General features: G+C 49.1%; 5 protein-coding genes across 10 annotated transcripts in view; 3 read left to right on the top strand and 2 right to left on the bottom strand.

Moving 5' to 3' along the window:
* The window catches only part of LOC105190036 (uncharacterized), a 29,544-nt gene extending 18,795 nt beyond the window's left edge, over positions 1-10,749 (bottom strand). The window contains exons 1-2 of the mRNA XM_011152510.3: positions 9,110-10,749; positions 7,985-8,291 (exon numbers count right to left, since the gene is read on the bottom strand). Coding sequence (XP_011150812.1) covers positions 7,985-8,126 — 142 coding nt within the window. The 5' untranslated portion in view covers positions 8,127-8,291; positions 9,110-10,749. The remainder of the gene's footprint in view (positions 1-7,984; positions 8,292-9,109) is intronic.
* Positions 10,750-42,229: 31,480 nt separating this feature from the next.
* Positions 42,230-45,176, bottom strand: Mad1 (Mitotic arrest-deficient 1). The gene is made up of 7 exons (XM_011152511.3): positions 45,013-45,176; positions 44,628-44,879; positions 44,249-44,479; positions 43,714-44,159; positions 43,191-43,643; positions 42,815-43,113; positions 42,230-42,725 (listed from the first exon to the last, which is right to left on the bottom strand). The coding sequence occupies exons 2-7, from the start codon at positions 44,877-44,879 to the stop codon at positions 42,373-42,375; spliced, it is 2,034 nt and encodes a 677-aa protein (XP_011150813.1). The 5' UTR covers positions 45,013-45,176; the 3' UTR covers positions 42,230-42,372.
* A 934-nt stretch (positions 45,177-46,110) lies between these two features.
* On the top strand, positions 46,111-51,496 carry par-6 (partitioning defective protein 6). The gene is made up of 5 exons (XM_011152512.2): positions 46,111-46,302; positions 46,395-46,623; positions 46,722-46,849; positions 46,938-47,216; positions 47,564-51,496. The coding sequence occupies exons 1-5, from the start codon at positions 46,249-46,251 to the stop codon at positions 47,873-47,875; spliced, it is 1,002 nt and encodes a 333-aa protein (XP_011150814.2). The 5' UTR covers positions 46,111-46,248; the 3' UTR covers positions 47,876-51,496.
* An 822-nt stretch (positions 51,497-52,318) lies between these two features.
* Positions 52,319-61,283, top strand: LOC105190051 (myosin-14-like). Its single transcript, XM_025300674.1, has 17 exons — positions 52,319-52,534; positions 53,598-53,750; positions 53,838-54,186; positions 54,333-54,655; positions 54,760-54,852; positions 54,920-54,988; positions 55,105-55,254; positions 55,444-55,650; positions 56,151-56,568; positions 56,913-57,107; positions 57,196-57,673; positions 58,474-59,197; positions 59,397-59,639; positions 59,820-59,990; positions 60,094-60,437; positions 60,873-60,948; positions 61,040-61,283. The coding sequence occupies exons 1-17, from the start codon at positions 52,319-52,321 to the stop codon at positions 61,106-61,108; spliced, it is 4,278 nt and encodes a 1,425-aa protein (XP_025156459.1). The 3' UTR covers positions 61,109-61,283.
* Positions 61,284-62,393: 1,110 nt separating this feature from the next.
* LOC105190039 (ras-specific guanine nucleotide-releasing factor 2) lies at positions 62,394-117,915 on the top strand. Of its 6 annotated transcripts, none has more exons than XM_025300708.1 (26): positions 62,395-63,203; positions 65,632-65,884; positions 68,792-68,922; positions 72,370-72,486; positions 97,801-97,907; positions 102,204-102,351; positions 103,215-103,534; positions 104,394-104,623; positions 105,034-105,227; positions 105,926-106,051; positions 106,140-106,242; positions 109,028-109,279; positions 109,904-110,064; positions 110,142-110,518; positions 111,047-111,156; positions 111,495-111,605; positions 111,801-112,013; positions 112,357-112,536; positions 112,680-112,948; positions 113,168-113,298; positions 114,321-114,341; positions 115,287-115,677; positions 115,817-115,914; positions 115,981-116,263; positions 116,532-116,729; positions 116,817-117,915. In XM_025300708.1, exons 2-26 carry the CDS (start codon positions 65,857-65,859, stop codon positions 117,033-117,035), a joined length of 4,518 nt encoding a protein of 1,505 aa, XP_025156493.1. In that variant the 5' UTR covers positions 62,395-63,203; positions 65,632-65,856; the 3' UTR covers positions 117,036-117,915. The 6 variants fall into 6 exon arrangements, with proteins under 6 accessions (XP_025156499.1, XP_025156493.1, XP_025156496.1 ...); XM_025300711.1 differs by having other exon boundaries at positions 112,366-112,536; XM_025300710.1 differs by having other exon boundaries at positions 109,913-110,064.
* Positions 117,916-139,983: the final 22,068 nt, after the last annotated feature.

Consider the following 139,983-nt stretch of genomic DNA (forward strand, 5'->3'; position numbering starts at 1 on the left):
CGAAAGTGGTGCTCCAATATGCCCGGCTACCGTGGCTCTCGTTTTCCCATTGTTTCTGCGAACGACGTCGAGCACGCGGCCGAATAATAAATGCGATCTTCCCTCTCGTCCTCTCCCTCTTTCTCACCTCCTCTCTCCGTCGGCCTCTACCTCGGACTCTCTCTCTCTCTCCCTCTCTCTCTCTCTCTCTCTCTCTCTCTCTCTCTCTCTGTCTCTCTCTCTCTCTCTCTTGCTCGCCACTCGTGGCGAAATCCACGAGGTCGTGGACAATGACGATCGAATGTGCGGGAACTAAAACGGAGTCCCTCCATTACCTCTGTCTCTCCCTCTCTCTCTCTCCCTCTCTCTCTCTCTCTCTCTCTCTCTCTCGTCCTCCGGCCTTGTCAATTACGCGTCGGGCCGCTGCCGGCCGGAGAGAGAACGAGAGAACTGGCCGTCTCCTCCGTCGCGATTCTTTTTTCCCTCTTCGGCTTATTGTTTTGCCTCGATTATGCTCGAGAAACCACTCGATTAACGTCATCGCACGCACGCGGGACCCGATTATGACAGGAGCGCGGATCTTCATTAACGCGTCGGCAGCCTCTCTACATCGCGGATTGCGCTTGGAGTGCTTCGCTGTGCCCGCGCGATAATACGACACCGTGTTCGCCCGCGCGGCGGAGGTGAACGCTCGTTAGAATCTTGCGTGAATTATGCGGCGGTGCGGTGTAGTTTGTGCTGTTTCTCTCTCTCTCTCTCTCTCACTCCCCCACTTTCTTCTTCTTTTTCCCTTTCGTTTCCTTCCTCGTCCTTTCAGCGAATAGTGCGCATTTCACGAAGGGAAAGGCCGACGTTACTTTCCGACCTGTTGCCGAGGAGGAAATTGATCTCGTTAGTATGTATTACTTTATATTTATGTTTCCTTTTGTGTCTCCTCGTTTTACGCTATTTTCGAGAGATCGCTGCTATTCCACCGTGGCGCGATATTCTAAGTCAAATCACGGGGCGCTCCCCGTTTACGTTCTGTCCGTACGTTTCCCCCTGATTCGGCGCGGAATTGATTCGCGGCGGAACAGCGGGCTTTAAAGGGATTCGAGCGAAGTAACGCAAGTGCACTCGTCTCGATTACCGCAATTGCTGCGATTCATGAAACTGAAACATCGTCGTGCCGTGCTGCCGTCGGGACGGCGTTTAACTCGACGGGATAAGCGGCGTGGACGAGGCGGCGGTGGAAGAACGGTGGCGGACAAGGACGACGATGATCGATACGTGGCCAGCAGTTAGCTCGCTCGTAACAATGCCGCCGATTATGGCAATTAAGTACGGAGACAAATATGAAATTAATACTTGCGCGTCTGTCACGCCACGGAACGATCCCACGCTGCTATTAGCCGCACGCGACAGTGCGAGAACACGTGTAACCCGCACGCGCACGCGTGCGTGTCTCTGCGTGCGTGTGCAATAACCAACCGATAATTTCGGTATCGGTTTGCGCGCACAGGTATTACGGCGCTGCCATTGTTAATTGCGGCCATTGTCGAGGGGTCAGGTATTCCGACGTCGGCGAAGTTAATGTCCTATATTTTAGACCACGGCCAGAGTATCGGGCCAGAGATAGGTTTCACGAGCAGCGCGAGGGGAGAGGCGGCGTCGAGAGAACGAGAAAGCGAGGGGCGAGCATCGGCGCCATTGTGCGTGCGCCGATTGAATCGCTGGTCGGTTCGACATTGTGAAAGCTGACCGCGCGATTCGTTCAACTTTGAAATTAACGGATGTACGTCGTTTAAAAAGCGCGTCCCCGCCGCGGGGCAGGCAGCAGCAACGCGATCCTCGCGCGTATATCGGCCGCGCCCGCCCGCACGCGCGTTTGTATCTCGTCGCGCTGAATCGCGACGCAGTGCGTTACCCCGTTATGATAACCCGTCGTTGTTGTCGCGCGCTAATTAAACGCGGGATAAGCGGCTGGCTCCCTGCCGCTCGCCGAAGCCGGGCTCGAATCCCGAGGCGCGCCCGACATTTCGAATTCTAATTTCCTGCCATCCCCCGAACTAGTCGAACTCGCAGTGTCCGCCAGCGAAAAAATAACTCGCTGTCAGCGAGGCGCGTCGATGTTCCCGCTTGCTCGCGACGGCCGGAAGCACGGGAGAACTGGAGACTGGAGATGCGCAGTGAGTCGCAGAAGTTGCGAAAGCTGACGGCAATTACAGCGGAGAGCTCGAAACATCGATGATAGCGCGATAACGCGCGTTGTTCCAGAACTTTCCGGCGCGCGGACGTCAGCGGAAGAACGTAGCGCGGCTGCGACATCAGCGTGGAGCGTAATTCGCGACGTGTGGAGAGGAGCCGAGGGGATCCTCGAAAGGATTAAACGAACGGTATAAGACCTCTCGTCGGAGGACCTCTCGCCCGAGCGACGCGTCTCCCAGAGTAAACGCGGCCGCGATCTGCATATAATTACCGAGGACGACGATGACGGCGACGAGGAGGACGGGGGATGCGCGCGGGGGAGAGCGTCGTGGATTACACCGCCGAAGATTCACGTCGGGCGCGCCGCGCGAGGCGAGGAGCGAACCAATCGCGCCCTGATCGCGCAGCTCCGATCTTAAACTGTCGGCCTGATGTGCGATCAGGTATTAAGCGCGACGAGTTCGCCGGGCCCCGTTTAAATCCCCGACGGTGACTCTTTCGAATTAATCGCCGGCGTGAGATTGGATTTACCGTTCACCACGGGAGGATTATCTTAGGAGCAGGCCAAACATCGGCACCGGGATTGGACCGCGGGTCCTGGTAGGTTGCCGAGGAGGTTCCTGGTCCTGGGACACGGAGCTCGGAGAAGCCATCTGTCTTATCGCCGATGCGCCCCGCCCCTTCCACCCTGCCGCTCTTACCTACGCCACCGTGGTCGTCCTTATTCCTTGCGTGTTTACGTATGAAAATGATGCACTCCGTGGTGGATGGGCTCGGCGCATTCTGCGCCTCCCGAATGCGTTCGACCGCACGAGGGTTCGACTCGCGCGGCGAGGGCGAATGGCCCACATTATGCGCGCGCCCCCGTTACCACGCTGTTATTATCTCTCCCCCGTTCACGCGAGAAGGGCCATCTCGGAGGATCATTAATCTCTCGTAGCCAGAAGCCGACGTTAAAGGAATCGTTCGAGAAGCGCGTTGTTTTACGGCCAGTCCGCTACGGGCTCGCCGAGGCGACGAGGCGTTTTTAGCAGCTCCTCGAATAGTCCGTGCACGGAGCGCGCGCGTGCGCAAGGGAGCACACCTGGATTATTAATTCTCCGGAAACCGTCGATAATTCGTCACTCTCCAGCGGAAGGGAAAATTGAGAAAAAACGAACGGCGCGAGAGTGCTATCTAAAATAACGTCTATTCAGTAATTTGCGTCGAGAGAGAGAGAGAGAGTAACGAACATGTTTTTGCTCTCTCTCTCTCTCTCTCTCTCTCTCTCTCTCTCTCTCTCTCTCTCTCTCTCTCTCTTCCTTCCTCTCCCTCTCTCGAAACATCGAGAAAGACCTTGTTATTTCAACGCTTTTTCCCCGCGGCTGGAGAATCGTGTGTCGTAAAGTAAGTCGCTTCGTGATTTTGCAGATTTAATGACCTCTGACTACAGCCACTACTATGTTTTTTCTCTCCCTCCCCCCCCCCCGTCTTTCCTCTGTCCCTGTTTCTCTTTCTCTCTCTCTCTCTCTCTCTCTCTCTCTCTCTCTCTCTTTCTCTTTATCTCTGTATTCTTTTCTCCTCCAGATACGTCTCTCGGCGAGATCCTTCTCGCAGCAGGGATTACAATGTAATTCACAATCGCGCGGAATTAGCGACGTCGTGCGGCTCGATGGCCTGCTAGCTGCAAATTGCACTCCGCGAGTATAACTTTAAATACGAAAGTTATACGCCCGCCTGTGTTATGGCGCTGAAACGCGAGCGACCGTAGGCGACCTGACGCGAGTTCGTGTTACCTTCTCTCAGGTGTGCGCAATATTTGTGCACTTACGTACGCGCGCCGGAACGGTGTGTTATTAAGCATGATAATAATTCGAGTGGAATACTGGCAACCCCTCTCGCAGCGACCGATCGTAACGCGGCGATAAGAGCGAATTAATTCCGCAATGATGCTAGCTAGCTTCGCTAGCGATCCTACTCGCGTCACGCACGCACACACCGCGTTTCCACGCTGCCTCGTCTGTTCCCCCCGGTAAACTGCGAGAAGCCGTCGTTGCTTTTCCCCCGTTGCTGATCCCATTGTAGTTGTAGTAATGCAATTTTATCAAAACTTTGAAACAATTCTCGATGTGGCCTCAATCCAGCTCGTGCGCTCTCCCTCCCTCCCTCCCCCTCTCTCTCTCTCTCTCTTTCTCTCCCCCCCTTTCCCTCTCCTCCTACCTATCTCTATCTCTCTATGTTCATTCTCTTTCCATATCAACCGCCAAACAAATCCTATCGGAGGGAGAGTCGGCCTGACTCAAATTCTATAGAGAAAATGGAGAATTTAATAGAGAACATAAATGGCACGTTAAAAATGAGGAAAGTACGACGAATCGAGCTGCACGGGCGTGTAGATAAGTGGCGAATTATCATTGTGGCCAAAGTCATTATCATTGTGGCAACTTTTTCTCAATTCGGTAGGGATGTAATGCACACTTCCTAATTATACGGCGTAACTTCATCGTCGCGAGATAATCTCGAGACCTCGCGGATCTCTTTCTTCCCGTGGGGAAGAATTCCCTCGAGGAAAATTCGAGCAGAACTCGAGTAGAATTCGAGAAGAACAGAAGAAAATCACACACCATCAGGCGCCATCCTGTGCTTCTCGGTTTTTTCCTTCGCAGCATTTAATCCCCGTTCTTTTGGCTGCGCGAGCGAGTGTGTGCATCGTATTTTCCCTTCAACGCGATGGGAAATAACTCTCGCCTTCGAGCGGCGATTCAGTTGGTGGAGCATTCGTGTCGGTCGGAGTCACTTGAACTGTAATCCGCAGGCATAAGCTCGAATCCCGCTCGTTAATGCCGCCAAAGAGGCGCAGCCAGATGAGGCTATCGGAGGCTGTCCCCCTTGAAAATAGTACGAGTAGGTAGATAGCACAATCAAATGTAGCTACAGTTAGCAGGTATTACCGGCTAATCTTGCGTGACTGCTCCTTTTACACTCGCTGCGTATTATCCGCGAACGCGCACAGCGCCATGCGCAGCGGCTTATCGATACCCGTCCGCCCGTGATAACTTTTTATCAGAATATCGACCTTTTAATTGCTACGGCTTCATTACTACGGGTGCAACAGTCGTCGAGGAGGTAACACTCCCCTTTGTCGGATTGAGTCATCGAGTAAATGCTTTTGGCGATCGAATCGACCGATCCTTTGATTAATCTCTCTGGTCTTTTATCAATCATCCTCTATATTTACTTTTTACTATTTACTTTTCTGTTGGACTCTTTTTTGCTTTTTGTTTCTTTTTGCTCTCTCTTTCATGTATAATTTAGCTCAAGCTGTGCATTTCTTTCTTTTTTTGCATTTTTGACAGGAGAATGGCGCGATTCACGTGGGAGGAAACTCGACGGCCGGCAACGAGCGATTTTACGGCTGATGCGACTATCGTGAAGCAGCTAGGTGAGTTCTTGACGAAATCTCCCGTATTGTCTTTCATGGACAACGAGTGGTGTTGTGTACGCAGTCACGAGATTACGCGTGCACCCTTGCGTGTGTCCTCGCATGTTCTAATGGGGGAGTCAGCCGGTCTTTTGCGTTGTGCATTTACTTGAATGGGTTAAAACTACGGTTATTTGCGGTGCACTTCAATCGAATTGGCTGCCGTTTGCATAATCTCCTCCTCGTTGCCCGCGTCGCATTCGTCCGCATCCGTGCGCACCTTTCTTTTGTCGAATCTCTCTTCCTCGCGCTCCAACCCCTTCGTTCGCCGCGTCTTTCTCCGCTTTCCCCGAGCAACCCCTGGAAGATCGCGCACCGCCCTCCCTTTCCCCGTTCGCGGACATTTTCCGTTCGCGAAAACGATCGCGTTTCTTTGTTCGGCAAATTTAGAACCCACGATCGCGTTTGATTTATATCCGTCGATGAGTGCGCGCGTGAGAATCGAATTTCACGACGAATCGTCCACTTCGGCCACCACGAAAACCCCGATTACAGCCACCGTGGTCAGCGCGAAGCGAACGATCGTCGACGAATCGTCTCAATTACGAGTTCTTGTCGGATTGGATTCCCGCAGATCGACTACGTTTACGCGAGCTCGTCGTCACCGGCGATGTCGACGACGACGACGACGACGACGACGACGACGACGACGTCGGTGACACACACGGGGAATACGTGCACGCTGTTAGGAGAAAACAAATGACGCATCATGATCGTCTTAAATTTTGCGCGATTTGAATAAATTCTTGCAGCCGGAGAAATTGCTGGTTTTGTTCCTGACATACCGAGATTGCAAAATTGTTTCCGCGACGTGAAATAAAAATATTTGTTTCGAGAAATTTATAGATTCTCGGTCGCGCGCGTGTGCGAATGTATTTTCCTCGGGGCAGATTTCTCGTCACGGCGCACAATCCCTCGAAGCGCCTTATTGTATACGCGAGACGTTAAATTAAAATTCAAAAGTTCAGAGAAACTTCACTCACGTTGCGCAAAATCACGTCCGTTGCACGCGCTATCCTTCTCGTGCGGAATACGTTGCGCGACAGATCGAACGAAATTCCGCGAAATTCCATGTAAAATCGGTTCGCCTCGCGTCGCGCGGGCGTGTATAACGACGCGCACAAAGCGACAATCGTTAATATCCGCCGTAATTGTCCACTGCGCGTTATTAATACAACTTAATTACCGGTAAGCAATCTGCGGCACGGATTGTATTCGTGCAGCAGTTCCAATCGTGGCTCCGGACGTAATAGTCCGGAATTCACGTGTGCGACGAGCCCGTTTTGCGATGCGAATTACATCGGTAACGCTAAGTTTGTCGCGTTACACAGGTCGACGTGAAGTTCCCGTTAAATTACTCCAACTCCCGCTTGCAATCTCGAAATATACAGATATATATTTATATATATATATATATTTATATACACACACACATATATATATATATACACACATATATAGATGCACGCATGTATGTATATATATATATGTGTGTGTGTGTGTTGTGTGTGTGTGTGTGTGTGTGTGTGTGTGTGTGTGTGTGTGTATGTATATATATGTATGTATTTATGTATACAAACATAACGTATATATGTGTGTACTCGTATGTAACATTGTACATCGCTCAAAGTGAAAATCTCCCGGCGAGCGTTCGTCGTTTTAAATGTCGCTGAATATTTATGATCCCAATCTCTTTTCAGCCTACGGTAAAACGAGGTTTACCTCCGTGATAGCGATAGGGTGCGTGGCGCCCGCGCGATGACTTTAATAACTAGTTAGCGTATTAATTACGTTACTTTGTCACCGTTAATTTACCTATTAAGCACTTATCGGCGAAGTGACGTATAATGCGGGCGGTGCGATTATTCATTATGCTAATTGCACGTAGCACCGCGGAGATAAATCTTATTCGGCTGCTACCGACAATCACCGATGCGATCGCGCCATCATGACATTTGAACATTTATGCACCCGCGAGAAGGCAATCTCATTCAGTCCGCGTCGACTGCCCCGGACGATCTTGAGGCTGCCGGTTTTACGACGGTAGTTCGAGAACGGAGGATCTCCCCTCGAGCTCTCGGGATTAAAAATAAAAATCATATTCCGCAGAGAAAAAAATTCATGAGGAGGTCTGAAAAGGATTAAAAGTTGAGTAGCGGTTAAGGGACGGCATGTAAACCCAGCATGAGTTGGGCGTTAAAACAGTAAGGGAAGAAATGCAGATTACACACAACGAGTGGGACAGAGAGGGGGGAGGGGGAGGGGGAGGGAGGGCAAGAGGGGCGGAGAAGTGAACGATAGGGGGAAGAGGGAAGGAGCGACGGTAACGTCGTTCCTGCGAGATTAAAGCTGTCTCACCTGTCGTCAGAGAGGAGTAGAGTAGCACCGACAGTAGTACGAGCTGCATTTTAGTCAGACACTTGCCGCACCTGGAGCACGATTCGCCGTGCGAAGTGGCGCTCCACTTCTTCTTCTTCGTCTGCACTCTCGAGTACTTCATCGTTCACTTGACATTTGCGCGGCGATAATCGCGAACGTTTGTACAATGACGACGACAAGGACGACAAGGAAAAAGTCACACCTCGTACTTCGCACTTCGTAGAGAATTTCCGCGTAATCGAGTGCACCGTAGAAAACCTCAACGTTCCTCGATCCTTACCAAGTGCTAGAGGGCGACGAGAGATTGAGTGAATGAGAGAGAGAGAGAGAGAGAGAGAGAGAGAGAGAGAGAGAGAGAGAGAGAGAAAGGAAGAGAGGGTGAGAGGAAAAGAGGCACTCCGAGGTGAGGTCGTCGCGTGTTTCCCAACGAGAAAATCGTCGATTCCTCGATGCGTTAAAGACAGTCGGGGGTGGCTGCGTTCGACTCGACGACGAGCGTCGATCGAACGAGCGGAATACCTCCGCGTTTGTCGATTTGTTCAGCCGCGATGTCCCTCGAACCTCGCGGCGGAATTCCTCGTTGCCGCGCGCACACTTCTTAAGAAGAAGATCCGGAATACCGATCGCGCCGGTTATCTCGAAAAAAATTCCAACGTAATCGCGTACGTTCGGATTTCACGGCGGAGGAACGCGCGGAATTTCTCCGCCGCCGCTGTCGCCGCCGTAGTCGTTCGTCGCGATATCTTTTTGCGTCGCGACGCGGACGTCTCCACTCTATTTGCCGCTCGGACGAGTTGCAAAAATACCGATCGTCGTCATATTGCGCGCGCGATATCGCGCTTGTGGATTCAATTAAAATTGAATTATCGCACTGTACTTCTTATCTAACTTTCCTACGATTTATCCGATCGTAGGCCGGAGGGGCGGGGGTGGGGTGGATTCCGCCTGGATTTCTCGATTCCACGATTGCGCCGCGTGTTTTTCTCTCTCTCTCTCTCTCTCTCTCTCTCTCTCTCGGCGGCAAGTCGGTCACAAGTAATAACCGCACGCTCAACTCTCGTGTATTCGCGCGAAAGTAGTAGTTCCGCTATTACTCCGACTTACTTCGGTCATTTCGCGGGCTTTTCCACTTCTTCTTCTTCTTCTTCTTCTTCTTCTTCTTCTTCTTCTTTCCAGTTTTAACGATCCTCCTTTTATCGTCAGTTGTTAGACAGCGAAATAGAGAGGCAGAGAGCGAACGAGAAGGAAGAAGAGTGCGGTGGCTTCCGCCGTAAACGTCCTCCGCAAATGTTTTTCGTCTACCACAACTTCCGGCTTTCCCTCGGGCGCGCTCGCGGAACTTTCCACGCCAAGGGGACCCCCGGTGCCTCCTCCTCTGTCTTCCCACTTTTTTTCCTCCGCGCGCGCGACGTTGCCCAGGTGTGCACCGCTGTGTGCGCACGTATATAATAACCTCTTCCCCCTCGGAACAGATCACCACCCCTTCACGACACTCGCAGCTCTTCGCGTCGCGAACGCGTCTCTCTCGCGCGCGGTACGCACATTAACGCCGCTCCGCCGTCTCCCCCGATCTTCGCTCGTCGAGCCGCTAATTAGTGCGGAATAATTACTCGCCGCGACGTCCCGAACGTCGATGCGTCTCGGAAAGGAGCGCTTCGCATCGAGTTCTTTCGCTCGCGGACTCGCGGACGAGTGTTCCGTGCGCGGCTCGAGATGTTTCCTCTTCACCATGGACCACGATGACTCTTCATCGTTGATTAATCTGCTCCGCTGTTCTCGGCCGCTCGTTAGTCATCGAGTTACATCAATGCGAAAGTCGTTGCGCGGACGAGTGTCGTAAGACATCGCAACGACCGCTCCCCACCATGGGTTTCATCTGGTTCCTGCGGTTGCCCAATGTCTACACGCGTACCCTCTTTCCTCTCGCGCTGCTTTCTCTTTTTTTTTTATTACACACACGGTGAGAGGGAAAAGAGAACTCGCAGCTGTTCCGTTTTCGTGCTTATTTTGCAAACCACTTTCGTGCGGTTTCTCTTTTTCTCCCCAGCTTCTTCTTCTTCTTCTTCTTCTTCTTCTTCTTCTTCTTCCCAGCAGATTCGCACGATTCTCGTCGCACAACCTTTGCGAGTGGGACCCCGGACGGAAGCCCGCGAGAGCGCCACAAGGCACCGACGTGATTCGGACGACGGACGCGATGCACTAACACCACCCACGTGACACTTTCGCCCGTGGCCACGTGCCGCGCGATTCCGCTTGTCCACCCCTACCTTCTTCTGCCTCACGCAAACGCGGCCTCCACGTCGCGCTTGACTATCCCCCCCGGACGAAGGCACACTTTCTCGAGTTCCCCGCGATCGACCGGCACACTGTATCCTCTCGCCGCGCCCGATGATATCCTTACGAGCGTATCCTCACTGTCACTCTCGAGCACGCGAACACGCAGCGTGAGTGAGCGATTTTATCGAACGATCTTTCGCCCCGATGCCGACACCTATTCGCTACGGTGCCGCGATCTCTCCCGATCATCGAGCCCGTTTTTATCCAAGAGACGTGACTTCTTCTCTTCCTCCTCTTCTTGACGAATCCGCCGGAATCGCTTCGGTCCCTACAAACATGCGCGAGGTACCGCCGCGCGAGTGCACGCGTCCGTCGTGGTGCTTTACAACAGGTACCCGGGAACCTTTTGCACCGGCAGTTCGTAGTTGACAGAAACCCTTGGCGGGAGCTGTACGACGAATAAGGTGCCACTCCCACCCGCGCATGCTCCACCACCACTCTCCGAATCGCGCGATCCCTCTTTTCCCCGCCGGCGCCCCTCCTGCTTATTTTCTCCTTTCCCCTCGTCGTGGCCGTCGGCCCCCTCCTTTCTTCTCTCTCGCGAGTGCGATTCCCCTATTTACTCCGTTTTCAAAGGGTTTTCTCCCCCCCCTCCCATCCCCTCCTCCCCCTCCTCCTCCCTGTCTCCTCTTTCGTCGGTTCGTTCGTTCTCTTTCTACCACTCTGTCTCTTTCCTCTTGGCCGAAATGTTCTCTCGCGCGTTTTCTCCAGCCACCGGCGCGTTTCTTCCTCTCTTTCTTCGTCCTCTTCTCTCGCGCGATCCCACCACACCGTGTAACCGCACGTGGTGTCCCCACGTCGGAGTGGGGCAATCCATAAACCAATTAATTCGGGTAATAAACTCGGCCGGAGGCTGTCCGTCGCCCGCCCGCCCGCCCGCCCGCCCGCCCGTCCGTCCGTTCGTTGGACCTACAAATATGCCTTGCCTTCCCTCATCCGGAGGACAAACCTCCGGGTCCTTTTGGCGACTCTCTTCAGCCTGACGTGCCTTTGTTCGGCGTGGCGCACGACCAGAATCGTCACGTCGAAAGCTATCTCCCTATCTAGCTCGTTAGACAGGATTAACCCTTTGGCCACATATGACGTGTCAAAGGGATGTGGTCTGTCCGGAATTGGGTAATGGATTTAAGAGATTACGCGTGTTTTTCTCCCTTTTCGTCCCTCTCTTATCTCACGTGCGCTCGCTGCTCCGCGTTGTCTCGGATGTAGCGGATTTTATAATGGTCTTTAAACGGAAAATCATATTCACCAAGTGGATTCTCATCTAGGGGCCTGTCCCAAGAGAGCCATATCCACATTCCGCCGTTACTCGCGACTATCTCGCGATTGGCGAAAAAGAGTGTCGTATATAACGTTAGTATCTCGGCGCAAATAATGTGAAATTAATGAATAAGCAACGCAACGGTGCTTTGCAGCGTGTTTTAATAGTCGGGTGACACGCGGCATCAGGAGCAATAATATATTGGGTTGGCAGCTAAGTGATTGCGGATTTTAAATAAGAATGAAAATTCAAAATTTTAAATTTGCTTTTTTAAATTTCTTTCAATGCGTGTATGCGATACATTGAGCTTCTCTGCAATATCACGTGTTGTGCTATGACGATCTGAATCGATAACGGCCTTGATACGGATCTCATCGACTTCAACTGGACGGCCAGATCGTTGAGCATTTTTCAATGCTCAATCAAAAAATCACCAGAACGAAATCTGGCAAACCAATTTTGACACTGCCTTTCTTTCAAGGCTTCATTCCCATATACGGCACATAACTTCTTGTGTGCTTGCGATGCGTTCTTACCTTTTCGGAAATAATACAATAAAATATGTCTGAAGTGCACGTCTTGCTCCTCCATTTTTAAATTGGGATAAAAACAAAACTAAAGAACTAATCGATATAATTTTTGTACTAAATGAAAGGTAGAAGTCCAAACAATAAGAGAAAAATATAGGTTAGGTACTTTGAACACGTTAACGAAACAAAAGAAAGTGTAAAATCCATCTGTCGACAAAATCCGCAATCACTTAGTTGCCAACCCAATACCACGTCCAAAAAATGGATCGGGAGACGCCGTGCCCGTAATTCCCGAATATTCCGCGAATCGATCGAATCGTTTGTGGCACGCCGCGTGTTAGTTCGCACTTGTGATCATCATCATCATCGACCTGCGATGCTGTTTTTTGTCGCAGAACTGTCGGAGATTACTGCAAGAAAGAATTTACGAACCGCGTGACGCACGAGACAACGCTCGGGGTATCTTAAACGACGGGATTTCGTTGTTAGGCGCGCATGTAGAGATAATGCGTCGAAACGAGAACGAAATCAAACGTCAATCCGTTTATCGCGATTAATCCAGGAAAAAGATTAAACACCAGGGAAATGAATGGACGACATGGAATTGGAGATATCGCGCATTCTGATGACCGTCCACGATCCGTTTTAATTTGTTAAATGTGCTCATATTGCGCGCCGTCGTCCGTCCCCTTGTCCCCCTCGCCCCCTCGTCACGTCCGCATTAGCGCGGCGTGTCTAGACGCCGCTTGCATAAGTTTCGTGACGGCGTCCCTTATTCCCTAGGCCCAACGAGGGATTATTAAAGAAAGAGGCGCTCCTACTGGGGCTGCGTAATAAATCAATTAGTTTAAATAAGGCGAGGCCCTCGGCCGCGCTCGCGCTCGCGCTCGCCGGCGCACCGCGAGGGGAACGCACGATGTCGCGTTCGTTCTGTGAAACAGCGCGCTCCGCTCTCGCGGAGCCATTATTATGGCTCACACGGTGGACGAGCCGTCGATTGCGCCGATAAATTAATTGCGCGCGATCGATTAATTAAAATGCCGGCACACCGACAACGTGATCCCAATGCCGAAGGGCGACGGAAATATTATTCCGACGTGCCGGTGTACTCGCGGTTAAACAGCGAAAACCTTGAAGTTGCCGCAGCCGTCGGCGTCGCTAAACTACCCTGCCCCCGTCCGACCTCCCCGCCCTTCTGGTCACCCTCCCGCGACCGGTTAACCATCCGTAACGAGTTCACGCGTTCGTGCTCACGTTATTTTAGCGTTAAACGCTGCGGTCGACTCGACGCCAATCACAACTGCGAGCTCGTGCGGCCGGCGCGGCGTGTTGCACTCCCGGAGCCGTCGCGATTTGTTGCCGGATCGATCGGCGCCGGTTCGATTTATTCTCGCTCGTATCAAGTCGAAAAGCCGGATCCCCCTTTCTCTCTCTCTCTCTCTCTCTCTCTCTCTCCCTCTCTCTCTCTCTCTCTCTCTTCTCTGTGTCTCTCTCTCTCTCTTTCTCCCTCGCTAGCCCTCTTGATCTCTTTCTCCCTCGTTCCTCTCTTGCGCGTGCGTCCGCGAAATAGAAGTACGCTCGCCTGCGTTATACACATTTGACAGCTGAGAATTATCCGCTGCATAATACACGCGCTGCATCCGAGTGCGGGATGCCCGGGATCTCGGCTACGAGAATTGTTAGTGAATGAATTAACATACTAATTACATGCGCCGTCAAGCACGCGCTGCGCGATTTCGTGGCTTTGATATAACTTGGCAAGCAATGCGCGAATCTTTCGCGAACGCACGCGAAATAGATCGTGACGCTTTTGTCTTCCTCTTTCGCGCGTGTCCGTGTTTCCGCTTTTAATCTCGCTTCGAGATAAACGCGCCTGCGAGCGTTCGGCCGAGCGATATTGTTAGGCAAAGCTCGATTTCTCCTGTGAAATAAAATTAATCCCACTCTTTGTACTTCGTTTCCGCGGCCTCTCTCTCTCTCTCTCTCTCTCTCTTTCTCTTTCTCTCTTTCTCTCTCTCTCTCTCTCTCTCTCTCTCCCTCCCTCTTTCCTTTTTCTTTTTCCCTCTAGGTATCAACATGGTTAACACACGTTTCATGTGTACGCCCGAATCTCTTTCCTTCTCTATCTCTTTGCCGAGATTAAGAAGGAAAATGCAGAAATTACTGGTCTGTTAGTCTTTCTGAACGACCGTGTACACGGCTGAACAGATCCAATTAGCCACGATGAATAATCCGATGAGGGCGCGGGAATAGCGCCGGCGCGCCGAAACGAGCGCAAACGCGCCCCGGGTGTCTACCTTGCCTCGTTCGAAAATTTTTAACCCCGACCCTCTCGGCGCGCCGCTCCTCGCCTGTATCTTCCATTGACAAATTGGATGCGCGAATCGCGCGCGGCCGATGGCGAATTAACGCGATCCACGCGGATCGCCGGACGCGCGCTATCGATTTCGCACAGGCGGGTCCGATCGTTCGGAGAAAAAAACCAGAGGGGAGAGAGAGAGAGAGAGAGAGAGAGAGAGAGAGAGAGAGAGAGGGAGAGAGAGAGACACGCCGCTCGATTATTTCAGCAACGGCGGCTGTGTATTTACGGATCGTCACACGCGCTCGCGGAAATCGCAATCGCGTTGTCCGTGCTGTTGTCCGTCGTATTATCAGCCACGCGTTAAATTAATCAATCTTTCGCGCAACGCGCGGAATTTTCAATTACGGCCAGTTGATATTTTACTTTCGCATAGCCGTTGTCTCGGCCCATCACACAGCCGGGACGTGTGCGTGAGACGTACTTCTAATTGAATCCGCGCCGGTCGGCACGCACGAATCGGAAGCGCGCCGTTAGGCGCGCAATCGGCGCGGATTTATGAGCCCCGTCTCTCTAATGACAACGCGACGGAATCCGTCACGCGGACGTCCGCTCGGATTTGTCCGGGGAGCCGGCTTAACCCCCGGCCGCGTTATCGCTCGCAGCCGGCATTCTTCTTCTTCCTGGCTGAACGAACGGACGGTTAGTGATGGTGGGTAGTGGTGGTGGTGGTGATGGTGGTGGTGGTGGTAGTAGTAGTGGCGGCGGTGGTGATGGTAGTGATGGTGGTGGTGATGGTGGTGGCGGTGGTGCGACACATCCTCGGTGGTTTCAGAGAACCATTTTTCGGAACGACACTGTCCGATCGTTATCGCGCCCTGCCGGTTACGGTACGTGCAGGGGAGACGTGCGAGGAGGCGGATGGAAAGAGGAAGTGTCACGATGTCGAGCCGGTCTTAAGATCCTGAGCGAGCTCATTCGTCTCCGAGACTCATCTCCGACCTCACGCTCGCGAAAGCTCGTTTATACGGCATCCCAACCCCCTGCCGCGCCGGTGGTTGCTCCTGTGTTGGCAGGCGCCTTGAAATTCGCGCCCGTCGCCGGGGTCTCTGCCCCCGAGCCCGATTCGCTCCCGTCTGTTCCACGGAAGCGGTATTGTAGCGATGGCCATCGAACCCCAGTGAAGGTATATGAGAATTAACGGAGGAGGAGAGAGAGAGAGAAACGGGGAGTTTCTTCCCCTCCTCTAATCCCTCATTTCCCACCTTGTTTCAGTAGAATTTTGAAACCCGAATGTAATATAATTCTTGCTCTCGTTCCTTCCTTTTAATACGTTTTAATGGGAGGTAGTGCAATGTTTTTGAAAAATAATCTTGTTACGTTCTGTTTGTTGCTTCCAAGCGCCACGAAGTGAGCAGAGAAGTAACGACGGTTAGAAATTGTACTTTCAATCCGTCCTACGCGCGATATCCTCCCATTATCATTAATTTTAATTTCCGTCCCAAGAGAGACGGTCGATAATCCTGTACCTGGAATATTCCGCAAACGTGCACGTCTCCGCTGACGCTCACTTTCACGAAGTATCCGATGTCCGCCCGCGAGGATATCAGCGCCATCACTATCCTCTTGCCTACCCTCCCACGGAGAGAACAGACTCCCGTCTAATCTGGAAAGCCCTGTAACCCGGACTAATGGACCACGCGGGAGAGATCAATCTGCGTTACCTTCGCGCGAATTATTTTTCCGCGAGGTACGAATGTCCACGCGTTTCTCGTTGCACGCGCGCACGTATGTGTATGCGTTTACATGTATGTGTTACGCGTGGTATTATTGACGTGGACGTGGACGTGAGAGAAATAAATAAAAGAAAAAAAGAAAAAAAAAACATGACGTCCATAGCTAGGCTCGGGCTTCGTATCGCGCGTCGCTCCGGGCCGTCCTGATTTTTTCTCGACATTTATAATCTATCGGCGAAATAGATTGAAATGTTGAAAGAGCGGCTAAAAAAAAAGCTGCAATTCTTCGCGATAAACGGAAACGCGTTCAACTTGCCGATTTAATTGTTTCGCACGAAAGAGCGACGGCAAAACGTAACACGCGGTCGGTGACAAAATGCCTCGTGAAAATTAATCAGATCAGTCTCGGCTCGATCTCTTTGCCCGGAAAAGTTCTCCACGCGCGCCACGGCTCGTTCGACTCGCGGCGTCGAAATATCGCTCCGGGCTGTACGAATCTCGCTGGCACGCTTTGGAAATCGAGATGCAGATTGCTAACGCGTCGGTACCCTTTACGAGAGCCGTTTGACTGCGCAGGTAAATGCGAGCGCACCCAAAACTGCAAAGTTGGACACTATACGGGAATAAGTTCGATACGCGGGAGTTACCTCAAACACATATCCGCGATCCGGCGTATCGCGAAAACTGCTCTAGCAGAAAATTTGACGCTCGCGGAGAGAACAATTATATAATCGCCTCACTGCAAACCCGAGTGTGTTATTTTGACGCGTATAAGCTGAAGCTTCCTTTACGCGTATCTTGTCGTCTTAAATCACGTCGTTTAAACGCGTTAAGTGATATCGAAATGCATCAAATGATGATCAAGTGATTTCAGACGACAAAAAACGCGCGAATAAAGCTTCAGCTTATACGTGTCAAAGTGACACACTCGGGTTTGCAGTGCTGTCTCTCCTGTAACTTTGTGAAATACGAACAAGATTACGATCTATCCCGCCCATTTTTTTTTCCTTCTCCTCTCTTTCCCCTTTTCTTCTCTCTTCTTTTTATACGAGCTCAATCGGTTTTTCACGACCTCCCTCCCTCTCTCTCTCTCTCTCTCTTTCTCTGGGTTGTACGTTGAAAACATAAATCGGAAATAACGCGTGTCAAACGACGGACTAATACGAATCCGGCGCGATCTCGCTGTTTCAGCGTCAATACGTCGAAGCTGTAAAGTCACATATTCATCGCATAATCCGACGTATCGTGAAAACTCGGCGTACAGAAAAAGTGTTAAAATCTTCTCGAGCAAATTCTTCACCATCGACTGCTTGTTATTCCGCGTACGACTTCAATATCCGTGATTTCAGATCTTCTTCGGTAGCCTTTGGCTACTCGCGCGCTATCGCTAACGCGAATCGCGACTCGTGCGGTTCAGCTGATTCGGCCGATCTTACAGTGACGCATCGCGCATTCGGAGATCGGTCATTCAGCAATGTCCTTTGGCGTCCTTTTAACCAGTCGTCGCTCGATCTATAACGCGCGGCTGGTACTACGGCTATTAAAAAGTTTAGAACGCCGGAATTGAACGGAAGCCGGTCGGCGCTTTTATTACCCGTATTTTCCGGATAATGGCCGTGTACGCGTGTATCTCATCGGGAATATCGAACCACCTTTATTTCAGGCCACACCAAAAGCCCCGGATTACGAGCCCCGCGTGATGTAAAAGTCCAATATTCAAATTAAATAACTGAGTTGCCATACGTTCGCCGTGCATCCGCACGGAGCCATATGAACGATACTAGGTTGTCCTGAAAAATTATTACGATTATATACATTACGCAATATTTTATAACACTACTCTACGTACATGTGTGATGTACACACACACATATATATATATATATATAATTTAGCATATAGATAAATTTTATTCAATTTTTCTACTTCCATGTCGGAGCGACACAGCGCAGTGTAACGTAATTCTCGGTTTATACAAAACGTTATCTCCACAGGCGTTTGTAAATTACAGCATTGTGCTCGCTTTAACGAGTACGCTGCGTAATTGAGTTTTTGATGATTTTCAGTAGAAAATTACGATTACTCGTCAATTCTATATCATCGTCTCGTGTCCATCGGCTGTTTTTCATCAGTCCTAGATACCAGGCCGCTTAAAATCTGCTTGCTTCTTAATATCTCTCGTTTCCTACATTTGGAGATTTTTGTATATTTTATATAGTAGTTTCTGTGCATACGCGACATCTCTTTCCCTCTCTCCCTCTCTTTTTCTCTCTCTCTCTCTCTCTCTCTCTCTCTCTCTCTCGCTCTTTCTTCCTCTCGGTTGTGTCTCTCTGAAGCTTTCCATTTTCGTTTGTTTGAAAAATTCGCGTGGATCTACACAGCATGGCGGAGTACGTACATATATACAATAGCGGTGCTTCCGCTAAAATGTTATTTGAACGATAGTGGTTTGGCCGCGCGCGGCCTGCGGGGTGTTATATTATACACATTTACACGTTTGCACAGAGACTCCGTCACCCTCGCGCTTAGTTTACACCGGTCACGTATCACGGCGCCCTTCCGTGAGCGTGAGTGTCGCCTACGCGTGGGAGGGTGTGCCTGTGCATTTGTATACGTGTGGTCGTGTACATGATTGTATACATATATACGAATGTTGCGTAGATCTTGCACATGTACCGTTCACGTACGCACACGTTACACATGTAATATATATATATATATATGTGATATACATATGTGTATAATGTTTTTATCTATATGTATATATATATATATATATATACATTGGATATTGCATGTCTTCTATTCTTTTTTTCATATCCGGTTCCTCGGGGATCGATTTCGGTTTACGAGATATCCGAAATCCGGAGAATTTAGCGACCGCGAAAAAAGTGAAAATGATGGGAATAATCCTGTGCTCGATCCACATCAGAGCGGTCTCTCCGTTTTGGAACGGAATTTCAGTCTTGACGCTTAGTTAAAGCGAGAGAGAAAGAGAGAGAGAGAGAGAGAGAGAGAGAAAGCGGCTCTCTCAATGTGTTCGACGTGTTCGACGTGTTGAAAGAAAGACAAAAAGAAATTACCGGAAGCGATCCACGCCGACCGGATAAAATTGCCGGCGAGGAAACGGGAAACGGCCGGCTCTTCAAACTGATCAAGGAGCCCGCCGTCATTAAAAGCAAGGGTGGCCCCACACCGCAACCACACCCGTGTACACAGGCGCGCCACGTTCGCGTGTACCGCACGGTGTTTCTCATGCGTGTGTACGAGCCAAACAATATACACACTGCTGCTGGGTTTGCGGAGGCTGGCTGGTACGCCCGATTCGGCGGGCTTTCCTACGTTGTCCGTGTACGTGTGAGCCGAGGGGTGCGACGAGCTTGCCTGGTGGAAATAGCGACGCGGCGGGGGCGCGGCTCGGTGTGATGGCGGTTATTGAATTATTAATTAAGGCAGTTAATTAATAAACGATAGGTCGCGAGTCCCGGTAGTCAACCAGCCAGCCAGCCAGCCAGCCAGCCAGCCAGCCAGTCAGCTAGTTATACATACCGGGGCTTCGTCTGCTCATTTCTACTACCGACTACCGCCGCAACTACCCCCTAGCTTGCCGCCAATCTCCTTTCCCGCCCTTCGTCCTCCCCCTCTCTCGTATCCTTTACACACCTCCAGTCTCCCGCAACCGTTGAGCCAACCTGTCACGTAAGGCGGCGACGGTGGTCTTTCTAAGCCCCGACGTCGTAATTTCGCCCGACGCGAGATCGGTCTCTTCTAGAAGGACGATATATCGCGTATCTCCTTTTCTCTCTCCTATCATCGCGATTGTCATAATTGCTGCACGGATACGACGTAACGAGAGCCGAACACTGGATTTCAGCTGGAGTGTTACGTCTATTCGCTCAATCGCATTGGGGTCGACAACGGGGAAATGACGAAGCGAACGATAACACAATGACCGGCAGAGCTTGGGAGAGCTCGCGGAGGAGAGAGGAGGGAAAAAATGTAATTACGCGGGCCAATAATATCCGATGACGTGCGACGGATAATGCGCGATGAATAATGCACGGTTTCTCCCTCGCGTCTTGGAAATATTTGCCTCGCGAAAATACGCGCACGCCATTTTTACTCGTGTCTGAAAATAAAACGTTCCCGGAGCGAGACGCTGATCTTGATTTAAACATGTCGGCAATTGTCACCGTTTCCGCATATCGTCTATTAAAGCCTAACGTGACGTGTTTTGAAATTAAAATTTCACTCGGGGCGAGAGAATATTCTCCTTCTTTTTCCTCCATCTTCCTTCTTCGCTCTGCTCGGCTTTGCTCTCTTCTTGCTGCGCCTGGGCGATCATTAGCGTGTTTCAAAGATTCCCCGTCGAATTTATATAGACGACATAGGGCCGCTTTTTGAATTCCGTTCGGTGTGTCCCGTTGGCTGCCCAATGACTGTCGCCAACGATAAACCGTGGGGATCGCTCCTTCGCTCGCTTCTTCGCTCTCTTTCATCACTTTCGTCTCTTTCGGAGAAAGTGCCGCGGAGAGGCGACATGGTGAAAGCGTAATTCGCTCGCGTAACGATCTTCCGCCGCGAGCGGAGCTATAAAAATTTGGAACACGCGGCTGGGAGCGATGCGACCGAACAGCGGCAAGAAGCGTAGCCTGGGAGAGCATGAAGCTCCTGCGCTTCGGTCGCTCGACGGAATTGAATTACATAATGTGGACCGTAAAATAAATAGACGAATATTCATTTTACTCGCGATGTATTTCCTTTTCCTCTTCTATTATCCATCTCTCGTGGCTGTCTATCTCTTGCGCTTTCTCTTTTTCCTTCGCTCTCGTTCTCTCTTTCTTGCTCTTCCTTCTCCTTTCTTCCTTCTCTTTAACTCGAACTCGTCCTCTTTCTCTTTAGTTCTCTCTCTCTCTCTCTCTCTCTCTCTCTCGCTGTATGCCGCGGGCTTATTCACTCACCGATTCTCTTTCATATACGCCCGTGAACGCGCTCACGTCATACTCAGACCCCGTTTTTGAGAATTAGACTTGTCTCAGGCTGTTTTACATCGGCGGTGCACGCTGCCGACGCGAGAAAATTACAGGCGGAGTCGCGCCGTGAGTTTCCAACAATCGAATTGACTGAAAAAGATACCGAAGGCATAAGAGTACGTACAACACAGTCGGCGCGACGCTACGCCACGCGACTTGAATTCCTTTTGCGCACAACGCGGGCGTTCGATATATAATCCGTGCATTTTCTATTGCCGGATTCTTCGAGACGTCGAGATCACACCCTGTGAAATAAGGTCTGGATGGCAAATTCTTCGCCGCGACTCTCTTGGTTATTCGTCCGATCAGCGCGATGAGTAATATCGCGCACAATCCGTGCACGTCGACGGCAATTTATTCACATCAGCTGCAATTAAAGCCTCTTTCCGGCTTCGCCAGCGCGGATTTGATGTTTTTCGACGTGATCTCGCCGTCGTATGAAAAATCCTCCGCTGCCAATCACGGTAATTGGCTGTTCATCGATGTATTCGCGGTTACGTGCGTTCATTTTACGGTGCGATACGAACGGCCAAGAAGGGAGAGAGAGAGAGAGAGAGAGAGAGAGAGAGAGAGAGAGAGAGAGAGAGAGCGCGCAATGTCCCTGGGATCAATGCAAGGCGTAACTGTGACTTCCGAGGACACCGGACCTGGAGCAGGACAAAAACTATAATCGAATCCCTATCCTCTAGCTGGGAAACTCTCTTTTCCGGCCACGCAGTTCAACGAATTTTTTCCTACCCTGCCCGTCCGCTCGCCGCAGCAGGATAAACCCGATTTCCGAAAACCTCCCCCGCTTCGAAGTTGCACCGGGTTACCCCCTGATTGAATTAGGAAAGTTTTTCGAGCGGGCAGAATTTTTTCATCGACGGGAAGGCTTCCGAGGGGGAAAAGTAGCATTTATCACGCATTGTGCCCGCGCGATATTGTGCCGCGAAATTAGACGCGAAAAGTGGCGAAAAGTGGAAGGAGGACCCTCAAAACAAACCTGTCCGTGCTCCCTCTCGAAGGAAGTTACCGCGTCCTTACGATTCTCTCAATCGTCGAATCGAAGAGTGTCACCGATAAATATTATCGGTGGCCCGCTCTCGGTGACGTATCGCTCGTTTTTTCTATCCGCATCTCCTTTCCGCCGGCCGGCCGTTCATCTCGCCACTTTATTTGTTCGCTCCTTAATTGATTATACATCCCTACGGGCGAACAAATGGGGACGACGTTTTTTTTCCAATCGGCACTCCGACCAGTCGGCCAATCGACTTTCTGTCCTCGTGCGCGAACGCAATCAAAGGAGCGTTTATTACTTTCGGCGATCCGCCCTTAGCCACTCCCCTCCCCATCCCCTTCTCTCTCTCTCTCTCTCTCTCTCTCTCTCTCTCGCTCTCTCTTTGTTCCATGACATGCCTCTCGCGCTTCTACACGCGTCCTCTCCCGCCGAGTTTCTCGAAGCACGTAGAACCGTATTCAAAAATACAGCTCGTACCGGCCGTTCGTGCCATCTACACGCTCCTTACGAGACGGAACGTCGAGAATGAGACATGGGGTCTGCGGAATTAACCTGACGAACGGAATTTTGCACAGCGAGTGAAATTCGCCGATGAGCCCTCCTCTCTTTCATCCCCCTCCCCCTCTTCGCAATTCGCGCACGTATTTCCGAGTTGCACGTTTTTTTCTCGCTCCTGCCCATCATCGGTCTATCTATCCCTGCCTTGTCCGCTCCCTGCGGGCATCCCTCGGGAAATTTTAAACTCAGCCTGTCGTTGTCCGAATGAGGGAACAGTTAGAGAATGAAGGAGAAAAGAGGGTGAGAAAATGGGGATGGAGGAGGGGAAGGGATGAAAGAGACAGAGACAGAGAGAGAGAGAGAGAGAGAGAGAGAGAGAGAGAGACAGAGACAGAGAGAAGGAGAAAAAGATGGAACGAGAGAGCGAGATCGTATCGCAGGGCCGGTAGAATAAGGCACGGACAAAACGGAGGAGCGTCTTCGGTTTGCGCGACCTGCATACTGATAAGCCCGTCGATATCGCCGCCAGGAGTTTTGTCCTCGTAGCGATGATACCGCCGCTCCGAAAGTAACGACCGCCCGCGAAGACAGTACGCTCGGCCAAATTGAACTGTCGCCTATTTCGTATGCCAATCGTAACTATCGTTGTTGTTCCCCGATGCTCCACCGCAGAACCCTATTTCGTTTTCCCTTCCCCCTCTCCTCCCTTTAGCTCTCCTCTTTAGCTCGGAGGTATCGAGACATCCTCGGGCCAATTGTTGGGACGACTCCGCGACTGTCCGCGAAAACCGACGCGAACTGCTTTAACGACAGCGCGTATCGACGTTCCATTAAAATGTGAATTAAAGTGTAGATTTAGAGATGTAAGCGGAAACATAGGGCAAAGACGGGGAAAGAGAGAGAGAGAGAGAGAGAAAGAGAGAGGTAGAGAGAGAGACACAGGAGAGAAGCAGACGGGGAGAGAGTAGATCGATGCGTTGTTTTTATCTTTTTTTATCACGAGTCACATATAACCGTCACATATAATATTAAAAGATCTTTAACGAGACGTACCTATAGACGCGATTGTCTGGAGAACTTCCAATGGAGTTTCCCTTTTCTCGCGCAAATGGAAATAATTCTCATGACGACAGAGAGATACGAGGAGCATTGGTTGAAAACGGCTGGCAGCGCGGCTCCGAGGGCGACAGGGGAAAATTCCGGTGACTCTCATTTCGCGAGATACTGTCGACAGGATCAACTTCGCCGGACACCGGCCGACCGAATACAGGCCGAAATATCGCGCCACGTGTTACCTTGAAAAATTAATCGTTCCCAGCTCCCCCGGGGTCGACCTCTCGGTCGTGCCACCTCGCAGCCCCTGGTCGTCCTGGGGAGAGGACGAGTCGTCCCGTAAATTCTAACAAACGCGACGCATCGTTCTGCCGGAGCATGAAAATTAATGACAGGGGCGTGACAGGAGGTGGCGATGTTGGTGCTAGTGGTAGTGGTGGTGGTGGTGGTGGTGGTGCTGATGGTAGCAGCGACGGTGTCGGTGGTAGTGCCGCCGTTCTCTATATCGGAGAGTGTGCGAAAGTGGGTAGAATCGGTCGGGGGTGCGGCGGTGCAGCAATAATGCATACGGACACGCGATAATCCGCGAAAGGCCTGTCTTCCTCTCGTTAGCGTGCACTCGCTCGCGAGAGAAGGAGAGAAAGTTAGAGAGAGAGAGAGAGGGGAGGGGGGATAAAGAGAGAGACACGTCAATAGCGTCATACGTAACTGCCGTTCTGCGTGACAAGGGTCGCTTTACGTCTTACCGTCACTTTTACGCCCCGCTTTCTCGCTGGGGTAGGAAGACGCGCGTTGCGAGGGAACGTCGAATGCCGTGAAAACACAAAGTCAACACGACGCGTCCTGTTATTTCGTCCTCTCTCCTCCTCTCCTGCCCTCCTACCTGCACGATAAATTCTGCGACGACGGCATTCTTTTATGCTGATGTAAGTCTGCAATATCGGGTGTCCCCGGCGCTCATCTTCTCCGCCGTAATAATTGGACGGAATGCAAATTATACCCCCGTGAATGCGCTCTCTCTCTCTCTCTCTCTCTCTCTCTCTCTCTTTCTTTCTCTCTTTCTCTCTCCGGTGCTTGAATCGCTATGAAAGATGAGCAGCGTTCAGTTTTTTGCGCTTGCTCGGGTTCTTTCTCTCTTACTCTCACCTCCTCCCTCTCTCCGTCTCTATCTCCATTTTTTTGTATCAAAATATTTCAATGTTTTCCACTCGAAATGGCGAAAACTGACGCTCGGTTCTTTCTATATACTAGTCTTTTTACATAAAAGCCGTTTTCATAAAAGCTCGTCGACAGTTTTTCGCCGGGAAAAATAAAAGCTCGCAAACGTATTGTGCGCTGCAATTTTTATGCAAAGAAATTCGCAACGACCGTCGCTACGATGTATCTGCAAATTCGCATTTGAAATCATCGGGGGGGGAGTAGCGGGGTGGGAGCACTTGGTAGCGCCTGGTGTTCGTCTAAGAGACAAAATGAAAATAATTTCAAAGGTAATAACGGCAGAGCGGGGGCGACGATGGCGACACGAGCCTGTGGAGTAATCCTTGCGAGATAAACGCTCAGTGGAAGCCAGTCGACGACCGGCCGTACAACGCGTCAAAGGCGCGTACATGATACGGCGGTGCTGGTGATAGCGGGTAAAATGCACGAAATACTTTTTAATGTCGCGTGAAAAAAGTGCGTGATGCGCGCACACATAAGCGGATAAGTGCTGTCGTGTAAGAGCACCATCGTGTAATTGTGCGCGCGCGGAGAAGCGGCGCGTAGTAGTTTACGTTCGTGAATTATGTAGCGCAGGCCGACTGCGCGATACGCGACTCGCCGCGCACAAGTCCGCAGTTGATGGATTATCTTATCAGAAATGAATGAAGGCTCTGCTTCGTTATGCCTGATTACAACTCCAGACAGTGCCGGCGGTCACGCTTATAATAACGATAACAATAACAACGTTGATAATAGTGGCAACGATGCTGATAATAATAATAATAGTAATAATAATAATAATAATCACATAATAACAGCGCTGTATGTAGGCGGGCGTTTCGTGCGCTCGCTCGCTTTGATGCAGCTCCGCTGTGAACAAAAGCGCCATTACGTATTTACCGGTAATCCCCCGCGTTAGGTCGATGGTGTGATCGCTCGGACTGTTTGCGGAACGGCGGTTTGATTATTCTCGTATTTTCGGAGATTGAAGACGAAGCGCAGGCAAGATGGTGCGCGCAGAGCGTGCAGTCGTTATTATTCCGTGCCGTCCCACCGATGTTTTACAATCGTGGCCGGCTTCTGGGCGCTCGCGCGTGGGGGAAGACAGAGATGGAAGACAGCGAGAAAGGAGCAAGAGGACTTAAAAATTGTAAAACACCCGGGTTTCGTACCTCGTGACGTATTTTCACGACGTTTAATTATGCATCGACGCGTCCACGTGACTCCTCGAGAGTGGGTCGTCCTCTGGATAGAACGCTGATACGCTGATACTCGCGGGAGGAAACGGATGAACGACGAGAGACCTGCTCGATTAGATATATAGACCGGACGATTACGCAGTCATGATTAATGCAACGCATCACTCGAGTTCGCGCGCAAAACGCGCGGAATTATGAAATCAATGGAGGAGCATCACTTGCGGACGTCGAAGTGTGAATTGCGGCGCGCTATCGTGATCGCGCAGGCGAATGCGGAACGAGATTCCGAGTGACCGAAGGACGTGCGACGAGAAAGACGGAGGAGGAGGGGGATGATTCACGAGAAAAAGAATGAGATACGCGTGAGCGAGGAAGATAGAGAGACAGAGAGAGAGAGAGAGAGAGAGAGAGAGAGAGTAGCGGCGAATTGCGATGTGGCATAGTGTGAATGGCGATTAGGAATGCCGCGGTGGCCATTGCCAATCATCCGGAAGCCACCGCCCGCATAGCAATATCCTGCGGGTCCTGCAGGACTTTGCCCAACCCTTGAATATATCCTCGATTTGCTCCACTCACATCACCCGGATAATCAACACTCGGAAGTCTCTCTCTCTCTTTCTCTCTCTCTCTCTCTCTGTCTCTCTCCCTCTGCGTCTATCCTTTCGTTTTCTCGCTCTCTTCGTCTTCTCGCTCTCTCTTTCTAATTCCTCTTGCTCTCGAAAACTTTTCATTCCGCAAGCGAGCGTCTCGTCTTCTTTGCAGATTGCACTTGGATCGGAAACAACCGAAAGCGGACCATGGCCTTTCACCCTGCCTCCCTTCGGCCGCCCGCCCGCCCGCCCGCCCGTCTTTCTCCCTCCCGCCCCCGTCTAATTGCGGAATCGGCTCCGCAATTTGTGTACATAAATATTTCATGTACGTACGTCGGTGCGCGCGCGAGTGTTCGCGCGTCCGGCAAAGCGGGCGCATGGTAATATTCGTATTAAATGCATTTAAATTAACGGGGAATATTTAACGAGCGAATGTAATTAATAGTCGAGCGTGGCGCACGGCGGCGTCGCGCTTACACGCGCACCGGTTCTGCGCAACCGCAAATATACATACGATTATTAATGCCGTGTTAATATTCGCGATACAGCGCATCAACCCTCGTTCGCGGGGGTCGTAGGAATTAAACGAGGGAACCTTCGGATCGGTGTGTGTGTGTGTGTATGTATATATGTGTACCTTTTTTTATCCCGATGATCGCATAATGTGTTGTATTTAGTTTCTGTTTCTGTTTCAGAGCTCGTGGATTCTGGAGGGTGCAAGATAGAGGAGAAAACAAATACGAAAGGCATCATCGAGAAACTAAATGAACGCCAAATATTGCGCGAAGTATTGCAATTTATCCAAAATAAACCAAAGAGGGGAGCAAAGCACGTTGGATAATATCGCAACGACGGAATAATACCTACTCGAGATTAATAACAAAGATGAGCGAGTCTGTGAGAGGCGGAGCGCGGATGTCAGCGTGCACGTATCTTTTCCCGGGATGAGGGGCACGTGGAATCTTGTTGAGGATGGTCAAGGTGAAGGCGAGCGCGCATGCGCGCGATTTCCCTATACGCCACATTCGAACATTAAAGTTCACAAATTTCACGCGGCGACGGGAATTCACCGCGAATATATCGATTAATCGCTCACGAGCCGAGCAGCTCACGTCACCCACACACCGTCACGCCCCAACCCCCCCCCCGCAAGCGCGACGCGTAACAACGTAATTTCGAGCGCGTTACCGCGGTATGTTCTCTTAAACGCGAGGCGCGCCAGCTCGAACAGAGTCGGTTATAGTTTCCATCGATGTTCTGCTGCATCTCGCAACGCGCGCCGCCGCGACCTCCTTTACGCCGAACCATGAAAGCTATACTCGGGACGATGCTGCAGGGTGCCCATGGAGAAGGGTCGCTCAATCATTCATAAAATGCACGTTTTAGAGAGATCTTTCCTCCCGGGCTTAAATATTCAACGAGCCATTCCTACCACCCGGCCGATCCCCGTGGACTTGGTCTCTCCGCGAGTTCTTCCATCGAGTATTCCCCGGCCGACACCAACCCCATCGTCGTCCACCGTCGTCGACCCACCCCTTCACGCTCACACCCGCACCCTTACATACACACATCCGCGTCGTCTTGTCTCGTTTCGTTTCGCCTCTCTCTTTGGTTCTCTCTCTCTCTCTCTCTCTCTCTCTCTCTCTCTCTCTCTGTCTCTGTCTCTTTCTCTCCTTTCGGTTCACCTGATTCAGTTCACAAAGGTTCCTTAAAGTCCAGTCGGCGCGATACGCTCGACGGATCCCCGGCGAACCTTTTACTCTTTCGTGGTTTAGGAGCCGGATCGAGGCTAGGTCGAGCGAATCACACCGACGAGATGTTCTCCGTTGAATCTCGACGGAAATTTCGTGAAACGCGCGCGCGCGAGCGGGAGAACGGGCGAAACGTTCGCTTCGCGGCGCGATCAGACGCGCTGTAAAATAATATACGGGCTGAGACTCGTGAAACTTGTATGACGTCTGGCTGCGCGTTCGAGCGACCGTGAAATTTTAACGTGCCGCCCAGATTTCGTCCTGGCGATTTCCACATCGTGAGGATGCGAAGTCGGGAAGAGAGACGTGAGACTCACGCGCACACGAATAAATGAAACACGCGAAGAGTATTCGCGACCGCGCCCACCGCGCATAGAGCGGCGAACAATTTATCAAGCCGAATATGCAATTTATGTTTACTTCCCGTTAGTTATTATTATATGCGAACATGCGTTATTATGTGCGTAAATAATCCGACCAAGCTACAAATTGAACGCGAAAAGTACGGACAGATTTTTATTTCTTCGGAATGAAGAATGCAATCAATTCGCCGCTGAAATAATTCAGTCATTTACAGATTATTCGCGCGATGGCTTCTCCTTTGGTGGCAGTCCTTTGGTCCCGCTTTGTCCGAGAGTGCCGAGTATCTTCTCCGATTTACCCGTCGAGTCGATGCAACACGAGGAATCTTGATGAGGTCTTTTTCCTCTGTTTCCGACTATTCTCTTTTTTCCGCATCGGCCGCTATTTCCCACAAAGCTTCGTCTTAAATCCCTACACCAGCGAACGACGCGCCGGAAGATAGTGAATGCTCAGGTCGAGGTAAACGCTCGCAGCAAAGGGTTAAATAGCGGAAAAGAGCGACCGTGAAGCGCCGGCTTTACTAGGCAGTCCGTAAAACCGGCTACTAGCACGGTAAATTGTACACACATACATGTACGGTACGGTGATGTCGAGAGGCGCAGCGAAGAAGCCAAACCTTGTAATGCGCCTAAAGAGACCGAGAAGCCGTGGGATTAGCTCAAAGCGCAGGTGCGCAAGAGTCGAGCACGCACGACGAGGGAGATAGATAGAGACAGACAGATGGGGATAGAGGGATAGAGGAATAGAGAGAAGGAGAGAGTTTGAGAGAGAGAGAGAGAGAGAGAGAGAGAGAGAGAAAGGAGGAGGAGAGTACTTCTGAAAAGACAGTCGCTTACGCGGTAAAGTAAATTTTTATAATTCAAGATTCTGCAGCGCACTACGTTTCACAGAGATGAAGCGCATCCTTCGGATATCATTACGTCAGATGTAGACATAACGTTGCTAATGTTAATCGCGAAAATATTAACAGCGGCGTGTTTTCCTCTTTGAAGTTCTTCTTGCGAATATCTCTGTCCCCTCTTTCTTGAAACATAATCAAATTACTTTGGACTCTGAGAGATTGGTTTCTTTTGCCTGATGTTCATTACTTAAATTTCTACAAAGAAAAAGAAAACATTTCTTTTTTGTACGAGAAGCCTCAAATATCTCCAATGTGATATTTTATGTGCGGATCTTTTGAAATACTTTGCGTGTTGAAACCGAAAGATAGGGATTTATTAACGCTGATCATCCGTCGGTGGAACTTTCTTAGGCGAATTCTAGAGGAATGATTTTGCGATCACGTTCCCATCACAAGTCAAAAAATAGAGCATGAAATTGCTTACAAAAGAGAACCGTTGCAACCGCGACGACGTCAAAGACTTGCGAAAGGAGAATTATTTCGATCCGGAACTGTAGCGGACAAAAAGACGAAGGGCGAGAGGGTGACGTTACTCTGTGATCCCGACTGAAAAGTTGTCGGCTAAGGGATTTCGCGGAGGGGCAATTCGCACTGAACTGTACCTCGCGCGACTCTCTTTCTCTCCTTCTCCATCTTTTCCTCGCGCACTCATTTCCTTCTTTCCTTCGTCATCGGTGTAAATTTCATTTTTTCTTATTTTGCCCGAGCGAACAAACGCCGCGCCGATTTCGTGCCGTGTGACTCACGATGCGAGCAAATTACGTGCAACTAATTAATAACGCGGAGCAAATTAATTTTGGCTTACGCGCTCCGTTCGGAGCGCATAACAACCCTCGATTTAAGAGCGAATGCAGCGCGGCTTCCTTTGAATATATGCGCGGTTTCCGGAAGTTTTTTGGGAAATTGAAATTAGTTCGTCGTAAAATCTTTCGTTTCTACCCCGTTCCACGACGACACTAAAACCCGCAGCATCAGGTCGACTGAAAGCATTTTTAGCCGCGTGCAAATTATCGCACGCCTCTATGACGTTAAAAAGTCCGGGGTGAGTTTCGCGCGACGAAAAATCGAAACGTCGCGTTTGGACGATTTTTCCCTCAGCTAACCATCCTCTCGCGCCAACGAGCGCGTTGACGTTCTCTCATTTTTTACGTTTGTTTAATTCTGTTGATTTTTCGAATAAATTAATATTCGTGCTCGCGCGCGACGTGATAAAAATGAGAGAGGACAAGAGATGGAAAATGTAGAAGTTTTGGAGCCTCGTGTTTTATGACGGACAATAAAATCATGTCGGCTGTACGTTACGCGACGTCTGTCATCGTCATGACGTATATTTCTCATATCGACGACTGCACATTCCTTAGAATGCATCTCATCGCGAAAAGGTTATTATTGTGACAATGGCAGACCGGGGACGGCAACCAAAATGCGCCTCTTTCAGACGACGCATTTTCTCGCACTCGGCAAGAAAATGTGTGCGTTGAAATCGAGCGGAAAATTAATTACACGTACAGCGAAGGGACAAAGGGAGACAGATCCGTCTGTATTATCCTAAAGAGGTTTTTAAAAAAATTGCAGAGGGGCGTCAAGCGCGCAGAATGAAATTACGAAAGAGCTCATCAGTTAAAAGTGTGAGACACCTAGGCGAGAGAAATAGAGTATACAGAGGAAGCGAAATTTGTCTATCGACCGGCCGGAAAAGTTGCCCTGCAAGGAATTCCACGTAAGGAAGGTGCCACGGGACTCGGTCGGATAAGAAGGGCGGGCAGGAGGAGGTGGAAGGCAGGTTGTTTCATCTCGCCCCCGCCGCTGTTTATATTTAATGTAGCCCATCCGGGATCCGGATGCGCCCCTATCCTGACAGAACTTCTATCCTAGCATCCACCCCATCGCCCTGCCACTGCTCCCTCGTCACCCACTCTGAGCCTCCACCGCCCCCATTTCGTTCCCCGTTTGGACGACCTGACCCGTGAAAAAGCATATCGACTCGCTTGATCTCCGCCACCGGGGGATTAATTTTTTCCCTCCCTCCCTCCCTCCCCGTTCACCCGCCCGCTCAGCGGTGTTTAATTTAGCGTGAATAGCGAAGTCGAGTCTCGCAAGTCTCTCGGCCGGCGAACGTATCGCGTTCCTAAATTCCGAACGAGAACGTATTGGAGAGTGTACCTCGCGGTCGGTAATTAAATACGCTTGACGAAAAACTAAGCGAGACCACCACCACCACCACCACCACCACCGCCGCCGCCGCCGCCGCCGCCGCCGCCGCTGCCACCGCTGTGCGTTCCAATTCGAGCATTTTCTCTCACCTCCCAGTGATATATGTGTACCTGAGTGCGCGAAAATGATTTTTCCTCTCGCTCGTAATTAATAATAATTACTGCCGCGTCTCTCTTCCTCTTCCTCCCTCTTCCTTTTTGCTTTCTCCCTACTACTCTAATGCGAATTTCGGGGCGAGCCGCGGCGATTCGCGCGCGTGCGCGCGCGCGCGCTTGCGACTCGACCTCGCGAGGACGACGTAATACCGAAATTAAACGGGTCAATTACGGCGGTGGTGTGGCGGCGTTTTCGACTTATCCGGTAAGGCCGCTCCTCGAGTCGCTCCGTCGCGCGCGCGCCAGTCTGAGAATTACGAGAGGTTTTGCTGCTTCGAAGCGCGTTGGCTGGCTGGCTGGCTGGCTCACGCGAGTGCATTAACGAGACTCTGTGTTAACGTTCCACTCGCGTAACTGGGTCCTGCCGCTGCCGATATCCTCGGTTACCGGCGCTTTTTCTTACTCGCTCTACGACTAGCCAGTAAGTGCCGCCGCCCGGTACATATTTACGTACGTACACCTTCCTATGTACACACACACACACACAAGCACACACGATACGTGCATAAGAGCGCGAGCTTAATAAGAAAGCGGGGCATATATATTCGCGATATACGAGCGATCGAGCGTACACCGTCGATCGATCCTACGAGCCTTTTACGAGGACCTTACGAATCTCCCGGGAAGAAGAGTAACATTCTAGACGCAAACGGCGCGCGAGCCAGGTCGCACGCGCTGCCTGCTGGCCTGCGTTGGCCGGATGTACGTGTCGCTGTATTTTATATCCTTAAAAGCACCCTCTTATCCGACTACGCGTCCGCTTTTACGTCGGAGACGTTCGAGAGTCCTGAAAGGTTCCCGTCTACCTGTTCGATTATTTATTTATATTTATTGGATTATACCTACGGAACGAGCGGGCACTGATGTAGCTAGGCTGGGGGGGTGGACACTTTGATGATCGATCAGTTTACCCTTTCGCACTATACTGATGGGATAACTCAATCTGGAACGAAATTAATAGGTTTCGCGCCTTTACGAAGATGTGTGTGTTTCACCCTCGTGGAACATAGATACGTATTACTTGAGTTAGGAGAATCGCGATACAAAAATCAAATAACCATCCGTCCTTCCGCCCGGTCAAACGATCGGTCGGTCCGTCGACCGACTTGCTTCTTTGTATTTTTTGACGATCGTTTATCTGTAAAATGTGTCGCGGCGTTTTATATTTTTATCCCGCCGACCTACTTTCGCGAGCAACGTTCGGGGAATACTGAAGGACACGCGCGTTCGCGTCCGCGTCGACTCTTGTCTCGGGATCACTTATTTATATTTATTAGAAGTGCATCTTTACGACTCGAGCTTTATTGTATCCGTCCGCCCGCGGAGCAGCGGCCGAGGTGGTGGCAGCGGCGGCACTGGAGGATCTGAAAGCGCAGCCATTAAAATTTCGCACTCCAGTTCGGCGTTACCGCACGGCATTGTTGTTCGCGTTACGCTTTAATGACGCTCTCACGTGTTCAAAAACGTCTTACATTCTCAAACGTATTCTTGCGGTGGACGATGCTTTTTCTCTCTCTCGCTCTCTCTCTCTCTCTCTCTCTCTCTCTCTCTCTTCTTTTTTTGCTCTCACTCTGCTCCTCTTTGCACGGGGCGCGCGCCCGTTGGCCCTAAAAGCCGTCCGCATCAGAAATTCTCGGGGGCCATTTTTCGAGGTCCCGCGCCACACCCCGAGACGCGACTACTGAATAATATTTCAACGAACGCTCGCGTATGTTATGGCCCTGAGAGCGGTGTCTCTTATACGGCGGCCGTGTCTGCCGCAGCAAAATATTTGATGACTATGTTACGACCTGGATCTTGGATATTATATAGGGATGTTATATGAGGCGAGGACGATGTCGCTCGTCGATATTATCTTAATTAATAGCGTAAAAATAGATATATATAAAGAGAGAGAGAGAGAGAGAGAGAGAGAGAGAGAGAGAATGAACAAGAAGAAGAGGTGAGAAAAGGAACGGAGGAGGCGGAGAGAAAGTATGATCATCCCAAAGAGCGGTAAAATGAGAAATTCACGGCGTCAGCCAACTCCCATGATTGTGTGATATTTTCCGAGTAGAAATAAGATAAGATGAGAGAGACTGATTAAAACCTGGATTATGCAGTCGTTTCTAGAGCATCGCGAAACAACGAGACGCAGGGAGAGAGGGTACTACCGTGAATGCCGTAGATCCGCGATAGATAGAGGAGCCCGATAGCGATTAATGATGAGCCCGATACCCGTTGCAGTTACTCGACGCGACTCGACGTTACGTAGCGATGCGTGGAGACGCGACAAATTCGCGGTGTCGTTTTTCATGCGCGCCCAAGCAGGCTCGATTCTCGTTGGTGAACTCGCGGCACTCCCGCTCGCCACTGTCCTGTCAATTTCTTCGTTCGAGGGTAAAAACCGGCGCCGGGCGGCTGCTCATCCGCCGTGAGAATCCACCCTAAGTGATTGCGTGGTGTAACTATCGACTGCAAGACACCTTTCAACTTCCCGACCGGGGGGCCTGCCGCAGAGGGAAGTGAAAGAGGGGGACGGCGCGGCGGAACGAAGTTCCGCGCGGCGGGAAGTGGGCGCGAAGGCACTGGGGGGAGGCCGGGGTTATGTATGGTAAGGACTCCGGGGCTATAAAGATCGCTTAGCACGCGATTGTCTTCCTGTGGAGTGTCTTTAAGGGCTTTAATCATGCAACTTCGGCGGAAACGCGCGTCGTTAATATTTCGTGATCGCGCGTGAGCGGCTAGGCTGGCGGATGAGCGTGCAGACGCCGGCGCACTTCGCGCCGATACGCCTTTCAGCCAGCCCCCCCCTCCCCCGATAACGCGCTCCGCCGCAGCTATCAGCAACTTTTTAATCAATCATCGCGCGAACGCGCGCGCCCTATCGCGTGAAACACAATTCAGCGCGCGCGGTGAGTCACCCAAATGAAGTTTCTCATTGGCAGGCGCTAATTTCCTCGGCGCGGGCCGAGGAACGCGAACATCCCTCGTTTGCCGACGACTCGATTGCGCGCTGATCTCCCCTCTCTTGCCCGCGCTAAGTCAACGACACGTCGTCGTCGGGACGTAAATTGATTTACGACGCGTGCGAAATTACCGGGCGATCGGGGCGATTTAACGTTGTTATTAAAAGAGCGTGATCAATCGCGGCGGCTAAGAGGCGCCGGTCCTTCCGCCCGAAGAGGAAACTTCTTCCCCGAGTGTGCACCGAGTATGTGTGTGTGTGTGTGTGCCGACGCTATGCGATAACGCGCGACAATTGAGCGAAATTGAAACATAACGGGATTAAGCGCGAGATGCGTTCGATGAAAGTTATATCGATTTATGCGGACAGCCGAAATTTCTATCGGCGCGTGACATTTACGTCGACACGTGACAAACTGGAGGGAACGCAGCGCGGGAGAATGTTCTGTGCCATCGTGCTCCTGTTACTAAAAAAGACAAAGAACCGCAGTAATAATCATAGATCGTGCGGTCACTCGCTCGCGTGACCAGTCGTTTACTGCCGCTCGCCCGACTCCTTTTTCTCCTTTTTCCTCGACTCTGAGTGAGAAGCGAAAAGCGCGCTGCAATAGCGTGGGAAGGTCCAAGGCGAACGTCAGAGAGGGTGGTTGAGAAGGAAGGAGGAGGGGGGGGGGCGGAGGGTTAATTTCCTATACCGGATGTATACGGCGAACGGCAGCGCAGCCGGGAGTTTTCCCCGTAATCGTCTACGAGTGTTTCCTGCAGCCCGTCCTGCCGTCCTGTCGTCCGTTCGTCCTTCGTCGCGACCTTCTCGCCATTCTTCTCGCTTCGCCGCGCTTCGGTCGCATCGTTCATCCCGATCGTGATCCCCGCCGGGGGGTTTACGTATGCCGGACGCAGTTCGGCGCCGATTCATCAAAAGGACCTCCCACTCGTTTTTCGCCACTTAAGGAGAGAGGGATGCAGAGGGAGTTGTTCGACGTTGTTTTGCAAAAAAGGAAGTCGACGTCGTTAGGGGCAGATTCGCCCACATCGAGGACGCTCGCGAAACGATCAGGACGAAGGGAGGCACGTTGCGCTGCCCGTCCTCCTCTGATGAAGGTGTGCTCGAGAGGCCGTCCGGAGATTGGAGCTTGCTAGCGAGCCAACTATCGTTTCCGCGTCTCGCGTGTCTCTCGTCCTTGCGACTACGACGACGGCGACGGCGACGGCGACGGCGACGACGACGACGACGACGACGACGACGCGCGGCCGAATTGTCCGCAGAAAATTGTCTGTCGGATGTTAGACATCCGCAACGGAAGTTTCTCGCTGGTCGACGAAGAAGCGTGAGATACTCGCGGCAACGATGAGCGTATACGTCCGATGTGGAGCGCAATTGTACCTGAAAGTACGTTCCTCTCTCTCTCTCTCTCTCTCTCTCTCTCTCGTCGTTACCGCCCCGCGGTGTCGCACATTTATCTAACATGAGCGACATAAAACAAATTACCTACTATTTACATCGAGGAATAGAGGTATAAGGAGGAAACAGAAAGAGAGGAAGAGAAAGAGATAAAAGAAGAAAGAGCGAGAGGAAGAAAATAAAAAGTAAATATAAAAGTATAAATATAAAAGAAACCGATGAAATACCGATAAAAGTTATATAAAAAATAATCTGAAAATAATTAGATATTCAAATTCGTCGTTGTGTGTGCGTGTACGTATTATTAGACGTATACGAATATTTAAACATGCGCTGTGTCGGCTGATGCGCATTTATCACAAGGCGTACTTTACGCCTTTACTGGAGCCGAATGGCTAAAATGATTGACTATTTCCAACGCGGTTTCTAGCCGTGATGAAAATCGAGACAGCTCGACCGAACTGTCTCTTTCTTCCTTTCGCCGATAGGACCGGACGAGTTTGCCACGGCAGAGAATATCGATTGTCGTCCACACCGTCGGCGCAAGGATGTCCGAACAATCGTCCAGGAGTAGTCAACGAAACTTCTTTTCCGCCAGCTATTCCCCCGTGTCTTCCGTACATATTGTCAGTTTCACTGTCAGTGCTTGCTGCTTGTAGACTCTGTAATTTCCGGCTGCCACTCGGCCTGTTCTTATTTCCCGTCACGTTCGCCACCCGCGCGGCCCTCGCCGCTCCTCTTCTCGCCGGGCGGCGTTGTCCGCCTCGTCCTTCAGGTGTAATGGAGCCGAGAAACAGATAATTACAACCCTCTGACCATCCCCCATACACCAGCCGGGCGCCAGCTTTTATTTCGGTCCCTGACCTCGCCGTCGTTGTCATTGTCGTCGTCGTGGCCGTCGTCGTCGTCGCGTGCCCTCGCGGAAAGATTTAAAGCGTGGATTCGTATTCATTCGCCGGTGTTAGCGTTGATATTTCTTCGTTACCATGTCCCCTCCGCGCGGACGCGTACACGTTAACCTTATCCTGCGGACAGACGTCGAGAGACGTACGAAAACGAAAGAATGAATGAAGCTGGCTTGCTTCTCGCGTCGGCGAAACTTTCCACCCGCGCGCGCGGTCTCTCCCATTCGGCGGCGACGATCGCGAGTGATCAATCGTGATTTCGTGGATTCGCCGAGAAAGCACCGAAAATTAAATCCACCTCTCGTGAAGAATATCCAGATGTTTTTTTTCTTCTTTCATGGAATCGAAGCGATCCGAATGTATTTGTCCATTTATCTGGGTTTTTATCTAGTCGCGTCGCGACTGCAACGGTCATCAGTGATATTGTTGCAAAGGTAACAACTGTTTCCGTTCCGGGACGATCGCGTAGATATGAAATCACGATATCCACCCGAAGATATCATCGGACTCGTACATCTTTCGTCCTTGCGAAATCAAGGCGCCGCGCTGCGACGGAAAGAGTCGCCCGACACGATCGCGCTTGTACGTTTATAATAGCGAGCGAAAATGTCTCTCGCATGCAGTTTACACCGTTGCTTAAGAGCACACGCGAACACCAGCTGAAAAGTTTGCCCGGTTATGGCTATAACGATTTTGAAAATTAAAGTGATTTGCTGCCTTCCCCGCGCCTTCGCCCTGCCGCGCTCCGCGCGCTCCTTACTAGCTTTTTCCTCTTTAGCCAGTACTTTAGGTGTAATAGAGCCGAGAAATAGATAATTATCCTTCTCTGACCTACTTTTCGCGCTCGCGCGTATCCTCCGACTCGGCTTCCTCGCTGAGTCTTAAGCGATCATCTCGAAGTTCTTCAGCATCGCGCGATGCTGAAAGTACCGCCTCTCGCTATAAAAAGCTCCGTCTACCCCTAAGTATGCCGGAGGGATGAATTATGACGGCACGCTCAATTACAACGAACATAGTTTCCCCCGATATTTATTAAACGTCACCGACGAAGCCCCCTCCCCCACCCCTCCTCGACTCGTGTTCCTCTTGTTTTCACGCGTGGAAATTAATCTATGAAGTAGCCACCCCTCTGGCTTATCTTCCTGTCGCGAAACAATCATCCTTTTTTTCTCTCCGCTAACGACAGTAACGTCGTTTATTAATCAACGGATTAATCAAGCGCGAATTAATCAACGGATCGTCGAGCTCTATCGGTCGGATTTGACTCGGACGCCGTCGCGTCGTTGCGAAAATTTCCAGCAGTCTCGTCGCAGGTGGGTTTATTTGTACACTAAAGTCAGCCTATCAGCTGAATTTCCATCCGCTATTTCTTTCCGGTAATGTTACAGAATAAATCGAGTCGTATCGCTGGAGACAATCGAATCGCGGGGAATGATTCCGACGAAGAATGCGAAGCAGCCCGCGGCGCAGTCCCCCTCCTACTGTCTCTGTTTCTCTTCCCTCCCCCCTCTTCATCCCTCCATCTCTCTCGCCCCCTCTCTCTCTCTCTCTCTCTCTCTCTCTCTCTCTCTCTCTCTCTTTCTCTCTTTCTCTCTCTATTATCCGTTTCCTTGCCTCCGTATTATCCCGCCGACGCATGCACCCCTTTCGAGAAGGTCCGCGCCCGTTCCTTCAGAGATATCTACAGGGTGGTACTGCCGACATAACCAGGAATCTCCTTCGCAACTCTGATCGACAAAGTTCCTTCTGGCGGTGCCGCGAGCACACGGACGCGAAAGTTAGCACTGAGTCTACCAGCATCAACCTTCTTCCGCGCCTCCGACAGTTCTCTCTCTCTCTCTCTCTCTCTCTCTCTCTCTCTCTCTCTCTCTCTCTCTCTCTCTCGCTCGCTCACTCACTCACTCACCTCTCCATCCATCCCCGTCGTCCCGATCCCGCACACAGCCTCCTCCACGAGCTCTCACTGTCTCTCTTTCTCTCTCCTGCGATTTCTATTACCCCCGCGCCTCGTGCGCATTGCACACCACCTGGCCTCTCCTCTCACTTGCTTGAGCTCGCGCTCGCGTTGACTCGTCACCCTTCGTCGACCTGGAAGACGAGAGGAGAACACGAGTAAGTTTCGCGAAGATGGGCCAACTTTGATAAGATACCGGTTTACCCTGCACCTCGATTGATTATCTTTCTCCGTGGTGCCTCGGCGACCCGACCGCGGCCACGTACGTGTCCTTATATATGACCGAACAATGACCTCGCGGCAGGATCCGCGAGAGGATGCGAAGATCGAGGGAAGTTTTCGCGTCGCGCGAAACGCTCTCCCGTGAAATCGCAATCGATCGTTGCGGTTTGCCGAGTGCAGTAGCCGTGTACGCGACCATGTTAAAGAGCCGTGTAAATGAACCTCTCACGAGACCGTGAGGATCCTCGTGTCTGTTAATCCGGGGCCAACCGGGGTTCCGGGGATCCGGGGTGGTCGTGGAGAAAATCAGACGCGGCTGACGATTTCCACGTTCCTTTTCGAGTATATCGACGAGCGCGAGACTTTTCTTTACGATCTATTATTTGCGCGAGAATTCGGGCGAGAGGAATACGGGATATCTTGCGCGTGCGCGATCGCGCGATGCGCGAGACACAGCCGAGGCTGTTCCGGTTTTGATCCCGCTGGATCGAGAGAATTGATCATCCGCTCGAACAACTTGAAGAAATAGACGCTCCATTCAGGAAGCCACCGTACGCGTTGCCCCCCTCCCCCTCCCCCTCCCCATCTACTCACCCACCTAACCCTGCCGTCGCACGATGCGAGTTTCTAAAACCGCTACTGTATGCTCGCGCTTTCACGTAAATAACGCAGTGTCTGATCAAAGTTGGCTCCGGGCGAGATCAAAGCGAGCGCGTTTCATGGTGGCAATGATCACCGGCGGATGGTTCTCTCGCGTGAGATCTCATTAGAATCAATCCCTGCACGCGATATCTCCGCTGCACGCGCGCTCGTTGCCACGACGCCACGGCATTAATCATACACCTGCACGCGGCCCCTCGACGTCGATATTTCCCGGTGGCACTCACTCTCTCGCTCTCCTGTGGCACTTAAACCGCCTCTCGCCGTCGATATATACATCCCGACCACTTTGTACGTGCCACGACCAGGAAAGGATAGTGCAAACCTCTCCCCCCCCCTCTCTCTCTCTCTCTCTCTCTCTACACCGGCACGGTAACGGATAATCTTCGCCGGGCCCGTCCTGGAGCTTCATCCCCGTCGTGGAGAAACACCCTCGCGTTGATTCCGGATTGATAACCGGTTGCGGCTGCAGCCATTGCGCGGGACACGAAGAGGAGGAGACGCAAGGTAGACGAAGGCGAAGGAGGATCAGCGAGGCGCGAGGGCGGCACGTATGCGAGGGAGAGCGGGATGAGTTTGCGATTAAACGCGATTATAATTAAGGATAATGGAGTTTCAGCTCGGGAGTTCCCGTCGACTCGAGTCCCTTCGCAGCTGGCACCGTTATATCGAGTTCCCGTCGTCAGCTAGCGCAGACGTGTCCGTGATCCCTCTTTCTCCTTCTCTCTCGCCCTCTTTCCCTACACCTCTCTCTTCGTTATCACGAAGTGCTTTCGGTCACCCAGTGTACACATACGTATGTGAATATGTGTACACACACACACACACACACACACATATACATATACGTAGCACTAAATTTTAGGAACGTGTGAGTGCGCATTTATTCACATATAGTGGGCGGAGGTCCCATATAGTGGCTTAGTCGCTAATGAAGACCACCGTCGCGCGGCTCCTTCGCCGAACAAAGCAATGGGAATCGCTCTTCTGGGACAGGCCTCCCCTTTTCTGGGCACGTACGAGTGCGGCCGAGTGGTAACGTCTCCCGCGGGACGGCCGCCGATGGCTCGACGCGATTTTCAACTTCGACGTTACGTCCTCTCGTAGGATTTTTATGCGCGATAAGAGTTCCACGAGTTTCCTCAACGTGGATTTCTATCGGAGAGTCTTGGTGTGTCATCGGGGTGCTGTACGATACTTTGATAGCGATGAGATCGCCAGTGGATTCGCCTTGGAACTAATGAAACCAAAGAAATCCGAGTTTCAGGCAGCGATTGAGTCTTGATAACTTTGCTCGAAAGTAACTCTGCAAAATTGTTTGAAATTACAAAATAATTATGTAATAAAGTAAGGAGTGGCCATTTGCTTTTTTAAACATGGTTTTACTTAATTACACTTTCATTGGAAATTAAGGAAAGGAATTATACGATCGAAGCTTTGTTTCGGACTTATTTTAACCCAATTTAAGCTTCAAACTTTGTTTTGGAATCATTTTTTAGTTTGAAATGTTTTCACAGAGAGAGAGAGAGAGAGAGAGAGAAAGAGATTCTGGAAAGTTCGCAAGTGTTCTCATATTGAGTTTCTTCGTAGTCTTTCGGAATTATCTGTGATTGCTTTGGGACGTTCATCACGTTCGATGCAACTTGTTACATGATTAAAAATAATTTTGTAACATTTTATTAAAAAATTTAACATTATTTATATTTAACATTATATATAAAATTTAACAAATCTTTTTGTAATCAATAGTCAACTATGAAATGCAATAGTAAAACGTTTAAATTTATCTTGGACTATTATTCCTAATGGTCTTTATAGCAACCGATGATACGAAATAGCTCTCATCAATATAGGATAAATTGGATAATCTTTGTCAACAACCGATAATACGGAATACCTCTTATCGACACAATAGGTTTACGTTGCAATCGTAAACTTATTATCCTTTATGAACGGAATTAATCGTTAATTGGTCAGAAATTAATAAAAAAACGGCAAATATGGTATCTTCACATGAATAAAATATATTTATATAGATGCGTAAAAATAAACGCATATGTATGATTAAACGAACAATGTAACATTGTCGTACATGCCAGGCCGTGAGATATATAAATTGACCCGATAAGAAACATCAATTTTATTCGAAACGTGGATATTATGTCACTATATTTGTCACAGTTTGATGACTAAAAAGATCGGACTGTACAGCATTGAGAAACATCGGAACGCTGTGCTGTTTCTGCAGATATTGCTCGATCAAGTTGCTCAAGTTCACAGAGTAGGAGGTTTCCAACAGATCTACACCCCCTTCACCTACATGAAAGAAGAGAAAATCGTCTGGTGATTCCGCATATTGGCTCATCAGCTTGTAACAGCCCTCTTTCGAGCGGTCCACCCTCCAGCCGAAGAGCTGATAACACGCCTGGCGATATTCTTGCGATGAAGCCTTGAACGCCTCCTTCAAACGCGCTATTTTTATCTCGTGCATTTGCTTCAGTTCCGCGATTTCTATATCGTAAGTAAAGAAAGGGATAAAATCGCGGGACACAAAAAATCAAGCAATAGGAGAGAGATAAAAGAGGAGATTATCTATTCACCTTGTGCTTGCAACGACGACGTGGTCGCGGCAAAATTTCCTGTCGCCACTTTGCTTCGAAGTTCCTCCAACTCCTGTAACATGGCCGCCTGCTTCTCCTCGGCTTGTTTCTCTGCTATCATCGCGGGATTCATTGTATAGTGTAGTACTTTGGCGTTGCAGTTGAAGTCGCCTTTCAGCGAGCGGTGCTCAAGCTCGCCTTTCAACCGCTCGATTTCCTCTCTGAGCTTATTGCATTCGTTTTTCTGAGTGACGTCCTCGGCCGCTTGAAGATCTGCTTCCAACTTATTGACCAACTCCCTGAAGATACAATACGAAATATATTCTTTCTGACGAAATAATACGACTCAATGAGACTCGTTAGCTTAGGTGTATACCTGTAACCATCTAAAGCGCGTTCCAGAGCTGGTATTCTTTCGCTCATTGTGTTGTTACTGTCCATCGTCAACTCTTTCTCGTACCAGTCCAATTGTTGTCTATAGCTGTCTCTTTCTCTAGTGATGAGAATCATTTTCTTCTGAAGTCTGCTCACCAGCTTATTCAATTTCTCCTTGGACGATGTCACGTCGGTAGCCAACCTCTTCGCGTCCTCGTAATTTTTCGACAAATTTTGCGACTCGCGCAAAACAGCATCAAGTCTGGATCTCAACTGACCTTCTTCAGCTCTTAGATCCAATTCAGCTTGCTGAAGCCTGTTGAGTTCTCGTTTCATGGCCGTTGGTCCGCCACTAATGCCGATCGTTTCGTATTCCTGCAAGCGATGCGTCAGCTCGCATCGCTTCGCTTCCAACATTGCCGCCAACTGTTCCATCTTTTCGGTATGCTCTAGCCTGCGACGCAACATGCACGCATTATTAACAAGAGGACACGAAATTTGTATCGCAAAAGCACGAAAAATACCTTTTCGTCATGTTAGCGATCTGTTCTTCCAAGAGCAGTTTTTCCTTGACAGATTCTTTCAGTACCATTACAGTCTTCTTCAATGTGTTCAGTTCTTTCTCGAGATCGCCCACTCTCGCGGCCTTTGCTGCTAACATCTTACCCTCCTCCCACAACGCCCTCTCCGACTCAAGTTTTTCCATTTTAATCTTCATATTCTGCAATTCTACATTCTGCAGCTCAAAGTCTTGTTGTATCTTTCGATAGTCCTTCATCTTTTCCTCCAGCATCGTTGCTTTGGTTTCCGCAGCTTCTAATTTTAACTGTAACTCGCTGGATTCACTAGTTTCCTTAGGAAGTAGAGGAACAGCAGAAGGTGATTCTTTTGTAGAGTTTCTCAGCTCCTCTGTTAATTTTGCATTTTCATTCAGCAATGACGTTATCTTCTGCTCCAAGTTGGCTCTTACCTAATTATGAATTGTGGAGATACAGATTGTTAAAAATTAAAACATAAATATATCATATAAGATAGGAATATGTATGCAAATCTCATTACTTGACACCATTCTTTTTCAGTAGCAGCCTTTGCCTCTTTTACATCCTGAATTGTCCGTCGTGCAATGTCAAGACGAACCTCCAACTGCTGAATGGTCTGCTTATCCTGTTGTGTTTGGATTTCTAAGAGATTTTTTTCTTTCTCAAACATCTCCTCCAATTGTCTGCGTATCTTGTGCAGTTGTTGCACAGTTGCTTCTTGATGAGATAGTCTAGTCCTTAATGATACTATCTATATATGTATAGAAATATATTTTTCTTTCTAAAATATTCTTTCTTTTGTATGTCTGCTTGTTTATACTATTCATTATTTTTAAGTAGGCATAAGCGTAACATAATCACAAAGTAAGATTTGTATCAACTTTTATTTCTGATATTACCTCGCCTTTCAGACGCCGCCATTCCCAAGGACTACCTGGCATGGAATCAGATAGACTTTTATTAGCTACAGATGTATCAGAATCTTCAAGTTTCGCCCGTTTAGGCGAGATGATATTTTCATCACTTTCATTAAACACCAAAGATTTATAACCAGTCCCTGAGAATCTTACTCCACCACTTTTGCGATAAGATTCTGTACCAGAACGTAGATCTTTTATCATGTTTAAAACACTTGTTGGATCATCATCCATCTATAAGCAGAATGCTCCATTAACTTATAACGATATAACACTGTTTGTGTCTGATAATTATGAAATTATTGAATATATAATATATTATATGTATATACTGGTAAAAACATAAGACAAAATTCTTTGACTTTACATTTTAATGACAGTTTGTAACAACTACTATTCACTCCTTCTCGCTTTGTTACTTCCTTGTGCCAATATCTCTATTTTCTATGTTATTTTAAGAATAATACATAGAAAAGAACAACAATTAGAGAAGCCCAAACAATACATGCTAACGGATATAGCTAATATATCACTAGCGAATCGATATTCGAATTTGTTCTTGCTTGAAAGAATCGATTATTTTCTCGATATTTTATTCCTTTATCGTCTAATTTAATTAATCGTCAAATCTTATCGGTTGTTTATTCTTCTTCGTTGATAAGTAGAAACAAAAGTTCATTCTATTGTATTAATGGAGAATAAAATATGCATTCGCAGTTGAACTGAAAATAAATGGTCTGATCTATCGCTTACTTGTACTATTCCCGTTATCTGAAAATGATGTTTAATTTGATGGGCAGGAGGCGCTACCAGTCAATTCTTGATATGTACATGTGTCGAATTTCCCAATAATTCCGAGAAAGTTTGTTTCATTTCACTGTCTATCCAACTTTGAATTCATCGATGAATAGTAGGAAATCACATTACTTCGATATAAGTCTCTAATGTGCCAATTTACTCTTTGCACTTTGGTTGCACTTTAGTTGCGTATATTGTTTGCCTGGCTCTGCATCGAGTCATACTACGACTTCGATTCATCATGGCAAATGGTGGCGTCTCGTGAGAGAAGCACCGACGAGATAATTCTAAAGACTGTCAGCCTTGGCTAAATTTTCATAAAGGCAAGAGAGAGGCATAGAGGCCTGAAGATAATTCAGAGCATGATAATACCGACTGTTGCAGTTACATCGAAGATAACACGAAGATTTGTATCTTTGCCTTGTTTCTATGCCTTGTAGGTTTTTCATTTATGTAGGATTCATTTTTCACCTTTGAGGCAAAGAGAAGATAAAGAAATTGTCTCTGGGAGTTTATAATCAATGTATACGTGAACTTGAATTGCCTGAACTTGTTAATCTCGAAAGACCTGTTAATCTCGGAACAGTCTTCTCTCTCTTTATCGGTGTGTCTCGTCGGTGAGAGGAGTCGGTGGAAGGAGAAGTAACTAGACAGGTCCGTGAGCGTAGTTGAAGTGCACATTGAACGCCGCTACGTGAGGTATGCACGTTTCCTCGCCCTCCTCACAAGTTGCTTGACGCATTCGGTTGAAGTTGGAGTCGCGCGCTTAGGTGGGAGGGCCATCTCGGCCTCTGGAGATTGTATCATGTCCAAGAACAAGCACCAGGTCGACAACGGCATTGTCGCCGTCAAGAGCAAGGTGATATATATGTATATTACATGGCTTTCTCGATTGGTAGCTGATTGTGGAATGTTCAGAACTATGCATCATGTCCGTATTGTGCGTTGCAGTTTGATGCCGACATCATCAGGTTTTCTATTAATCGTGACGAGCCTATGAGTTATGAGGATTTTGGCAAGTTATTGGCACAGCGACATGACATCGGGCCCGATCTCAACTTTTTTATTTGGTATACGGATCCTACAGATGGAGATCTGCTGCCTATTAATAATGATAACAATCTGGCTAGGGCTTTGCTGGCTAGCAAACCATTGCTCAGAATTTTTATTCAGAGGAAAGGTAATAATCCTATGCTTGATTGTGTGTGTGTGTGTATGTGTGTGTACATTCTAAGCATGCATGAATATCTCTATTCAATTTAGTTGTCATTATGACAGGTGACAGATTAGAGGATATCAACGGATACGGTACAATGAAAACCAAAAATTTGATATCTAGTATTTTGGGTAGTACACCAGGCAAGCCAAAGCCATTAGCTATCTCTAATCCACATGATTTTAGGCAGGTGAGTTTTCACAGTGTACTTTGTCATGCATCACTTTCTCTATACGCTCTACTAAACTAGTTTGTCATATAATTGCTTTTACTGCTAGGTGTCTGCAATCATTGACGTCGATATACTGCCAGAAACTTGTCGGCGTGTACGTCTTTTAAAACATGGCTCAGACAAACCCTTGGGATTTTACATCAAGGATGGTGAAAGTTTTCGTATATTGCCACCATCTGCTGGTGGTGGAATCGAGAAGGTACCGGGTGTATTTATTAGCAGACTGGTACCAGGTGGCTTGGCAGAAAGCACAGGTCTTTTAGCAGTCAATGATGAAGTTTTAGAAGTGAATGGTATTGAAGTTGCTGGGAAAACACTCGATCAGGTGAGTAATTCTTCCAAGTTTTAGTCACACCATGATGCATTAGTGATAGAATAGAGTAAAACATGGTAGATAAAATTTACTTTGAACTGTTAGCATAACATCTCTCATTTATTTTTATACTTTTGTATAATTAGTCACATTTTATCTATATTGTTGATAATATTTTATTCTAAATATTTCATTCTAAATATTTGCGCGACAGGCAAGAATGTAAATGAGATATCTGCGTAACAAATTGGCGAATTATTTGTTGCACTCAATTATCAATTAATATAACAGACGCAACGCGTCTTTGCGTTTAATTCTCTTCAATTTTTCTTAATATTATTGCATTCATGTGAGAGCAGGTGACGGATATGATGATAGCAAATTCGTCCAATCTCATCATAACCGTCAAACCGGCGAATCAGAGAGCGGCATTGGCCGCACCTCGTCGCGGCTCATTTTCACGTAACAGCCAATTATCGTCCGGGAGCCGTCAATCTACACAAAGCGCCGGCAGTGACGAGGAGGCAGACGAGATCGTTGATTTGACGGGTTTGACGATGCAGGACGACGCCTCTGCGTCGTCGGGCACTCAACATCATCACTATCATCATCATCATCATCATCATCACCAAAATCACTTCAGCCACGATCAAGGTGTGCTGCATCTCTAAGACGACGACGATGACGATAATGACGACGATGATTGGTCGTACCGAATTAAGTGCTCAATTTAACCCTTTCGCTGCGGCGCGCTTTCATCGAAAACCGTCCATTGGGTGTGCTGAGCGATATTGGCGTTTAAAAATTTTTACGTACTAATGTATGCAGATTCTACACCAACGCATATATAAAGTTTTTCAAGTTGTATGTAAACGCTTTGCTGTCTGCAAATGAGAGGCTACTTTTTGAGGGCGTGTATACACGGCTTCCTCAGCGCAAGGGTTAATAACGTCCGCTGTATTTGCTCGTAAGAGAGAGAGGGGGAGAGAGAGAGAGACGGGGAGAAAGAGAGAGAGAGAGAGGTTATTTACTTAATATACATAAGATATCGATGTATGTATAATATACATCGCATATATAAGATATCGATGACAATATAGCAAGACTATTGATCGTTGGTTATATTTACGCGTTCACCTGATAGAGGTTTCTCTTTCGGCTCATGAAGACAAATTGTCGTCAAATGTTACTTACTCTTTCTCTTTCCGCTTCTTTCTGTTTTTTTCTCGACACAACTAGTCGCAATTTCTCTCATAATACTGTCTTTCAGAAAAGGTCTTTTTTTCTTTTTTCTTCCCGACACTTCTATCTTTTTCTCGGTGTATTTCTCCTTTCGTTTTTTTTGCGCTGTGTTAATACCTCGATACTTTGTAAATAGATAATATCCATTTGCGTTCTCGCAGATACAAGAGATATCGTGCTTTCGCACGCAGAACACTCGTTCGAATCGACGTGGAAGCCATAGAGTAACGTAATTCGCATTCCAAGCTATTGATTTATAAACTCGAAGACGTACTTTACATTCACGTGCGTGATCAACGAACTCCTCACTTTTTCACTATCGCTTTCTCCATTTTTCCTCCTTACGACAATCGGCTTGCCAAATAACTTGATGATTCTCCAAGATTAACGCGATTATTGTTGTATATTGTATCGAATTAAATGCTCAATTCAATCCTTTCGCTGTGCCGCACTTTCATCGAAAATCATTCAATGTGCGCTGAGCGATATTCGCGTCTCGGTCTATGGAACATGCTATCGGAATCAGAATCACGCATGCGGCTAGTCTATATATTCCACACACGAGAAATAACCTACCTGAAAATTTATTTACAAATCTACAATTATGTTAGATTGAATTCAAGCAGGATTAAGCTTAAACTGTATGTCATAACAAATTTTACACATACACACACACACACATGACAATAATTACGTTAATCTTAGAAAATCATCAAGTTATATGGCAAGTTAACGTAAGAAGATTAACGTAAGAAGAAGGGAGAAATGGAGAGACAGCGAGGAATTAACGTAAGGAGGAAGAAATGGAAAAAGAGTGAAAAAGAGAGGAGTTCGTTGGTCACGTAAATACAAAGTACATCCTCGAGTTTATAAATCAATGGCTTGGAATGCGAGTTGCGTTATTCTATGACTTCGATGTTAATTCGAACGAGTGCTCCACGTATGAAGATACGATATCTCTTGTATCTGTGAGAATGAAAATAGATCCTTGCTTAGAACAATGGATTACACAATAATAACATTCTTTCCGACTCGTATACAAATGGTAAATATATTGTATTTTCACATTTTCAAAAAGAAAACGGCTCTTTTTCTTTTTATAATATATAACACATGATCTGTTACGTGAGGTGCCGAATGTTCGAGCGGATGAAAATGAATTGTGTGTTCCCGCGCTCTTTTTACCATTGTTGAATTTACCATTGACATTTGCGCGCAAAACCGATGGAATTCCATCTCGAACAAAACAAAACATCTTCCCTCGCGGATTCGTCTACTATGTATTTTATCTAGAACAAAAGGGGTGTAAACGGGGACAGGGGTTAAGTGCCAAAATAGATCCTCGTCTGGAGCACACACACATACACCTTTCTCTTTCTTCTTCTAATATGTATATGTCCTTTCAAATTGTCTAGAAAACTTACAAAGTATCGAGATTTATGCACAGAAAAATGAGGGGAAAAGTACGTCGAAAAAAGATAAAAGTGTCGGAAAGAGAAAAGGAAAAAAGACAATTTCTGAACAATATTATGAGAGAAATTGCGGTTGGTTGTATCGAGAAAAAGATAAAAAGAGACAGAAAGAGAAAGACTGAACGGCATTTGACGGCGATTTGTCTCTATAAACCGAAGGAGAAGCCTCTCAGATATACGCGTAAATGTAAACAACGATCGATAGCCTCGCGAGAGGTAATACCCGGTGCAAACATTCTTGATAGTTTGATAGGGAACGATGCGAAAGCGCCTTCGAGAGGAAGTGGCCTTACCGCGGTATATATCTCTCTGTCGCATTCCAGTTGCGCGTCCTTTGAAAACGATATAAAGAAAAGAGAAGAAAAAGAAAGAAAACGAAGTATTCCCGTTGCGTAAGCGCATTCATACACGCCTATTCGTGTATCGACTCCGTCTACTCCATCGCGTGTTTACACAGTGTTAAAGTTTTCGAATTTTAATTTCATTTCTATCTGTGTTATATATATCTGTTGACCGATCGCGAATCGAGGATCGAGGAGACGAGGTGAGGCGTTTCAAGGCGGTAAATAACGACGAATCCGCACGTGTAGTAAAGTATCGCTCTTAATACACATTGTGCCTTCGTCCGAATGGTATTAATACGTTAGATGTAGTATTACATTCCGATTGTATATTTTACACACCGTCGCAGAGGAAGCAAGAAGCGAGATGGCGTGTTTCCCTAAGAAATCTATACTGCCTCGATATGGTTACGCGCGAGTTTGTTTTCGACATGTTCGCTCGATCCTACTTTTTCTACGCAAGCCTATTTTTCTACACGATTCGGAGGGACATGTACATATTAGAAGGAGAGAGAGAGAAAGAGAGAGATATATATATATATATGTAAACATATACTCTATAAATAATGTAACTATATACAATTTCTATATCTAGTTTATTCTTTTTGCTGAAACGCGAAATGTATTACATACGTGGACTTCCATAGTGAACGATGTCGTCTCGACGGATCGTTCCGTAGCCAAATTCTCGCGTTAATTTTCGTTATTTTATTAATTTTCGTCCGCTTTGCAAACCACCGAGATACGTATGTATTTCCAGCTCGATTTTCACCCGCTCGAACATTCGGCGCTTATGCCTCTCATAGCAGATCATGTATTATTTAAAAGGAAAAAGAAAGTGACGTTTTCTCTCTTTGAAAATGATGCGATATATTTATCGTATGTGTACGATTCAGAGAGAGAGAGAGAGAGAGAGAGAGAGAGAGAGAGAGAGAGAGAGAGAGAGAAAGAAAGAGTGTTTCAGTGAGAGAATAAGGATCCAGCGTAATATCGTATAAGATGATCATGTTAGCTTTATTATTGCGTACTTTATTGCTTTAGACGAGGATCTATTTTTGTACTTAACCCCTGTCCCCGCTCCCTGTTCCCGTCTACACCTCCTTTGCTCCAGATAGAATATAAATTAGACAAATCCGCGAGGGAAGTTGTCTTGTTTTGTTCGAGATGTGGAAGCGACTGTCGGCTTCTATCGGTTTTGCATGCAGACGTCAACGGTAAACTAGAGAGCCCTCGCGGGAACACACAAATGGAATATATATTCTAGGCGATAACGCGTGCAGCATTCTACTACTTAAGCGAATAAGAGAATAGCTATACAATCGCAAGAACGGAAAGTGTACTTATTGATGCTGTAATTATTTTTAATGGCAGCTTACAAAATAAAGATATTTTATTGTATTTTTTAAGCGCCACACTCTTTCTGTTTCCGTCGTAACGCTCCAACCACCTGAACTTAGAGAGTTACCAGAATCGAAAATCGAGTAATCTAGGCAGACCTCCCAAAAAAGAAAACCGAAGAAAAACCGGAAGTGTAGTTTGTAAAACTACATTTCTTGAAAAATATGGTCGATGGTTAAAGAATATTTGATAATCTCGACTTTTGATAATAGGGAGTTTTTGCAATATATCATTTTTCAAATCGTACGATAAACGTAAATCGTGAACGTTATTCGCTCAGAAATAACGTCACAATGTACGCGACCAATAGCATCCACGATTTACCGTATCTAAGTGACGGTATTGCAAAAACTCCCCATTAACTGGCACCAACCGAATGTCGACGGTAAAATCTCGGCAACTGGCAGCTTCGATTGAACCGCGTCCCCCCGCCGGTCGCGCGTTCAGGATCGATATTTCTCTCACTCTGCTTGGTTACTATGGTGTATAAATAAAATACGGCAGGAGTCAACCCTGAAAATCCATTAACCTCGCGCGCGTCATGATTTCTCGCGACAATTAAACGACCGGGCAGTCGCTCGAGCGCAAGAGGCGGTTGTGATCCGCGCATTCCGCGGATAGCCGATCGAGTGAAGAACGAGAGGCTGAAGCCGCGGCGATCATGTCCTACGCCGAGCATGGACCGCGCATCTTTTTGGCGGGCAGGCCGGACAACGATGCGCATTCGATTTACGGCGATTACGTCGCGCCGCAGAAACGATCGGAGGGTCGCTTGAAGATGTACGAATCATGCAGGGATATTCGAGCTTGGAGCCCGAACGTGCTGGAGAACACGCGTTATTTTCGCGAGCTCAGCGAGCACGCCACTACTATCGTGGTTGGTACACATCCTCGCCACGTTGATCTCTTGAGCCTTTCGAAATATATTTATTCATCTACTACTCGGTGCATTGTCGTCATTGCCATCAAGCCCGGTTTAGGATAGGTCGCAAAAACCCAGTTGCAAGTTGCGAAAAATGGCAACTACTGATTACAAAGTGCTATTTTCGGTTGTAAGAGACAGTTGCGATTGTCGCTTGACGTCGCCAAGAAGTTAAAAATTGGGCAACTCTTGCATTTTAGCAACCGCAACTGTCTTACCAGCGAAAATAACACTTTATAACTAAGTAGTTGCCATTCTTCGCAACTCGCAACTGGGTGTTTGCAATCTATTCTGGACCGAGCTCTGGTCAAATTAAAGGATTCATCCATTTTATTCGAGAGAGATAGAGCGTAAGTGAATTTCTCTGTGCTTCTTCGGATGACTTCGAGGAAAAAATAACAATTTCGCAAAATAGTAATCCTTACAAAGGAAAGGTCTAATTTCAGCTCGAAGGCTGAAATTTTCAGTCCTCCTTTCGTTAAGCCTCGGTAAACCCGCCGCCGTGTTATTAAGACGATTTTATTAAGAGGGAAAAAATATACGTGAATTTTCATTTTGTTCTTTAGAACAAAGAAAGACTTGGAAAGAAAAATAACAATTACGAAATGTCAATATAAACAGATGGAACCGTTTAAAGAGCTCGACTCGAACGTACTCGATGGTCAAGCAAAATTCCGCGAAATATTCTGAGCGATCGCGATAGAACGTTTTTCAACGACCGATCTTGGAATTTGGGGCATTATCGATCAGTCGGAAACGCAACCGCGAAGTTCAAACACACACACACACATGTGTACGAATGCTCTCTTTTGCATCGCACATTGTGTGTGTGCATGAATAACTAAATTATTCACGTTTATTTAACGGGCGAACGTTACGAATATAGTATACTACTAATTAAATTACTTCGCAGTTGTTTATCGAACGTAAATCGCGCTCACTATTTTACAAAGCACGCTCCGAACATCGCGCGGCGAGCAAGGGGGAGAAACGTGTTTCTCGGTCTCTCTTTTTGCAGCCGGGAAAAGTGGTGCCGTTCGACGTCGTGATGGAGAACATGATAGGGCTCACGGCTCAGGCTCAGAAGGAGCTTCGCGCCGCGCAGCGAGAGTTGCAAAAATACAAATCCCTGAAGCTCACTCCGGAGCAACGGCAGCACCTGAAGCGCTTTGTGAGCTTTTCCCAATAAATGATGCGACGGGCATTAAATATTTCAGCGGACCGTTAACGTAGTTCTCCGTACTGTTTGCGTTTGCAGGACAAGGCTAACGTCGAGCGAGACGCCGATCGGGCGGCGCTGGGCGAGCGGAAGGCGGAAGAAGCGAGCGTCAGACCTGCGATAAAACCTCTCCTCTCGCGAGAAACGTTATTGTTCCACCCGGGTAGACTCACCTGCTCGCGACACTCGCCCAATACGTATCTGTCCATGTACCTGTATCCCGACCAGCGATTCCGCTATGACAAAGAAATCTGCAGCTCGCTGCTGGCTGGTATGTACATCTCCAAGGAGAACCGCTTCACGAGTTCGTCGTCGACGGAGAACGAGACTTATCTGGTGTCGCGCGTCACCTCCTGCGATCTGCTTAATGAAGAGAAAGTTACGCGAGGTAACGGAAAGAAAAGAAAAAGAAAAATAACGAGGAGAGGTTTCACTCCCGCGCGTCGAGAATCGAGCTCGGCGTTTTTCTCACTGTGAAAGATTCACGACGAAGCGTCGGGAGGCCCGTCGTCTCGGCAGTGATGAATTTTGCAGAGTGTAGCAATCAGACGAGTATCTGTATCGAGTACGTCGACGCGTCCTCCCAAGCGGGCCAGACGATGCGCGAGGTGTGCGTGCAGACGGACGAGTGTAAGGACGCGAGGGACGTCGAGGATGACGGCAACGGAAGGATGCGGCGCGACGTCGACTCGTGCTCGAGCCAATACTACGGGAGCAGCGAGAGCGGCTCGGCGTCGGACTGCAGGTTCCAGCTGCAGGCCGCGGCTGACCTCGACGGAGATTCCTGCGAGGACAGTCACAAGCGAACCATCATCCAGAAGGACTCGGAGATCATCGTGCTGAAGAACGAGCTCGGTGTACGCCAAGCGACAGCGCGACATGCTCGGCTCGAATGGCCGCCGGCTTTAGCGCGACGAATTCCTCAGGGTGAACCGCGAGTAAACCGCCCTCACCGTTTCAGATGAAGGAGGACGAGCTGGAGGAGCTGCGGGAGCTGAACAGGCGCTTGGAGGAGAGGCACGAGAACGCGAAGATCTTGAGGCGCAATTTCAATGTAAATCGATCTCTTTACCTTCAACCGAGAACTCGCGCGATCATTTAGACTACTCCTCCTTTCGCAGATCCTGCAGAAGAAGCTACAGATAGTGAGCGAGAAACACATGAGCGAAGCGAATGAATTAAGCGCGAAAGTAATACTTTGTCTCTCTCTCTCTCTCTTTATCGCACAGGAAAGGATATATGTAAATCACGTTCCATTTCCCTCTTTCTTTCCTTTCTCAATTGGGACCTGCCATTCTCTCCTTAGCTCTCCGCCTCGGGGTGTCTGGTGGATCAGTTGAAAGCGGAGTTAGCTAGAAAGTGTCAAGTTTGTCACTCGCAGTCGCAAGAGATCCAGCAACTTCGGGAACAACTGAAAGACGCGGAATTACTTTCCATAGAGAACGAGTCTCTCGCGGTTGGTACATACAGAAACTTATTTTAACGCGCGCGTGTATACGGTATACGTGTATACGGTACATGTATACATCTCGCGAGAAGTAGAGCGCGCTTATTGAAGAAACCGATACGACGGATCAATCGAGCCGGTCTTGTCCGGCGGAGTCCTTACGATGAATTAACACGCGTCATAAATGCACTCGATTAGAGGAAGGTGGAGGAAATCGAGTGTCTGTCGAAGGAAGCGGAAAGCCGCGGCGTTGCTTTGGAGCAGGTGAGGAGCGTCTGGCGGCAGTTGGATCTTCTTCAGGAGCACTGTCGCGAGCAGAGCTGCACGCTAGCCGACCGAGAGGACGAGATACAGCAGCTGCTGATGTTGATAAAGCAAATGTCCGTCAGCTCCGACAGTCGCGAGGTGCGTTACTTAGCTCGCGCGCGTCGCGTTCATGTTTTATTCATTAATCGCCGCGGTTGGCTCGATGATAATGATAACGAGACGTAAATTTTCAAGGGGCTACCGCTGCGCGTTCTTTCTCGGTGCTTTATTTACGGGAGCGTAAATGATCGAGCGCGTTATGCTGGCTCGCGGCGCAGCGCCGATTATCGAAGCTGCGTCATCGTGAGGGAAATTTCAGATAGCGAAAATAGAGAAGGGAAAAGATACGCGATAAGACCATTTCTCAGTGACACCTGGGTTTCTTTCCTTTTTTGCAGACGCGACGCGAAATCAATGTTATCATTGCGCGACGTACGAAAATATCAGGTTATTGTAGAAATGATTAAATGAATTGCAATTGTGACGTGGCGCCGGAGGCGCGTAATAATGTTGAAAATAATGTTAAAACTCATGAGACCGAGCTCTTCGCGAAGAAGTTGCGACATGCATAAAAGTGCACGGTGATTGTTCACGGGCAGGTAGAGGTGAATGAGATGAATGATGCAATAGCCGACTTGAGAAATGAGATTCGGGCGAAAGACGACAAGATCTCGCAGTACAAAATGCAGCTGGACTGCATCGAACGGGAGGTCGGTAATTTGACTAGCATGCTGAAGAGTAACCTGAACGACTTGGACGAGTCTAAAGTGGCGTACGAGAGTATTTGCGAACGCATCAGGTGCGAGCACGACACTTGCTTGGACGTGCAGAGCGCGGTGGCCACCTTGGGAACGTTCATAGCCGCGTTGGAGGAGCACAGACGAGAACGACGGGATCGTCTGCAGGAGATAGATAGCTTAAAGGCTTTCATGGCGTGCTACAGTCGAGAAACCGTGAGCGAAATCGCGAACATGGATTTTTATACCGGACACGAATTGGTTCAGTCGCAAGCTATAGGTACGTTTCTAGTCAACTCCTTTATTCCTGATGAATGTATACTTCACGATGCTCGAGAGTACACCTTAGCTTTTAGTTTCTTAAAAAAATTTCTCAGAAACATACGTAATTTTTCAAGAAATGACTGGCCGATTGATGAAAGTTTGTTGTTCTACAGACAAAAGTATTAGTAGAGATTAGTTTTAATCGATGCGAAAACCCAACAATATAGATGTTGAATTTCTCTGGGATATATACGTGCCTATGTAAGAAGAAGTTAACGCGTCTTGAGAGAGATTTCCAAGACAGAGTTTGACGAGAACTTAAGATTCATTTATGTACGTGAGGGGTCGATAACGTTGCAGAAGACGTTTCCACGTGGAGCGATCGCTCGTCCAAGGAGCTGGTTCACGTGCAAGTCCAATCGGACGAGGTGGAGACCAGCACTACGTGTTCCGACTCATCGCGCTTGAATCAAGTGATCTCGAACGAGAGGATCGATCGCGTCCTCGTGACGCATTTCGAGCGACACATCAACAAGATGTCGGAGATCCTTCAAGGTACTACCGTGTAAGATACCACCGTGTCACGTAGCTCTCTCGACACGCGCGACACGCGCCGCTTGACGGTCGACGATGTTTTATTAAGGAGCCGAAGATCAACACGTGCAGATCGTCAGGGAGCACGCGAAGCAGCGGCAGGAGCTGCTGAAGAAGGACCACGAAATTACCGAGTTGAGGCAGAGGGTGGCGGAGCATACGTTACGCAGAGGCGAAGGCGACTGTATGATGCAAGAGCAATTTCGAAAGAGGTTGCTCGAGAAGGAGAGGGCCTTAGAGATGCTGATCGGCGAAAGAGATTCGGAGATCGCGCGGCTGCGGCAGTGCGTAGACGCGCTGGAGGAGCGAGTCTGCGCTTACCGCGAGGAGCGCGACACCTTGAAGAACGAGAACGCCGATCTTATTGACGCGAGAGGCGCGCTCGCCAGGGAGAACGAGGCGCGTCGCGAGGAACTGCGAGCACAGGGCGATCAGATGCGCGAGCTGACCCAGAAGATGGACCGCTTGAAACTGACTATCGAGGTCTTGCAGAAGGAAGCGAACGATATCGACGATCTCAAAAAGAAGTTGGTAGCTTTGTCACAGGAGAGGTCTAAGTTCTTCCTAGAATCCTGTTGATCTTGCGTTTCGTTGTTTATTTATTTATTACGAGAAGGACAGCGAAGGAAATGAAAGCGTGCAATGTTTCTTTCAGAATATAGCCATTGTGTAAAAATTTACCATCTTTTGAAAGGAACGTGCAGAGAAGGTAACGAGATTTGACCAGAAAGTTTGCCATGTGAATCTTTGGAAAAGAATTATAAAATTGCTATCTAAAATATGCACTGTGGAAATGCTCTAAGAGAGAAATCTTGCGATTCCTTTTCCGCTGTCTTTCTCGTACATTAACCTTCTAAGTCCGTGAGATGACTATAGTCGTCGCTACGCGTATACTCCTCAGAAAGCCGTGCGATGCTTTAAGGCATCGCGAAGTTATTCGCGAAGATTTTCATAAAGCAATATATACTTTTCTTTATCTTTTGATTCCAATATCTAAGTCTTTGTGTATAATTTGGTTTTGTACAGAGAATATGCTCGACTTGCTGGGAATTGGAGTTAAGGAAAAATTCGTCCGCAAAGGGTTAAACTCACGAACGTAACGCACTTTTGGCTAACTTGACTTTCAGGCCAGCTCGATCCGCCCAGTCAGAATCATAACGTTGACTCGACGTTGATTTGAAATGGTCGATGAAACGTTAATGCAACCCTCATCGACGTCGAATGAACGTCATGGTTCTGACTGGGCGCTCTTCCTTCTTGTCTGGACATCTCTTATCCCGAAGGACGTTTCTCTCTCGATCGGTGTTTCCTAAGTCGTCACTCGCAGATTGACGGACCTGCGGACGAGGAACGACGACCTCACGAACAAACTCATCCAGGCCAACGAGACGATCCGCGAACACGCCGATATCATCGCGGACCTGAAGAGCCGGGACGAGAAGAACAGGCTGGCTTTGACGCGCGGGGATATGAAGTACGACGCGATGTTAACGCAAAAGCTCGACGACATTGCGAGGCTGCGGGACGAGAACCGGTCGTTGCGCGATCAGCTGAGCGAGGTTGAGATTAAGCTCACCCACAGCAACGACACGATCTTGCTGTTGAGGAACGAGAGCGACAGCGTGGCCGCGATAAGCGCTCTGCGGACGAGTCTGACGGGCTTGGACGAGGATAAGGAGAAGCTGCTGGCGCGAGTGGATAGTCTGAGAAGCGAAATCGCAAGCTGCGAGGACTCGACGGAACGCGTCGCGAGCGAGCTGCGCGAGTTATCGCGTCAGAACGAGACACTGAGGGCGGACCTGGAGACCGTGAGGAACACCAACGATCAATTGTTACGAGCGCGCGAGAACGACGCTGCGAAACGACCGTTGAAGGACGCCCTGTGCACGCTTCCCGGCAGAATTTACGAGAGAATCGCGCGTCTTCGAGAGGACGACGGCGAAGAGCGCGGTAACGGAGCCGCGCACGGCTCCGTGAAAGTTGCGTCAAGTCGTCGCGGCGACGAGGCCACTCTCGGCGCCGAAGATGACGGGAAAGAGCGATCGACGAAAGTGCGCGCCGATGAGGTACACGCGAACACGCTGGTTAGCCCAATTTTTCCTCCCTTTCTCCCTCTTTCACCCTCCCTCCCTCCCTCTCCCTCTCTCTCTTTCTCTCTCTCTCTCTCTCTCTCTCTCTCTCTCTCGCTCATCAACACGCGCCCGCATTCCGGACTAATGTTCGTAATTTTCTCGTCGGTCTTGTCAACAGCAGGATGAAGAATTTGACACGAACCAACGCACGCGTGATGAATTAGGTTCGGCCGCTCGTGAGGCGGCTGGTAATTCCGAGCGGGCCGCGCATAAGTTGCGACTCCTGGAAGCACAGCGCGAGGAGCGGGAAGTGAAAACGTTGATGAACGACGTGCAGCTGAGGGACCTGGAGATTAAGAATCTTCAGGAATGCGTGAGCTTCCTGCTGCGGGAAAAGAACGACCTGCAGAACGAAGTTAAGGTGCGCGCGAGAGAGAGAGAGAGAGAGAGAGAGAGAGAGAGAGAGAGAGAGAGAGAGAGAGAGAGAGAGAGAGAGAGAGAGCCGTGTGGCAGAGATGCGCGTTACATTTTCCTCACGTAGGCTATATAGCCCATATAAACCGTGTACCTTAATTTTGTGTATCTTACCCGACGCTGACAGCGTCAGGTAGAGGAGTATCAGAGCAAGTTGGCGTTATTGAAGAGAAAATACGACAGCAGCTTAAGCGCGTTTCGCAAGCGGCACAATGAGAACGTGGAGCGACTGCAGGCGCGGTTCGAAGACATTATGAAGATCGAGAGGAGCCCGTTCGACGCGGAGAGCTGGCTGCAGGTGCGCGGCAAAGAGAAAAGAAAGCGGTGGAGACAAATAACTTGTTTTTCTTTTTCTTTTTTTTTTTTGCGGCCGGTAGTTTGTCAGTAATCGTTCGTTCTAGTCGCTGAACTTGAAGGAGCTGGCGGAGCTGAATAATCGAATCGATATTCTGAGCTCGCGCGCGGCCGCGGCCGCGGCCGCGGCCGCGGCCGCCGAGGCGGATATTGCGCACGTCGTGGAGACGAGTCACCACGCTAGTCGCCGGAGCGGTAATCCCGCGGAGCGCAAACCCCACAACAAATTCACCCTGCGCAAGGAACGCGCGCGCCAGAACAGAACAATGTCTTTGAGCGGCGGCGCGACTAAGAGGGAATCCAGCGGCAAAATTTGCGACGCCGGGAGCAAGAGGAAGGCCGTCGTCGAGGAATTGTACTCGCGCGACTCCGCGTACAAACGGAAACACCGGTGCGAGATTTACGAGACTTTACTTCACGCGCAATTGTTTGTTAATATTTACGAGTACCTGCGAGCAAGCAGGTCGGCCTGTTCCTTTTCAAAGGACTAGTCCACGCTTTGGCGACTTGAAAAGGGACACATGTGCGGTTGAGACTTGCTGGCAGGGAAGAGGAAGAGAAAACTACCGCAAAGTAGTGGAGGGGAGCGCAGCGAGAACGAGTAGACTGTGTGATCGCGATATAGTTCTGGTCCTTTTAGCTGCGCCGGAACGTTCTTCCCATTTCCCTCCACTGCTCGCTTAGCAGACGCTTATTCCGCTTTGGAGAAAGAAAGTACAGCCTAATTTAGCTAGAAAGGAGACGCACCCGCCTGTGTGTGTCTGTGTGTGTGTATGTGTGTGACGGCACTCTAATCGCGCGCGTGTTTCTCGCGATGACTATTCAGACATCTCGACGAGGACGCGGAGAAGAAGCCACGGTCCGGCCACACGGAGCTGGCCGAATCCGGGACAGACCAAACCGTGAGTACACGGTCAATAATTAGCGAGCTTGCAGTCGCACCCGCATCATCGTATGAAGACACACAAGCGTACAATATGATGTACCTTTCAGCTCGACTGGCAGAGGGAGAAGTTCATCTACGGGTGCAGCGTACATCACAGATTGAGCAATGGCCGCTGATACGACCGCACGTGTACGACCGTCCGTGTGATTCGTAACGCAGAGTGATGTTAAACGTACGAAGGGAGGGGAGGCGCAAGATATTTCATCATTTTCACGAATTGCCTTATTACGTGATCGCGTAATCGCTCGCTCGCTCGCTCGCTAATGTAAGATCGGCGAGATGTATATTTCACGAGGGTCACCTCTCTCCGTCACGGGCAGAGAGAACGTGGCGGGTGAGAGTGAACTGATTAATTTTTACATACCCTTTTCTTCGAGCATATATATACGTGTGAAGGAACTTTTTGACCTTTTTACCTGTGTGCGTCCTGTTATTGTTTGTCTAACTGATGTTATACTCTCTTCGTAAAGAGAGCGTGTATTTAGAGTGGAGTTTGTAATAAACTTACATCACACGAAGCACGAAACGAGCTTCCCTCCCCACTCACGCGCGAATAACCCCCGAAAAATACGGACGAACGAACGAGCGAGCGGACGGACGAGCAAACGTCTCAACGAAGGGAGGAGCCTCGCTACCGGTGTGGCGCGTCCTTCGAGGATTCCGCGGATCCATCGAAATTCACCCTCGCCCGGGAGAGAACGTTTGCTTGCTCGAGCTTGCTGGAGCTTTGTGCTTTCGCCAACTGACACAGACAATGTGTTTTACGCACACTGCACGCGCGCTAGTAAATAGCTCACGATAATTGTAGTGCTCGCGCCGACGCCGACGCGAAACTCGCTTTTGATCAAGCTCCGGCAATGACTTGGCGTCGAGGAACAAGAAAGTGAAACTCCGGCAGTAGTAGCGGAAGACGGAAGAGCCGCTGGCGATTTGCAGAGCGGTAAATTGCATTTATCGCTCGTTTAAGGGGGTTAACGTTATTGCTGAAGGCATGAAACATCATGACGACGACAGCATTGTGTACGGCAGTGGTGATGATAAAGTCGACCATCAACAACCAGATGTGTTCTTGCCCACACAGATCTCACACGGCTGTGTGAGTCGCGCTATTCTCTCTCTCTCTCTCTCTCTCTCTCTCTCTCTCTCTCTCTCTCTCTCTCTCTCTCGGTCTGTATTACATATATATATAATTATATCGCTTTGCACGCACGATTATTTCTCTCTGTGTACTCGTCGTAAAGCGGGAGCCGGCGAAACGGGGGAACGTGAGAGAGATACGCGAGCTTGCGCACTCGCGGTGCCATCCAGCGCAGCCTCCAGGATCCTCAAAAAGGGGTGGCGGACGCGCGTGTCGCCGCATAGGCGGAGAGCAGGGTGAGCTTGTCGGTGGGTAGGTCGGTCGGTCGGTCGGTCGGTCGTTCGGTCGGTCGGTCGGTCGGTCGGTCGGTCGGTCGGTCGGTCGCCCTCGCGCGTCAGGCACGTCGCGACCCCCAACACAGCAGCATCGTCGCATCCGTCCCGACTATGAGAAGAGCGTCGGGTGCCGCCGCCGGCTGTCACCACCACCACGGGACGTCGTCTCCGTCGGCGTCGTCGTGGTCGTCGTCGCCGTCCTCGTCGCCGTCGCCGTCGCCGTCGCCGTCGCCGTCGTCCTCGTCGTCATCGTCGGCGTATTGTTCGTCCGTATCTTCAGCTCGGTCGTGCCGGAAATAAAAGCCGGCAGTTTTGCGGCAGCAAAAGCCGGGGTGATAAAAGCCGACACCTCCTGGAGGAAGCCGCGGGCGTTGCCTTCGTCATCCATCACGAGGACCCGTCACGAGAAGCACCGCGGGGATAAAAAAAGGAAAGAGAGAAGGGAACCGGCGAGCGAGTCAGGGACTTTCTCTCCGTCCGGCGGATCTCACGGCCGAAGGGGAAGATAATTCGGCGGAAGGAAGAAGGGAAAGAAGAAGAAGAAGAAGAAGAAGGTGGAGAAGAAGAAAGTCACCGAGATCTCGCCGGAAAGGCCAACAGAAAGTGGATGGGATAGCGGAGAAAGGGTATGCGGTCTTGAGAGCACGTAACAAACAGGTGGCGAGGCGGGATCCTCCGTCGAAGGCCTCGGTTCTGCCGAAAGAGAGGGCGGATATATCACGAGGGGTGTGAGAGAAAGAGAGAGAGAGAGAGAGAGAGAGAGACAGACAGACACACGCGCGCACACGAAAGTAACAGGTATTGTGACACAAAGATACGCTCCTTTCTGAATTTTATCGCGCTCACTCCCTCCGTCTCTCTTGCGCTTTTCTCTTTCTTCTACTTCTTCTTCTTCTTCTTCTTCTTCTTCTTCTTCTTTTTCTTGTTCTTCCTGCTCGTCGTTCGACGCCTTTATCATCCAAGAGGGAAACTTTAGAAGTTGTGGACTACGGAGGGAGAGAAAGTGATAACACGAAGAAAAGAACCCCCCCTTCCGCGTTTGACAAACTCACGCGTCCCGAGTGCCACTTTCGCGCTTTTCCCGCTCTCGTCGAGACTCCTTGCTCTTTCTCCCGCTCTCTTTTCAGCTGCTCTTCGGAAATTTTTGACTTTTCCGCCCGTCGCGTCTCGGGACAGGTCGACGATCCTCCCGCGGATTTATCGACGGGAGAAGCCGCGAAATGCCCGTTAACGTCGGGCAAAAGGGGGCTTAAATTATGCAGACGCACGAGTCGTTTTCTCTCCCTGCGCGGTATCTCTCTCTCTCGTGTTAGCTTCGAGACCTGACGGACGGAGAGAGGACGCGTTTTCCGCGTTTAATTTCGAGCGGACGCAATAACAACGGCTGCCGATAATTGAAACTGCCTACGGGGTGATAAATCGGCTAAACTGCGTAATTAATAATGAATTTGGAAAATATGCGGATATTTTTCAAGCAATACGTCTGGCGGGGAGATATATCGCTGCAAATTGTATCCGCATCGTTGGATATAACGGGAAACTTCTAAAGTATTCCGACACAGGCGGCTCTTTTTTTCTCCTTTCTCCTCTCTTTCGTTTTACACAGAAAGTTATTGTATCGCAAATATTTCCTCTTGTAAACGGATACTTTGAAACCCTTTCTATTTTAAACACTTTAACGACGTGAGAGCTACGATAAACTCGCAAAACATAAAACGTCAATTGATCTTGATCGTTTTGTCGAGCCATTGAACTATCGAACGCCGCAAATTCGTACTAAAAAAGATACGTAGGTATCACAGAACGACAATATCGTCGTTGCTACGCGTCCGAGTACGAGTTTACGATCCTTTTATTCATCTCAGCGTATTCGGCGCGTACAGACCGGATGAGATCGAGGACCGACGAGAGAAAACCGGAGAACAAGGACTTTCTTCGCGATTTGTGTGACGTGCGCAATGGGATCCGAAAAATCCGACATTATTCTCTCCGACATACCTCCGGCGTTCCTTCGTGTCGGATACGAGGACCTCGAGGATTAATACACGCGCGTACGCATGGCATGTCGAGGGTTGCGCTCGTCATCAGTTCGCGCTTCAAGATGGATAAATAAATAGATGAATAAACGCTGTTTGTATTGTCGCTCTAGGTTTAATCCTCTCAGAGCGCCGTGGCAAGAGCCAGACATTACAGATTACCGAATACAAAAATATTTCAGGCAGGGAGATCGATAAAGATAGAACGTGAGATTGATCGTAATTTCAAGGTGACTGCCAGAGCGGAGTCGCAGCCGAAGTTATTACTCGGCGGAATATCGATTTTCATCATAAACAGTTTAAGATCTTATTTCCGCGGATCTCGCGCGGTGCCATCGCTTCCATTTCCTGCGCTCGGCGGGCGCGCGTTCGCGAGTCACGGAATAAACGAATTCCCGCCGTTATAAAATACAGAGCGAAGCAATCGGTGGATCGCAAGCGGCATGAAACGGCCGTGGAACGCGAACGTGAAGGGCCGAATGGCCAAAGGCGGCGGCTGCGGCGGCGGCGGCGGCGGCGGCAGCGAATGTCGGGAATTCGAATTAACGCGAGCGTAACCAGAAAATCAACTTTGATTCCGCGCGCTGCGTTCGATCCAATTGCCGTGAAACGACGTTACCGCGCCGATGCGTTTAGCATATTTATGCCCATCGCCCGGAATACCGTGCCCGGGCTCAGGCCACGGTGTTGTCGACGGTTCACGTCGAATTGGCTCGGCGACGATATTTGTCCCGTCACGGGACTTCGAATGGTCTCGCTTCTGCTCGCGTGATTTATATTAATTGACGTTATCGTAGCGGCCCTTGTCGAGGCACTGTAATAACATTCTGCTGCGAGGACACAGCAGAAATCGGACATCAATATGCTTTAACGTCGATAAATATATTATCGCACGCTAATACTCCATTCGCTAAGCTCTATGCCCAATCCCCGCACTCGCTACCGTAAATGGAACGAGCGAAAGCGGAGGGAGAGGGCGGCGAGCAGCCGGCGGGGGGACGGTCGTAATTTGTCACGTCGCGAAATTAACAATTTTCGGGAGAGCCCCCGTACATACCCGTTGTTACGACGCACACCATGCCGTTTATTTACCATGCGAATGTAGATTCGCATCGCCGTTCTTCTGCGTTCGCGCGAGCGAGCGAGCGAGCGCTGTGTGCATATTTATCGAAGGGGTTTCTCGTTTGTAGATGCGACGGCACCTGCAGCGCATCCCGACCCGAATCATCCACCGGCGGATCTCCCCGGCCGAGAGCGAGACACATCAATCTCGCGACGCTTGACCGTCCGGGGCCGGGCGTTCTTTTCTATTACACCGTTAGAACCTAAACAAGGTAATCTGGACAATCAATCACCGCTGTGAACATCAGGACAAAGGGGGGGGGGAGACGCCCATTTGGTAACGACCTGTGATCATGCTCAGTCCCAAGATGCAAAGAACCGGTGAGACATGTGTGTGTGTGTGTGTGTGCATGTAGCCGTGTATGCATTTGTCGTTATCGTTATCGTTATCGTTATCATTCTTTGCAACAAATGATTACAACGCGCGATCTCGGCGAACGAAAGCTCGCGGAGATCGGAACGGAATCGCGGAAAATTTCACGGTGATCCTCTTATTCCAATTACGATTACACGCTGCGTTGTAATATGTATTTCGCCGAGCGTCGCGACAAAGGCCATAGTTACGCAGTCGCGCACACGTCACGCGTATTATTTTACACAAACGCATTAATGCATTTATAAATGTTACGCTCGCCGCGTAACGCGTGCGTCGCGCACGCGCGCGCTCGTTATTTTCGCGTATCCATTTCCCCCGGCACGGCGAGCGGCCGCTCGACAAACGCGCGAAATATTGCGGACGCAACGCAATTTGTATAAATATGCGCTTTTAAAAGTTTATCGAGCTCCTCCTGCGGTGGATATGAGCTTTAATCAACATCTAACTAATCACGCCGCGCTCCGACCGACGCGAACGAATGCGAAACGCAGTTAATTATCGCGAGCGCGTGTGCACTCGTACGTGTTATCGATACGCTACATGCAACATCGCCAGCCGCCACGCGATTTTCGATGTTGCTCTTATTTCGACGAACAATAGCGCGCTATCACGAATTCATATTAAAAGCGCACGTGGAGGAAGCACGATGTCCTCCTCCTCCTCCTCCTCGTCGTCGTCGTCGTCGTCGTCGTCGTCGTCATCGACGACGACGATATTTATATTTATGCGGAAAAGTTTGTCTGCCCTCGTTAATGCACCGCGACCGCGCACGTTTTGCATGTACAAATCCATTGTCCGCGGGAGAATTTTCCGCGAAACGTCGGCACGAGATTTTTCATTCGAGCCGTCGCAGAAATACAAATAATCGCCCGCGCAACCCTCCGTGTTCCGCGGCGACGCGAGAATCGCGGAATCGGGCGCTGCCGATCTCCTCCGCCCGATTGAGAAACCGGTCAACTGCGGCCATTCGTTTCCGGGCGAAGTCTTGAAATGAATGTCGCGCATTTTCGGAGCCGACAAGCTCGCGTTTGTTTTCGCGCATTCGCATCACGCCGTAGATTGGCCGCTGGCTCGTTCGATCGTTAATTCGCTCGATCGCGCGTTGGCGCGCGGACGTGCGCATCCGTGCGGAAGCCGCGGCTAAGCGCAATTGGCATTTACACGGAGATCGCGTCGTCGTCTGATCTGAGAACGGAATCTCGCTAATGTAGGCGTGGAGGAGCGCGAATGGCAATTGAACGAACGTTAGCTTCGGCGAATCAGACCGCGGTCGCTCGATCGCTCGTGATAGACCACGGCGCAATTTTTCTCGCGTGAGATTCATTTGTTTACGCCGGCGATTCGACCGCGGGTGGAGGAGGGGCGGGGGGGTGTGGGAGAGGAGATCGCGGCACGCGCTCGACCCCGAAATCTCATTAATTCTCTTCGGCTCTCGCCCTCGTTGCTGCTCGCTCAAACGGCACGACGTGCGCTTTTAATTACGTGGGAGACTCGTGTGTAATTTGCTCGACGTTGACTCTCGTCATACGTATGTACGTATACGTATGAACGAAGCGACGAACGAACGGACACGGACTTTGAACGTAAACGCCGCTTATCAGCGGCGGATTATTAATATTCCTGCGCGCACGCCGTGGTAAACAAGAACCGATGGTATTTTGAGCATGGTATTATTGAAACGATGGCGCACAGCGAGAGGAAACAGGTGGACGCGTAATTGCGACGCGGTGCATTGTGTGTCATACGATAACCCGACGGATATATATCGCCGCGTGTAATACTACGCGGCGATTCGGCGTCGCCTTTACGCGCGAGGCACGGCCCCGCTTCATACGGGCGGAGTATAAGAAAGAAAGAACAGTAGGTTCGCTCAGCGGAAAATAGTGCGAACGGTCGTTTGTCGCGCATGACCGAACTGCGCAACCAACAATATGGCGGCCAGTAGCTGTCAAAAGCTGTGTAAGCGTAAGCAACGATTAACCGTATGACCGAATTTTTAATATAATATTGTTGTTTTATTAAAATCAGTAAAATGAACGAAAGAGGGTGGGTACAAATGTTGTATAATAAACTGCAAGAGTGCAAACTTAAATTTGCAAAGTGTTAAATTTTGTTTCAATCAAAATGTGTCCCCTTCGAAACAATACGATATAAAGAAAAAGGCGAACCTCAATATCATTTAGTTTCCGAGATTTTTTACCTGTTACGTTTGAAATTTAGCACCCTGTATGTATATGTACATCTTTCTATATTATAATTAGTAATATGCTATATATTATTAATTATAATATTATTAACATATTATATTAATAATAGTTCATATTTTTATATTATTTTATAATGTATATTATAGATTTGACAGTAAATATTGCAAAACAGCAATAAATCTGCTTTAGCTGCTATTCTCTATTGTCATTGAAATTATAACCCGCGCACAACCAATAACACGGCGGTCTTTTGTAGCACCTGAGATCAAAAGCACCGCCACCGAGTGAACCCTTACTGTTCTTTCTTATACTGTAAATCCGGGCCATTCGCGCGCGATTACCGCCGCCTTCTCAAAACGCGCGCACGCGAATGACATAAAACACTCGCGCTCGCACGTGTCCCAGCGTGAATCCCCCGAAGCGGAGAGTCTCGCGCGTGGATCCGAGCAATCCCGGAGTGTTTCGGGAGGTTCGCCTGCCGAAATCCGGGATAAAACGGAAAATAAGGTACATCGCTCACCGCGTGCGCGGTGTTTCGCGTCAATTCGTCGTCGTTCGCGCGTCAACGCCTGTCGTCGCTCCCGAGATCGGGCGGGCCCTTTTAATTGCTCTATTCACGAGCGCTGCGTTTACGGTGTGTTGCAGTGAGGGTGAATGACGCTCAGCTAGTCATGCTGTCGGAGAGAGCCCATTACGATCATTCGCTGACGGGATATTTGCACAAGCGGGCAACCGACTCCACTAAGTGGCAATTACGATGGTTCCTTCTCTATCAGGTCAGTGAATTGTTTGTCGTGCCGTCGGCGATCGCGCTCTGTTCGGCGGCGAGCCATATTCCGTAACGAAACGGAACGGGCCAATTTGCATGTGTATCGACCCGGGCCTTAGGTAGCGTCGTCGTATAAACCTAATTTCACGAACACGCCCGATCTTCGTCTCGTCCCGGGACGGGCTGGAAAATACCATCCCTCGAGGTATAACTTGGCGAGGAATCACTTGGCGATTACCTAACGCGATAACACATCGTGTCACATCACCGAGACTGCGAAAAAACGCAACAGAGAGTCGTCGCCGTCTCTCACTTCGAAGCGCGACTGCCGACGTGGCATTTCAGCGTCTCCAATTATTAACAGCCATTAAAATAAAATAACGACAATATCCGAAGTTTCCGCCGACTTGCACCGCGTGGGTGGCGAGAGGCGCGCTTCTTGCCCCTCCCTCGATTCGCTCGGAATTTCTTCGCTCTCGGGTTTATAGTTTACTCGCCGCCGTCGCGAACTTCGAAAATGAGCCCTCATTAATTCTCTCGCGAGCGTTTTCGCGAGAGCCGACTGATACAATTAAGAGCGGAACTTTCGACATAGTTTGCGCTTCAGATACCTCGTCACTCGAGAGCCGCAGCATCCATATGCGCGCGTGTGGCCTCCTCTCGTCCCGTCCTCTCCTTCGTCCTCTCTCTCTCTCTCTCTCTCTCTCTCTCTCTGTCTCGGCTCGCAGCCGTGATCCTTTAAGTCATCGGCAATCCCCGTTTACGTGTCTTGCGTCGCGCGGTACCTTCCCGACAATTCGCTCGATCACGACGGCGCGACGCGAACGTGATACGATTCGTAATTATCTGATTGAGACTTTCGTCGTTGCAGCCATGTCGGATCGCGACCTCAGAGACGAGAGATCCCACGCGCTCGTCCCGGTAATGCGCGTCGGGTCGGGGTCGGTTTTCCTGGCGCGCGCGTGTGCGCTCGTACATATTTTCTGAGGTGGATTTTTGTATCTGCGATATACATTCGTTCGCGCGACGTGCGCGGATCGACAGATAGTCGTGTTCCATCTCGTCGCGAACAAAACTGGTGTATTATGCATGTCTGACAGCGTAATCCCATACGGTTAGAGGGAAGGTTATATCTCGGCTGGCTTGTAGTACGCGGGCTCGAAGTCACGCCACTGCATTGCAGATGAGCTTCCGCTTTTACAGCGGAAGTTCTCGCTAACTAGCCCGCCTCTTTATTTAACTAATTTCAGGCGCGAAGAACAGTCACGGCGTACAGCGGATATCTCGAAATGCTCGCTCGCACTGGCAGTCGGGCAGCTGGCGGGCTGTAAAGGCGGATACATGGGGCACTAGTTTATGCACTAGGAGAATAATAAAGAATGCCGGAAAGGGCGACTGAAAGGGCGATCGAACGCGCGCGCGCGGAGAGCACGGGCTGCGTTCTCGCGCGTAGGTCTCTCTCGATTTTCGCCCGTTGTCGATTTTCGTTTTCCCTTTTTCACGTGCACAGTGTATCTCGAAACTCCCGGGTTCGCTGTCACGGCGTATCGGGGATAGGGAAACTAGTTCATGCGGCAGGAGAACGATAAAGAATACCGGAAGGAAATGGAAAACTCCTGTCGAACGAGAAGTAAAAGAGCGCGAAGGTTTCTCCTTTGACGAATTTCTCCTTCCTTTCTCCTCTTTCTCTTCCTTTTCTTTTTGACGCTGATAATCGGGTATCTCCCGTCGAAGCGTCTCCAGTTATCACTGGACGACCTTGGTTCGCGGGGCGGCTGCGGGGGGGAGGGGGAGGGAGCGGGAAGGAAACGGGGATAACTCTCGTTCGTGCTCTCAGAGCTTGATAGACTTATCGCAGTCTCGTATTACGGAGATCGAAAACTTCGGCCCTTGTAACCGTCACGTGAGAACGTCCACGTTCCTTCTAGCACCACGAGTTTGGAACTCACGTAAAGGAAAGGGCCTCTTATCGCCCTTGCGCGGCGGAGCGCACGCGCAATTTCCGGGACAGAAGTTAAGTTAATCTAAGATCCGAGAGAGCTCTTCCTCAAACACACCGGTAGAATGGGGGGAGAATGAGAAAGAGTGAGCGAGCGGAGTCCTCCTCGTTTCATAAAACTTTATCGCGGGACACCGAGTGGCATTACCGCAAATTGCTTTTCATTAATCGACGGACGCATCGGCGCGGCGCGGTGCTCGTTTCCGCGCGAAATTCTTTCCCGCCGCGCGCGTCTCTCTCTCTCTCTCCCCCCCCCCCCCTCGTCATCCCTGTTTCGCGGGCTGAAATCTGAGCGTCGCGCGATCGTCACAGGATTTGGAAGGGAAGGGTCAAGGAGGAACGCGCGCGGCACGTTCCGCTGCAATTTCACGATGTGTCAACATCGTTTGAATCGATCGCTGGCTGTAAACATTTCTCGTAGATATTCGCCGATAACGTGTCCCATGCCCCCTCCCCCTGCCGGCCGATAAAGCAAAATCGTTTCGGGGGATTGTAACAGCGGTGGCAATTTCATCGCAGCGGATTGCCCGGGACTGGTAACTGGCTTTATGAAACGAGAGCACCCCCAATCGCGCGATATTCATTCGGCGAGTCTTGCGCGGCTAACAGGACGCGTTCGTTAATTTGCTTAACGCAAGCCGGATGATATTGTTTTACAGCTTTTATTATGTTATAATGCGCGCTCACGCGCGCGGCGCGTAGTACACGAGCGTATTCGCGAGGGAAGCGGGTTTGTGTAATATCATATTCCGTTTAGCCGAGCGACGGCCGGCGTCTGTTTTTCGTCGCTACGCGCGGGACACATTACGTGTACTAAAATTTCAATAGCGGGGGGATTACATCGCGTTCGAAGATTAAATGTTGCAGTGGAACGCGGCGCGCGCGTGCGCTGCACTTCCTTAAAACTGTAAGCACTCGGCGATACTTCGTTGCAATTTCTTATTAGACGAGAATACAAAATGAAGACTTGCGTAATATTCTACTTTATACGCTCTCTCTCTCTCTCTCTCTCTCTCTCTCTCTCTCTCTCTCTCTCTCTCTCTCTCTCTCTCTCTCTCTCTCCCTCTCTCTCTCTTCCCTTTCTGCAGTAGAAACGGTCTGGATGTGGTCAGACGTCCTGGCCTTTCAGCGTCCGAGGCATACGTGGCGGAAATTTAAATAATGGAAGCGTAAAGCAAGTAACCGAATTATATATATATATATATATATATATATAAATAATGCCCCATGTATACCCTTTGAATTCCCGAATTGAATGACAAGTGACCAAATGATGCATCCGCGCGTGTGGCTTTGCACGCGGATGGCCGCGGGGTCATGAAACGATCAAATATTAAGACGTCCCGTTATCCTCCGCCGTTTCCAGCCGCCTTACGAAAAGTTACGGGATATTATTTTTTCATCTCTTCCTAATGGAAGCGCGAGCTCACGGCAACGGCGGAACGTTTGTTGCAGAATATGCTATTCTATTACGAGAACGAGAACTGTTCGCGGCCCAGTGGCGTCATTCTGCTGGAGGGCTGTTATTGCGATCGACTCATCACCGCCAAAGGCAAAGAACCGGATAAACAGGTAACGCAATATGAACTGTGTGTTTGTTTGTTTGTTGTGTTTGTGTACGTGCGTGCGTGTGTTTACGCGCGCGCGTGTTTACGCGCGGGCACAAGCTCCCTGTCGGCACGCGTGACATCTTACTCGTTTCGTACACGCTGCGTGAAGTTAAACATTTCGAGCTCGAGTGCAATTTTTTACGCAAACCAAAACTCGCACGTGCGCCAACGAGCCAGGCCGACAGCCTCGGTGAGAGCTGGATGCTCTCGTCCTCGTTTCCGCTGCAATGTTTCTGCGTGAACGCGCGTATTCCTCCTCCCTTTCTCTTTGAGCAAACGAAATAACAATTGCCACTGCTGAATTATCGGGTAGTTGCCAGGACTCGTAAAGCGCGTCGCGCTATTGTTAACTTTCGGTAAGCTGAAGCCTCGTTTCCGCTAAAACCCCCTGTTAAAACGGTTTAATACGTGCTTATGTATGTGCATGTATGCGTATGTATATATAGTCGCGATCTTGAAAAGAGAAGTTTTGCGATATCGATTATCTCGCCCGCTCTTCTTCTTCGAGATGGTCGATGCGGAGGGCTCGGCGCGAGGCGACGTGCAGAATAATACGCTAAATAGCTCTCCCCAACGACGTATTTGGACGCGAATGCATAATTTAATAGTGTTTACTGTGTGTTAATGCATTTAATGTCAGAGGCTAATGTGTCATTCGTACGCGCATCGGCGGCGCATGCCGTTTACATGCTCACGCATTTAAAAGCTCGCGTATACGCACACGTATCAACTCACACAAAGATGGGCGCCGCCCGTTTCGCTCTTTTGCAATATTCATTTCAGCATTTCGGGCAACGACGCGCGTTTCGGCAACCCGCGGCATTGATTCGCGCGATGAATTTTTCACGACGTGGGAATTTCGCAAATGAGAACGAACGCGCTTGGACGCTCGCAGAGGCAGCTTCTCATCGAACGTTGACGGTGAACGATCACCGCGCGCTCTGGAATTCTCTCCTCGGCGCAATTAACATTAAACGCTGCCTTTCTCGATCTCGAGTCCTCTCTTACAACGATGAGTGAAGGCCTCGTTAAATAACGAAGATGAGATCGGAAATCGCCAATCGTCCATTTAATACTGAATGTGCAATGAGAGCTCTGTGTGTGTATCTTTCTCCTTTCTTCTCTCTCTCTTTTTTTTTTTTTAAGATCGCGAATACAGGGAACAAAGTGTCGAGTTTCTTTCGAGCTCCCTTGACCTCACAAATCGCCATATTACGACGAACGGAACGTTTCTCACTGCACCCTCGAGCGTGGCTCATGAACTTCGCGGACGGCAAGCCAGCTTGCCGTTAAGCTCCCCATTAATCGGGCGAGGGCGATTCGAAATGCGGACGAGCGATTAAAAGGTTCATCAACGTAGATGTGTGAGATAATAAGGGTAGGAGAGGGATGATAGTATCGATTTTTGCAAAGGTCACGTGATGCTCGCCGGCTTTCCCGCTCTTTTTCTAAAGATATATCGGCCGTCCAGTATTTTCTTTTGGTCTCGCAGACAAGGAGGAAGCTGTTTTTCCTTCCTTATTTCCACTTTCGTTACGGCCGATAAATCGATCGAGGCGCGCGGCCTGCTGCGAAAAATAATGCGAGGCCGTAACTTCAGCGGCCGCTTTAACAGCCTCCGCTTCATTTAGCGGCAATTACCGCCGAGCGAGGAGCGAGCGCCGACTCGCAGCGGAGCATGCTAATTTCTGCCGATTTTTGCCGTGACGTTTGCACGGCTCGTGCTGCGGCACGGTTCGAAAAACTTCTCTCTTAACAACGCTTCGACTCGAGAGAGGCTCGACCTCCCGATCAAATTATAATCTACCTGGTCCAACAGTTCTCACGATTCCAGACCAAGAAACAGGAAATGGCCGATGAAAAAGCGCATTATATTATTGCTCGATTTTCTCTTCTCTCCACAAGACCAAAGAAATACGCTTTGACGCGCATTATTACATAATGAGGAAACAAAATGTCTCCTCTCTTCGTCGGTGAATTTCATATACCATAATTGCAACGATTATGTAAATTAAGTGTGTCTGACTTTGCCACTTGCCGAACTTATTAAACTTATTTAACCTTACTAACTTATCAACTTGTCAACTTATCGAGTTGTTAATTTTATTTATAGACATTAAATATGTACTAAAAATATACGTTCCAACGTGTCCAAGAAATCTAGAGGAGTAAAATGTTCTGTATGTTCAATATTTAAACGGAAAGTTTTTTCGAAATTAACCAACGGACTTCGAGGAAATACGTTCGGAGTCAAATACGTCTAGTTCGTTAAAATATTTGACTTTCACGGTTGACAGAGAACCGTGATTGGTTTGCAGTCTCGGGCAAAAGAAAGGGATCGACATTGACTTGAACAACGTCGAATTCGTGACAGGAACAACGGCTTCGTCTACTCTCCGTTCGTCTCGTTTGATAACTCTATTGTTTATCGGCGGTATCGTATGAACCTCCTCGTATGAAATGCAACGGAATTCGCGGCTCAGTTTTACACTTCTCTTTGCCTAACATGGCGCCTAAAGAAGCGCCCTTCTCTTTCCTCTCTTTTCTCTCTCTCTCTCTCTCTCTCTCTCTCTCTCTCTCTCTCCTTTGTCGCGGAATTTTTTGAGAGACTCTTTACACGGCAAAAAGCGTGTTGACGCGGCAAACGTGAATCAATTAAAGACGTCGGTCGTTGTTTACAGATTTACAGGTATCACAGAAACGACGGCAACTGCTGTCGGGATCGTCGATGGGAATAAAATTTTTTCTAGATTCTCATATGCGGTCCTTCTTTGAGGTTTTCTTGCGAGGACTCGTTTTCCCCTCGTCTCTCTCCTTCTCGTCGTGTGTTTGCAGAACGCCGTTCGTTTATCATTTCTTTCTTTCGCGGGATGCACTTCTATAATGCAAGTATAAGCGAGACAATGCGGCGCGCGTTCGTTGCACAAGTACTGCCGCTGTGATTAAATATCGGTCGGGTGGCTTTTGTGCGGGATGCTCGTTTATTGGTGCACTCGATGCGCACGGTATCGACATAAGCCTCAGTCCTCGGGCACTTGTCCCAATTTAGCACACTTTGCGATACGGATAGTTGTCAACTGGACAGCCAATCCTCGCGATAACTATGCCGCCGCTGGTCGCGACAATGGCCCTTTTAAATACGCGTGAGGGTGTGAGAAAAAAGCAAGAGATCACTGCCTTGTACAACGTTTCGCACGCGCGAGTTTCATTCCGCCCGTATGAGCGGCTCCTCCGCTCATCCCGGCGGCGTATTAATCGAATCGAAACAAATCGTGACCATGTCCACCGTGAAACCCCTTTTCCAACGGCTTTATTTCCGAGCGAAAATGTTTTTCCCGGTGAAATACTGTCGGATCCGCCGCGACTGGAGCAACAAGATTCAAATAAATACCGGCGCAACAGAGCGGAAGAGAGCGGCGCGGCCGTAAAAAATATGCGCTTCGGAAATATCGGACGTCGTGATCGCGCCGAGAGTCCGCGCGGTGAAACGCGGAAATATATATCTCGCGTGCGAACACCGGCGGGTTATTAACTGCGTAATGTTTCCGGACACAGTGGCGGACACGATAATGCGCTGGATTATCGTATAGCAGAGCGCGTTGTTAAACGCGCCGATGCCTACGATGCTTATCTCGACGGTGCGCGGCCGCCGCGGCACGTACGAGATTTTCATTTACACGCGAGGCAACTCGAGGCAACGTTACCGCGAGGCGCGTTTCCGTCGGAGTGGCGACCAAGCCGGGAAATGGGAAAATTACGAAACTGTACAGCCGGATGATGAAATGAATAGCCTGCCTAAACGCATCGTGGTTTTGGCGCGCTGAGTTTTGATATAGAGAAAGAGAGAATCAGATTAGAACGGAACAGAAGAGAGAAGAGGAAAGTGCTCGGGCGTTTCCGCAAGTTTCCGTTTCGATATTCCGTCGCGCGCTCGTACGCTTGCCGTTTTTACCAAGCTAATTTCACTCGCGCGTGAAGTTCATCGACGGAAAGTTCATCGGTAACAAACGAATCATAAGCCACAAATCTAATTTCGATATGTCGCGGGAAAATTTGTCCCGACTATTTTCGCCGGTTTATAATTGCTTTTTTCGCCCGTGGCTGTTTGCGGCGGTGTATATAATTCAACAATCGGCTCACAGAGATGACGATTTGTTACGGGTTTACGCTCGTCGAAGCCGCATCGAGCGACGAGCGGGATTTTTCGACGAAATACCTTGTTAATTTTGCATTATCCCGCACGCCGGCGGGATCTCGTACGAGGACAAATGTGGAGTTCCCCCTTTCCAGGGAACTACGCGATGGAATATTCTATGCCCCGGAGGCAGCCGCTTTGGAATCCCTCCATTATCGAGCAATGTCATTTGTTGCATAAAATTTGAGACATTTTTCCTCCGTAAGATGACTCGGTTGTTCTTCGTCGCGCAAAGCCGTACGCTTCTTCATATCTCTCGATCTTATCTTGTTCTTCTCCTCCCTCTTCTTTCTCTTTTGCTTCTCTGGTTCTCTCTCCTTTTGTTGTCGAGCGAACTTACAAGCGACTTCTCCGTGCGATCTCCGATCGATATACGCACGTATATCGATAATAAAATACGCGTGCGATGCGACGAACGCTGGAGGAAAGGTTGCGTTTCGCGATTATTAATTTTATTCTTAAATTAAACATCGTCGAACGTCGTCGTTATCGCAGTTGCGTTGCGTTTGCTTGCTTCACACGCAGCTCTGCTTTCTAATTATCGCGGGCAGCGGGGCGCGAAGAGATACTATTTAATATATTACGCACAAACCGTCGGCGGCGACGTTGTCGTATATAAAATAAAAGATGATGATAGAGATTGCCGGGGGGACGCTTTTCTAAGTCGCGCGAGTCCCCGGGGTCAAGGATGCCGAGGACGCCTATAAGGAGCGCCGCACAGAGCTAAACCGGACGACTCTTAATCGAGCGCTCCGCACCTGCGAGATCCCGAGATTCACGCTCCTCTCTCCCGAGGACGCAGAAATATATCACGGCGTTGCGACTGGTCCTCGTGCGGCGTGTAAATAGCGCGACCCGCTAATTTTCATCGTTCCCGAGTCGGTCTCTCTTACGTCACAGTCGCGACGTGTGACTTATTAATCGAGCTCCGGGAATATCTCGACGTTAACGACGAATTCGCGGGCGAAAGTCAGCCTTCTCCTCCCGTTCGTGTGAGGTGAATACAGAAACAAATTTTGCCGCTGTCGTGAAGCAAGGCTGGCTATCGCTGGGCGAAACATCAGGATGAATAGATTGGACGCGAAGTTGGCCGTCAGCAGCACGAGAGAGGTTGAACTTTGATGAAACATCTCCGTGTTTCCGTATTTTCCTTGATCACCGCGACCTGCTTACGTAATTATAAGCAAGGTGTACAATTACCATTGACGCTACATGGCCCGTCGGACCATATCTTCTTACGTGCCCTCCAAGTATAACGTACAGATAATAGACGCCAGGGAATATACAGAAATATTCATCTCTCGAAGGCGAACGAGCTCCTCTAATCTCGATCGTGTTCTCTAGCAGCACTGCGATGCGCGCGCGTGGGGAAATAATTACGGCCCGTAAATTCTCGCGCTTAATCATCATTACGTCCAACGTTGAGAATAGCTCAGTTTTAACCGGTCAACCACTAATATCGCGTTTACGCAACGCAGCTTGTCCACTGAATGAAATCACTCGATTATCGCGCAAATTATTTTGACATTATTTGCACCCTAGCTCTGCCCTTGAAACAAAAAAAAAGAAATATAATTCCATCGATAATCTGAGACTTCTAGCAAATGACTGATCCTTCAATTGAAAGTATCGGTGACAATTAATAACCACGGCTTTTAATGGATTAATCAAACGAAGCGACCGGAACGTCTGACAAAGACGACGGACGTACTTCCGAAAAATTAACACTTACGCTATTGGAAGAGAACGCGACGGTGAACAATCGCGACGGTGAACAATCGCGAGAGAGAGAGAGAGAGAGAGAGAGAGAGAGAAAATTCGATTCGCTCGATTCGCCAACCTATTAGTCAGAGCACACGTATCTCTTTTAGCCGTGAAATCCGGCATCGCGGACGTGTTGAATTCTTTCGTTCGCGCGCGCTGCGTTTTCAATTACACCGCGTTTGATCCTCCGTCTACGATTTTTCAGAGGATTGCAGGTCCCAGAGTTCGTTACATTTTCGCTCCGCGCTGCAACATTACGTTGAGCGCTTTCCGCTGCAAAATCCGCCGCGCCGGTGTGCAGTTACCGTAACGGCCGGGGCCGCACTCGAGAGCTTGATTTCTCAAGCGCCCGTGCTCGTATTTATTCAGAACGCCGCACACACGCGCGTCTCCCTCCTCTCTGCGGCTTTTGCAATTTATGCACGCGTCGGATTTGCGATCTCCCGATACTCGCTCCGCCTGATCCGTTCCGTTAACGGGCTCCGAGGCGGCTTGCCGGTCGCTCGCGCTCATCGTTATGCGACCCGATCTGATCCCGAACTGCTGCACGTATAATCAATGATTCCTCCCTGCGTCATAATGCGCAACGACCCAGGGTTTGATAATTAACATTGCGATGTAATTAACGCGGCACGTTAACGGCACGCGGCCGATACGCAACGCGGGTCGGAGCGCATACAATATACGATCGATATACCGTCGCGGAGGCATAAAGCGGGAAAAACGCACGATATCGCGCGCGCTCGTAACAGCTCGCAGACCTGCGAATCCATAAATACATCCGCGCGTCGTCCTTTCTCCGCGTTTCTCTCTTTCCGTCCGTCTGTCTGTCTGTCTGTCTGTTTGTCTCCACTTTTTGCCCGCGGGCGATTCGGCCGAGCGCAGACTGAAAACACGGACCTCCTCTCCGCGTGAAAATTCAGCACAGTCGGCGTTTGCTCTCGACTCGAGCGGCGAAATAATCAGACCAGCTACGCCCGGCTTGGAGAGGAGGTTAAACTAGCCGAAGGAAGCGATTAAACAGCCGGTCGGGAACAAGCGGTCGACGTGAAAAACGAGCGTTGCCGACCACCGTGGATGCCTCCCCTTCCTCTTCTTTTCTCCACCCTCATGCCTTGCCCGCCTCGCGAGGGTTCATGTCGCGAGGCTTCTGATACACGTTGCCGAGAAATATGAGCGGAGCTCAGCTGGGAGCAGAATGTCGGATATGGAGAGAGTCGGGCAGCTTTCCGTGCGGGGTTGTAATTTTACGCGAGAGATCGCTGCGTGAATCGTATCCTGCTCCCGCGGGGCGGAACTTCGGAAATGGATCCAGTGGTACGATCCTTCTGTGGTATTCACTTCTCCGGGATGCACCGTTAAAACAGGACTTTGTCCCCGGATGGGGAAGCGGCCTCGATCGCGTCGCTCGCGTTTGGAAAATCGTTCGGTTTAAAAGTTGCTTCCGCGCCAATATCGAATTTGTAACCTTCGTGAACACGGCAGTTATCGCGGTTATCTCTCCCTTCCTCACTCTTCCTCGTTCGTACTTCCCGCCCGCCGCTGCGCGACGTGTCCTAATTTCGCGAAAGAAAAAGGGAAAATGATCCAGAGGAGGGATATAAAATAAAATGAGACAAAGTCCTGATTTGCGCGCAGCGCGAGCGGATTTCCGACGTGATGTATTTTTTCTCCCTCTTCTTTTTCGTTCGATTTTTCGTTCCGCTAAGTGAATCGCGACCCCGTCGAAGCGCGCGGCTCGAATAGCCGGGCCGTGATTTATGCATGACGATTTATTCATTTAGCAGGAAATACGATATAATTGATGTAGTGCGTAGCGTGCCGCGCGGCAACTTGTTCGTTAATTGATTCCCGAAGAGAGTATGCTCAGTTATACATGCACAATCGCGGCGGTCCGCAGGGACCGACCGCCAGCTCATGACGTGACTCCCAAAGTGCATCGGGCATGAACGCGTCGCTGCATTCGTGGCGCTTTCATTCGATGGCGACACGATCGCGCATTGACGACTGGAACTGGCGTCGTCGCGAAAGGGCTCGAAGGGCGTCTCGCACATATCGTTATCGCGCGGCTATATACGCTCTGCAACACCGAACAGATGGAAAGAGGAGAAGAGAGAGAGAGAGAGAGAGAGAGAGAGAGAGAGAGAGAGAGAGAGAGAGAAACACACACGTTGCACGGTCCACCGGTTCTTATCGGACAAATTGTATGGCCGCCAAGCACCGTGCGCGTGCACGCATTATAATATAATTATATTAAAAAAATTTATAAAAAAGTGGAAAGAGCGCAACGATCAATTCAAATTGAAAAAATATATATAAGTGCGAATTACACGTTTGCCTAATTTAAGTAGATGAGGAAGCACGCAATAGGCTGCAACTGAAAGCGCTAAAAGAATTACTAAATAGACCTATCGGATCCGAGTAATTGCAAATATGCGCACCTACTCGCACAATTAAGTTTCCATGATTAAATTATACGCTTGTTAAATCGTGAAATTAAATCTACCGACGGCAAAGAAGGAGAGTGCAATTGGATTAAATTCAAGCGGCGTCTACCAGAAAACTGATGCCATTCCCTTGAATGAGAAGTCGAGCGTGACTGGAATGTTTTTCTCGTTTCACTCTCCTCCCCCCTTCTCTCTTTTTCTCTCTATCTCTCTCTTTGTTTCTCGTTCTCTCTGCCTTTCGCCCTTTCGCGATCCGTCAAAGAGCAGAGCACGCGCGGCGTCATTCGACGCGTATGAATATTTCGCGACGCGTCTACAAAGACCTCAATTAGTTTGTTTACATAAGCATCATTTTACGTAAAAGATGAGCTTTCCTCGCGTTCATTTTACCATTCGCCTGCATGTGTCTGATGGCTACGTCGAGTACCCGCCGTTTGACAGAAACACGTTCTCACGACAGCTGCTTCGCGCGCGCTGCCAGCTGCGTTATCTGTATAAATAATTAGCGGAGTCGCGCGAGAAATCAATGCGAGAGAATCGCCGGTAAGAAGATGAAAATTCCGCGCTGGCGTTATCGCGCCGACTGCACGTTAAACGTTCGCGTGACGGGTGAGACCGTCGTGATTTTCCCAAGCGACGGAATTTCGTGACGCGCGCTGATTAACTTCCGCAAATTAACAGGCGTTGACGCGAATTATCGACGCTGCGAGTTGAATATGCGGTCGTGTGATCCCGTCGCGACGCGCAGTCCGCCAAGTATCGACAATCTGCGTTGATGTGTATCAACCGGTTCGATCAACGATGCTTTGCGATACCCTTGAATGAATCCATCGCAACCACGAAGATTAATGGGTCGAATGTTAGAGTGATATGCATTGGCCGGCCAGTCACGATGTGCATCGATATCGTCGCAGGCACTTCATCCGATCGATCGCCCGTATTTGCGTCTGATCGTCCCGCAAATTAATCTCTCTCCGACGTCCCTCTCCCTCTCCCTCCCTCCCTCCCTCCCTCCCTCCCTCTCTCTCTCTCTCTATCTATCTATCTATCTATCTATCTATCTATCTATCTATCTATCTATCTTCTTTATCTATCTATCTATCTATCTATCTATCTATCTATCTATCTATCTATCTTCTATCTATCTTATCTATCTATCTATCTATCTATCTATCTATCTATCTATCTATCTATCTATCTATCTATCTATCTATCTATCTATCTATCTATCTATCTTTATCTATCTATCTATCTATCTATCTATCTATCTATCTATCTATCTATCTATCTATCTATCTATCTATCTATCTATCTATCTATCTATCTATCTATCTATCTATTATCTATCTATCTATCTATCTATCTATCTATCTATCTATCTATCTATTTTTATCTATCTATCTATCTATTCTATCTATCTATCTATCTATCTATCTATCTACCTCTCCTGCTGAAAAGTATATGCATTATCAAAATTCTCATAACAATCGGATAACAATGCGGATAAATTGTCGTCGCGTTGTGCCCGCTTGTATAATTGGATTGACATTATTCCCTTGATATGTTGACCGATATTAATTGATCGTTAATTGGAGGTCACCAGGCAAAATATTCCACTGTACATTTTTACGGATAAACGGATAAACGGAGAATTTTCACAATTGACCTGTCACGTTAAAAGAGTCAATATTGACCCGTAACGTTTTCATCATGGCCGAATTTTGATTTCCGGAATGTGTCGAAAATATCTGTCAATTCTCATGAATGCAATTTTCGTATGCAGCTGTCAAGTTACCGGAAACCTTTCCGAAGCGAAATGGTCTCTGTGTGATCAAGTTGGCGGAAATTCATCTCATCGTTGGCCATCTAGTTAAACTTGTTAAACGAATTACACCATCTCTCTCGTGTAGACAATTACGAGTTCTCAGAGAGAAAGAAGCGCCGCTGTGTAAAAACATGCGCAATGTGTACCCAGCTTTGCGAATGAGGTCTCTCGTGCGGCGTAACTTTCCTGGAAAATAACGACGCCGTTCCTCCGCGAGAGTCAGAGGTGATACACGGCTCCTCACGAGAGGGAGAGCGCCGCGCGAGGAACCCCGAGAAATTCGAAGCGCGTCGTAAATGAAAAATCGAGGTCGCCACGGGCGAAACGGAATCGACACGGGAGGCCGAGAGTCGCGTCGATGCGATAGGCGCGGCGGCGTTAACAACGGGGATCACGGGGTAATGAAGGTAGGCGCGCATATTCCGAGGGGTGAAACGCGCCGGATACTGAGCCGGGGTGCGCTGAATTTTACATCAGCCTGGCTGCTGGCTGGCTGGCTCGCTGCCTGCCTGCCTGCCTGCCTGCCTGCCTGCGCGGTGGCTGCGGCGGTGGATGCTGCATGAACACGTGCAGAACAGGGCCACCGGGTAAAGAGCGAGATAGGCCGGCGAAAGGGGGTCAGCAAGTAGGCGAGAGAGAGAGAGAGAGAGAGAGAGAGAGAGAGAGAGAGAGAGAGAGAGAGAGAGAGAGAGAGAGAGGGAGAGAGCGAGCTATGGGGTTGCATCCGAGAGACCCGGCGTGGTGGTCTCGCCTGTTGCTGCGTCGCACGTACGTCACACGACCACAAGCCAATACATATATCTCGTGTCCCACCTGCTTCTTCCTCTTGTCCACCTCCCGCACCCTTCTGTCACCCTCCGCCATTCTCCACCTTGCTTCTCACTATCTGTCGACGTTTTCCAGCCGCCACCTATCTCCCTCTCCCTCTCTCTCTCTCCCTCTCTCCCTCTCTCTCTCTTTCTCTCTCTCTCTTCTCTTCCTTCTCCGTGTCTCTTTCTCCCTCCTCTCTCCTCGGCCTTATTCTCACTCGCTTTCCTCTCCGTCCTCTGCCCCGCCTGTCGCGCCTCTTCCGCCCGTAGCCTCACGGCTTTGGGCTCGACGCTGGTACCACCGCAGCAACCGGCATAGCATCAGAAGGGATGAATCGATTCTGTTTCCAGCTAAAAATAAGCTTCTCGTAGGAGCCTCTCGCGAGTGAGAAGCGTCTCCCTCGCTGTTTTATCCCTTATCGCCCTTTCTCCCTCCTCTCACTCTCTGTGCGTGTGTAGCTTTTTTTAACCGTTCGCCTCTCGCTCTCGCTAATTCCTTCGAGACTCGAAATCCGATTTATGCGCCGTTTCTTGAAGGTGAAACCTGGTTGAATAACGAGCATGTTGTCTCGCGCGCGCGCGCGCACATCCGTTTTCACGTGCGCAAATAATGCGCTGACGTAGATTCCGTTAATTATATATCGCGCGTTTATCCCGACTGTTTCATTGGTTTTAACAACGGTTTTATCTCACTCCGCCGGGGAGCTTCGCTCGAGCGTTTAACTTCGGTACGCGGTCTACCTACGTTGTTTCATACAAACAATTTATATCTACTAGACGCGTTACGAGCGCGCGCGTTGTCGCACGTCATTAATCCCTGGATCTTTCTTAAGTAACCTCGAACTGTCAACCTGCACGTTGGTTTTAATAGTTTTCATTTCGACGTGAAGGTTGATTTCAATTAAGCGACGACGAACAATCGTTTCGTCACAACGTGGAATCATGTCAGTATATATACGTTCTCTAGTCGCGAGTTACCGCACGCTACTTTTGTCCCTAAGTTTTCCTGAGATAATCTCGCGCTGCAAAAGTGCGCAATTTTTGCACGGTGAACTTGTCACTGGCAATCTATGTGATATACATCAAAATATTACACACGCTGTATAAAGTATCGTGAGCGTTTTGTTTGTTTGCTTATCATTGCGCGTTGAATATCTCACGACGTTCGGAGGAAGGAAACCATAATTGCAACACGGAGAAAATAACGGACCGAACAACGTGGGGCTCTCAACAAGATCGAAGGGGAAAAGGAAAATATCCCGTTCCGCGGACATTTATATTTTGTCAACAGAACGAGCTTTTTATTTCGCGAGAATTCTAACTTTCAACAGGAACAATAAATATATAACGAATTTCGCGGGTGATTTCTACCGAAATAATGTTTTATCCCGAAAATATTTTATCTGTGAAAATTTTCAGAAATTTGCGAAACTGTGACATTTGAAAAATTAATCGCGAGCGAAGTAAGTGATGCAAATATCGCGAGAGAAGTGGGTAATACAAATAATCGCGAGTTGGCGCGTGTACTGGCGCACAATTCAGATGCGCAATTCTGCCGCACAACTCCAGTGTTTATTTTACATCGCCTGAAACAATCGAAGGATCGGCCTGAATAAATAATCTTGTCGTATATATAATTCCGTATAAATCGAATAATTCCGTATAATCGAATAAAATATAGTAATTATAACTTTAAAATATGTCGTATGAGGATGATTCCAGGAATCAACAAATTGGAGATTTTGAGAAGAAAAGAAATTCGGTGTCTTTAAAAAGAAGAAAGTACTCGATAAAATCGGAATTTCTAGTAAACAGGACAGTAATTTAGATAAGCGTCTCACGACTCGGAAAAATCAGGAATCTCACGCGCGATGTCTCTCGATCGATTGCTCTTTCAGTCAAGGACTATTATGATTGCTTGGCTTACATATGCATGTTATTGAACCGAGGTCGTATAACATGCAGCCAACGAAACCGTATTTCAATAATTTGCGAATTAAAATAAATTCGGCCAAAGCTTTCTCGCTTAAATTTCACTGGCTTCCTCTCTCTCTCTCTCTCTCTCTCTCTCTCTCTCTCTCTCTCTCTCTCTCTCTCTCTCTCTCTCTCTCTCTCTCTCTCTCTCTCTCTCTCTCTCTCTTCCTCCCTCTCCCTCTCTATCTCTCTCTCTCTCTCTCTCTCTTTCTCATGACTCGCATCTATTATTGATTTTTGCAGTGCGGTTTATTTTTATCTTTCGCTCTCGAATGTATAGTATATTGACAGGCTCGTTGCTTGTACGAGCAAATTGTCACTGCCGTTCGTAAATTAGCGGATCCGCGAAGCTAAATCTAATCGATCTTAATTACTCGAGTCGAAATTTTGGTTCCCCATTAACCTAGCAAATTCCTTTGAGCTTTGAACACCGACGGAGTACTTGGAGATGTAACATTATACACGCTACTGTGCTCTTTATTAAAGCTGCGAATGACTAATTACTGTTGTTTCAACCATGTTGAGGCTTAAACAGGAACTTGTCATGTCATATTCTCCATATTCATATTCTCATAATATTAATTATAATATTAATATTACACACATTATCTCATAATATTTAATTAGCCGTTTACATTCAAACACACATTATCTCATAATATTTAATTAATTAACCGTTTATATTCAAATTGTCAAAGCGCATCTGGCAGAACTGCTGGCTGGACAACAGCCCGGTATCGGCCCGAGACAACTAGTTACCGAGGGGCAACAATGAGTTCGCATTGTTACACGCCTTTTTCAGTACATATTAAGCGAAGCATTCTGCATTCAGTAGAGCTACATTCAGCGGCATCATCGAAACTCGCGGACTTAAACATATCGCGCCCAAAATGTCCCTGTTAATTACTCAGTAATTTCTCCATTTCCCTTCCACATTGGTACGTACACGCGTACCAATTTTCTACGATTAAGGTACACTTTTCTTTCTTCTTTTCAGAGAATTTGCTCTATGACAACACAATGAACGCTCCCCATTCTCTCTCCCTTCCCATCTATCTTTGCTCTGTGACGATATGAACAGCATGCGATCGGCAGCATCCAGCTGCTCCCGGAGAACACCCAGTATCCGCCCGTTACAGAAATGCGTCCACTGGTGCATCGTGCAAGCAGTGGCATGTACACAGCAGCATTGATGTACATAGTAGCGCTGATGCATACAATAAGTGGCCGCTCGGCGACAATAGAGCGAATGGCTGTCGGAGTTTCGAACGCGTCGATTAGGCGGCTTTGCCCGCAGGAATATTCATCACGCGGCGGCAGGAGTGATACACCGCGATTAAAATTTACGACGGCTCATTACAGCTGCGAGACGAGAGAGAACGCTGTGAGAGAGAGAGAGAGAGAGAGAGAGAGAGGGAGAGAGAGCGAAGCCTTGGGCGACGGAATGTAGGTCGTAGGTGAAGGCAGAAAGACGCGCGCGAACGCGCGCTTCGAGTTAATCGCCAGATTTTAAACAACGTTTTCGGAGCCGACTTCCGAGATTCTCACGACACCGCTCTTCCTTCCCTCTTTCTCTTCTTTATTCCGTTCTTGTTCCACTTCGTTGTGCGCGAAGTTTCGTTCGTCGACGAGTTAACGTCGCGTTTCTGAGTATGTTCCCCTCTCTCTCTCTCTCTCTCTCTCTCTCTCTCTCTCTCTCTCTCTCTCTCTCTCTCGACTACGCTATTTTACCTGCTATTTCTTACGGATGTCCATAGGGAACGATCCATAGACGATGGATCGTTTGCTCTCTTTCTCCTCCCTTTCTTTCTCCATCTCTCTCTCTCTCTCTCTCTCTTTCTCTCTCGCTTTCTCTCTTTCATTCTCGGCGGAAGAAGATCATTAGACGAGGCGTTTCGTTTGTACGTGAAACTGATCGTTTATTATTGCCGACTCGATCGCACAAACGACGCGCAAAATTGCCTGCTTTGCGAATACAATAAAGGCGTATTGTTTAGCGTGACACTTCGCACGTATCTTCAGCAGGGGGCGCTAATTAATCGCAACAACTTTCGCGCTACGAATCTCGCGTACTCCGCCGGACGGTATATAGCAGCACACCGGCGGAGCGGGCTCATGGGTGGCTCGTGCGATTTTAATTAATTAGAGTCCGTAGCGAATTGTCGAGTAACTTCTTAATTCATCGTCGCCGCGACTTCATACAGACCCCGTTGCGGTGGGTGGCATTAGCCCGCGCCAGGCGTCCTCGCCGCCCGGCGGGAACGTCTCGTTAATTTTTCCGCGTTCGTCAGCCTCGCGCGAATTGCTCTCTCGATTCGCCCGAAGTCATTTACTCGCTCAGAATGTAACGTTGTATTATTTTCTGCGTTGATACAGGTTGATTATATATATATGTATGTTGATTATATATATATATGTTGTTATATATATATATGTTGATTATATATATATATATATGTCCCGTGACCGGCTCGCGTTTCCGCTCATGGAAAATTGCGTTTCTGTTACGTTTAATTAATTTGAATAATTTACGTACGTGCGAGTTAACGTTCACATAGACACGGACGACATGCGTGAGGGTGAACGCGAAAATTCGGCCGCTCGCGATCGTCAGTGCACGTGCAGTCCATTTCCGGCGAGCGGAGAGACTTTTGCCCGCCCGCTAGGAAAAGCGAGCGAGAACGACAGTTACTTCCTGTCCCTCCCGTGTTTCCTCTCATCAAGTATTTATCCGCGGCGTTCGTTCAAATGCTCCTCGACATGCTGGTCGACGGCTCGCGCGAGCCGTAACGGGTAATATACCTTGATACTTATTAACCGCGGAATAGTGCATTCGAAGAACTTGATTAGGCTCGCCGTTAAGCCCGTTAAGCCGGCAGAGACGCATCGCGCCCGTTTTTGCTCAACTCGCCGCTTCGCTTTAACGAGCCATTTGGGGATTTCATTCCGTCAGCCGAGTGCCACGGCTCGCGATTCGCCGCCTACGTCGATCGGAAGAGAGCCGATACCCACATGAGCGCCGTTCGGCCGTGACGGAATTCAAGAGCTCTCATCTTTTGCCCTTCTCCACCTGCCCCTCTCTCTCACGCTCTCTCTCTCTCTCTCTCTCTCTCTCTCTCTCTCTCTCTCTCTCTCTCTCTCTCTCTCGCAGGAAACGTCTATTATTGAATCCCCAACGATGTGAAATATATTGGAAAACGGTATTGTACGCAGTGCAGCGTGCACCTGCATCGTCGGGAGGATATCGGGGATGATATCGAGAGGCGCGAGGCCGACGAGTGATTTTATTGGCGCCCTCGTCTTCGCGTGCGAAATTCAACGATAATTCTCGAGCACGCCGCGGTTGCCTCTCGGCAACGCTTCGCGAAAATCTCGCCGCACCGCGGGCGTTCCGCTTAGCCGAGGAAGACGACTCATTGTTTCTCGCGCGATCGATCGGTTCTAATTTCACACACGCGCGCGGCTGCTCGGCATCGACGAGCGGCGGCGATGCGTCACCGGCACTTCGGATCGAAGCGCAAAAATTAGTCGGTTTTTTCCTTTTCCTCTTCGCGCAAAAAATGCAACTCGGACACGTATCGACGTGTCCGGCGTGCTTCCTTTGTCTTTTTCCTCTTTCCTTTTTTTCGGCGAGTGTATAAAGGCCATCACACACAAACGAACTTAAGCAGTAAGACGTAAGCAATAAGCAAATCGATCAATCACAATCGAAATTTAAGGAGGCCATTTTAAAACTTGCGAGAATAATTGATTGCGATTGGTCAGTTTCTTTACTGCTTACGTTGATTTGTGTGTGATGGCCTTTAGATGCGATAAGATCGGATAACGCGAGCGACGAGCGGACACTACGCGACACGTGCGTTGTGGGACAATACGATGAGTGTCGCTCGTTGTGCATAAACTTGCCGCGATTATAGAGAGTGTTCTACCGAAAGGTCCTCGCCTCGGACTCGCGTAGATTCTGCTCGCCGCCTCGCTCAGTCTCAGCTCGCGTACGTACGATCGTAACTTTCCTCGCACGTTATCTTCCATTTTTTCGTACATTTTTAAAATGCTCATGTTTTATTTCGCGCCCGGCGCGCCGGATCTTTCCGCACCAGCCTAGGCGTCCCGCATCATTTTTTCACGGTTTTAAGCTGGCTCTCAGTTTCGCGCACAACCAGCGCGCGCACGCGCGCGGACGCGCCATATGAAAATTATATCTCAAGGCCGTTCCGCATCTCCCTCGAATGGCTGTTACCGCTTGAAAATTCATGAGCACAAGCGTGGACGTTTCAACAGGGATTTACACCGATGTAATTTCGATACCGCGAATGTACACACACACACACACACACACACACATGGGTAGGAAGGTTTCGCCGTTACACCAGTACCGACAACGCGGCGATCATGGACGGGCTTGAACTTGTGTATTTCGCGCGACAAATTGCGCGTCGTTCTCGTGTAAGCGCCGAGAGAATCGAATTCGCCGAAATTGCTCCGGTTTTCGCTCTCTCCTTCCCCGCCTCTCTCTCTCTCTCTCTCTCTCTCTCCCTCTCTTTTTTAATTTTCTCTCTGATTCTCTTGTTGCAAAGCCGCGGGCGACTATAATATCGCGGGTCTAGAGCGGATCAAATTTTATCCAGCTTACTCTTTGAATTCCATAATCGCGGCATGTGACGCGCGATATTTTCGTCGAATGCGAGCCGCCGCGTCTCGCCCGAAGGAAGATATTTATTCTCAAAAATGTAAATGCGAACACGCACGAGTACGCGTGTGTGTCACTGTTTATTGATAAAACAATTTATTCCGGCCCGTTTCATCGGATTTTTCGCTGCGCCGCCAAATATTTATCCGCGCCTCTCACCGATACGTTTTTTTCACAAACCGAGAGAACTCTGAACTCACCCGTGCCTTCTCGCGCTGATCATTCGGCTTTGCGGCCATTTCACGCGACAACCAATTACGGCATGCCGTCTGTAGGCGTCGGGCCGTTTTTAATTCACCGCGCTTTTCCTCCCCACTTTCCACCTCTTCATTTTTTTTGCAAGCGCCTCTCATGGAGCGGAGCGTGGCGAGGGAACAAGGGAGCGTACGGGGTTGCGGTGGCGCGGCACAACCATGCTGTCGTTCCCCTTTGTATCATGACGCATTCATCGAGCGGGATTTAACGAGCGAGACGAATGTATAGAGAACGCTTGCTTATTAAACAGGCATTAAATTCTCAATCAGGATTACCATTAGCACGGCCGCGGTCTCTCTTTCATCAAACGCCTACCGCCGCGCGTATTTACCACCTCTGCGGAGCCTCTGCCTCTATCCGGGGGAGGATTCGGCGAAAGCCATGATGTTTACGATTTCCGCGCGGCCGCGAGCTCCATGCAATTCTGCGCCAAGTCGATAGCTCGCGACCTTGACACGCGCCGAAGGCGACTCGCGCCCGCGGGCTTGTTGCACACTCCTGTAATAATAACAATACCGTCATATGATCGTGCGCTTCGTCTGCGTGAGCGACTCGAGGCGCTTCGCCGGAGGGTGCAGGGGGGCTAATCGGCGCCGCGGAGGAAAACGGAGGACCGGGCGGAATGTAAATCTCGGCGAGGTCGCGCTTTCATTCGACCGGGCCCGGCGCCGAGAAGTTGGAGCGATACGCGGCGAGCCGGAGATCGTTAAGCAAACCGGTGCGCGTGGCCGCGTGAACGAAGCTGTTGGGCGAAAAGTTACACAGCTATGGCCGAGTCTGAGCGCAGACTATTAGGAAGCGAGGTTTCGCCGAGATAAGACGCAGCGATTCCTCGTGAGGATCCAGCTTCCCCGCAGCCCGTTGGACAAATTATCAGAGCGAGAAGCTTCCCAGGGCAGAAATTGTCCTTAAGTAACTGCGTGCGTATCGTATCCGTACAGTAAATCGCGCGGCACCGCCGACGCAGTTGCAGGTCGGATGATGGATTGCCGGCTTAGCGTTCTGCCTTGCTGAGACCTGACGAGCCGGTAATTCGTCGCCGCTCTATGTACGTCGCTTTCAGTAGTAGCGGCAGTGTCGCCGACAGGTGTCCAGATTTATCAAACATCCGCGACTCGCGTCTTTTTCTCTTCTCACGCAAGGCGAGCTGAAAGAAACGTCAACGTGAGATGATATAAATAGCGCCTGTCGCGTGCTTTCTGCAATTTCAGCGATATTCGCGAAAGTTTACCGACACATCGATCGTCACGGATAGCTGAGCGGCGATCGGTGAATACAATATCGCCGTGTCTCGTAAATTTACACGCCGAGCGCAGCCAGTCGCATGTAATCAGTTAAATATACGGCCCGGTGTAGGCAGTCGCTGAAACGAGCTGGCGCAAATTACGCATCGCACATTGTATTTGTCTACCTTATTCTTGGCAATTGGAGCTTCAATTGGAGAAATAAATTGACGTGGCGCTCGAGTTGATACTCGCGGTGAAGGAATTCACCGCGAAATCACGAGTCCGAGATGGCAAGTGAAGCATTTCTCGTTGTTCCTCTCAATTCTCGCAAACGGGCCGGACAGTCCTTTGCTCTGTGTCAGGACATTTGTATTTCGAGCGATTATCTTCGTTCGTTAATGTTGTGATCAGATTTGTACCGCGCGAATTACGCGGATTGTCTCGGCGAAACAGTTTCGGAGATTGCCGGTATATAGTATTAAACAGTCAAAAGCCGTGCTTCGCGAGATTATCGATTGCAGCGGTCTCCCTCCCTCTCTCTCTCTCTCCCTCTCTCTCTCTCTCTCTCTCTCTCTCTCTCGCTGCGAATTGCATTCCGACGAGTCCCATGTGGTTGTCACAAACGTCAGGATAGACTTTACGCGCGCTCACGAGAGATCGGCAGTTTCAAGAGCGAGCAGCTCGCCGGATCCACGGGGGAATTATGCGCTTCGTTGGCTCGGTCTTACCGTTATCCTCCAACCCCCCGGAGAGGATTTCTTTTCCCGATACTTCTCGTATCGCCATTAAATCCCCGTTGCTCTTCAAAGCCACGGGGAAAAAGAAGACGCGGTGCAAAGGGACGTCGATCGATCGGCGGCGTCATTCGCAGATGGAAGACACCGCAATCTTTTCAATGCGCGATGTCGCAATCCCCACAACGAACTGCCCTCATCTTATTATTATAAAGCAAGTAGTTCAACTTTTTGTAAGACGCAAAGCTGATGGGATCGCGTGTCCACAAAAGATGGGAAGCGAGCGAAAATTCAGTGCGCACCGCGACGTGTACGCGAAGCTTCAATGAAGCCTTAAAAAATGGCCTTAATGTTCCTACCGAGTCGAAATTCCATAAATCTCATTGTTCCCATTGCATCTGATTGCAATATGACGTGATACGATTCGAGCTATGAGAAAGACTGGCGGCGTGTCTTGGCTTCGTCGAAGCTGGCGTACGCAACAGCGTGTCGCAATCCTTCGAGTAGCCGGACGAACCGCAGGCAGAGGTAGGGTTGCCAACTGCCTGGACTGTTTTGACCTGGACTGTCAGGCTTTCAGAAGTCTTGTCCAGTGTCCGGTTGATAAGTCAAACCGGACGTCATATGTCCGGTTCCTAAGTTAAATCCAATCAATGGAATGAGAGTTCAGATTTTAGCAACGTTTCTCCGTTTCAAGCGCCTCGACGAACGATCGAGCGCCACGGAAAGCCATCTAGTAGATGATCTGCCGATCCGTCATTCCATATATATTAAAAAAGTAATAGTTTATTACTTTATTCAATCTAATCTTGTTTATAAAATTGTTTGGAAATTAAATATTGTACATAAGTTCTTGTCATATTTTGTATTTAATGTGACGTTATGATTATTATTTCTGTTTATTATTCCGGTTTAGTCCGGTTTTGGGTTTGTCACCGAAGAAGAAATGTCCGGTAATTTTAACTCTTGGATTTGGCAACCCTAGGCAGAGGGTAAAATACAGTGGCAGCGGAGTATGTTTGCATTTTCGAGGACATATTGATCCGTGCCGGTATCTTGTTTGTTGTTAATATTCACGCATACGGGAGTTGTTCAATTTGGAATCGGTGTCTCTTGATTCGCGGGGTCGGACGATTAGCGGCCTCATCGTGTATTTTGATTTTCCGATTAATTATGAAGCAACGCAGCAGTCGCGGCGCGTGCCCGGCGGGATTCTGTTCCCGGGACGAACTCTCTGTTGCGGTCGCGATACTCTTTAGCCTTTTCCTGCATCTTGGGCATCGTATCCTGCAGGACATGTGTGCGCATTATGTAAGAGGTTTACGAGAGAGGTATCTCCGTTGCGTGAAATTTGCTTTGTGTCGTTGTGAATCTTCAGGTTAAGATTCCAGTGTGGGCGAGATAACGAGACAGCGGGTGAGAAAGAGAGAGAGAGAGAGAGAGAGAGAGAGAGAGAGAGAGAGAGAGAGAGAGAGAGAGGAGAGGGGAGAAAGAAGATGGAGGAAAGAAGAGCGCGAGAATGGTGCATCCATAAGTACAAAAATGCGAAAACAATACCGCGCTGGCGGAAATGCGAAATAACGCGCGCGCGCGCGCGCAAACGCTCGTCGCGAGGTGACGAACGAATTCAAGGAACTTGGGGCGTTCACTTTCTCAACTTTCCGATGCTGAGGGCTGAATTCGAACTTGCAGAACGAGTAAAGCTCTACTCGTCGTACGAGTAAAGCGCGTCAGATTCGCGCGAGTGCAATACGTCAACATCGCGATCGCCTTCGACGGCACCGGCGCGGGCGGCTATTCCTCGGGGGAAGGATTCTTCGAAAATTTCTTCACGTGGACATGCAGTGCCCGCGGGGGTATCACTGCGTTGAGACTCTCCGAGTGATCGCGAGTACGGAGAACAATAACAATCGACGTGCATACACAAATGAAATCCTTCGAAACTTCCTCATCCTTCGCGCGTAATAACAGCGCGGCAGGCCGAGATCCGGCTGCATAATTGATGAGTCTACCCGAGTTTCAAGTACGTGTACGTTTCGTAGCGCGCTCGCGAGGTGGAACAGAGTAGAACTCTTACGGTGCAGAATAATAGAACAGATTCTCTGTCGAACCCGTTCCCTACGTTTTATCGCGAGCGGACATTAGATCGGACGTAATGGGGAGATAAACGAGCCCTCTCGACGATCTACTCGCCTTCCGTGGCCGATTGATAAGGTATTCTCTGTTTCGTGCGATAGATAATCCGAGCAGGCGAGCGTGTGCGCGATATCCTCGGAACATGGAAAATCGATTGCGCCAACTAATGGAGTTTCCATAATTGAAACGGTACGCCACCGTGCCGTGCTTGCCGCGACCGACCGACCGACCGATCGGTGCTGCGCACTCGGGGACTCCAGTGTCTCTAAGTAATATCGCAGAATCTACTTAATCAGTTTGCGCAGGACTTACGGCCCCTCCAACCCCGATGACTGGCTCGTGAACATTCGTTCGGATAGTCATTGTCACGCCTGATTTCATCTCGCATTTGTGGCCCGGCTGACAAGTAGCCCGTATCGTATCGCGTCGCGACTGATGCAACATATCGGACCCCGATAGTATCTTTGTCGTTCGCCTCCAACACAATAGGACGTTACAATCAGAGTCGACGGAACGTCCTTCTCGCCGGCGCCCGACGTCGGTTAACGAAGCTTAAGTAATATCAATGTACTTCAATTAGTCACTCCTCTCGAGTACTCAGACACACGCATACTTATTGCAGACTCCGCAGAGAGAGAGAGAGAGAGAGAGAGAGAGAGAGAGAGAGAGAGAGAGAGAGAGAAAGAGGAGGAGGGGGGTAAAGTAATGTGGAGCAAGGGAACGAAATCGGGGTGCACTTTTAAATTCGAATAGCTTCGCTCTTGCGAGCGAATCTTGGCGTAAGCCGTGCGTTGGTGAAACGCGTGCACGTGTTGATAATGCGGCCATACTCTCTCTCTCTCCCTCTCTCTCTCTCTCCCTCTCTCTCTCTCTCTCTCTCTCCCTCTCTCTCTCTTTTTCCCTGGAATCTATTTTTGGTTTTTAATTAACGAGCTTATGCGACAGCGCGCTTTCAGGGTGGTGTTGATATTAATAATTTCCGATCGCGCGTGCGTGGTCATACGAAGTGTGTGTACGTACGCGGGAACCGCGAATATTCGAGCCGCGCTCGCGCGTAATCCGACCTCCCGGCCGGGTCGAGGAGAGGAACAGAACGAGGAAGAGGGAGAGAAAGCTCGTTGTGTGTTATTGCGTTTTAATGCTGTCCGCGAGTATAATTACGCGCCCGTTTTACATTGTCACCTCAGATTTTAATTAATTAACGCGAATGTGCGTGTAATTCGCGTTGGAATCCGCGGCTCGACGAATCGATGCCAACCGCGACGAGAATTAGCTAATGCACGAGCGCGCGCGAAGCTGCGCGAGAGGGCTGCCGTGAAAGAGGGATAATCAGGCTGCTTTAATCCTTTCGGCGCGGAAGTCAAGCCTGTTTGTTCTTTCATTACGTGCGATAACTAAGCATGGTAATCGAGTTTACCTCGATCGCCGCAGAACCACCGTCGCCGCGGATTGTTTCGTGCCGTTTCGTTGTCTGTATAAAGGAAATGATTACGAATATGATTGCTCTTTCTCTTCCCCTTTTCTCTCCCTTTCTCCCTCCCTCTGTTTCTCCTTCTTCCTTTTTTTTTTTTCTCAAGTGGACTATAAGGAAGCGTGGCTTACATGCGGCATAACTAAATGCGCTCTCGCTTTGAGGAGACCGAGGAAACTGCACATTCTTCTCCGCTCGGTAAACTCCTACGTTACAAACACGCACGTGAAACAAAAGAGAAAAAGATAAAAAAAGACGCGGCAGCCGCGTTTTCGCGGTGGCCGCAACTTCCCAGCTTATTCCCAGTTATCCCGCTCGTGATAATACGCCGAGTGTACGGTGCAATTTTTTCCCGTCTGTGTGCTCGAAAGGGAAAAAAACAGGGGAAAAGAATAAATATTCTGAAAGTTGAAACGAGAGAAAAATGGCAGGTTCCTCCTGCGCGCTTAGCAAGGGAGTATGTCGCGAGTGAACGAGCGTCCATATGGGGAGATCGGCGTGTGCAACTGTCCGTTCCGTTATGCATTAAGAAGATGACGACGACGACGACGATGACGACGACGACGACGACGACGACGACGACGACGACAACGACGACGAGAAATGTGTCGTCCCGCGTTTCTGCAAAATGCAGACGCCCGCGGCGCAAGTGACGACACGAGATAGAGGACGGTTGCGCAGAGGCGCACTGCCAAACACGTCTCGTGAATGAGAATCGCAAATAAAAACAGGTCGAGAATTTCCTTTGAAAACGCAAAGTAGAGTGCCTCCACGGCGAGGTGCATTCCCCATTTCCGCGTGTTTGCCTTCTGGAATGTTGTCGGACATAAACGAGCGGCCGGATGGGGAAAGTTGTTTGCAAACTGCGTCACCGCTACGAGCTTCATGCACTTTTTTCCCACTCTCTAAGTGTGAGCGGCCATGGCCATTACCTCTACCCGTCGTCTATATACGTCGTCCCCGGCGCAGGAGATATTTATAATTCTGTAATTTCTCTACTTAACCCGAGAAATCCGCGGAGGAAAAGTCACGGAGGAAGAGAGCTCGGCTCGCTATCTTCGTTGGATATGGTTCCGCAAGTTGGCGCGCGAAAACGAGACACGAACGGAATTCGCGTCGCGCGTGTTTTCGATTCGCACCACGATCGCATAGTTATCCACATAGTTATTCGCATACGGTGGATGTCGAGCATAGTGAGAGTGTTCGCGTGGACGAATAAAGTTTACCGTGGTTGCTAAACGCAGAGACACCATTTCCGCGCGAAAGCGAAAACGAGGGCACTTCCGTGCTTTTTATTTGCGCTTTATTCGCAGCATATAAGAGATGACCGTATGATATCCGAGAGTAGGTGCTTCCGGATTTGCGCACGGCTTATAAATAGCAACGTACGCAAATAAGACCGAGAGAGAGAGAGAGAGAGAGAGAGAGAGAGAGAGAGAGAGATAAAAGCAGAGAGAGAGAGAGAGAGAGAGAGAGAGAGAAGAATGCACGGAGCGCTTCTTACTTCTTTTTACGCTTTGTAGTGTCGTTGGTTCGTATATTTTTGCACGCGGGACGGTCTTCATTGCATAAATCGAATATTTTTCCTCGCTGTATGCAAGTCACAAAGAAGAGAGAACGGGGGAAGAAAAGTCGCGTTCTTTCCGTCGTCTGGTCGCCCACGGCGTTCAGTCGCTCTTCGCATTAGGCGCAAACTCGATTCTTTATTATATTTTTATTCTCTATTCCCTTTTCTGTCTTTTTGTTGCAGCACTGTTTCGCGATATCGTACAGGAGGGAGAATCAACGGCAATACGAGCTGAAAGCGGCCACCGAGACGGATTGCAAAACATGGATCGACGCGATACAAGAAGCCAGGTAACCGCTCGCGCCGAATCGAAGATCCGGCCGATTAAAACAACGCACACGTCGCTCTGATTTATGGAGATTGCGCGAGCTGCTCGATCTCGTAAATCACCACGATCATCCCCGATGACCTACGGCGAGGATGCTCTACGGCGAGTCGCGTTTAAATTCGAAGTTCCAATTAGATCGCGTGCCGGCGATTAACTTCGTCCGAAAATCGCGGAGAAAGGGATAAAGGCAAGGAGAAAATAAAGAAAAGAAGGAAACGAAAGCAAACGTTTCTCTGCGTTGTCGGTCTCACGTTGAGTCAATTATGAGATTGATGTCGCATACTTTAGCTTTTCGACTCTCTCTCTCTCTCTCTCTCTCTCTCTCTCTCTCTCTCTCTCTCTCTCCCCTCTCTCTCTCTCTCTCTTTCTTTCTCTCTGTTTCCGTCTATTTTTATCTCTCTCGGTCTTTGATAGAAAAATTAAATATGACATTGTCGATTTATACTGCAATCTCGTTAAAACTCTTTCGGATTTAAACCTGTTATGTGCGCGCGCGTCAGAGATATTCGATATTCGACGTCGATACTCGACCTAGTACGAATTAAAATACAATCTCATACATGCGATAAAAGCTTTCACAATATAACTCTCGCTACGATATTTCACTGGTCGGCCGGCAGGCCGACCGAATTACGGGCGGCGTTTCGTGTAATATTCCCCGCGACGACGCCGCGACGGCAGTGGCGGAGGATTTTTCGCGAGTTTCATTAACCAGAAGTTACAGCCTGCGTAAACGTACACACCTCGTCCGCTGCTCCGTTATCAGCCGCCCCGGATTTAGCGATCTCTCGGGTTCCCTTTTCTTCCCTCTTTCCTTCCCCGGTAACAACGGCCGTGAGTAATCTCGGAGCATGCGGCCGGGAATTTGCACGCGTTTATCTTGCGGGAAACGGGCGAGCGGGCGGGCGCGAGATAGCGCGAAATAAGTCCGCAAACAGATAACGCGGTTTGCACTCGCGGCGCAGCAACGGTTAACATTGTTCACCGATGTCGTCGGGCGCTTTAGACCGCCGCTCTATACTTTGCCTATTATTCGCCGGAGACTCCCTTAATCTCGTTGATGCGCTGATAAATACGTTTACTGGCAGCGCATTAACATCGAGTCGTCTCAGCCCGGCGGCCTCTATTAATCCCGGCCGCTGTAATTTGCGGATATTATCGTGTTCTGAGTAATCCTCGTCACGCTATCAAACGCTTCTTAACAGGGACGAGCCGTAGATTCGCCGTAGATTTATCGAGGAAAGACCGATATTTGTCTGTGCGAAAATACGTTCTTAATAATCGCGAGCCGATTTCTTCGATGATCGAGGGATTTATTTCTGGCCCGTGACTGATCCGGTTTTCCAGGAAAAAGGAGCGAAGCTGTTCCGTGTCTGATATGTACTCCTGGAAACGTTCCGAATCTGCTGTTGCTTTTATATTAAGTTTATCAATGCGCTGTTATGTGAACAGCGGCGAATTACAATTTTTATGAATAAATAGGTAAATCCACAAATTGACTGGTTGGAATTAATTGCCGCTAAACTAACCAGGATATTCAAAGGTGAAAAGGTTAAAAATGAAAAGGTTTACGTCGCGCAATATTCTGCGCAACGTCGAGTTTACGCTCGTTAAGAAATACGGATTCGCAGGGCGAGTCTCGGAGATTAGCTCGTCGACTGCGAGTGACGAAAATCGCAACAGTGCGGACGAGCTTCGACGGACAAATTTAAGTTGCTCGCTTCTTTCGGTGAAGTGACTAACTTTCGCGTGATATTCTCGTCGCCGGCGTTGCTTCTCCGATCGCGAGGTCGCGGAAAGGTTGCGGAAAAGCCGGGAGAATAAGATCGTCGTCGCGTCCGTAATTTTTCCCGTCGCAGGTATTTCACAACGCGGTTCCTTGCGATCGTTCCAAACTGAAGCTCGCAGATGCGTCCAAACTCGTCGCTTCAATACCGGACGCCATGCAACACACGTAATGCTATTACGCGGCAATGGGGAAAAATGGTGGCCGGAGATCTGTATTTCCGCGGCTGACACCTCGCGAATTAATAGAGGACGTTTGTATTCCGCCGAACCATCGACATCACGTCCACACGTCATCGTGTACTTTTGCCGCCGAACCGTTTATTTGTCCAACTCGACGATTCGTTTTTGCTCCGGCTACAATTAGGCGCCTCTCAAATTTCACGCGGAGGCAATTAGTCTGTTCCTTTTCGCAGCAACTCCTTCATTACCTCGCGTTAGTTTCTCTTTTCCTCCTTCCTCCACCACAGTCGCAACTGCATATCTATCTCTTTTCAACTTCCAAGAGCGCACACTGGTCCTTCGAAAAGGAACGGGCCGAATTACGAAAACACGTCGTGTAATTTGTGCGCGCAGCGAAATTCGTGAGATCCCAACTCATTTAATCCGCCTTCTCGATCATTGATGTCGCGTAAAACGCAGTGGCGTACGCGGCTATTCCCGCGGGGAAAGATATCCCATCCTTCGTTATACCGCGCACAGCGCACGGCAAACTACATCCTGCGCTGCTGCTCGTTTTACAGGCCAGACTTATGCACATTCAACGGCGAAGTGGCCGACTCCTCAGATTACCGCTAACGTGCACCGTAATATGCATAGATAATGATATCCGTGTTATACGTTCGGCGCAATTCCGGCGCGTCGCGTGCTCGAAAACAGAGGGTTGATATATACTTCTTCGAGTATCTCATGTCACGAGGCGGTCCGATCGATAACGCGATAACTCCTCGACGCGCGACGCGGTCCAAGTCCGGCCGTTTGTTTTTGCACGAACTCAAACAGGAACTCGTCCTCGTAAATGGTCAACGTTGGACCGGACGCGGCGATTCGCGCTGTGTGCTTTTGCGGCAATTTATAGAGAACCGTGAATGCGATTGGATACAGGACGTGGCGGATCTATTGTAAAATTTTAAAATTCCGAATGGCGATGACCTATTAAAATCCGCGCGAGATCGGGAAAAAAATTTGTTTTCGGTGAGGCAAACACAATCGCTATGTTCACTTCGTTTATCATGCGAATAGTGAAAATTTCGGAAAATGGAAATTCAGGCGGATGTTTAACGCTCCACGAGAGAAGCAGGGGGAGAGGGAGGCTAGACGCAATAAACGTTCGGGAAAATGCGACGGTGAAACGTACCTTGCGGAAATTGCGAATTATTCTGCGTAGTATCGAAAATCAAAGCGAGTACAAACTCCGCGTATAAAAACGCGTGTATGCGTATATCTTCCGCGATATGTGATTCCTTCCTAAAGACTCTCTCTCTCTCCCTCTCTCTCTCTCTCTCTCTCTCTCTCTCTCTCTCTCTCTCTCTCTCTCTCTCTCTCTCTCTCTGTCTTTCATGTTTTGTATTTTAAAATTTTGTATTTTGTATCAATTAATTTTTAGGCGCTTGAGGGGACACACAGATCCCAAAGCGCATAAAAAGTGGTGCTTTCCCTCTCCCTCTCTGGGCGCGCTGAAATAACTTGGCCCCTCGTTGACTGGTTTCATCACTCGTCGTATCACTTTGCTTGTGGAACCGACTCGGAGGGATTACCGCGCACTCTCCTTTTTCCTCGCCAAGATTATGCCGACAGATTGTAGACGCCAAGTATCGTGAGTTACACGCACCGAAGCAGCGAGATATTCCGGGGGAAAGAAGTCGCTGATCCATCCGCGTTTAGTCGCGAAATCCCGACGTTTTATTCGTCACGAGCGTCACATCGCCATTGTGTCCCAGGGACCCGAGACGCGTAATTGCGATACACTTTTCAGCCGCGCGGTCGTTCGTCAATTTGGAGTCGTTTGCGCCATGTGTCGAAATTTTCAGGAGTTGCATCTTTCAAAAAAAAAAAAACAACAAAAAATAAAGAGAGAGAGAGAGAGAGAGAGAGAGAGAGAGGAAGAAAGAGAGGACGGGAATATACATGTGTATTTTTTGCGTGTGTGTTTCAGTCCGTTGAAAAATATTCCGAATTTTTACGAAATTCTGTTTCTCAGTCTCCCCGTGACTGCTAACAAAAAAAACGTAACATCATTTTAGCACGAAATTCGAGGAATGTTCATTTCGCGTGTATTTCTCGCTTCTTTCTTTCGTTTTCGATACGTACGATCTGCCGTTTTATTTTCTCCTGCGACGCTGTCCCGCTTAAATTACGCTCTCAAGTGTCGCCGCGTCGCGCGAATACGACCACACGCGCGCGCACACACATACACACGTACATGTTCAAGTTCCAACTCAACTTTCCCGTTTTCCTTGGCTATTGATTCCAGTTTTAACAAATTGCTGCTGCAAAAGGAGGAGCTCGAGCAAAAGCACCTGCACCTGTTGCAAATCGTCGAGAGCGAGAAGACGGCCAAGTGGCAGTACACCCAGCAATGCGAGGAATTGGCGTCGGAGATAAAAAAGCTGCGAGCCGAGGTCAGTGGTCATATCCGACCGTATCGCCAGCCCGTCGCATTTCTTCCGCGATAATTCAAACCGACGATGGGGTGGTTTCGCGCTCCCGTCCGCGCTCGACCGCGAGTGGTCCAATTCTTGAAAAAGCGTCGAAGAATTCGACGCTCGAGGACACTCGAACGTGTCGACGTTGCCGTGTCGTTTTCTTCCTTTTTCATTGTTTTCCAATAACTGAGCGTTAATCCCTCAAAGACCGGCGATTAATAAAACGACGGAGACGAATTTTCACGGAATATCCAGTCCGCGAGGTAGAATCGAGGAAGACGGTTTTTATACGGCACGCCTCGACTCGCCTCGCCTCGCCTCGTCGAGCAGCGCATAGTTCCTTCGCGCGACTGGATACCAGAGGGATGAATTAAATTGCATTTCCTCGACGACGAGTCGGCTTTTATTTGTCTCCGGAGTGAAACACACGCCGACGATAAATACGCCACGATCTGAAATTCCATCGGAACCGCTCGTGTTTTCTTGCTGCTCGCTCGCCCTCACCAACAAGGCCCCACCCTCCTGCTGTATCGCACCACCCTATTCCTCAAGTCGCTCCCTCGCGTTAATTTAGTCCTCCGCGTGAAGGTTTGACCGAATCGGTTTAATCGAATCGAGAACAGATGAAAAATAAATCGGGGCTTTCGCTACGGCCTGTGCGACGAAAAATATTTATTTACACTCTCTCCTCTGACGATCTTCCCCTTCCTCCGACTATCGCTTGAACATTCTCCCCTCGGCTCGGCTTACAGCGAGCGGGAAGATGTGCGGATCGATTTTTGCTCCAATCATTTCCCTTCTTATGAGATCACGTTCTCGGACTTCGGTTATCGTTACAGCTGTGTACACTTAAAAAAGAACTGAGACCCTCGGTGACGCCGACGTATGGTAGACCGGTGGTTCAAAGGACTATGTCTCAAGGTACCGGTAGCTTATACAGCGGATCTCAAGCACTCGGCGGTATGGCTCACGGCATCGCCGGAACCGGATTCGGAGGGGCGCCCGCATTACGCGGCATTATGGAGGGTTCCATTGAAATGCAGAAAATCAAGAAGGTCCAGAGTTTCTTCAGGGGCTGGCTATGCCGTAGGCGTTGGAAGCAAATCGTTGAACAGTACATCAAAAGCCCGCACGCAGAAAGCATGCGCAAGCGGAACAGGTAATTGTTCTCTCTCTCTCTCTTTCTCTCTCTCTATGCTTCTGTCTGTTTTTCCTCGAATTGAGCACGATTACGTTCGTCAACTTGTTCGCGGACTTCACGCACCCATTGGAAGGCCTCACCGCGAATCTCCCGGACCTGCGGTCCCGGATATCCGGTTCTGCGATCGAATTAACTTCGACGAAATTGACACGTCGGTGACATCGGAAAACCTTGCTCTCGACACTGTTTTTAAAGCAGCGTGTTATTTCAACATTCCAATTAATTGTATCCTTCAGCTTATCCTTCAGCAGCACTCACAAAGAAGCGAGCAAAAATCGATGTGAGTTAACTCGCAGCTGACATATGACGCAGAGAATTCCTTTCGCATACCGGCTACGAGATAACTCGTATTTGACAATTAGTGTATTGACGAGTGCCAATCAAACGCGAAAACCGACATCGAAGAGAGACGCAGGCATCGCGAGCGACGTGAGGATTCCGCTTTCGCCGGGTAAAATTCAGCATCGAATAAAATTCATGCGCTCCTTGGCCGACGCGTGGAATAACAATGAAGTTTCGTTTTGCGCGTGTTAAGGAATCGAAAGAGTATCGATCTCGAGGAATATTCTTGCTTCCGCGGAATCAATTCCTTTATTTCGCCGATCACGTTTCCGCCCGTGGTTTTTCGTCGCCATTGGGAGATTTTTTAATCAGGCGCGGCCCTCTCGCTCCGATATTTCTTTTCATTCCTGATATAATAGTGACGTAAAAGGCAACGGTTATTGGTTTCATTTAATTCGTGCCACAGGACACTGAATGTCTATATGTGTGTGCGCGCGTGTGTATATATACATGTGTGTATGTCATCCCGTTTCAGTCTGGTATTTAAAATGGTGGAGGCCGAGGTGGAGTACACGGAGCAGATGGAGGTTTTAGTAATCTGTTTTCTGAGGCCTTTCAAGATGGCTGCCAGTTCAAAGAAACCCCCATGTAGTCACGAGGATGTGAATAGCATATTTTTGAATAGCGAGACCGTGCTGTTCCTTCATCAGATCTTCCTGAAGGGTCTCACTTCTCGTATGGAGAGCTGGCCCACTTTAGTTTTAGGTACGAATCACTGATGAAACGCGATACCGATTGATATGATACGCGAATGACGCGAACACATGTGAACAATTGTCTCTCTGATCCTCCACGGATCGAAAGCTGAAATTTAATTTTGTTGCGATGTTCCGGGAAATTGCAAAGTTTCCGATATTCAACCTGATATCTTATTTCGCAGCTTCCTCTCTCTTCGTTTTGCATAAAAATATACATTAGCGCACTAATTGATACATACTGCTGATGAGCACATTAATGTTAATATACATATAATATATTGACATTATGTCGACACGTTATATTGGCATTAACGCGCATTAATATTAATACACACATTAGCGTCTGTATTTTGCAAAAAGAGAAAGGAAAGTTCATGTTGCGCAATTGACCGGTCGTGACGTCTGTAATGCACGCAGGTGACTTGTTTGACATGCTGCTACCGATGTTATCGATATATCAAGAGTACGTGCGAAACCACCACTACAGCCTTCAAGTGTTAACCGAATGCAAGCAATCAGCCTCGTTCGCGGCATTGCTCAAGAGGTCGGAGCAAAAGACTGCCTGCCAAGGACGATCCCTGGAGACCTTTTTAACATATCCCATGCATCAGGTAATAACCTCGGTCAAGAGAAGCGTGTGTGTGAATGTTGGCGTGAAACTGTCATTATTAAAACGCCCGACTGCATTTTTGTCGTCCCGACCTATTTCGCGAATGACCTCACGCAAGACACGTGTCGCGAGCGTATCTCTGGACGATTTCAAGGAAGGATTTCGCTTTGAAATTATCGCCATGAAATTCGCGGGGCGAGATCGACTCGCTCGCATCGATCGCTCGCTCGCGTTGTTCGCTTCCACGCGACCACTCGTTTTCTCGCGGCGAGAACGGGAAAAAACGCAGCGATAATCTCGCTGATACGATGGAGTTTCTTCAGGAGGGCGGAGCAGGGGAGGCGTAGACAGTCTATCGGACCAAGGTAGTTCGGAAACTTTCATGAATAATGCACGAAGTGTAAGGATCTTGTCGAACGATAAGTGGACTCTCGGCGGTGGTGCGGAAAAATATAAATCGTCTCGTGCCTTGGCAAGATACTTTGCTCAATTCGCCGGTCGAATACAATTAACAACCTCTGTAAATACAGCGAAGAGCCTACTGTTACTTCCGTGTCCGATCATTAATTGCTTTCGCGAAGTTCGCGCCGCGGCGGCTTTGAGAAGTTTAATTACACGCGCACCCGCTAGACTCGTCTCGGATAAAACTCGCGAACGTAGCGGGATTATATGTAAAAAAGTGGCGTTTCACTTCCGTAGATTCCGAGGTACATAATTACTCTGCACGACTTACTGGCGCACACGCCGTACGACCACGTGGAACGCAAGAGCCTCCAGAATGCCAAGCAACAGTTGGAGGACCTGTCGAGACAAATGCACGACGAGGTACTTGCAAATTAATTCTGCACGAGCGTCGCCTTTGAGCGTCCGAGTTTTAATCGCTGTTCCCTGCGCGTTTCGTCTTATCCCGCAGGTCAGTGAGACCGAGAATCTGAGGAAGAACTTAGCGGTGGAGCGAATGATCGTCGAGGGATGCGACATTTTGTTGGATGTCAATCAGGTTTTCGTGAGACAAGGTGAGTTCGTGAAAAATCGTATTCCTCCTCGCAATTTTTTGCGCAATTTTTGCTTCAACACGAGGTGTTTCTCTAAGTTTCTCGACGCTCGAACCGCGCGAATCTAAATGATCGAAATTGTTTCGCGTCGGACTGATTCCTATCTAATTCGATAATAAAGAAAAGCGAGATAATACGTTAAGTAACAACGCAAAAGTGGCTGTTGCACAACAGCTTCGGTCCGTTCATGAAGGATCAATCGCGCTTAAAAAAAGCGTTACAGAAAAAGCAACGCAAAGTAAGATCGAAAGCGTTCGAATGCTCTATCAGAGTCGGTAAAAAGGAAACGAGCGGCAGTCGTTCGTCCTTCGCGAGCTGCTTATCCTTGGCTGAGAAGCTCGAAGCTGAGCTTGATCGCTGTCGGTAAAAGCTGGACGAGCGAACGTTCCTCATTGCAGGGGATATCTAAGGGAAGAGCCGAAAACGCGCGCGAAAAGGCGCAAGCGCACGTTTAGGTTTCCGGAGAATCGATGATGTGACGTCGACTATAGTCTCTTCGCGCTAAATCCTCGCTCTCGTCTGGATCCTGCGCAATGCGTCCTGCCAGGGCTGACCTATTGTCGCGCAATTGGAGGACCTTGGTCAGACGAGAAATCCTTACGTCGATCGACCGTGATTCAAGAAAGAATCATGCAACGGCGTGACGACACGCGAGGGAAATTACGATTCTCGCAAGGACTCTAATCTCAGCTATTTCGAGTTCGGCTTCCTCGATAATAAATTGTGCTCCGAAATGGCAAGACGTTCGAAATTCGATACAATTAGAATTTTGAATGTTGGAGCAACGTTGAACAAATTTAACGGCAAAAATAACGCGCGGCGCTAAAAAGGAATTTCAAAATATATATAACAGCAAGAAATGATAAATAATACATATCGGAAACAATGGCTTTAATTAGCGGCAGCGCAACTTATGGCTAAAACGTATCATCGATCGAGCTTGAAATTAGCGTGCAATTCCGCACGAGGAGTGGCTGTGGAAACTCTGCTGACGGCCACTTCAAGCAGGAAATTCCCGCGTGTGCCGGCCCGACTAACCCCTCGGTACGGCCTTGGCACCCCTCGTGCTTGACGCCACATCACATGGTTACCGCGTTAACATCCCTCGCACGGCAGCGGCACAACAGCCCCTCCCGCGACCGCGAATTACCCTCTCGTCTGGCCGCTTGGCCTTTTCATCCGCTATGAAAAAGTCGGTCGAGGGGCACGAACGTTTTCGCGACGAGGCTGAGCGCACGACGACGTCGAGTCGGAGTTTCCTTCAAGGGTCGCCTACGCGGGGGATGTCTGGCGGTGTCGCGGGGCTGGGGGTCGACGAACGGACGAAAAGAAGCGACGACCAATCCGCGTTGCCATTTTGTTGGCCCGTCGATTCGACGGCGTGTCTCGATGTGACAACGACGACGATGACGACAACGACGACGACGGTCGTGGTGGTGGTGGTGGTGGTGGTGGTGGTGGTGGTGGCAGCGGCGGCAGCGGCGGCGGCGGCGGCGGCGGCGACGGCGGCGGCGGCGGCGACGGCGGCGGCGGCGGCGACGATAGCGACGACGACGACGACGACGACGACACGAACGAGTGGAGTTTCGCGACGTTGTGCGCGAGTTCGATAATACCTGGCTCGATAGTGAGCGAGGTGGGACCAAGCGGTATGTGCGACGCTGGTATCAGGGACCAAGGATAATCGGGAATCTAAGGATCAGCCATAGCTTACGTCCGCACGCGAGCAACCGGCGGATGACCATTAAGTTCGATCGCTTAGCTAAGGTATGCGCGTGCATGGCTCCAGGGATATCCAGAGATATCGCCAGGGAATCTTATAATCGGCGAGCTTCTTAAAGAAAGACAAACGCCGCTAATGATAAGTCTCGCTCTCGTGCGAGCTGAATACACGAACTGATACTAGATCCGCATGAAACTACCCCTTTCTCGCAGGGCTATAATCCCCAGGTCGATATCTCGATCTGCGATTCTTGTATTTACCAGCAGAATTTCTGCTCTCATACTGCGCGAGGAGCAACCTCAGAGTGTCTAGTTTCATCATCCCCGCGACATGTGTTTTTTACGATACTCCGAACGTATTCAGAATCCGCGTTCGAGCCGCGTTCGATCTGATCTGTCTTTTGTCACTCGGCAGAGAAGCTAATCGGCGGAGCGTTCTCGGTGAGAGAGATCGATTAACGGAGAGAGGTCAAGACTGGCACGGTCTCGGCAAGTTTACACTTCGGTTACACATACTCTCTCCCTCTCTCTCTCTCTCTCTCTCTCTCTCTCTCTCTCTCTCTTCCTCTGGAGTACACACATCCCCGCGTGTGTAGCGTCGAAAGTCGACTCTCCGACGAAGTCACGCCGCCGAACGGACGAACGCCGATGTCAGCAACGCGCGCGATCATCCCTGACACCGTCCGACACGACATCCATCGCGAATCCCACTCGCCACCACCGTCCACCGTCGTCACGCGTGTGCCGCTTTCGCCGTGTTATTTTTAAACACGGCGGCCTCCCCTAATTGTATCGATTATTTTGAGAAAGCGCGCCTCACAGACCGGCGTCGAAGCTGACACGCGACGACGCTCGGCCGCGACGAGCGCCCGTGCGGGGATTATTTTTACCGGTGTGCGTCGTTATTTCTTCTTACGCGGTATTCCTTCGACGGTATCAATACGACGAGACGAAACACGCCGGGCCACGTCACGAACGGAGGTCTCACGCTCGCGTCTAATGCCGTGTTCTTCGTGAATTTCAGGTACGCTCGTGCAACTCGTGGACAAGCCGCGCGGTGCGCGGAGCAGGCTGAGCGCTACCTTCGGCGGCAAAGCGGCCAGCGACAAAGAGGCGGTCAGGCAGTGTTTCCTGTTCTCGAATCACCTGCTGCTCACGACCCGCCAGTCCGACGACGACGGTCGGCTGAATCTCGTCCCGCAGATCGGCAAGATCCCCTTGTCCGAGGCGGCGCTGATCGAGGATCCGAGCGATCAGACTGCCACGGACGATGACGGTATTCATTCGCTTGATAACGATTTGATAACGATCACCTTCTCTCCTCGATTTTTGACGGCGCATGGACATTCGATTTAACGCGTTCGCTTTGCCGCCTGCGTTGCTTTCCGTTGCGCAAGGGAGTAACCCCCTTGCGCAACGGAATCGTTTGAATTGCCAGAGGTACGGTAAATTAATGTAATTCGAGGCGTGCACGTTTTTTCTACCGCGTCTCGTTGGTTTCAGCCCAGTGGTCGTGTAAGGCGAATTCTCTCGAATGTAATTAATTGAGTTTTACACACGTAACCCGATGAGACGCGGCGGTATCGCGGATGATGTCGGCTGACGGCGGCTGGCGGCCGTCACCGCATTCTAAGCGTCAATGAGCGCGGAATTCCGATTCGCAAAATACGGCGATTCTTCTGGATTATTTCACATTTTACACGAGGCTTCTCTTCGTTTGTCGCGCGTTACTTTGTACGCAGCTAAAGAGAATCCGCCCGCGCGAGAGGACAGGTGAGAGCCGTCTTAATCAGTCACAGCTGTGTCGCAGCGAGAACGACACAGTAGTAACACAATCGCGAACACTTGACCGAACGATTGACTCGAGTGCCGCGGAGTAGCGACTGTGAACTGATTTTAGAACTGTCAGTATGTTCGATGTCAAGCGGCATCAGCGAGAGTAGCGGAAGCGGCAGCAGTAGCGCGACCTCCCAGCTGCAGAATCGCGACTTCAAGATCATTCTCGACGTAAAGTCCGGCGGAGTTAAGGTGACTGTGCATCTCGTAGCGCCTACTATGCAGGTGAGTCGACAGGACCTCGGGAGGCCTCGCTAAACTGGCGTGTCACTGAGAGAGATACCCGGCGAAATTTTCCGCAGGAAAAGGCCGCTTGGATCAGCGACATCAGCCAGTGCATGGACAACGTTCACTTCAACGACCTGCTCCACGGATCGGACACCAGTTCCGTCACGATGCCGCAGTCTATTAGAAACGACCCGAAGCTCTTCAAGGACGACGTGGACATACGCTTCAGTCGTACCTTGAACTCCTGCAAGGTGCCGCAGATACGTTCCGCCACGCCGGAGCGTTTGCTGCAGCGGCTGACCGATCTGCGGTTCCTCAGCATCGACTTTCTCAACACGTTTCTATTGACGTACCGGGTGTTCACCGACGGCGTCACGGTGCTGGAGGCTCTCAAGAAGGTCTTCTACGAGGCCGAGCCGCCGGACGCGCCGATGCCCACCGGGTCCCTCATGTGAGTAAAACGGCTAAGCGGCTAGTAAATCAACCTCACCTACGAGGACGAGGAAGGAATTAGCTATTATTGTTTTTCGACACGTATATTGCTTGCCAACAGAAAACCAACAGATCGAATATCTGGATGATGGAACGTTAAAAAATTCTAAAATAGGTTCTCCTTTCATTTTGAAGTACCGGGTTAGTATGGGTTAATCCGAGACAAAATTTCGTTTGCTCTTCAAATGAAGGGAAAATAGAAGTGAAGGATTTGAGGTTCCCGCTACCGATTGTCACTTCGCTTGCTATTCAATGTCCACGTAGAGACCGTGCGATGTATCCTTAAAGTATGTACTTGTGAAAGTTTTACTAAGAAGGGCAGTAAGTTTTTTGATACTTTGGACTGGTTCTTTTTATGTAAAAGATCGAAATAATTTATCGTGTGCTTTCAGCTTATAAAAGAACTCATCTTATAGAGGAAAGAAATGAAAAATTTTTCACGTTGTCTTTGAGAAAAATCGCGAGGTTTCTTACATCTCCATTTTAGGTCTCTAGACGTGCTAGGAGCTTCCGCGGGCGAGTCCCAGTTGCAATCAGAAGACCGAAGGAGAAGCAGCTTTTCACCGAGACGAACCAGCGGCGCGAGCTCGGTGTCAGGTGAATCGGAGTTCCGAGACGATGAGAGTCGGAATTACGTTAACCTTCGGGCCTCCATCATCGGATATCACCGGATCCAATTTGAATTTTTCTCTTGAGCAATTTTAACTGTTTGTCAAGATCGATATATTCAAGATCGTGACTTTTATTCTCCCTCAGAGATTTTCCCAAAAACAAAGAGAAACTACTTACTCACTCGCTTCTTTTTTTTTTTTTCATAGAACGAACGAATTCCTCAATCTAATTAACGCGATGGTGCACCAGGAGTTAACGACTACGTCGTGATTAATCACCGGTCCTCCACTAACACTCGTTTGTCGCGCGTTTTGCGCACGCAGGTTACGGGTCGGAAGTGAGCGACTGCCGCGAAACTAGGCTCCACGGATCCTTCGACACCAATGTGGGTGGGCTGAATTCGAAGGGTCATTGGCGATCCGGTTACAGGAAGCGTGAGTACTTCTCGAGAATATCGCGCTTCGTAGTATTACCGATGAAGTAAAATTTGCGACGTAAATCTGTCGGATACTCGGCGCGCGTGGTCGAACGGTGAGATTTCTCGCGGCTGCTACACATACGCGATAGTGCCTGCCGCAACGTTTTCGACCGGGAGGAGCGATTTAGAGAAGAATATCTGTCGCGTTTAGTGGAGGAGGAACAGTCGCTCGGTCTGATCTCCGAGACTCCGATCATCAAACGTAGCCCTACGTCGCAGACGTCGAGTCCATCCACCGCGTCGCAATCCCCGATCACGCCGCGCAAGATCAGTATTCGCGTGAACAAGGACTCCGAGAACGACGGGTGTCACCTGACGATACCGAAAGTGATCGCCGTGTCGTCCAGCTCCGAGACGCTCACAGGTATTACCGAGAATCGATATCCGTGTTTGCGGTGTCCCGTAAAACTGAGCGAGAGGAAAACGCGGGGGAGACGGGAGATCCTTCTCTTAACCAGCCGTAATTTCTACGTTTTGCGAAATGAAAATTCGATAATACGACAATACGATACGTAATTGACGTATGAAAGTAAAAGTAATAAGTATGTTAAAATAAAATAATAAAACTGTATAGAAATTACACATGGTAAGAGAATATATAAGGAGGGAAAGAAATTTGTGAAATTTTTCAAATTTCAAAATTTCACGCTCTTGTTACACCCGCGGGACCTCGGTGTCGCCAATATATGAGCGATTTGGTAAACAAGATATTACAGTAATCAGCGCGCCATCCTCGCCGAGCAACTTGAGCTCCGTGACGCTAGTCGGCTCAACGGGATCCGGATCCGGATCTGGATCGGACCCGAGTCCTCAGGAAGCTGGTAGCTACTCCCGCGGTATCTCAGAGGAGACGGACACGCCCGTGGGGACGGAGGATAGCTCGAGAGGTATAAATTTCAATTTGACGAATTATTCAGCTGCGCGATAAATCCTTCTCCTCCGAGGCGAGGAGGAGGACAAACGAAGGGAACGAAGGGGAGGAAGGGAGGGAATGTAAGCTGACGCGTCGCGTACGAAATAAATGTTGCAGAGGTACAATTCACGTACGACACCCCGACGCAATCGATCGATAAGCCAGACACTCCCACGAAAACTCCGACCTCTCCGGCGAGCGGAGGAGCCGAGACGAAAAAAGAGGGGCAAACCACCCCGATGGATGAGGAGGGTAGCGAATCGTCCCTTCAGCAAGCCAGTCAACCGGCACAAACGAGTCAACAACAATATCCGGAGCACAGGGCATCTGTCGCCTCCGCTCCGCCGTGCACCACAAGGAGAGGCTCAATCTCCACCATAACCGGAGTATGTGTGATAATAAAACGAGAGAGAGAGAGAGAGAGAGAGAAAGAGAGAGATCGTCGACAGCTCCATTCGCGGGAGGCATTTACGAGAAGCGAAATCGAACAATCTCGCCGCGCTCGTTCGCGCGGTATTTCGCGCGAGATAAAGCGAATCCGGCACGAGGCGACGCGCGACCGCACGCGGTATTCACGCTCGTAATCGTCGCGATTGTCTTTGCAGAATTACTGGGCGAGTCGACGCTCGATGCAGGAGGAGATTTCGTCGCAGCAGAGCAACTATCAGCATGACGCTCAACAGGTCACCAGCAAAGCGGGCGTGGTGATCACGAGCTTCCGCCAGAGTCACCGAAGGTACGTCTCGACGATTTCGGTCCTCTACGCGCGGTCCCTCACCGCGTTACATAATCGTGCCTCTCGGACTTGGAGACGTGTTCGTGTATCGATAAAAATTATCTCTATTTCGTTCCTCGGTATCGTCGCTGAATGTTGAAGTGCCGTGAACGGCGATTTCTGCTTACTAACGCATGAGAGCTTCTTCTCGATATCATGTTTCATTTTTTTTTCTCCGACTCGTAATTACTTACTGACTTACTTTTAGAGAGAGAGGAATTGATAGAGGGGCGGGGGTTTCAGGGAGAAAGAGAATGGGAAAAGTAACAATGTCGCGCGGAGTATCTTTCGACATCTTTCGTACATAGCTCATGAGACAATTAACGAAGACAATTGATGAAGATTAATTCTCCCGTTCGCCTTCGTAGCGATATACGTGTGTTATATGTCAAGTGCAAATTCCTCGCTCTGCAAAAATGAATTTGTTTCTGCAAGATCCAGTCTGACGCGAGAGTTTTTACGTAGCCTTCGTAGTCGAGCATCGTATTGATTTGCATACGTGTATCGAGAGAATTGTAAATATGTTGTAAATAAGTTTAAACTACATCTCTGTCTCTCTCGTCTGAAACCATCTGAGAGTCGTAATTTAGAGCATTTCTTTTACCGGCAATATATATATATTTATATATATATATATATATATGTGTCCTTTTTCTCCGAATAAGTAACTTGTAAATATTCTTACTTATTCTTTTCTATATTCTTATTTGTCTCGCATCTCACAAATTTACGACATGATGATAAAGCGGTCTCGCAACAATCTCGAGATGCGAAAAGTCGCCGCCCGATTCGTAATTTTTTTCTTTGCTCCATTTCGTCCGACTAATTATACATATTTCTATATACATATATATTATATATATATATATATATATATATTTGTCGCCATTTTCGAGACTGAAGTGGTCCCTCTAATCAGGAAGATACTTCCGCTGCCGTTTCTACTCAACTGTATTTCATGTATTGTTTTGTGTCATTCATAGCATTGGACCTGAACCTATCTGGTAAGTGGGCTCATTTTGAAGACATCATTATCCACTTGTTGCTTGCGGCATGGCAACGAAAGCCCCGCTCCTTTGCTTGCAATTATCGTTAGGCTGCAACACCTTCATATGTGTCCTACTACGTCCTGTGCTCTCTGTGTACTACAAAATCTACTCTCTATTGTTCGTCTATAAACTTCAATTGTCAGTCACAACGTTCATCTTCGCGATCCTCACACGCAACGTTTGTCTCCCCTCTGCTCTGGCCTTTTGATCGATCGATTTCGTTCACTCTCACACGACATCTCTCATTCGGTCCTTCTACTCTTGGCCATCTGATAGAATGCACCATATCGAAGAAGAGTGAATGGACCAAACGAAATAGAAATAGTTTTTACCCGATAGAGCCGCCTCTGTGTCACTTGACATGCGTGCTTTACTAGTGCTGGATATTCCAAGAGAGCAGGCTTGCGGCCGGTATAATTCACGAAGCGAGTTCGAGCATCGATCCCCCGCGCGCGATCCATCTTGCGCTCGTCAACTGCGAAAGGAGCGACGATTCGTCGTTGGTCGGACGCGCATCGTCGTTTCGGCGGCGTCGAGATCGAACTCTCGTCGGAATTATGTCAGTTTCAATCCTCGTACCAAATACACATACTTGTATACTTCGTAGCGAACACGATAGTGAGAATAGCAAATAGAAGGTACATCTACACCGCTGACTGCCGATGTTCTAGAACTTTAGCAAATCGAGATGCACATTTAGACGTAACCTGCTTGAGCCGCTCGCGGCTCAGAGAGATTGTTAGGGGCGATGCAACGTAGAGCGTAGAGCGAGACACGTATGGTGACCACCGAGACGAAAGTACAACTCTCTCGAGCCACCGAGATTCCGATTTTTGCTCACGAAAGCGCGACTGCCCTCTCGATATCTCCGACTAAAGGCAGTCCTCCTTCCGAATGCAGGAGCAGCACGTCCACGGCCGCGGCCGCGTTCGCAATCGCGACTTCCGCCTCGAGCAATCCGCCTGACAAGGGGCCCAGCACCGCGAACGACGGCAACAACCGCAGCGGTTCCTGCCGCGACAAGAACAGACGGAAGGAATCGGTGATGTCGACCGCCGCCACTATGAGGGTGCTCAACGTCCTGCGGCACTGGGTGTCCAAGCATCCGCAGGACTTCGAGCTTGATCAGAAGCTGAAGAACCTGACGATCGAGTTCCTGGAAGATATCATTTACAGTCCGAACCTGCTGTCGGTTGAACACAAGGCGGCCAGCCAGCTACTCAGGCTGATCACCAAGGAAGAGCTCGAGAGCAGCAAGATTGACTTGGACAAATTGCTGGCGCCGCCGACGGTAAGCGAAATTCAAGAAACTCTTGGACGTCTCAGCACTGGAGACAGCTTCCCGCAGCTGTCTCCAGTGTCTGATTCATTCCGCGAGATATTTGAGATTTTTCTAAATCGACTAACGCTCGACCACGAATTCCATTCAGGTTCAGAGCAAGGAGAGCATCGAGACGCTGTCCGCGCTCGAGATCGCGGAGCAAATGACGTACCTGGACCATCAGATATTCGTGTCCATCGCCAGCGAGTAAGTAACGACCCGCCGCTTTCCATCGTCATGCAGTCTTGATGCACACGAGAACTCGCTTCGCAGGGAATTCCTCGGCCAAGCGTGGATGAAGACGGATAAGAGCACACGCGCGCGCCACATCCTCCTCATGACGAAGAGATTCAACGAGGTGTCGCAGCTGGTGGTCTCCGAGATTATCCGTCGGTCCAACATGTCGGCCAGGGTGGCGGCCATCGAGAAGTGGACCGCGGTCGCCGATATCAGCCGAGTGCTGCACAATTATAACGGCGTGCTGCAAATTTGCGCGGCGTTCACCAACAGCAGCGTGTATAGGCTGAAGAAAACCTGGGAGAAGGTCTCCAAGACGGTGAGCCAACAGTCGAGTCCCGGGACTCGATCTTTTCACGGAAAATTCAGAGCCGACTTGATTCCTTTCGTTCTCCTCGATGAACGAAAAGTCGTTGGGAAGGACCAGGAAATATTAAGTTGCGACTGCAAGGATATTGTCTTGGAACTTTTCATGGGAATTACCACGAATGTACACGATCGAACACGAATTCCATGTAATTCCGCGTTATGTCGAAACGAAGGACCATCGTGCGCGATTCTATCGTACGTTCTTGTCGAACTTTCAGACGAAGCAGACGATAGAGAGACTGCAGCACATCGTCTCATCCGACGGACGCTTCAGAAATTTGCGGGACGCCCTGCACCGTTGCGACCCACCCTGCATCCCTTACTTGGGTCTCTACCTCACCGATCTCTCGTTCATCGAGGAGGGCACTCCAAACTTCACCGAGGACGGTCTTCTGAATTTCTCCAAGATGCGAATGGTGAATTTCTCGCGTTACCCTCATTAATTTCGCTCTTGAAAGTTTTCTCGTTCGTGCCGACTGACTCGTGCCGTTTCTCCGCTGCAGATCGCCCATGTGATCCGCGAGATACGACACTTCCAGCAGACGCCCTACAAGATCGAACTGATCACGAAGGTGAGCAACTACCTGCTGGACACGTCGCTTCTGCTGAACGAGAAGGATCTGTATCGCATGTCTTTGGACATCGAGCCCAGAACATCCAGGCTAAGCAGCTCGACCATAATCGGTTTGCCGCCGTCGGTCAGTCAAGCGTCTATGAAATGAACTCGTTTCGTCGTCTTGAGCGAACAAACGAACGGAGAGAGTGGGAACCAAGCGGCAAGTTAAAACCGCGACGAGCGAGAAGATAAGACGATAAGGAAGATCCAAGATCGAAAAGTAGTAAGTATCCGTTGCGCGCGCGGCCGATTATTCGATCGCGAACGCGACTCGCCGTGTTTACAGCCCCGTCCACTCTTTCTGTCCACTTGAGTTACGCTGTCGGCTTGTGACGCGTCGATTTTCGACGTTCGCTTCTTTTGTCGTTTTTGCGTCTGACGCGTTTTCGCGAGGTATAAGCTCCTAGACAAATAAGGTCAACGGGGATCTCGTCGTCGCAAAGAATCGGCCTCTCAGCCTCTTCCGCGGGAAGGAACTTGGTCGCAAGTTCGTTTCGGACAACGTACGATCGCGGTAAGTGCAGCGAAATTGAGATTACGTTCCGGGCGAATCTTCTCTAAGTTGCTGAAATTGCTCTCCGCTGTCCTTCGGTTGTTTCATTACCATTATTGCTCTTGCTTCCGAGAAGCTCTCATAGACATTTTGCGACGATAAAGTGAATACATAGACTAAGGGTAGAAGTGGATGTGCGCGTGGCTGGACATAAGATTGAAGATAAACTTGCTATTTTGTTGCGAAATGTCGCTAAGGATCTGCAATTGTTTTCTCCCGTAATTTTTACCTGTGCAACTTCAGACCACGCGAGAATTCCTTTGAATTAAAAACGATGTTGATGAAATAATCAGTAACAAGAGTAGAAGAAGAGAAGAGAATTTTTTTTTTCGTGATAACGTATTTCTTTCCTTGTGCATTCCGCATATCATTATCTTGTGTGTGTCACGTGCATCATTCTCTCGTACGAAAAAGAAAAAAGAAAAAAAAAATAGATAGGAGAAAAGAAACAGAAGACAATTCGGACCTCGAAAATGTGGGCTGGGATATTATTATCTGTTCAATAAATTGCGCGTATTGTCATGGACGATCTGAGCTTTTTTACGGGACGGAGACTGCAGTGTGTTAATATCGACGTGACGATCGTCGACGAAGGGCACCAAAGTCACCGTCACTGAGTTTCGTTTAGCACAGCTCAATCGAGCCAGTATTACTACGCGAGGCATGCAAGCATGTAACTCAAATAGTTCCAATGACGTACCTTTAAGACGACAAATGAGAAGCGTGGGAGTCGATTGAAGATTGTATCTTGACAATCAGTAGAGTAAAGATATCGCTGTTTTCCGTTTGTTCCGATTATCGTTATACGAGCATCAAAGCAGCTCGCTTGTCAAGCGACCGAAAATCGATTCTTCCGCGTTCGCAGCTGTCTTTTTCTAACACATGCCGTTATATATACCCACCGATAGGTAATTATATATTTAACGATAGATAATCTCTCATTACCTTACGAGTTTACAGTGTTTTATTTTTTATATTATTCTACTATATTTTTTATCCTGTTACTATGCTCTATTATGTCTCTATATTAAATATTTTATTTTTATATTAAATCTTTTACTGTTTTACAGAGTCTTATTTATTTATATGATACTACCCGTACTGTATGGATGTTCGTTGACGCTGAATACTTCCTTACGACTCGTTCGGTCTTAACTGTAAGAACGCTACTTTTAACTGCAAAAGCTACGAGTGTTTTCTGTGTTTGGCAAGCGAGATACGAATCTTACACAGAGGCTACACATATCAATTATATTTGATATATTCCGAAACAACGGTCACCCGCCTCTATATTTTTATTCAATATTTATATCTATATAAAATAACACGAGAGAGAGAGAGAGAGAGAGAGAGAGAGAGAGAGAGAGAGAGAGAGAGAGAGAGAGAGAGAGAGAGAGAGAGAGAGAGAGAGAGAGAGAGAGAGAGAGAGGAAAAGAGCGAAAGAGAGAGAATCGGGATTCCGTTGACAAAGAGGCGGGTCCTTGTGTGAAAGAGAAATTTATATACACATATATTATATACATATTATATAAACATACATACTACGGTCGCTCTATTTTGAACCTTACGTTTACGAAAGGTATCAAGAAATCTCATTCTTCGTGTATACGAGTGGTTTTCTTGCCGGCAACGTTGCTGAATTTTATCGAAACGCGTAATCAGAATAAAAGAGAAGAAGTAAAAAGAAACCGCGAAATTCTCGGACGCATCTCTGCACCCGCGCGCGGAAATAACTGGATGTTCCGGTCGTGCGGGACGCGCGCCCGACGTCACGATCCTTCCGGCCTCGACGCGACGACAAATCATGGCGTGCGGACCACACGTTTCCCGATCCAAACGAAACACGGTACTCGCATACGATCGCTTCTCGAGAAGGCGATGTTGAGCAAAACCCCAGATGCTCGCGCTCGCATCCCCGACAAGAGCGAGCGGTGCACTTTAAGGCTCGACCACGCGGCTCGACGTGAGGACATGAGCGTCCCGAGGATAACATACGAGGATAACAAGCGAGACACCCGGTGGTAAACTGCATGGATCGATGCGCTAGTTTCATATTTATGCGAGAAATTGGGAAGGAGAAAGAGATAAATATATATTTAGAGAGAGAGAGAGAGAGAAAGAGAGAGAGAGAGAGAGAGAGAGAAAGAGTAGTAAGAAAAGGGCGACGTGCACGTCCTTGCGCGGATCTTCGCACCGTTGTCCTTACACCTGCGCCGCTCGACAGTGACGATGTCGCGACCAATCCATTGTAAATATTGAACCCGTTACTCTTGGCTAATTATGGCTGTCGTTAAAAGTCGACTCGACTATAATCACCGGGTGATCCGTACAGACCATGTGTGCACTTTACGCCCCCGGAAAGTATAGCTTATGATTTACGCGTTCTGGTATCTTTCGGCATATGTGATACTGTTGACCGTAGACGTAAAGTAGAAACAGAGAAACCGGGGCGGAGGGAGGGGGAAGGAGGAAAGAGTGTTTCTCGACCCGCATGGTTGATTTGTGCACTATCGACGCGAGAGCTTCTCCTCCGATATGATAAATCTTACTCGATGTGCAGCCGCAACTTAATTCGAATAACACACTTTTCGCACGGGAGCGGCAGATTCTCGTATTCGCCAATTCTTTATCGCGCCATGGAAATCGCGTGAAGGAACAGATGAAACGTGCGCGTCGGGAGTCACTCGAGTCCGCCGGTGTTTTCATTGACGCGAGGTTAAACGCGCGTTGAGCGTTCGTTGCGAGGTCGGGAGAGTTATTTCGGAATCTTGTGTTCACTTGTAGATTCTTTTGATATACTACAAAGTGTGTCCAAATGTGCGAGGAAACAAATATTCCCTATCGAAAGTTCAAAGAGACGCGCTAGCGCGAGTAGAGAGGGAGGAGATAGGCAGTGGTAAAGAGAGATAAAGAGAGTCTGCGAACGTGTTCGCGAGTAATTTTACAAATTAGACGGAGCATATCACTGTCACAATCAATCTCGTAATAATTACCGAGGTCCCTTTAATATTCCCGAGTATTCCCGTTCGCTCAAGCGGCTATAAATTTCGAGATATTCGTCGTTATTGCGTGTGATACTTCTCGGTGTAGATCGACGACTCGGTGACCTTTCACTTTTTCCGAGAGATCGAACGGATAGGAAATGTTACGGAACGACCGTCCGTTGTAATTTCGTTTTCGAAAACGATAGAATAGTGCGGGTCAGTGCATGACGAGTCGTTGAAAAATTCGTCCCATCCTGTAAAAATATATCATTATCCTTTTTGAATTTTTCTCAGAGTGCGAGATTTTCATATTTGAGAATCCTCCAACTCTCGAAATTTTTTCGTAAAATTTTCTTCTATCAAGAAACTTATCCGAGAGAGTAACGTTGGATTTGCTCTACCAGCATTTCCCGAATCCAACTTCAAAAAGTAATTTTTCCATTTGAAGTTTCGGAGAAACCGGCATTATTCCTTCCCAAACCCTCCCAGTGTGTACAAGAGAGCGCAGGATAAGAAATATTTCAGTTGGATTGTGTTGTGCCGATTCGGTGCATCATCTTTTCGTTTCGTCTTGGTCTTGCCCTTCAATCAACCGTTCTCGGAAAGATAACAGCGGACGGTCGTTTCGGACCATCCTGTACATGTATACTACTACCTCGCGATTTCATTCCGACGGCGTAATGCCGCTGTCCTCTCCGTGATTTGAAAGCCAATTCCTTTTACGGCTTTTTTTATCGTCGCGAACGATCCAAGGGTGGGCAACGCGCGGCCTTTCTCGTTAGGATAATATAAAAAGGTGTCTCGTGTGAAATACACAAAATATTTGGAGTAATAATCTATATTAGGAATTTCTCACGTCTAGACTCAGCACGCGCGATATACAATTAACCGCATACTCTCGGCGGCACCGCTTCTCGGGGCGCGGGGGGGGGGGAGGAATGTTTTGAAAATAGAAGATTTCGAATTATGCGCTCGGGACAACCGATCGAGTCGATGATTAAATTGATCGTATTCTTCGATCGCACCGAACGGTGGCGTGAGTCGCGTGCGAGACAGCTTCGAAAGGGTTGCCCAGCTCGATGAGGTTGCCCACCTCTGATCCAAGCCTTGTGCCAATTTGCGGGAAGTTTGCGCGACGAGCGACAGTCGATTGTATCGACGATTTTTATTAGAATATATAATATAATTGTAATTGGCAGTTCTCCGTGTCTCTCTCTTAGATTATAATCTAGACTGCGATGGATACGAGGGAAGGGGACGAAGGATACGGAACGTGACGTTTGCCGGAAGAGAACGTAAATTTACGTCGGTGCGCACGATCGGTTAGAGAGCTAAACTGTCCCTTCGAGTTCTCAGTCGCAGCCTGGATTACAATTTGGGGGATTATTAGAGAGATCTTCCGCCTCTACGGGAGGTTTGTACGATTCAACACGCATTTTAACGTGTATCCATTTGCCGTAGATCACGTCGTATAACATGGAAGAATATTTTCTAACTAGGGTGTACAAAGGTAGAACGTTACACGCTCGGCTAACGTGTCCTACGATTTACCGTTTCTGACGATTTTCAGTCATTCCCGGATTATAGTCCGATCGGTCGCTAGGGAACGTAGAGCGCGTAATTTGTTATTTCTTCTGTCTTGTGCGGAGATCTCACGGCTGCGTCATCATTTGCGGCGTGTAGCAACGCGCCCTACTCTCAAATATTCAATCTCGATCGAGTATCGATCGTAAAAGTATGTACGTATCGTCGTACGCAACTTTACACGCGATCATTCGAGGATTAATCACTGCTCTGATCATCAATTGGCGCAGAGTCTGATGACATTGTTATTTTCTTTTTCGATTCGACACATGACAGTTTCAATCTGAGTTTCTCCATTATTGACGATCGACGTAAATTGCTTGCTCGAGGATCTAATCGCCGCTTCAATTATCGATTGGCGCAACTTCTCGATATCGAGTACTCCTTTTAAGTGAAAGTATTCATTTAGTCAAGCACTTTTAATTTCTCGACGCTGATCATCTTCGCTGATTTTAACGAAATGTCCGGAGGTTAATGTTTGTGCTTTGGGTTACGAGTATCGAGAAGAGCACCGACACTTTTGGGATTTTATTCCGCCGAACGCCACGCGTTCATCATCATTCCAGGTTCCCGCATGCAACGAAGGAGCCCGGAAAATTTCGTCGCGCGCCGGTTTCACTGAACCTCAGTCCACAATAATTAATACAATTTTCGCGATCGCACACGCATAACAAACGCGTGTTAACTACATTCCCGCATCGGCGATGCGGAGCAGGCTCCTTAGCAAATGTAATCGAAGAATTAGGGATTCACGTTAGCTCGGCTGCTGTTTAACACTTACTCGACCGTCATATAGACTAATTTCGCTCTTAATTGTAAAAGGCTTAGTGAACGATTGCATTGCTAAAAATACGGTCGGTGCAATTTGACATGTGTATGTATCTTCTTCTTGTTTTATCTGTTCTCCAATATCGCATTTTCAGATGCGATTGTATATTTGGTACGTTAAAGTTGGTACGTTAACGTGGTCGTTTCTTCCACTAAACTGTCGCTCGCGACCCGTTCGCGACGTCGTAACTGTTAAGCAAAGCAACAATTAAGCGAATTACCGTCCTCTGACGATCGACGAGACGACGAATCATTTCGGTCCCGGACGAGAATAATCGGCACACTAGACGGTCATCGTTCTCGCTTCGAGTTCGAGATGTTCAAAGACCTCTCGGGACCTTTTTCTGGTGCTTAAATCCTCGAATATCGCGAATTTTGCGCTGCGTTAAAGCTACGGCCGATCTGACGCTAACCTGAGGATTCTTCAGTGACCCAGTTCCACAAAGCGATTTATAATGCAAAGGATCTACTTAACCTGACTCATATTCGTCGGAGCCTCCTGTGCATCGCCAATTGGAATGTGGTTAACGCGTGTTTGTTACGCGCACGCGCGGTTGCGAAAATCGTATCAATCATTCAGGAGACGGTTCGGCGAAGAAGACAACTTGCCCGGCTCCTTTTTCCGGACGAGACGATAACATCGCGCGCGGCGCGAGAGTCGGTAAATAAAAATTTCGAGAATTATCTTTTCTCCCCACGAGACTCGCGGCTTCACGCAAACGTTAATTTCTGGAAGTTTATACGCTGGAATTAATGGGGTTAAGAGCGTTAAAGTAATCGGCAGGAAACATTCGTCGTACTCTAATCACGATTAATGGTCTTTCAACTTCCGTGAACGTAATTGTCGTTAAAAGCTATGATATAATCATTACGGCTAGTTGTAGGTACTGCGAAGTACCGTCTAAACCAGAGTACCTCGTTCCTTAATGTCGTTGCGGCACTATAGTTGCATGTCGCGTATGTGTGTGTGTGTGTGTGTGTCCGTGTGTATGCGCGCGTATGTGTTCTCGCGCGCGTGTGCGTGTGTGTGTGTGTGTGTGCGCACCTTTTCAGTCGAAATTACTTCGCGACGACGGCGTAGAATTCACTCGGTCTGAATCGTCAATTGCGATCACTTTTAATACGATAAGAGATTCCACTTTTTCCCCGCGGGACAAACGACGAGTACCAAACGACGAGAGAGAAGTACTTATCCCGGTAAGCGTAAGCGTAACGCGGAAGAGAGCAAGACTTGTAAAGATTTTCACTCGTTTCTCTATTACGATGCACAAATCAACGACGGAAATGCAAGCGCAAAGTTGAACGATCCGACAAAGGTCATCGCACGATCTCTCGAACTTGCCACCTCCCGGAAACATTCGAATCTATCGTTGTACGTTCAGCCTTCGGCAGAAAAACGATCGGGTAATATCTGTCGGCGGCAATTAATTTCATTCCCGGCGGAAAATCTCGCTCGCCGGGCGAGCGATAAAACGACGCGGAACTTACGCGGGTCTTCGCGTCCGAATAAAGTCGCGGGGAACAGCGGAACATGCGAACGGAACGTTCCAGGAATACGTACGTACGAGAGCGAGGAAGGGATTCCGAGGGATTCTTTTTCGTCCATTTACCCGTTATACGGGTTAAGTGCGTACGAAAGGTTGAAGAGATCCGCGATAGAAAGGATTTTCGGTAGGGAAATACCGCACGTGCGATCGCTCGCTCGCGAGCGCAAAGAGTAAAAAGTTTCGCGCGGTATTCCCCGTTTTGCTTTTTCTGAGTAACACTCAAAGTAGACTCGGGGGCGCGACTCGCGGCTAGGAGCGCGTATTGTTGAGAGCGAACGAGTGCGAGCTTTAGAATCCGTGACTTTTTAAGCCCTCGCGTGCGTATCTGCAGCCATAACTCTTTGAGTGTCTTCAATATCCGTGGTGTTCCACTTGGCGGTGGCGGACTTTCTCGCTCCTCCCGGCGTCGCTCAGCGCGCCGAGCGGAGCAGATCGAACGATAAACGCGGCGTGTTCCATTCAGAGAGACGCGTAACAAGGCCGGGAAATACAATTCACCGGGCAGTCGCGTCCGCGATTTTATTTGACGCGGGAACGGTGATCCGTGTATAATTGGAATTATCCAAGTGAGATTCCAAGTTTACGTGACGATTCGGACTCTGACAGTTTTCAACGCGTAGCAAATTTCAAGAGGGAGAGAGAGAGAGAGAGAGAGAGAGGGGGAGAGAGAGAGAGAGAGAGAGGAAGAAAGAGAGAAAACTTGGAGGGATGTTTAAACAATTCCTTGCAGTACGTAACTCGAACTTGGCGTGGACGACTTTGCGGATTCATTTCCGTATTTCCTAAAGTTAACGATTCAAGATTCTCATTCACAGGGTGTCCGACAGTTGCGTCTACCTGCGCACGAACGTTGATACGACGATCGTCGGACGTCCTGTGAATGGATGCTTGATCTCTCTTTGCGACTAGCAGTTATCGTTAATGTACATTCAAGGCAATATCAGTATCGTGCGTATGTCTGCGTAAAACTGCGCGTAGCGTGTAAGAGTCGCGAGTGTCGATGTGCATATGCGAGCGTGCGATGACGTGCTGTTTGTCGATTAAATTAAGGGAGCTACTAACCGATCACAAATCATCAGCTGGTTGTGAGTAAATGTTAACGAAGTATCGACCATATTAAACGTAGAGACTTAAGTGCGCGCGGCGCTGCTCGTTGGACGGACATGATTTTATTTGCCGATGTGTAAGAGTTACGTTAATATATAATAATAACAATAATCAACCAATCAATCAATCAACCGGTCATCGCCGTACCTCAAAGCTGGTCTTTGTTTGTAAAGCATTGTACATAAATCTCACGTATATTTTGCGCACACTCAGAGCCGAATTATCTATCAAGCCTCGCCTCTCCTGACCACCACGCTGTGATCTAATCCGATCTCTCTCCTAACGACTATCATTTCGCGCAACCGAGCAGCCGACCCGCCACTTTCTCGATACTTTTTTTGACATGCAGTGTAAGTAACGTTATTATTACGATTGTACTATCGCTAATCTTGTTCGGACGAAATCAAACAGAAGGGAAAAGATTAAAAGAAAGACACTCGATATAGGATTGAATCAAAGAAGAGAGTAACGCTAAAGACATAATATGAAAATTAAGATTATAGCTGTTATGAATATAAAAGAAATATATAATATAGATAAATATATATATATATATCATATATATATATGTATATATATGCGAAGTCTCGCTGTTGTCTTTGATTCAATCAGGATTTTAATGTTGTACATGTTTATAAGCTGTTGACAACTAAGTAGCGTGACAAGTTCATAATTTCGTTGTTCGGGAGAGAAATGAAGAAAGAGAGAGAGAGAGAGAGAGAGAGAGAGAGAGAGAGAGAGAGAGAACGAGAGAGAGAGAGAGAGAGAGAACGAGAGAAGGAGTAGAAGGAAGAAAAGCTAATCTCTATTCTTAATGTTGTAATCGTTAATGATGTCTATTGTCTATCAAACATTTTATATCTTCGGTCTGTATACATTAAATAGAAAATATTCTTCTGTATATTCCACCTGTGTGTCTTTATTACATTTTCTTTCTCACACATACACACACACACACACGTATCGATTGCACGCACATCTATATTTAATATCTTATTGATAAACAATTAACGCAGAACATTTTATGAAATATTCGAAAAATGTCCGCCGTTGTATATTTTCACAAATATGTTTTTCCATCGTGCGAGAGAAGCCCGACATGTATATATATATATATATATATATAATTTTTTGCACTGTCACACACCGTAATGTCGCGAGATTCGTCCGCTTTTTAAATCGCGCCCCCGCATGCATCCTTCGTATATCTTCCGCGCGGCGCATTAAAACACCATTATCTAATTTCTTTCGGGCGCGCGCGCGCACAATTCCTACCCTCCTCTCCCTCTCGCGCCCCAAGTTCGTTCCGCGAATATTTACGTGGGCCGCGCGAAATAATGAATCTTGAATAATAATCGTCTTAATCGGGTCACGCGGCCGCGCGGTGTCATACTTCATCCGGATTGCCGGCGCTTTGGAACAAATTGCTACTTTGCTTACCGAATGCGCGGCTTAATCCGGCGTGTAATTGCGGTGACTAAGTGGATAACGAACCAAGAACCGTAACACTTAATTATCACAGGTGAACACGCGATATTGCAAAGCGGACTGTACACGGGGCACACTCGGTCGCCATTAAACCGCGGTAAACCTGGGAACCATTCCGGAGAGTGGACAGCTTCCGAAGTTGCGAGAGCCGACGTATAGCCGCCATTCGCCGCGATCGCGAGAAAGCCGCGTTTGAGACCCGAACTCTGCAACTCGTTCGCGCCAACGCTGTTCGCTTTTCACGCGAACGAGAAATCTCGTGCACGAGCCTCGCGCGCGCGCGCGGCTACATTTCTCGGCCGAGAAGATATTTTACATCGCCTTCGGTAAAAAAAGAAAAAGGGAGGAAAGAGAAGAAAAAAGAGCGAGGAATAAAGAAGAGCCGGAAAAAGGAGAACGAAATTCAAGGTGTTCGCCGATCCGACGAGCCGAGCCGAGCCAAGCCGAGCCGAGCCGAGCCGAGCCGAGCCGGGCGGGGGCGGTCTTTTAATTATTTCCACGACTTTCTCGAGGTACTTGTGCTTTCGTCGGCAGAGAACTCCCCGGGATTTTCCTCGCAAACCAGGCGAGCCGCACTTAAAAGGGGTGGGTCCGCTTCTTCAAAACGCGAAGGAAGCAGTGCACGCGTGACTGTTCGCGCGAGCGCGAGCGCGAGCGTGAGCGTGAGCGTGAACACGCGCACGCGCTTGCATTCGCGCGAGGACGCGAGACCGACGCATTAATTATCAAAGATTAATGAAGACTTGCCTGACGGGGGGTTCTCCCTCCTTCGCCTGCGGGCCTCGTCAATGAGATGGCAGTTGCCGCTCGGTCTCTCGCATCATGAGAGAGAGAGAGAGAGAGAGAGAGAGAGAGAAAGAGCGCCTCTCCGTCTCTCCGCGTCTCCGCCGCTCGCGCTTGTTCGCGCGAGACTGCCTCGCGCTGACGACGGTGACGCGCTTCGGCGGCTCTCAGAGTTATTAAAACGATCCACTTACATACGGGCGCAGCCCCGCGCGGCGAATCCTTTTCTCTCGTTTTCTATTTCGTCCTCTCGTATTCTCCCGCCTCTCCTCTCGTGCCTTTTCTCCTCTCCGCTGTTCTTTCCCTTTTGCGCTCACGGCACACGGAAACTCGCTCCCGCGAACGACGTCGCATCTCGCCCCCGTTTCGCTCGCGGTCGCGCTCGTCCGTCTCAGTCGATCGCGGCAACAACCACCCCGTAGCTGTCGCGAGGACGTCGACCGTGCGCGAAAAGACGCGTCTTTTGCCCCGCGACTTCCGCGCGAGCGACGCAATCCGTCCGCGCAATCTTGTCCCGCAACTCGTAATTTGCAGAAGCGCGGATGACTCGGGCGATGTATCGGTAACTTCTCTCGCAGGATGAATATGAATGCAATCATCTAATTTTCGATCGATGTGCGAAGAATGGCCGAAAATCGTGGATCGGAACGGCTCGTACAATATTTCATAATATTGTAACATAATCAAACGTATAATCGCGTTTCACATCTCGCCTGGTAAGTCCGGAATTATTAATCGCCCGATGATTGCGACAATTATTTATTACACGACCTGATATATATATATATATATATATACGATAATATTGCGCATGCGGATGCGGTGTTGCATCGCGCGCTCACGGAAATAGCGCAATTGCGTGATTGCGCGTTGCCGACGAGCGAGCGATCGACAGCAACGATGCCCACAGCCTTCTTCTCACCCGGCGAATTTTCAAAGCGGATTTTCCCTCCAGACCCTTCCGGTCGGCAGCGCCTCACGGAGGCGCGTCCGATGCGCGTTACGAGGTATCGCAGTTTCGCGAGATATCCGGCGCGGCTTTGGGATACGGAATGGATCGATGTCACGCGACGTGCGAATTTTATTCCGCCGGGTATTTGTGCGCGCGCGCACAATGGATGGATGGCTATCGCTCTCTCGTCGCGTTGTATATTGCATAATTACCGTACGGTCAATCTCACTCGTTAGACAAATTCGGTCTGATTAACTCGATCGATCGCGCGAGCCAGCTAATTTCGCGCAGTCCGCCGCCGCCGTTTTCGCGGCGGTTCTTCCGGCGAAAACGTATCACGAACTGGCTGGTCGGAGGTAACGAGACATCGCGCAGCGCAGCGCGAAAAAATTAATTTTAAGAATAGCGCGAAATGAAATCGAGCGGCCCAAAGAGAAAGAGAGAGGGAGGGAGGGAGGGAGGGAGAGAGAGAGAGAGAGAGAGAGAGAGAGAGAAAGAGATACGCGAGGCTGCATTTAATTAGACAGATGTTAGGAATGAACATGTCGAATTTATGGTCCAGCTGCGCCTTCCACTTTCCCCTCTCTCCCACTTCTGCATCCTCCTTTCGCTTTATCTCGTCTTTCCCTCCTTCCCCTCTTGCAGAAAAGCCGAGTAACATTCTGCGGAGCATTGTATAGAAAGAACATTTTGCAGCAAGCCAATTCGGAGTAAAACTCGAGTAAGAACGATATTAATCGAAATCGGCGATTTCGATGTTAAACCACCGGAAAGGACTTGCGGTAATTAGGACGATTGATATCGAATATCTCAATGAAAATCGCACGAGTGACTTTAAAAGACGTGCTCTAATATTGTTATCAACGACGAGCCGCCCTCAGTTGTTTCTCTTGTCGCGAATACCGAATACAGAAGAGAAGGAAAGAGGGGGAGAGAGAGAGAGAGAGAGAGGGGGGAAGAGGGAGGCCGACTTACATTTGCGACGGTATTAAACGCGCAATCGTAAACCGCGGCTCGACGTCGATTACATCGCTCGCCACCGCGTAATGCTAACGACTCACTTTAGCCTCGCGATACCGAATTAATGTCGTCGTTACACGCGTCGCGGTCGGGCGCGCGCGTCATGATGATTGAATCGCCCTGCGTCATCATCGATGACATCGCGCTCGATTATACCGGGAAAGAAGCACACACAGGTCTCGTGCCGCGCACGAGCGTTCGCAGCGGCGGACCGGCATAATGCCGTCGGTTGTAACGAGCCGGCGTAGCGGCGGCCGCCACTCTATTATTTATAATCCGCCTCCATCGCGATACCGTTTCATCGGTAATTATCAGCGCGAGATTATCTCGTGAATATAAACCGCCTATTGTATTGTTAACAATAGCCGATGAAAGCCCGCATTTTAATGTTATGTCAATATTATACCACGGCTGGCCAGTTTTACGCCGGTATCGACGGATCTCGCCGGCTTGCCGGTTTCACAAACACACGCACGCATACACACGTGGTTTTCTGATATGTGTGTGTGTGTGTGGGTGTGGGTGTGAGGAGAGGGTAGAAACGCGACACGTATCCTTCGCATATTAAATTACGTTTCCGCGGCGGAAGCTCAGGGGTGGTAGGAAGTTTTAATGTGGAAATTGGTGAGCGTCGCGCGAAATATCGGTTGCGCCGCGTTCGTCGATCTCGCCGCGACGATCGACGACCCACCGTCGACCGGACGACACGAGTTTCCCACTAGCGCAAGTCTACTCGAGAGTAAACACAACTTCTCGCGAGATGCGGAGTGAGAGAGAGGGAAGGAAAGGGGGAGGGGAATAAAAGAAAGAGGGGGAGAAAGGGTGAGAAAGGGGAAAAATTAAGAGGTTTCTCATAACATTTGCGCGTGTTCAGCGCGCTTGTAAAAGCGGCAGTAGTAAATGTCGCTGGACCGCGTGTTGTCGGGTAACGAGAACAAATTGGACCGTTATTAATTGCAGACGCGGCAGCGGAGCCGGCGGCGGCGGTAGCGGCGGCGCGCGCTTTTAATTAATGCTCTTTTAATTAAGGCCATGATTATGATTCCGTTATAACGGAGCTCGTTTCGCGAGCTACCGTTCGCGCATCGCGCGAGGCATTACGAATACGCGTGCTCGCTGCACGCCGCCGGTCCCCCGGCCGCGCGCGCGTTTTTGCGCCCTTGTTCCGGTTTGATAAGCAATTACATGTAGATGAATTCTCGAGTATATCGCGAACGGCGGGGGGCGGGGGGAAGGTAGCACACGGCGGTGGACCGGGGGGGTGTCGTTTGTCTTTTCGCGTTACCACGGCATAACGCGAGCCGCGACGCGGGGGAGAATCCACCTCGCGCTCGAGTGGCGCTCGAGATATTCCGCGTCAAGGTATTCGCAGTAGCGCGAACGACGATGAATCCGCCGTCGATAGAGCGCGGAAGCTCCGCGCGTCGATCTCGCGAGTGTTCTCCCCGCGAGTGAATCCGTGATTTCTTCTCTTTTCTTTGCCGTCGCTTCGCTTCTCCGAGAGAAGGGACAGAGACGCGACGCGGTAATTAGCGGGAGGAGTAACGAACGAACGAACGAACGAACGAACGAACGAACGAACGAACGAACGAACGAACGAACGAACGAACGAACGAACGAACGAACGGACGAACGAACGGACGAACGTCGCGTCGTGAATCCCGTCCAGGAGCTTCGCATACGCGCAAAAAATTAGATATCGCGACTACGTGACCATGTTGAGCCGCGTGACTGCTGCGTCGCGCTGAATAAAACATCCCCGCTTGCAAGCGGCGCGGGCGCGGGTTACATCGACGGATCGAAGTACGATAAATTCACTTCGACGAGTGTCGTCGTCGTCGTCGTCGTCATCGTCGTCGTCGTCGTTGGCCAACGATTCTCACTCGAGCGGAGAGAAGAGGGGAAGAGGTTTGCATAATATAGAGAAGATTCACTGACGCACCGGGTGATTTAATTCGCCGTTCGCCGAAAATCCCGCCTCGCGTCGTGTGACGACGCATAAAAAAGCTGCCGATCAATCCTCCATCTGAAATCCCGCGCGGGAATTAGGAGGGACATTTCTCTTTTCTTTCTTTCACGAAGACACTCGAGGAAAAAAGAAATCAATGCCGAGTGCCGTGTCGATCGATCTGACTAATTTCCAGAGCGAGCTTTCGCTCGCTAATTATCGCTATATGATCCTTTGTGTAATCAGTCGTGTTACATGCTCACGTTTCAGGTTGGAATCCATCTATCTGTGTATAAAATAGAACACACATAGAGAGAGAGAGAGAGAGAGAGAGAGAGAGAGATGCGACGAATGAATATCTTCAGATAATGATAGGATACTTTCGACGCCATCACGAACGGATGATCAAATAAATTTCCTTTAATGATAATCATTCCATCAACCCCTCTCCGCCTTTCCAACCCTTTTTTCAGTTACGTCCAATGATTCGTTAATAACGGATTTCGAGCGGCGACCAATCAAACGAAAATGCGATTCGCTCGAGTGAGAGGACCGCGCGAGCGCGGATCCAGCAGGTTCACAATGTCGACGCTGAATAATCGCACTCGTAATAACTCGTACAAGCCGGCCGCTTTAGTTTCAATCGGCCGTCACTTATTAACTGAATATTCGGGTCGAGTACACAACCGCGGCGACTGCGTGCTGGCGCTCGTGCGTATCGAAATGCTATCGTACGTTTGCGGAATGAGCGGTTTGAACGGTATTTTCTTCAATGCACTTCGAAACGTTGTCTGATTCGACGGAGAATTTTGTTCGATTATTTTTACAAGATGAATTCTTTCATGCACTGGATGCCGAACACGTCGAAGAAGTTTCCGAGCCGTTTTACAAACGAATGTACACGAGGGGAATGTGATGCGTAACTTTTTATACAAATTTTCAATTCTACCATGTTTTCTGGTGACACCACAGAATGTCTAATGGAAGCAGTCAGTAGAATTTATTTCGTTAAGAGACAAATTTCTCAACGGTAGACTTTGTTTCTAAAATACAAATAACGTGTCTAAAATCAAGGATTCATGACGGAAGATTTATAAGATATATATATATATATATGTATGTGTGTGTATAAAATAAGGCAGCATTCTTCGACGTATTCTTCGGCTGCAAACATTTCGGTGGTAAGTTTTTAGCGTAAAATTCTCTCTGTATGTGTAGACTACGCGACACTCGCGATGTTGCAAGCTAATGTCCGACGACTGTGCGTCCTGTTCTGTCGACGTGAATATTATATTATTCTGAAGCAAGAAAACGAGATCATCTCGACGCTGCGCTCTCTGTCACGCGCTCTGTCTCCCTATATACATATTGCTATTTCGCTGTGCACTTCTCTCCCCCCCCCTCTCTCTCTCTCTTTCTCTCTCTCTCTCTCTCTCTCTCTCTCTCTCTCTCTCCCCTACGCGGCTGAATTTTCGCGAACTTGCGGGATTTCTTCGTTGTAATTAGCGGGATCCTACGTCGATACTTCTGTGAGCATCGCTGAGCGTGATAATTGAAAATTGGATATTAAAAACTCGAGAGTCAATCATACACGCGCATTCCATTCTCGTGGGCGCTGCATGCCTCTCGAATGAGATTCGCGCGCGAGAACGAAGGGGAAAATTTGCGTTTATATTTAAAAAAGAGGTTCCTTCCTTCAAAGCTCTTTTTTCTTCTCTCGGTCGCCGCGCTTCCTGCCGCGCTTCGCTACATTTCTCGCTGCTGTCTTTGTTATCGCCGCGTGCGGTAAGTTCTATATAATTTGCTCGTATCTCTACGGCGAAACAAGGAGACCACCCGAACGAGCACACGCGAGATCTCGCGCGGAGGCAACAGAGTCGCTCAACCTCGATCAAGCGTGCGCGAGATTCGCGCGGGGGGCGACGGGACCGGCTCGCAAATTTTCGATTATCTCGGGGAGCGCAAGCGGAGCGAAACGCCGCGACACCGTCTGTTCGCGAATTTACGACTCGTCCGACAACAACGGGGCCGGCGAGCAAAGGGGAGGAGCAGGAGGATGAGGAGGAGACGCGGGGGACGAGAGGGCGACGTTTACCGCTACATTTACATAGCAATGTACGAGCGGCGCCTCGAAAAACGCAGTCCCCGAGTATTTTGGACAGCCATTTTACGAAAACATTGTATTTAAGCAAAAGTAGGACACCTCTCGCGATATTACGCGGGCGCTATAATTTTCTTGTTCCCGGCTAAATGCAAGGCACGTATCGCCCGCGCTCGCCTCCTGAAATCGCAAACGCGGGCGCAAAAACACGTCCGCCTGCATAACGCTTTCGTCTATGTTTCATTATTACGCTCTACATTTATGCAGCTGTCGGCTTCGGACGCGGAAACGAACTGAAAACCTGCTCGTCTCGGTTCCCTCTTTTCCCTTTGTTTCTTTCTCCTTCCGAATCGACGGATGCATGAGCTGCCCGACGACTCAGATGCGAAGAGCACAGGCGACAGAGACAATTTGCGACGATCTGTCACGAGTCACCCTTCTCCCCCTCCCCCCTCTGCTCTCATTCTCATCGTTCCCATTTTCTTCCTCGTTCTCGGCTTTCGATAACAAATTAGCGAGCCTTCCTCGCCGTCACCCCCTCCCCCCCTCCCGGCCGCTCACCAGCTCGCAACCGTAAACTGCCACGGCTGCGCGATTCAAATCATTTCGTGCATCCGCACGCGGAATTTGAGATTCGTGTTACGCCGCCGCTCGCAGCTCCCAAGGCGCTTCCGCTATCGCGCGGCCGCGGTGGTCAGTGCAGAAATTGCTCCGTTATAATTTATATTGCTCTGGGAATTCGCGCATTCGGAGAAGTTAATGTGCACTTTGCACGCCGTTTTGCGCGCTCCATCGGCCATCGCGGCGCTAGGTGCTAAATACGCTACGGGCTTACCCTTTTTGCACTACGGCGACTTCGCCGTAGGCGGCGCGTGCACTGCGTGTCTAATCGCTGTGCTCTGCTGCGCCGTCGGCCAATTTAAGGGGTGGCTCTCCGGCTTCGTCCGGCTCATGCCGAGACTCGGTTCGTCACGTTCGCGACGTGCGGCGCGCGCGCGCGCGCGCGCGCACGAATGCAATTAATTTTTGCAGGCGCGTTCAATTCCGCGAATTCCTTATCGCGATTTGCTAATTGGGTAAACATGCGCAACGCATTGTGGACAGGAGGGGGGGACCGGGAGGGGACCGGGAGGGGAGTAGGGCGGGGGGAAGGAGAGACTAAGAAATTCCCGCCAGGGCGTTTGACTCCGGTCGCGGCAGTAATTAATTAATTTCACCAAACACTGGATTTCGTTTAATTAATTCCCCCGCCAGATCCCCGTTTTATCCAATTTGCACGCAGGACGAAAAATTACACGCGAGTTATTTAACTTTGCGCCTTTGCGATTCTCGTTAGCGCGAAAAGGCTTAATGCAAATTCGCATGGAAGCTTTTATTACCGCGAAACGTCAATGGCCGCGCGACGGCATTACTTACGGCCGGGTCAATAAAGCGAGGCGCGTTTCGCCGTGTCAAAGTGATCCCGGGATGCTTAACGACAAGCGCGCGCGCTCACCCAGCGCGTATCGGTGCAAAGTGTAAAAACTCGGTGCTACCGTACAACCGTCATGTATAAAACGTTTCAATCCTTGCCTCGGAGAGGGGGAAAAACACGTCTGAGGTGAACGATCTTGCCCCGGCAGCTCTTTCCGCCGCTTGCATACGAAACGCGTAAACTACGGTTTAAACAATGTCGCGCTGCCTTCGCCCGGAATACCCGAGTGATTAAAACTTAATTGCCTGCGCCAACTTATTACCGTCACCGGCTGACTTGCCGCGCGTCTTTGATTCCGCCGACGAGTCGACCCGTCGCGGGGCCGCGGGCGGAAGGATTCTCATTTTGCTACAGCGGGCTAATTCGCCGTTATATCGCGGAAGTAGATACGAGATAATCGTAAACCGTCGGTTTTCGCGGCGAGAACGCCGCGGTCGGCCCGGAGATCTCGTTCGGATCGTCTCGTTGATTCTCGATGATCCGCTTTAACGCTGAAAGAAAAGGCAGACAGGAAGAAAGACAGAGAGAGAGAGAGAGAGAGAGAGAGAGAGAGGAGGGGAGCGGGAGGAAGGAAGAAACGCGCGGTTTCCATCCCCTTACCTTCCGGATCCCCATCCTTCCTGTTTCTCTTTCTCTTTTTCCGCGGAACCCGTCTAAATGCTAATTGGTTTCTCCGTTTTCGTTCTCTGCCGTGGCAGTCTTCTCTCCGCCGCGGCGCGGCGCCTCGAACCGTGTGTATCTGTGTACGTAATCTGTCCTACCGGTGAGTAAGCCAATTTTTCCGAAGCAATTACGATATTACCATCCAACGGAGCCGCGCGCGCGGTAAATACTGATGTCCGTGTTACGTCGCGAACATCCGCCGTAAAAGGGACGAAGCAGAAAATACCGTGCGTATCCGAGCGACAAGTAACGGCTCAACTGGATCACGGCGTTCGAAGCGAATGAGGAAATTTTAATTGAACACAGATCCGCGAATTAAACCTCTCGCACCTCTGTGTCAAAATTGGAAACGAACTCTCATTACTGCGAGTTCTTCACTCGTAATTACGCCGCGTATGTATTAGAAACGGCAAGCTAAAGTTTCGCGATACCACCAGCGATCCACAATCCGAGCTTTTCCAATTTTCCGCCGTAGATTCATTTCCGTTTCAATTTGATAACAATCGATATTTCCCATCGCAACAGCGCGACTCGAATGACTGAATCTCATCTCGACAACGAGCAGCTGCGCATCTACCGGAAGCGCGAGAGTCTCAGTTCTACAACAGTCCTTACGGCACGCCGCTACGACCCCTAGAAGTGGAGTTATTGAGACCGCTGTATCGAGCCGAGCCGTATCGGCTCGGTGCTCAATGGCCGCCTACTACGTTTACTACTGACCTACTGACCTACTTAACTGACCTACGCTGCGCGCGAGTGGGGGAAGGCCGCGTGGCTGCACGCACGCGACGCTGTTTCCGAAATGTGGACCCACCCCCACTCCTGCAAGCATCTCCACTACCACGTGCTCGGCTGGCCACGCGGTCGCCTGGCCATCGGCTACACACCGTCAGTTAGCGCCACCTGTCGTCGGAGCCCAGTCGATTCTCCCGAGAGATCGCTGACTGCGATACGAAGAGGATACGAGGTTACGAGAAGCAAATCGTCTCGAACCTCTTTTCGAGTCGCACACATATACTACATGCGTTTCTTCTTCACGAAGATTGTTCGTTCAGTTCGCTCGCGTTTCAGCTTTAAGTTTAGATTCATCTATATTTCGACACATATGACCAACGCAGAGAGGTTTGCATAAATGAGAAGCAATTTTTCAACGCGACCTGCCGCGCGGAAATTGTCGCGCGAGAACGAGCGTACGTCGAGCCTTGTTAGTGGCTCTCTCGGCCGCTGGATGACGCTTCGCGGCGAATACTCGCGCTGCAGAAAGCTTAATTAACCGAGCATGAGTGTGTCGAAACTCCACGAAGCGAGCCACAAAAGGCTTGTCCAGACGAAGTTGCATCGTCGCGTAATGCATATGCGCGGAGAAACCGATCAATCGTGCGTCTGGTGTGAAGAACGCGAGACCTACTGATGTGACAATCGCGCGTGGATTTAAACGGTGAACCGGCCACGTTCACCGTCGTCAGCTTTCCGCGATGCTTCAGCGCGATGTATACGCGAGTGTCAATAATTCAACACGTCCACTACTGCCGCACCGCGCTCTCTCTCTCTCTCTCTCTCTCTCTCTCTCTCTCTCTCTCTCTCTCTTCGCTCGGTTATTTCCAACTTTTACTGAAGTTTATGTAATCAAAGATGCGATAAATAAATACGATTCATACGTATTATGTATACATCGATTAGCTGCTTTCACCGGGGCCGATTCTCTGTTGACCGTATATTTAATTCGTTGCGTGTAATTGGTCGCGTTTTATAAGCATATGTAAATTAATGAGACGCGGCAGTATGTCACGGTCAACATGTTAAATGATGAGCTCATTAATCGATAAAGTGCGCTCTGCGAGTTTGTAGATTCGATCTTCCTCTGTGTGTGTGTGTGTGTGTGCGTGCGCGCAGTTAACGCAGAGCAAAATACTAAAGATCGAAGCTGCGGAATCGCATTGCAATTTACACACGCTGTCACCCCGAGTTCAAATTTCAGCTTCGCATTAATCCCGCAATTATCAGATCGCCCAATATTTATATTTATCCTACATATTTTATTTAAAGTTAGCGCAAGTCACTCAATTAATATGTCGCTGGTATGAAATTAACAACAACAAGGACGAGTAGTCGCAGTCTTGTATAGTTTCGGGATAATCGAATGTTAAATAATTCCGCGGGAGATCCGTTTTCACGAGGATACTCCGGCGCGGGGAAAATAGCAATGAGCAACCGTCTGTGTAACATCACGCCAGGACAATGGTGTCCTTCAGCCATTCGCCGGGTTAATACGGAACCAAAATTTCGTCTCGGCACGTCGCCTCGCTTTAGAGCTTCTCTCCTGATTAGCGGCGAAAATGCATAATCGCCCTGTACTCGTGCCGGTCCCGTATCCGCGCGACGTAAAGCTTCACCACGTCGTCCTGTTCAGCGACCCCGGCAATTTCAGCCGGTATAACGTTCTTCCGCGCTCAATTACCAGACAAAAGTCCCTCTATATCTGCGCGTCTCCCTCAATGCGGCGAGTTTTCCCGCGCATCGCGCAATCCCGGGATGAACGGCCGCGCGTCGCCGCGTATCGTTCGGCTTAATGCAACGATACTCGCCGCGGGCGCGATGCTTTTATAGGGATGTTATGACGTGTACACGACCGTGCGCGGTGTGCTAATTCACATCGCATTGTGTTGGAACGTATCGTATATCGCGTCGTGTACCCCGATTCCGAAAAAGAAATCATCTGGCCGCTCCATTCGTGTCGTTTGCGCGCATTGTTCGCCGACTCGAATACGTCTGTTGCTAATTAGTTCCGCGCACCGTCTGATGTTGCATCGAGATGTCAAATAAATTTTTATTCCTTGTCTCTCTCTCTCTCTCTCTCTCTCTCTCTCTCTCTCTGTCTCTCTCTGTCTCTCTGTGTGTGTGTGTGTGTGTGTGTGTGTGTGTGTGTGTGTGTGTGTGTGTGTCTCTGGTCGGTTAAGCACTATAAAGGAATATCATATAAGCATTAGCCATAAAGAGGATCACTTTCTATATTAACGTATGAATTAACAGCCAGAGTATCTTTTTACAGCGAAAATTAATCAACAGGATATTAGTTTCTGCAATAAAATACGTATTACAATTCCATTTTATATAAAGCGCACGTACCGATGTCTTAAGGTTTGTTTTACGCAATAAGTCTTCAAAGATGCCGATAAATGAAACTTATATTTTATGCTTCATTTTTAAAATAACTTAATTAGATTTAAAAATAATTAATTATTTCTCAACGTGCGAGTATTGATAGGATTAGTACGTTCTTGCATTGACCGCTACGTTGACAAATAAAGTAATTTATCTGACAACTACAAATTCACGGATTTGGATGTTACAGATAAAAATTACAAGATACATGAAGCGATTTTTATTCTACGAAAGTCTCGAAAACTTGGCCGTCCTTTAAGAATGAAAACGAGATAGGATGTTCGGGATTAGAGATATACCTATTCTTACGAGAGAAAAAGAATGCGCGATGATCTGAAAGTCACACGACCGTCGGAGCTGTATGTGAAATTGACGGAAGGATCGTGAAAACAAAATATAGCACGATTTCACATTCGACATTCGCGACGTCGTCGGCGTCGTCGGAACGACGCGAATTTTGCACGGGGCGATGGTGAAAAAAAATTAATCGAGGTTTACTCGCGATGTATATCTCGCCGCGTTAAAATTACCGGCGCCCCCGGTGCATGGGATTCTCGTGTGTTTTTTCAGCAGCTTTCGCGCACTCTACACGTGTCAATCGATGCACATAAAAGTTACCGTGATTTATCGCCCGGCACGATGATTAATCGTATATTTGAAAGGAACTCGGTCCGCGCGTTGTCAATCGCTGCTCTCTGCGAAAGATGCAGTTACGCGCACTGTAATTTGCATGAGATTTATCTCCGCCAGGCCGAAACACGAGCTAAACAACAAACAGAAAAAAAAAAGGAAAGGAGAGAAAAAACCAACGGAAAAACAAAACAAGGTTTTTCGCTGATTTACATTTTGACGCGTATTTA

This window comes from Harpegnathos saltator, unplaced genomic scaffold (assembly GCF_003227715.2).
Source record: "Harpegnathos saltator strain DR-91 unplaced genomic scaffold, Hsal_v8.6 scaffold38, whole genome shotgun sequence".
Classification (NCBI taxonomy): Eukaryota; Metazoa; Arthropoda; class Insecta; order Hymenoptera; family Formicidae; genus Harpegnathos; species Harpegnathos saltator.

Excerpts from the sequence above, each read along its gene's own strand:
- par-6 (XM_011152512.2), top strand. The coding sequence starts at position 46,249 with ATGTCCAAGAACAAGCACCAGGTCGACAACGGCATTGTCGCCGTCAAG. Across the intron at positions 46,303-46,394 it reads TTGTCGCCGTCAAGAGCAAG|TTTGATGCCGACATCATCAG; the intron begins GTGATATATATG and ends TGTGCGTTGCAG. Across the intron at positions 47,217-47,563 it reads CTGGGAAAACACTCGATCAG|GTGACGGATATGATGATAGC; the intron begins GTGAGTAATTCT and ends ATGTGAGAGCAG.
- LOC105190039 (XM_025300708.1), top strand. The coding sequence starts at position 65,857 with ATGCTCAGTCCCAAGATGCAAAGAACCG. Across the intron at positions 111,606-111,800 it reads GCGATCCGGTTACAGGAAGC|TGGAGGAGGAACAGTCGCTC; the intron begins GTGAGTACTTCT and ends TGTCGCGTTTAG. Across the intron at positions 112,949-113,167 it reads CAATCTCCACCATAACCGGA|AATTACTGGGCGAGTCGACG; the intron begins GTATGTGTGATA and ends TTGTCTTTGCAG.
- LOC105190051 (XM_025300674.1), top strand. The coding sequence starts at position 52,319 with ATGTCCTACGCCGAGCATGGACCGCGCATCTTTTTGGCGGGCAGGCCG. Across the intron at positions 55,255-55,443 it reads TAGAGAACGAGTCTCTCGCG|AGGAAGGTGGAGGAAATCGA; the intron begins GTTGGTACATAC and ends GCACTCGATTAG. Across the intron at positions 56,569-56,912 it reads GGTTCAGTCGCAAGCTATAG|AAGACGTTTCCACGTGGAGC; the intron begins GTACGTTTCTAG and ends ATAACGTTGCAG.
- Mad1 (XM_011152511.3), bottom strand. The coding sequence starts at position 44,879 with ATGGATGATGATCCAACAAGTGTTTTAAACATGATAAAAGATCTACGT. Across the intron at positions 44,480-44,627 it reads GGCGGCGTCTGAAAGGCGAG|ATAGTATCATTAAGGACTAG; the intron begins GTAATATCAGAA and ends ATACATATATAG. Across the intron at positions 43,114-43,190 it reads CGCGCTTTAGATGGTTACAG|GGAGTTGGTCAATAAGTTGG; the intron begins GTATACACCTAA and ends TTGTATCTTCAG.